The sequence below is a fragment of the Strix aluco genome, chromosome 3, assembly GCF_031877795.1.
Source record: "Strix aluco isolate bStrAlu1 chromosome 3, bStrAlu1.hap1, whole genome shotgun sequence".
NCBI classification, from domain to species: domain Eukaryota; kingdom Metazoa; phylum Chordata; class Aves; order Strigiformes; family Strigidae; genus Strix; species Strix aluco.
In genome coordinates, this window is record NC_133933.1 from 109,535,390 (window position 1) to 109,664,850 (window position 129,461).

The window sequence follows — 129,461 nt, forward strand, 5'->3', positions numbered from 1 at the left end:
AATGCAGAAAGTGCAATTCCATGGAAAAGCTGCAGTATGTTCTATCCAGAAAAGACCATTTCCTCATAGTTCATACACTATCATGGGGAACATGGGCATGAACACACAAGCTGAGAAGTAAATTAAATCAGTTTGGATGAACTTCAAAAGAAAGCAGTAACTGCAGATGTATTTTGTGAGGTACCAGATACTACTGATGTAAGTCAGGACACAGTCTGAAAATTCAGTCTGAACCATATTTCTATACACTTGTTTGGAAAAAAATCACTTATTTCTACATCTTCAATGGGTTTACAGTTGGGATAGGCTGCTCAGTTAACCTAGATCTCTCTGGGATATCATGTAGCATCAAATTCCACTTCTTTCACACTTTCTTTTATACATTCTTTCATCACAGTTTGATACCATAACCTGTGGCTGGAGAAAGAAAAGAAACAAATGAAAAGAAGTGATTCTTTTTTCTGAAGTCCAATTACCAGCCTTACAGATAAATTCACATGCTTTAAAACTCCTCTCCCAAAACATCTATAAGCACAGAGAAGGATAGGACACAAAATAATTTCCTCCACTTACATATTCTATTTTCTGTGTAGCTTTTATAATGTGCAAACCACTCAAGTGAAATAGTTTCTTGGATCAAACTGAGCTGAAAAAGCATTAGTGACTGCCTAAAGCAACATAAATAAAAGAACAAAGTGATGGGTTTTTATTCAGTGTTTGACTTTTGTTCTTGTTTTCTTTTCCATTGCTGAATCACACTTCTCAACAAAGAATACACTGAATGTTTAGAGGTCACTTACATAATTTCACCTGTGGACTGTAAGTTTTAGTTCTCCAAAATCTACTCCAAACACAGTCAAAAACACAAACAAAATGATCAACCACTTATAAGCACTAGAAAGTTTCTGCTGCAAAAGAAATACAAATTTCAGCATATATACATAAAGTCAGCACCCTTGTAACTAAGTCTTCAGGACATCTATATCCTCTAATAATCTACACAAGACTGCAATATTAAGGAAGAAGTAACATGAGGAGATACAGACGCAAGGGTAGTACTAGTGAGGAGGGAGCAGGCTTTTAAGAGGAGGGACTTCTCAGCTAAGTTCTTTATATTGCCTATAGACATACATCACCTGTAGTGCTCATGAAACAGAGGGATTTACAGATAATTTACAGGTCACTCATCTGAAAATATCTTTCCAAGCAACAAACAGACCGTCTTATCAAGTTTGATTTTCATTTTCATTAGTGTAACTTGGAGCATGCCCTAGATCTGTGTAAACAAACATTCTGTTAAGTATTATAATTCTTATTTAAATGAAGTGAAAAAGTAATAATTCTACAAATTGCAAAGCAAGGTTAGTGATCTCATTGTCCCATTTTGTTGCATGCATATTTGTTTATCAGCATGAAGCAGCTTCTTATCTCTTCTCCAGGCCCAAGGCAAACAAAGTTAACATTTAATTAGAAACCTCAGTTTCTAAACTTATTTGATGTTGTTGCCTTACAGTGATCTCCCTGTTCACTGACAAACACCCAAAACAGCACAACTTTCTAAACACTTGTATCTACTGATGTGGGAGAAGTTGGTATTAATATCACTAATTGCCTGTTCTTACGCAAACTCCTTTATTTCAATGTCATTTGAAGAACCATTGAGCAGACATGGGTTGATGGTTCAACCTGATAAATTAGCCACTAGTGTTTTAGTCCTGTGAATATATATGTAAATAGATGATGATAACTTTAACGGAAATTTTTCCTACATAAATATTGTCCTCTAATGGGGGAGGGGGAACAAGAGCTACTCAGAATTTATATACGGATCCTGTGGTTCATAACCCTTTTAAAGGAATGGACCTTATTGTGCTTTTATGTATTACTTTGGTTAACCTTCCATCGCTTCATAGAATTTGAGGCTTCAGGGATCTTCAGATCATCTAGGCTGATTTCCTGGATATTACAGACCACTTATTTTCACCCAGCAACCCTTTTATTCATACAAAAAAAACCCCAAAACCAGCTGCCTTGTGTTAAAGCATTTCACTCCACAGAAGCTGGGACTGTTACACAGCACAAGCAGAGAAGCAGGGAAGATCAGGGTACAGCAGCACGTCAGGGTCCCAAAATACCAGAGAACTAAATAGAGGATATACGCCTCAGTAATCCTGCAGGTGCTCTCTGCTTCAGGTTGCCAAGGAGAAAAAAGGAGGAACTCTGCCGCCCTGTGAATCTGAATGGCAAGAATATTTCTTTCCAACTGCAGCGTTGGCAGTTGCTCAGGATGTATTTGTCTGAACACAAATGACTGTTTTATTCCCCAGACGGGTGATGTGGTCCACCTCAAGGCACTGCCTTACACTGACTTGGCCACATCTGAGGTGAAAAAGAGGAAAACAAAATAAAATAACATATATAAACAAAATACCTTATTGATTGTGACTAGAGGAAAACTTTCCTTCAAACTGTGGCAGGTGCATCCGCCCAATGAAAGCAGAGCTTCTTGGATGCTGAAGTGTGGCAGCTCCTGGCTGCCTTTGTTCTCGGGGCTTCGCGGTAATTGGGGCCTTTGGCCAATGGGAGCCGCTATTGACTACAGGTCAGATTCGGCCTGGGTATAAATGGAGTCCCCTGGGGGAGCCATTTGGAGCTTGTCCCCTGGAGCAGCACACTGCAGTTGAGGACTCTCCCCTTGGGTCAGGACACTGCCCAAGGAAACTCCTCAAGGTGCCTTGGGTTGGAACGCTGCCCTGAGCAGGTCCTCGAGGTTGAGAGCCCTCACTTGTCAGGTGAGTGATAGAACATTTTGGGTTGCTGTTAAACCCTAGGGAGTGGGGTTTTGTAAAGCATTTTGTTAAACCTTATAGAGTTCTTTGTTATGTGTTTTGGGTTGCTGTTAAACCCTAAAAAGTTGTTCTGTTCTCCTCTTACAGATATTCAAACCTGTAATTTATGGAGAGCTAGTTAACTGTGTTAATAATTAATATTTTTTTATTATTTTGGTGGTTGGCTGTTTATTTGGGAGCCTCTGTAACACAGACCCTGAAGAAAATATTAGAAATTGTATTTTCTAATGCTGAGCTGCATTTCTTTGGGCAATATGAATCCTGTCAGAAGGTGAATTAAAGCTTTTTGTGTTGTTGGGTTTTTTTACTATCTAAACTTGTTTATCTTTCTGTCAACTACAGTGAGTCCACCACCTCCCAGTGTTTGATTACCTGCACTGCAGGTAAAAGTCATCTTACCTTAAGGCTGATTTTGCCTAATATTAACTTCCAGTCATTGAATCCTGTTTTGACTTTTTCTAGGAATGTTAGAAAGTTTCCACCCATCAGATTCACTTATGTGTGAAATTATCTTTCAGCTTGCTTTTCTTTAAGCTCAATAGGTTGAGCACCTTAAGTCTCGCAATGTTTTGCAATTCATATATCACTTTGAGTGTATTCCTTCAAGCTGTCTCCATCAGAAGCAGATGCAGTAGATTATCATTTCAACCTTAACAGTGGTGCAACCAGAGGCAAGCTCATGACCCTATTTCTACTCTTTACCTATACAAGGATCACATTAGTTCTTCTTGCCCCCAGTATTACTTTGTGGAGGACATGGGGATCTGGCTATTCCTGGTGCCCTGAAGCCCTGTTTTCCAAGATTTACATTCTCCTCCTGTAGACTGTCTGCATTTCTTACCTGAACCAACTTATTTTTCATCATTAAAGTGCATTTTGTTGGCCTCTGACCACTTACTTTGGCAATTTATAACCCTGTATGAGAAAATGCAGTCCTCATTGCTTATTCTTCCATCAGTAGTCATGTCATAGCTGGATTTGCCTGGTAAGTTGCTTTATCATCATAAAGAAAATCAATATATAAATAAATACTTAAACAGAGAGACTTCTGGTTTTTTGCAACAAATAAAGAGTAGATTTAAAGATTTGCAGTAGACAAGCCTTTAATGCATCTGAGTGAGTTCCTGTTATTTCTATAGGTCAAACTTTTTAATTAGTATGACATTGGATACCATATTATACCACACAATTGTCAATATAAAGCAGTTTTTACTATTGTCACCGAAAAGCAGGATAATAAAACTTATCGACACCAATTCAATGCCGATAAGCAGACACTTCTTTATTAACAGCCGGGTGCATGGGTGAGTGCTCTCACCAACGATGCACATCAAGCTCAAAAATCATACAGATTATATAGGATTCAGTAATACATATTCATTAAGTGTTCATACATAAACATAATAATTCCTGGAAATCATTACCATATCCCCGCCTACTTCCAATTCTGCATACTAGTGTTTAGAAATGTCTAGAAATGAGTCTGGGGTGTAATGTGAGTCGGTGGCCTGACCCGTAAATCAGTGGTTGCAATCTCCCCCTGCCGGAATTACCTTTTACCTATTTTCACTCGTTTCTTGGCAGAGGACTGCAAACTGTTACAGTTCATTTTCCCTAGTTCCCATTACTCTTGAGCTCTGACATTTCTAGACATTCTTTACAATACATTCTAGATAATAAACTACTGTTTGTTTAGACATCTCTATAGTAACTTCAAACAGAATTATCTTCAATCATAAATCTAATTATCTAACTAGTACCTAAACGTACCTAGTAAATGATTGCTGACCAATTCGTCAGTCCTGGTATAGGGCTGTAGAGAGGAGCTTGTAGTAGCATTGGTTGCTGTATAATGTACAAATACAAAGATAAACATTATAATTTCTTAAAACATTTGATTATAATTTTCTTGATTCATACATATATTCCTCAATTTATTACTAAAATCATTGATTCAATCAACTTAGTTTAAATCAGCAACATTTAACACTATGTGGTTGTATGTTTAGACACTAAAATTCTTCACTAAGTTCTAAATCCCAACCTTTTTTTCCTGAGGATCAATGTTCAGAAACAGGTCCACTTAAATTTCTTTAACTCTAAAAATCACAGTCACAGCCATCCATTTCTTTCAGACTTCCAATAATAATTAAAACAATATTTTAATTAATTAAAGAAATCTCCTTAAATAGTTCCTTTAATATTCTTACATACAATATATATCCCCATTGTTGTTGTTACAAACTTTTAATATCTATTCTACTGATTACAAATGCTTTTTTTTAGCTCATTTGAATACAAAATATTCCAAATATGTTAAAACTTCCTTACCTTTTCTGTATCACTAGTGATGGTTCTATTATCTGTCACCAGCTGAAGTTATGGTTTTAAAAAAGTTCTTCCTAAAAGGTATCTAAATCCAAATAACTGATATTCAAGGATCACCTTTTCCAAATTCAGGAATGGTCCATCCCAACAAACAGGAAATCAAGCAAAGGCAGCAGGAGGTCCACATGGAATATGGAGATGCTGTCTGATTGTGCAGGGGTGGAGTTAGGAAATCTGACGACAAACAAACTGGAGAAATATAAGTCCATGGGGCCCCACAGGTTGCAACCACAAAGTGATTGGGAGCAATTGGCAAGGGGAAAATCATGTTTACCTGACCTAATAACCTTCTAAAATGAGGTGATTAGCTTGAGGGAGGAGGAGAGACCAGTGGATGTTGTTTACCTTGACATTAGCAAGGCTTTTGACACTGTCTTCCATAATATCATCATAGACAAGGTTACAAAGTATGGGTTAGATAAGCAGGTGGTGAGGTGTATTGAAAACTGGTTGAACAGCTGGGCCCAGAGGGGTGTGATCAGTGGCACAAAGTCATGCTGGAGGCCAATAACCACTGGTGTACCTGAGGGATCACAATTGGGGCCAATACTGCCTCACATTTAACCAAATCTGGGACAGAGTGCACCTTCAGCAAGTTCGCAGATGATACAAAACTGGAAGGAGTAGCTCATACACCACACAGTTGTGCTATTCAGAGGTGTCTCTCTCCACGAGGTGGGTTACGAGAGGGGTGAATCTTTTGAATTCCCTGAGAACCTGCATAACAGTAGAAGAGCTGGTCTCTGCTCAGCAGAGCCGCAGGGCCAGCCGAGTCACCACAATGACTCAGAGAAACAATTGTGCTGGTGACTTTATTAACTGACTACTTTAGCGAATGAATGGAGACAATTTGGCAACAATCAGCTGATAACTCTCTGGAGAACAAACAAAGGCACTTTGTCAGTGAGACTATTTTCCTAATAGCCCCTCAACAGTGATCAACCACAATTCAATTCGTACAAAACTTATACACATGAATATATGTATGAAAAAGAGAGGAAAGAGAAAAGAGAGGAGGAGGGGATAGAAAAAGGGAAATCACCACCCTTGGATCCTGCATTGTCACAGAGTAGCCAGTTTGGTCCGTAGGTGGTGGGTTGACAAAGACACACGTGGGGTGTTGTCTTTATATAATCTTTCTTACACATGCTCAATAGGCTGTTCCAGAAGGTTCTAATTTTCTCTGGCTTGTACCTGTGCAGTTAGCCAAGTTCTGTCTCTGGGATACCACAGGAGGGAAGGGGAGAGAAACGGCCCACCACCCCACCTCTGCAGAGCTTGCTCTGCTTCTCCCCCACAGGGTATCCCACTCAAGTTGTTTGAGACATCCTCTTCATGAAGTTTTTTGTTTATGAACAGTTTGTGACAAGAGGGACCTGAACAGGTTGAAGAATTGAGCAGAGAGAAATCTCATTAAGTTCAACAAGGGGAAGTGAAAAGTCCTGCATCTGGGGAGGAACAACCGCACACACCAGTACATACCAGGGGCCAGCTGACAGCTCTGCAGAGATGGACTTTGAGGTCCTGGGCAGCAAGTCAACCATAAGCGAGAAATGCACCCTTGCAGCAAAGAAGGCCAAGAACATCCTAGGCTACATTAGACAGTGCTGCTAGCATATGATCGAGGTGATCCTTCCTCTCTACTCATCACCGGTGAACCCACATCTGGATTGTCCAGTGATGGACTCTCCAGTACAAGAAAGGTATGGACATGCTGGACCAAATCCAGCACAGTCGTGAAGATGATTAAATGATTGAAACATCTGACATGTAAGGAGCATCTGACATATAAGGAGAGGCTGAGATAGCTGGGACTGTCAAGAGAAGGCTCAGGAGGATCTTATAATTTTTTTTAAATACCTGATGGGAGGGAATGATAACTCTTCTCAGTAGCATCCACTGGCAGAAGGAGAGGCAATGGGCACAAACTGAAACACCTGAGATTACATCTGAGCACAACAAAACACCTTTGTACTGTGAAGATGGTCAAACACAAGAACAGATTGCCCAAGGAGGTTGTTGAGTCTCGGTTCTTAGTTGTGTTCAAAACCCAACTGGACATGGTCCTGGATAACCTGCTCTGGCCCTGCTTGAGCAGGGGTCTTAGAGTAGATGATCTCCAGAGATCCCTTCCAACATCAACCATTCTGTGTTTCTGTGATTCCATAAACAAGTTGTACTGTTTTAGTAGTCTTTAGTCTATCAGATTCTAGTATTTCACTGAATCTTTCAGTTTCTCTTTTTAGCCAATAAGAATAACAATACATAACTTACCTGAATTACTATCTGCTCTATATTTTGCTGACACATTCATGCAGACTGACTGAATACTGACAGGAGCAGGGACCTCCCAGAAGCAGGGTGCAACATCCAAAACTCAGAGGTGATGGAAAGAATATTTTCTTAAAAATCCAGAGGATACTGTTTGGGATTTTTTCAAGAAAGCCACTGGTAAAACCTAGACTGGAAAGAAGACTGGAGGAAGGGATCTGACAAGAAATGACAAAACGAATAGGAGGCAAGTTTTCAAGGTTTCTATTTAATCAGGGATGACTATCATATCTGAATTTCTGCATGTTTAAAATTTGTCTTGTTCCAGTTTAATACACTTTTAAAGCACTGATTTCAGTCTTGAAATATACTAATACCTTTTGATGCACTCGGAAGTTTGGCTCTGATCTTAGTGCATTCCGATGTACTAATACAACCTGCAGTTGTATTACAACGATTTCAAGATGACTGGTAAACACCAAAGTATTCAACTTTTATGCATTTCTATTTTTAAAACTGGAGAAGTTCAGCCATATTGTACCCAGCATCTCAATGTCCTCAACAGAAATGTAAACAGGATACTCTTACAATATGTTTTAAGATAACTATATACTGGGTTGCATGTCCATGCGCTGGCAGCGGGGCTGCAGGGCGGCCTCTATGAGGAGCGGCCGGACCTGCCCCATGCCGGACACAGCCGGTTCCAGCTGGCTCCAACCCACCCACGGCAGGGCACGGCTGAGCCCCCCAGCCAAGGGGGTGGTGCCTCAGGGAAAACACGTGTAAGAAAGGGGAGAAAACGGTGCACAGGCAGTGAGGAGTGAGGAAAAAAAGTGAGAGAAACAACCCTGCAAGCTGGGTCCAAGAGGAGAAGGAGGGGAGGAGGTGTTCCAGGACCCAGAGCAGGTATTCCTAAAGGGACTATTCCCATGGAGGACCTGCGCAGGAGCAGAGAAAAAGTGTGAGAAGGATGGAGTGGCAGAAAAAAACCAAAATGTCCAGATCACAACCCGCTCTGAGCCACCCCATTATGTCACAGAGGGTACAGAGTGTGCCTGCTGTGATAACAAGGGGGAGGAGAGGTATCTGTTGAGCCTGGGGAAGGTGAAGGGGGGATGTTTTCCCCTACTCTTTTAATGTTCATTTCTTGGTTTTGTTTTTATTTCCCAATATCCAAATTAGCAATTAAATATTTATATTAATTGGCAAGAAATTAAGTTAATTTCCCCAAGCTGAGTCTGTTTTTCCCACAACTGTAATTGGTAAATGATCTCCCTGTTGTTATCTCAATCCACAAGTTTTCTCACTCTTGTTTTTCCCATTTCCCCCATGTCCCATTTAGGGGAGAGAGGAAGCAAGTGGCTGCATGGGGCCTTGGCTGCCAGCCGAGGCCAACCCACCACAGACTGGAGGCTTCTGACACACAACTAGATTCTTAAAACCTCTCATCTCCCAGAGCTGCAATAAGGGCACACTTGATCAGTGTTTTGACTTTGTGTATTCACTGGAAACAGAGTTTATTTGGGATGGTATCAGTAGCACTGTTAGGAGACACTCATATTTTAGGTTGAGTTATTTTTTGGTTGGTATAGAAAATTCCAGCTGATATTGCCTTTTGACACAGAAGTGCATGTTGGCACAAATAACCTATAGGAAAGGCCTGGGATGGTAGATGTCTAGCTTCCCCTGAAAAGTAGACACTGTAATGGAGGATTCAGCCAACTTCCCCAAGTTATACCTTAATTTATATATATATTTTATCTATAAACATTGGCTCCTTTTCTTCCCACAATACCATTATAAGAATCGGTCTTCTACTTTCAGCTAAGCAGATAATCATCAGCTATAAAGGGCGGGAAACCAGGAACAAGAAATCTGCTGCTTGTCACATAGTACTGTAGTGCTTAGAGTTTAAGGAGTGGGGCTGGATGACTTGGAGGCAAAGCTTTGCCTTCGACCATGACCTTTCCATCATCTCCTTGAACTGCAGGCATGGGTTAAGCTCAGAAGTTCTCACTGGAGATTGCCTGTGGGTCTGGGCTTAAAGTTGACCTTTAGTTTTAGTGAAAAAATTAGTGTGCGTTGAAGCCTCAGTAATGCTCAAGAACTTCTTGAAGAGATTATTTATTAAAGTACTGTCTACATGAATGGAAAAGTTAGCTGTCTTTGTTTTGCAGTGCATTTACAGGGAAGTCACTGTTATTTTTCTTCACTTGTGTTTCATTGGCTTCCTGAAGTATAATAATTTAGTCCTCAATTTTATACAGTGTTCCTAAGGGACAGAAATATTCCTGCAAAACCAAAGAGATCTCAAAGGTCCCAAGACTTAGTGTCTTTAAAAATATTAAGACTCCTTGCACAGAAACACCTCTTTCAAGGCTTATTTACAGCTGTTGATTCAGAAACGCATTAAATAAAACAGCTAGACAACTCGAGAAAGTGGCAATAACAGATAATGAACACTCCATTAGGTATGAGAACATCTGGTCATCTTAAGATGTGGAGTAAAAACTACAGCACTTAAAGGCCAAGTTCCCATTCTGAATATTTTATCATAAACATCCAAACTCACTCAACTCCTTCTGTAATTAATGTCAAAGAAAGTATTTCACAGGGCTTTGTCACAAAGCATAAACACAAAAGCAGGATAGTGCACTACGAGTGCAATGAAATAATGACTATAAACTAAAAGTGCTACAAGCTTAAATGAGAATAAATATTTGATAAACAGACCTGTCCAACATTCTTAGGAAATCTAAAAAGACAGATATGTGCTTCATCCAAAAGGATCCTATAAAAACAGTACATTCTACCACAAAAATAACACTGTCTTTATGATGTTGCTAAAAGCAGACAAAATGAACTGTGAAATATCGTCATATATTTAAAAGCACTGTAAAAAGACTATGTAGTTCTGTATTGCTTCTATGAGGTATAGTGACCTGGTTTACCTGTTTAATTTGATGGGGGGGGGGGCGGGGGGCAGCAATTAATGTAAGGGAATAATTTGCTTCAACAGACACTCCCTGAAGTGGCAAATAGCATGCACATGTTCTGTGCATCACATCATCATATCTCTTTAGGCTGAGCAGGCTGTGAGGACTTATACATTTTTGAACATGCCTACCTGTGTAAAACTAGCATATACAAGATAAGTAAAGCAAATTCTACTGGTCTTGTCTAAACTTGATCAAAAGTTTAAAAGCAGATGAGCTGTGGTAAAATTAAGCTCAGATATCATCCACAACACATATTGCATCTGTGTACTAACATACTCTATTTCTCATTTGAGTAAATTAGCCTTCATTTAGCTCTGTGTTATGCTGCCAAACTGCTTCCAAGCAGTTTGTTTTATCTCTACTTAATCCCACAATTTAGGCATCCCATAAAAACTAAACATGAGTGCAGACTTTAAAACCACAGAATTCAGAAAGGAACTATAAGAACACGCTCTTGTGGCAGAGAGAATTTGATTCTACTATTCAATCAGCTATGAATGAACAAACACAATTGGACAAACAGAAAAAAGAAGGAGGAATAGCACTCTGTGAGTTTCTGACTGAAAGAAAAGGCACATTTAGGAAAAGACACTCTGGAAGGCTCAGTCCATATGCCATAGATTATTTCTAGGTGTTGGATATAATAAACAATATGTATAGGTGGTTTATTTCTTGTGTCTGGACATACACATCATTTGTGCCATTAAAATTAAATAGTAGTTGTCCTATAAACCTTTTGGCAGTCCTTCTGTTTTGTGGTTGTACTACAGATTGACCATGAAAAGATTTGTTTGATCAGAGATGCCCACACAGCAGCCAAGGTGAGCATTGGCACTAGGCGGTAGGTAGCTGGATTATGAAATCAAAGTGCTGTGAAGATCAAATCAGAGCCTATAGAGCATGACAATGAGACCAACGAAAGAGAAAGTTATGGAACCCACTCAGACCACAGGAACCACAACAGTCCTCCATAGACAGACTCGATCACAGCAGATTTGTACATGTCAGAAATCCGGGGCTTGGAACTTTTAAACAATCTTCCTGATTCTGTGAAGGATAAACTGCAGGGGCAAGAATATGCAGTATACATTAGTGTATACAGATACACAGATACATAGAAACAAAAATATTTCTCAAATTAATACCCCAGGAAAATCAGTGCTCTGTGGATATGCCTGGCAATCACATGGTTTTAGTACAATGGCATGAAATACTGAGGAACACAGAGAGAGTTTAGATATGATGAGAGATTACAGCCCTAAGAGAGAAGAAAGCATAGGACTGAGAGTTTAGCTTGCCATGACTGATTAAAATCACTATAGAAAATGATACAAAGTCATCCTTATTCCTGTACTATCTTCCTTCAAAAACTCTTTAAAGTTTTCCTTTGCCACAATGGCTAAAGAACCTAGACCATGTGGCACCTATTTGTGTGCAGTGCTAACCAGGATTTTCTCATTGTCTTCTACACACCCATCTTTTCCTGTCTCTCTGCTGACTCTGAATTGTTGATTCTGCGGCGTAAGGTCAACTATTTGCACATAACGTCTGTTTCATGCATTTAATTACTCTATATTAAAATTTAAATGTATTACAGTACAAAACTATTCTTGCTTGTTATATGGCATATTGCAAAGATTTTCTTCTGTAAAGAGATTCACAGAATGTAGACATTGATATGTTTTATTGTCAATTTATTACTTTATTTCCTATACCTCTACAAATCTACAAATTTACATTTGATATTGTTATAAACTGTGGTTTGCCAACACCTACTTTTACTGTAGTAGATTTATGTGATAAATTTTACTGTGGCTTTGTAACAGAATCCAATCCCTATAACAACTGAGATGGGACCAGGCTGCTTGTAGGTTTGTTTTACTTCTTCTAATTAGCTCCAGGGGATAATCTCTTCTGAGCAATTGGCAGAGATGCAGAATACCTATCAAAACAGTTTAAAAAAATAAACTCCAGAAATTATTCCCATAACCATATCAATACAGCCAACAAAAGTGCATAATCCAGTACAGAACAGAGGAATTAGCTTTTTTTAAAAGAAAGTGTACTGTTTCATTAAACAATTTTTTCCAAGGCAACAATGTTGTATTGATACCCGAATTGAGCCTTGGAAGAATGTTCACATGTTTTCTTTAACTTCATTTTAGACATCTTTAATGAAGAGAAGAATTCAAATAATTATAATTATCCTTTAGGAATAAAAAAGTCTGTATGTACCCCATAGTAAATTCCATTAAACTTTTAATACCTTTTGAATGTGTTATTAGCTACACGATTCAAAGACTGAAAAGAAAAAAAGTTAAAAAGTCAGTTTTATTTTTACTATATTTATGTACAATCACTAGCTGCAAGCCAAGGCTTTTTTATAATATAGGATATTGTTTTAATTTGTCCTTCAGCCAGGAAAATGTAATTGATTGTATATACATATTTCTATAGCTGTGATAGGAATGCATGTCATGACTGTTGTCACTTCGGTCTTTTGAACAGTTCTACAACCCTAGCAACAAGAAGATACTGAGGTGGTAGTGTTTTGTTCAGTTGCATAGTGTCACACTTTTGTTAATTCCTGATCATTGAATCTGTTATTTACACACACAGAATGTTTGAGCTTGGAAGGGGTCTTAGGAGGTCACCTAGTGTGCAAGCAGGGTCACTAGAGCTGGCTGTTCAGGACCATGCCCAGGTGGCTTTTGCATATCTCCAAGGTGGGAGACTCCACAACCTCTCTGGGCAACCTGTGCTGGTGCTCAGTCCAAACCTACATACAGGTTTCTTCAATGATTTTTGATACATATGCACATCTTATGTATACCTAACAAATTGATACTCGAAAGACCTGTAGAAGATGGGAGATATTAAAGAGATCCCAAATTTTCAAATGTAGGGGGGGACCTCACATGGTGTTGCTCTCATCTAGACTCAAACACTGACATCTACACTACTGTGCGGGACACAAATCACCTGTTACGGAGGCTTCCAAATGAGCAACCCACCACCAATTTTTTAGGAAATAAATAAATTTATTTTTTAATAAAACAACGAACCAGCTCTCCGTAAGTTACAGATTCAAATGTCCGCAAGAGGAGAACAGAATAATTTTCTGGGGTTTAACAACAACCCAAAACACTTTACAAAGCCCCACTCCCCAGGGGTTTAACGGCAACCCCAAATGCGAACTTCACTTCCTGGGGTTTAACAGGAACCCGAAATGTAAAACAAAGCCTCACACCCCAGGGGTTTAACGGCAACCCCGAACGCAAACAAAACTTCACTCCCTATGGTTTAACGACAACCCAAAATGCTTTATCACTCACCTGATAAGTGAGGGCTCTCAACCTTGAGGACCTGCTCAGGGCAGCATCCAGACCCAAGGCACCTCGAGGAGTTTCCTTGGGCAGCGTCCCGAACCCAAGGGGAGAGTCCTCGACCACAACGTGCAGCTCCAGGGGGACAAGCTCAAAATGGCTCCCCTAGGGGACTCCATTTATACCCAGGCCGAATCTGACCTGTAGTCAATAGCGGCTCCCATTGGTCAAAGGTCTCAACTAGCGCGAGACCTTGAAAACAAAGACAGCCAGAGGCTGCCACACTTCAGCATCCAAGAAGCTCTGCTTTCACTGGGCAGATGCACCTGCCACATCACCTTCTTCTAGTTTTTCTCCAGAGGAGATTTGATGATCAACTGAATCTGAAGCCTGCAGCTCAGACATCAACACTTGAGATAGTTACCTGAAGTACCCATTGTAGTCAAAATAAAGAAATTAGCATTTTTTAATGTGCAAGTCATTTGATAGCTTTAAAAACAATGTAAAGAGTTTATGATTAGCACATCACAATAATATTTGTATTATGACTACTATTAGTCAAAAGGATCACTAATAATTAAATGGAATACATATAAAAGATCTATAACAGTTTTCTTAAACTAGATTGATTTGCTCAATTAAAATATCTGTGTTGGAGGTCTTGGTACCACTGACTATAAAAAGAAAAAAAAGAAAAAAACCAATGTTTGCCCTCCCATAGTTAGTGCGAAACAAGTGTAAACACCTTTCTTCTGTAACTTCTTTCCTCATCTTTCACCATTTCTGATTGTCATCTTATCTACTTTTGTTTTTCTTGAGCTTCCTTGAGGCTTCTTTCAGTATCTTTCTGCTGGATATTATTGAATGACCCCTCTTTTTTTTCCCTCCCTCCAACTTGTTATGCAATGCTGTCTCTGCTTCACAGTCTCTAGATTCAACATAACAAACATTGCACAGTTTTACATATGGTACATGATAATCCCTGAATTTATTTAGTGGGCGCTAGGAAAATAAGTCATTTGCAATAGAAACCAACGTATGAAAATGAAGCCTTGGTCAGATATTAACAATATACTCTTAAAACCTAGGGCAGACCAACCAGAATAAATGACCATAATCCCACTGTCTTCAATTTACTGATGTACCCTTGAGTAACTGTTTATTGCTTTCTCCTTTGGAAGTAAATATGCTTGTGATGATTTGCTTGAGCCAATAGGCTTTTGTGAACAGCTTTTCAGTGGTGGAGAGAATGAGTTGGATAGAGAACCACTGACCCTTTACCCTTATAGGGAGCAAAGCCCTTCTGCTTTGCAAATAGCATCTTGAATAATGTCAGCCATGCTATGTTCGTGTGAGCAGGATGCCACACATCACTCTAAGGGAATGAAAAGGAACATCAGCAGGCAGCCTAAATGGCAGTGTATTTACTTCAGCACTATTTGTATATTCACACCAGCTGAGGATCTGGCTCCTGAAGCTCCATTTCTGTCCAAGAAAGCAAAGTGCCTCATCACAGAGCAACAAACTGCTCACAGTTGGTGCCGTTCAAGATGCAGTTTGCAAAAGCAGACGTACTTTGGAAATACTGGAAAAAAAGAAAGGACAATGGTTTTATATACAGTTCACTGAAATACCCTCTTCCCAGATTAAGGTGAATCACTAAAGCACTTTAAGATTTACTGCCAGTTCATAAACTACCGAGGAAGCAAAAACCTGAATAGTTACTGATGATTATGTTTGAAAATTAATAACTCTTCTGTTAACATTTATATCATCTCATAAAAATCATAGACAGTGGTTTGTGGAGATGAGATTTTCTTGTTTTCATAATTCAAGAAACTCCCTTTCTCAAGCAGGCAAACCACCCACTCAAGTAAATGTATAAATCCAACAGAGGCAGATCCCGTTAAGATGGATGTAGTTCAACAGTGCAGAAAATATGCTTTGTTACAGAAAAATAATTCTCTAGCAACATATATGAACAAGTAATGTTACTGGATTTCCATGTATTTCTTTATCAGGAATGGATTTAATTTACAAGCTAAGGCCAGAAAATGCTTTCAAAAGTAACACTGTTTAATTATATACTGTTCAAACAGTGCTGTTTATTATTTTTCAGGACGAGTGACTTTCTTTTGCCTCATTTTCTGTGCACTCTTAAGCATCATGGGCCTAATTCATGCTGCCGAGGAGACTTTGAGACAGGTTAGATTGTGGAAAGATGGCACTGAACAGGGGGTGACTGCTCAGCAATATTGCCTAACAGCAGTTTTCCTGGCTCAAAGAGCAACTATGTTTAAGTAACAGCCTACCTCAATGCTACCTCTGCATGCCATGTACATGTGGAAGAGGAAAATATGCAGAACAGAAAAGAAGTCTGGTTGTGGTAAATCCACATTTCAGCAATCCTCTCCCTTCATAGCAGGCCCACACAGTAGCAGTCAGTGGAGAGCTGCAGTATGTGCTGCTGTGACCAGTGCCAGGAAACATTTCTGAACAGCAGAGATACAGAAAGCCACTGAGACAGGTGGCCCTGTGTTTGTAGCAGTCTGCAGTGAACCAGTGTTCACTGACACTGAGAAACTGGTGTTTGCCTGTAGCTCCTCACCTTCTAGGACATCTGTGTATAAGAATTTGCACTTGATTTCTACCAAATTCCTTGGAAAACAGTCCCATCTCCCCTGTTTTGTTTAAGAAAAAAAAAAAAGACATAAAGGACACTGAAGGAACAGAGAAAGACAAAGGCACAGAGCTCGTAAAAAGCAACTGGAAGTGAGAGAGGACAGCATGCTAAGATCAGCATTCATTTACTTATGGAACTTGGTTTTACATCCTTCTTGTCAGAGATCTGCCCTCTATTCCTGGCAAAAACTTCTCCTGCAGACAGAATAAATTCTAACCCATAATGAAGATGACAGAGCTTGAAATATGCATCTGTTCGATAAATCATATTTAATTTTTTCTGAGGTAAATTAACACTCAGCTTAGCAAACTCTTTTTCTAAATCACCATCTCTCAAATGAGGGTCTGGGGGGATGGAAAGGGGAGTAAACTTTTCCCCAAAATGGAGAGACTAGTAATTAGTCTGTGTTACAAACAGCACAAACTATAACTTTTCTGCACAACTATTTCTCTGGCATCCCTCCTATGATTGGCAAACCCAGCTATAGGCATGAGCAGTCCAAGAGATTGCTCAAAAGCCCATGTTCCTGGGCTCCTGAGCTTGACCCATTACCCTTCTCCTCCATCATACCACATAACATCTTCATCAAGAGATTTTTTCAACCCATTTCACCCTGAGTCTGCTTTCATACAACTCCAGGCAAACTTGTGTGATGCTAGCCTGCTACAATTAATTTCTGCAGAGCACATAGAAGCTGTTCCTATTTGACAAAGAAGGTTGGAGCTCCAAAACTTTCCCTGGTTGAGCCTATCTCAGCATCTGCTTGTGCAAGGGGATTCAAATAGCAGACTTAAAAGAAGGGGAACAAGCAGGAGCTGGGGGACTGGGCAGCTTTATGGGACTGTCTGTAGGAAATTGAGACTGTGTAGTTGTTTTTTTGGAAGGTCATCTTTGGCCCAGACTCTGAATCTTACCTTGAGCCTAAATTTTATGTCGCCATTATTGTTATGTTCTCTGCTCTGCACTGGAATCACCAGTCTGAATACACTTTCAAAAGCCATCTGTAGACTGTTTAGGTGGTCAACATTCTTTCTGCATGGCCAAGATCTGTTCTTTATTGGCTATAAACAGTGGAAATAAAAGTGATTAAGTAGCACGCACTTAATCTCTGCAGTCAAAATTATACACCGTTGCCTGTGCATAACCCATACATTCACACTTTAAGATACCAGCACAAACATGAAAGATGAAAACTTTCCATGTTTCTTGTTGCCATGTGTTCAAAGGGTAAAAATCTAGACAGGATCAATCATCTCATATATAACCCAAGTATTAATTGGAGTGAGACTAATTAGTTGCCTACCTTTGATGAGAAATGAGATATCATCCTCCTCTCTTTTTTAAAGTGAAAGATTTATTGCTCAATTTTAATGACATTTTAAATGTTTTCTTCTCTTTTAATCTGCGGTACTAATTTAATACAGATACCTCTGCAACAGAAAAGCTCTCTGCAAACTGATTCTGATACATAAGGTGAAGCAAGATAATTTTTCAATAAATTGTAGGAGTCAACAGCAAGCTGAATATGATGCTCTGCTGCTGAGCTCAATTAATAAATTCAGACTATGGATTTAAAATGTCAACAGCTGATGTAAACCCTAATAAATGATATTATAATTTGTATCTCTGACTATAAAATCTCCATCCCAATCTCTCTTAAAAAAAAAAAAAAAATATACGTTGCAATTTGGTGTGCTGACCCAATAAAGCCACTTTGATTACCACAGAGTAATGAATATATGTATCATGAATAGTTTCAGTGTCTTAAAACAGCTGTAGTATATGTAAACTACATATTTATGACAAAGAGCTTTTCTAGAAAAGATTTCTTTCTGCTGAATATAAGGAAAAAAATCTGCTCTTTCCAGTGTCTGAGATTTGATGAATGATACTGTTCTCACTGTCCATAGTATTGTCAGGATTAGTATAGCCACCATATGTTGAAAGTATAAAACACTCTATGGAAGTATTCTTCCTTGCTATAAGTTGATTTAAATGAGAAAGCTGAACCTCCTGAAAACTTTTCCATCAAGGAAATAAGTATACAACAGTTCTCCTCAGATCTTACTGGATTTGGGAGGTTCTAATATAGCTAGAAGTCTGTTGGTACACCTATTTTATCAGTGTCATGTCCTGCTCAGATGAGGGAGACAAGTGACTCAGATTTGTAAATCCCCAACTGAGTGGACAATGGTGAGACAAGTCTCAAAGTCCAGACATTGATTAACCTCCCACAATGTACTAATTGGATACATGATAATTGGCTAATATATAACAAGTTATGGCAAGCAATATAGTATTCTTTGCGTTACTTAATGGTAGTGAGGGAAAAGGGGAAAAAGAAAAGGAGAGAGATAGAGAGAGAGAATAGAGACATAGATATCACTGGTCCAGTTTCCTGTGTTGGTCCCTTCCAAGTTTGTCAGGAATGCACCCATTTTCTTCACTTCTTCATGTCTTCTTTTTGCTTTCCGTATTTCACTCCTTGCCACCCCCTCAATTTATACACACTTTCCTTGGGTCCGTCCCCTAGGTTGACTCACATACCTGCACATCTCTAAGGTTAGCATATTCAGGGGTGTTATTTTTAATATACTTTTCATAGATAATGAAGCAAAGATCATTCATTGGACAGATGGCCCTTGAAGCTTTACAATATGCGCCAGAGCAGAACCAGGGCTCCCTCCTCCAGCTGCATCCTGTGTTGTCCAGGCAGCCTTATCAGCTCCAAACTCCACATTATCTACCCCATGAGCATAGTTTCACTACTTGTGAGTGTTTGAGACATTCCTTGACTCAGAGGGCCTCCGCTCCCCCCCATCCCTTATCTGTCTCAGGCTGTTTTTTCTCACAGGCCTGTTTTTCTCAGGCCCTGTTTCAGGGAGTTACAAGTCATCTCTCACAATCAGTTAATGACATGACAAACTTAACAGAAGAAGCTTAACAAAATCTTCATGGACTACCTCAAGTCTCCTGAGGCTTTTGCAGAACAATTCTAATCTTTCATAGCATGATTTAGTAAACTACACCAGTTCCATGTATTTCTAGTGTGCTATGACTTAACTTAGAAATCAAAATGGAGTATCATTATTTTGGGTAACAATGTGATAGGTAGAATTTTATCAGCAAAGATCTACCAGGATCCAAATACATCCTCCAGACCTTAGCCTGAATGCTGATTTTTTACTGAGGAATTCACTTTCCCTTAATAATACATTCAAAGGTCATCAGCCCTGTAGGGAAAATGTTTCTTTACATACCTTTACATTTACAAGCTACAAAAATAATAACTTTTCTCAATCTCTGTCTTTTTTAGTATTATAAGTTGAGATTTTATATAAAAATGAGATTTTCTTTACATATATTTTTATTTAATTGGAAACTTTTATAATGTTACACATGGGATGAAAATACTGCACATTAAAGGAGACTTTTGAAATATAAAATTATTTATGATGTACAGTTGGACCCTTGTGCATACAATATGTTATTAAGGATTAACAATAATGATTCTTTGCATGGCAGTTTTGCCCATAATATCCATACTGTAATTTCTGACTCTACCTAGTATATGTTACTACTAAGGGAAATAGAATGATGAACTTGCCCAAGGAGTGTGATTTCAATGGAAGCGTATGTGTGTGTATTAGCTCTGGATCTGGTTCTAGACTCTTTTCACAATTTCTATGTATCAGCTTATTCATAATCAATGATTTAGTTGCTGCTGAGCCACCCTAAAATATTTGTGAAGGGTTTGCAATACATTAAGCTCGTAAAGGTTTGAGTTAATATCCTAAGTTATTTCACAAGTGAAATTAATTTTTAAGTCTCTAAGTTAATTTTTAAGTCAGTCCTTCTTGCCTCTTCTCCTTCATTGTCCTTCTTTCTGACAGCTATTCAGTAAAAGGCCCATCCAAGTTCAAACATATGTTTCTAAAATACAAAAAAATTCAAATGTTGAAAGAGGAAATGGAGGGAGGATTAGCCTTGTGTGTAGATGGAAAACCAGTTGGAAAAAACAAATTCATCATTTGCTGAGAAAAAAGCTCTGCATGGTTAGCTATTTACTTAGAAAGAAAAAAAAGCCATTTTGATATATCCCTACAATGCGAATCTAACACAAATTCGTCACAAACCAAAGATATTTAAAATGCAAGTTACACCAAGATCCAAAAAACCCCAGATCATGAGAAGATTAATGATGAGATAATTACACTTAACAAGTTTTGTTTATGGCTTTGATATAGAAGAGATCCATGAACATCAAGCACTTGCCATCTTGCTCAAATAAAAGATGTAAGTAAAACTCTCAAGTAATACATTACATGCTTTTCTTAAAATCTAAAGCAGTGCTTGTTACATCTGTATATTTTTCCATGGGAGAATATACTCCCATGGAAATTTCCACCCTCGCCCTCTCTTTTGCAAACTATTAATTCCAATGCCAGTGCACAGAAATTTATGCTTACCCCTTCATAACCTAGTGCGTATTGTTGAAACTGCCAACAAATCCTTCTTTTTCCAAGAAAAAATGCATGTACAGTTCTGCACAGTGGTCCAGTAAAGCGACTTGTTTAGGAGCTGTTGAAATATTACCCCCTTAACTGACTACTGAATGACAGAGATCCAGATTGTGGTCCTCACATCCATGCTGAATCCTGCCCTGCTCTGTTGGGAGTCCAGCAAAGGCACAACTTGCTGAAAGGTGGCTCAGAGCTAGATTTATGGCTTAATTTACATGCAATCATTTTAAGAAAGGACAGATAAATTCTCATAAGTATCAGACGGTCTCAGAGCTCATCAGGTGCTTTTTAAATGTTAGCTGGGAGACTGACTAAAGCAAACCAGAGTGCTGTGGTCAAGCAGACAGATTCAGAGAAAATGTTACACCTGAGTGGGCCTGCTAATACAGGAGAAGCTTAAAGCATTAGAGATGAAAAGAAACTCAGTTTGAAAAAGCTGTGATTGGTAACAGAAATCAAGCAACTTCAATTAGACTTGCCCTCAAGGAGATGTCTGAAGCTGCAATATGGGTACAAATTGCATTGCATTGAGAAAATACAGAAACTGTCTCTTTCAGAACCACAAAATCTACTTTGAACAGAAAATAGGCCTACTAACATATCAAGTGGAACAAATTAAAACTGTCAACATCACAGCAACTGTTTTAAATTGGAAACTTAGCATGACCCCAAAGCGGAATAGAAATTAGATGTTCTGATAATGTTCAGAAAAGTGAAGGCAGAGATCGGCAGCCTGCCCTAGCAAATGGCAAAGTTGTAACATGCAGAGCCCTTCTACAAAGTGCCGGCTCACCCACACAAAAAACAGCTTTAGAAACTTTTATAGATTGTACAATAATCTCTGACAGAATAGTCATCCAAGGAAAAGAAGTCATTAGCAGTGAGTAATCATCAGATGAGTGATTTATTACTAGTTTTCTAAATAATTGGTCATGGTGATCATGAAAACTTCAGCTAGTGTTATGTAATCAATATATAATCTCCATTGTATTGCGATACAAAATCAATAAGAGCTTGAAGGGTAGCATACACCCCTGTGGTCTTCCTAGTGTTGCTGTTTGGTTAAAAACAAAAGTGTATGTATACATATATGTAAATTCAAGAAAACGAATCACCTGTTCCTGTCATACTTTTTAAATTCAGTTGACAACTTGACAGATTTGAGAAACAGATCAGAAAATTCTAACTCCCAAAATATTCCCCATATGCACAACAAACAGTCTTAATCAACAAAATATAAGATCCCATAAGAATTTACTAATCAAAATGTTAAACAGTGTGGTACCTAACCTTTAGGCACCCCCATGCAGGATAGCTAGACCCACAAAAACCAATATACCAAGCACAGAGTAGCCTAAAGGGAAGTCCTGAAGAGACGGTTTGCATTGAGTTAGTGCCCCAGTGCTACCAGGCGGCACAATCTTCCATTTGGGATTTGCAGCCTGGAAACTTCTTAGACCCTTTTCCCTCTACCCTCAAAACAAAATAAAAAGCCGAACAAACAAGCTAACAAACAAAACAAAACCAAAAAGAGAGCAGGAATTAACTGCTTTCTTTCAAGGTATTACTTTTCGTAGGAGGAAGTGCCTAAAAAGACTCATCTTTCTGCAAATGCTAGCTCAGGACACAGGAGGAAGAGGCAGATTCAGAGAGAGGCAAGCTTGTCCCAGGAGCTCCCTGGCCCCATCACAGCTGAGGTGCTACCAGATAACTTTAATGTTCTATACTAGGTATTTAGCAAATGTAAATGGTGAGGATTAGACAGAAGCTGAGTGAAGGTTTGAGGATCATGGTTTTGGTGTTAGGTGTTTCCATTCATTCTAAATCCCCCATCAGACACCATGGCCTTTTTCTAATCTTTGAATGAACAGCTTTGGAATGGCCTACAAAAGCTGCCTCATTCTTTCAAAGTCAAGAAAAACAAAACATAGGACTGCAGCTCATTTAATGCTGGCCAGATAAATGTAATAATGTGGTATTATGCTGAACTGATATGCTTGACTGGTTGCTTGCTGACTGGCCCACAATGTGCTGGAACTGCAGTCTGTGACCTTTCAGGGGTGAAAGTCGCTCCATGGCGCTGACATTTACCCAGGCTTTGGGAGTTTCTGTCTTCTAATACAGTGACTGCTTTATGAAAGTTCCTGGCATATTCCACAGGAAAAAAAAATGAGAGGAGGGCGGTGTAAAAAGGACTTCAGCAGCCTACGTTACCAGGATAAGGAAAGGAGAATGTAAGAAATCTAGACATGTAGGCTATTATCCCCAGGGAGTGGCAGCTCACCAAAAAACAAAAGCCCATTAATTTTACAGCTGTGGCTTAAACTTCATGGATTTTATTGCATAGATGAACAGTGTCTGTTCCTTGCTAGGCCTGTCCTAGTTTCACATGGTTCAATTGCTACCTTCTAACTTCTGTTTGTTGGTGTCCCTGGCTGTAGAAATTTCTCCCTGTTCTTCCACCAGATTAATTTCTGTTAGTTTGTCTGTAACAATTATCTGCAGATGATAAAATCTGAAGGTATTGAAATATATTCAGAAAACTGCAAAATATAGAAGGGCTCTGTCCAAAAGCCCCTGCAATATAATAGATAATACTTATCACTAAAAAGCAGGCAGCAGAGCAGGCAGGCAGCTTTAACATGCACTAATATCATCACACTATGAAAACTGTAGAGAGGATGCTGTTGCACTGACAGATAATTTTGTCAATAACATTGCTTTTCAGTTACCATTTTTTGTTACCCAGGTGAATAGTCTTTTGATACTGTTAAAGGCATTTTCTTGGATCTAGGCTTTACAATTAAAGCAAAATTAGTGTCCATACTATTACGATAAAATAGAATGTAAAACACAAACAAATGCAAATCAAGGGAAAATACATTGCCTTAGCTTGTCCCTTGAGTTCAAGATGGCTTACAACATTTTGCTGAATTAAAAAGGCCAGCAGCAATGGAAAGATTATTCAGGGTGGGGTAATTTTCTAGCGGGGCAGAAAATATGTAGCGGTTCTCAAGTTACTTTCAACCCTACAGCCAGAGTAAGAAAGAAAAGGGAAAAAAAACCTGGCAGGGACTCAGCACGACACTGGCATTACATGACTGCCACAACAGCCATACAGGACCACTCACAACAGCAGTTAGAATATTGTAACTTATGCCAGCAGTCTGGTCTGATACACAGCTGGCCCAGGGTCATGGTTATGGCATCCAAAGTAATTTACAGCATCTGTGCACCTCCCCCAAGTTACACTGTGTGCCTCGCGGCTGCAGTGGAGAATTTGGATCGTTAACTTTAGAGTCATTTAACTTATGTTTGCATTATGACTGCTGCCTGATGGCATCCTACTCCTCTATCTGTTCCTGGGTTGCCATGACAAACTGAAAATCTTGATGCAATGAAAAGTTAGTAAATCAGATGAGTTCTATGAGAATTTAGGGGATAGTAGCTCTGCCTCCGATATCTTACCAGATAATTATTTTCATTGCCACTTGACAGTGGCAACAGTTATGACTTCTGCATACTGCCTCATTAACATTTTAAGGATTCAACACTCTGCAAAAATGCTGCTGTTCTTTGATTCGCTGCAGCATTGCACAGGGGTTACACATGGCCAAATATTCATTAACCATATTTAGGCACCTATGTACGTGACCTGCTTTTCATCACTATCGGGAACTTTTAACACATCTCTTTGCGTTACATCGTGAGAGTGTTCCTACTCATTTTCTGACAAGAAATCAGCTCCTCTTTCTCCTCTTTGTCTTCACCTTTAAGCTGAAAGACCATTTGTTTCATTAAGTTGTAAATGATCATTTTAGATGTTGGTAAGTTGTTTTTTTTACCTGTGAATATGAATTAAACTGGCTGATTTATGCATCCTTTTATTGAGCACATCCAGGACTAGGTATCTTAGAATTTAATTTTCCCCTCTAAACAGTAAATACTGAAGATCTGCCTTAATGTGAGTTCAATTCAGACTAATCTTCATATTTCTAAACAGAGTTCTGGAATACTTCTTTTTTTTATTCAAAAAATATGAAAAATAAGGGCTTGTATTTCTCTTGTCAGGAGCAGAGATATTGTGTGACAGTTATGTTGATAGGCATATAAAAATTTGCTTTAGAGTAGCATAAGCATAAGCTTCAACAATGAAAAGGACAGCACATTTTGTTGGATAAATAAGTTTATTTATAAGTTTATGACTAAAAATAAGAGTTCTGTCATTAGAATGGTACATTGCATTATTGTATGTTACAGTGAGTAGACTATTATGTGAATATGATCAAGAAGGCCTCTTGCACAGATAAGCACTTTGTTATGCCTGGAAATCAGACTCCTGTATGAAGGAAAGTTTTGGGGTTGGTTTTAAGCAGGTTCTTTTCTAATAAATCTTGATCATCACACCATTTTAATTAAAGGTGAAGGTAAAATTCATGTCACTGTGTTCATACATAATTAACTATCAGCCAAATGCCTTCAGGTTTATGATAAAATTATAACTCAGGGATGCTCACCTCAGATCCAGTGGGGATTCATGTGGCCCATCAGAAAAAATAATCCATCACGCAACTGCTTTCAGCATCCCTCTCTCTTCAGGTAGTTCAGTAGCAACCAAGGAGTAGGGGTTAAGTCTAATAAACTGATTTGCTTCTGTCGTGTCATGAGGGAAGTATCACAAGGAGAAATGGTGATGAGGAGCAGGTTGTGGCTGTAACAAGGACAGTTCATGTGGCCTGTGGAGAGCTTTCCCCACCCCAGAAAAGAGGCTTGATAGCAGATAGTCCTCCAACTTACTCCAGTGGCAGCAGCCCACTCCTGGATGTATTTCTTTGGGTGCACCTAGGGAGGCCACACTTGTGAATGATGTGGTTAGAGTGGACAGAATAAGCCCAGTTCTCCTGAGAAGTGTTAAATACACTTGACTTTTTTTGTTTTCCCTTCAAAGTGAAAATTCTTCTATATTTGCTGCCTTCTCATTTTTCTAACATTTTCTCGTTCATGTTCTCAAGCTTTTCTGCACCATCACCAGATTAGAAAAGCATTCTGATGTTTTAAATTGAAACTGATATACTCACATCCATCTAGGACTTTGAGTCTAAATTATAAGGTGGTACAGTAGAAATTGCAGCCATTGGCAACATTACAGCTCATTGATGTATCTGGGGCTTTTTGTACAACTTCTAGCACCATTCAGCCATGATTTTTAGCAGAAATTTAAATGTTATTGTAATAAAAATAATGAACACTTATATTTTTGCTATGATTGTTGGACAGTTTTTTTATCTGTCCTGTATCACAAACACCACTTGAAAGATAAACCATCCTACTACCAAACTGCAAAATGATTAAATGAGACACAGTATTGTGTCTCATCACCCTTTTTCATTATCAAGGGAGTGCAACATCAAATTAGTTTAACTTCTTGACTCACAAGATAACACAAGAGCTCACAAATTAAGATTCTCCTGCAAGAATGTTTTAGTGCCAGAATTAAATGTGAATAACCAGTTGATTGATAAGCAGAATTAGCACAGGTGAATAAAGTCCTTAGGGGCCAAAACTTCCCAGTGCCCAAGAACATGTCTCTTAGTATAACCCCATTTATTTCAATAATACGACAGTCCTGTGACTCAAATTTTCAGCCTGGTGATATACAAGGAGTTGCATCCAATTCAAGATCACTACCGATCCTTGTCTCTAAATGCAAAGACAACTCTATCTTGTCTTATACCTTCTACACGGGGAAAAGCTTCATCTCTCCTCCCCACTAAGGGAGGAGATGTCTCACAGAAACACCTAGTAGAACTTCCCCTTTCAGTTACTTCTCATTATTACTGAGTTGTACACCCTTCATGATGACAGAGTCACTTGCTCTTTTGTTCAAGACTTTATCCCTAAATCCATGAACGAAAGAAAGAATTAAGGTTTCACTTAATAACACAAGATTATATGGGACTACTGCAGTTGCTTTATAAATTTTTAAGGCAGGAAGAAAATAATTGACCAGCCTGAACAAAAACCCAAAAAATTAAGTTGCCCAGCAATTATTAAATAACTTGTGATTTAACTAATGTGTATCTATTCAGAAAGACCCCCTGTTTCAATTGCTATTGAAAGCTATACCCTGTATGTTAATTGATTCTCACTGTTGAAAATCAGCTACTAGCTTCCAATTTGAATTCTGCTAGCCTCAGGGAGAGTTATTTCCTCCTAATACCTGGTTTTGAACGTTTATCAGTTAGTCATGATTCAAGCAACAGAGCAAAGACTGAACTTTAGTACTGCCAATATTTTCACACATTGCTTTTTTGCACGCTTTCATGAATGCTGTGTCATACAAGACACAGTTTTTAGAGGTATGTGTGCTGTAGCCCATATGAAGAACTTATCCCTCTAGGGAAGGATACCCCAGAGAAAAACTGAGATTTTATGTTGGACCAGTCACTGTGTAAAAGTGCTCAACTTCTTTCATTTTTTTCTTTATTTTTTTCTTTAAATTTTAACAGGTGGAACAAACTACAAAACATCTTTTTTTATCAGGTTGTGTTGTCAGAGCTTCCTACATTCCCGCTTGCTAATTTTACTCCAGCTCACAACTTCAGTTTTTTCAAGAAAGTGTCACTTGCACATAATATTTCTTTCATGATACTTCTTATGCCTGAAGTGCACTACCTTTTCTTTGCTATCTGGTCCTCATCATTCTGTTTTTCTGGGAATAGTTTAAACAGTGGTCTATTAAAGCTTTCCACTATAATATGTACTTCCAGTAAGTGATAGCAAAGATGTTGTCATTCTGGGTTGAATAGGAATATTGCAGCAGTTATTATCAAGCTTCTCAAATGTGATTCATACTGTATAGGAGTTTATGTACTCAGTAAAGTCCTTGTAAAAAAAGGATGTGTTACTCATGTCCCATCTGAGATTAACCACCAAAATAAAATTAAAAAAGGAAAATAAGAGCTACATGAAAGAGCTTTCATTTGTCTTCCAAATTAGGTGTAGATTCATCATTAAAGCATTTATTATAATTCAGGAAAATAAAGAAATCTAACAGGACAGGGGTTAAAAATCAGAAAATGGCAGTTAAAATATACAAATTTGTTTTCTGCAAATGTGGTGCTGCAATTCTTCACACAATAGCTCATGATCACAATGCCAAGGTAATGAAAACAGAAGAAAACCTTGAAAATAAAGTACTTCTACAGGTGAGAAATATATACGCTAGATTCTTGGGGGTTGTTTTGTACCATGCCAGAAGAGCAAGAGAGTCATAAACATTAAGGTTATGGCCACAATGTGTCACTGGAGCTGGGTACAGAGAATAGGGACACATCAGTGAAACTGGCAGACCACAATATCTCATTATTTTTTCTATTAAAATTTTTGGCTTTGTAAAACCAAAGCAGAAAGCTGTATGCAGCTTGACAGATTAAATCACTGCAGAGCAAATACTGATAGCTGCACAGTTCCTTCTCTGCCCTATTTGAGATCCAACCTACTGCTGGTGAACTAGAAAAGAAAATTTAATCAGGTTGTGTAGCCCAAACATAAACTTTCTTTTGTCAGTAGTTCTGTTATTAGTATTTGAACAGCTGGTAAGGAGAAGAAGCTCCTCAAACTAAAGAATTCCCTACCAGCATCCCCTCAGATAGAAGATAGTGCCCCCCTTGTCATTATGAATAAGATATTCTGATCAGTCTATGTATTAAGTTTAAGAGGTCCAGTGCTGTACAAAGATCCTGAGAAGGAGACAGGTTTAACTATCAGAAAGTTTCAGAGATTTTGCAAGTTTGTCTTGAGGATCTGGTCACAGACTTTCATTTCTTTATTTAGAATCCTGTAGCTGAGTCCCTTAGGGAACTTGGTAGTCTTCACATGTAGAAGATCAGAGCTTTGCAGGGATATATCTGTCATAACTAAAAGAACAACTGTTACATTTATCTGACTAGATTGAACCTTCTTGTGCAGCTCAATCACATATCTCTGCTTCTGATGCCAGCATCTTCTGCCACATAACAGTTCCAGCAAACAGAAATTCTGACACTCCCGCTGCAAATACCCTTATAAAGCCATGAATATACCCACTATGAATCTCCTTCTCAGTTTGTAAGCTTGGTTGAATATTTAATTTCTCTCTTTTTCCCTGCATACTCTGGTTGGTGTTATTGCTGAGTCTTCCTTTAGTATCTCGGAGTAGGTACCTTTCCATATCATTCTGGCTTGTCATCTGACATGGTCTTTCCCAGTTACAGCAGCATCTTTCCCACAGTTTCTCACCAATGTCTCTCTTCCTGTTACTCTATCTTACTGCTTAGATCTTCTCTTGAATTTCAGCCCTATTACCCCACTCATCTGCCATGATCTGCTCATTAGAAGCTGCCACCAGTAATAATTTTGGCTAATGAACAGCAGATTTCATAAAATGTACTAATCTAAGATACACAGAGATGTCCATGATCTCAGGCTCTGGAGAGAAATACATGTCATCCCACCCATGCTTTTGTCCCTACTGCTTTTTTGCCTTCTTACCCAGCTGCATTCTGTTTCACTATTGCTTCTTCCACACATGTACCAGGTACTCATCTCAGCCTGATTGCCCATCCCCTTCATTGCAGTCTCCTTCCCCTCTAGCTCCCTTTATAGTTTGAAAAATTTCTTCTCTCCCTGCTATTATCTCTTTTCTCAGTCAGGCCAGTATCCCCACAATCAAATGCTCTCTGAAGCTGTCCTGTTCACTCACTCTACCAGCTGCTCCCAGCATCTCCACAGACCCCCTTCCCCTCTCCTCCCTGGGCTCCCTGTGGTCCAAGGTTTCCCACAACCATCTCCCCTCGCCTCCTCTGCACCAGCATCAGCCAGCTCCCTCTTCTTACCCTGCCTGAATCCCACAGGGAAACAGGAGAAAGGAAAGAGATGGTCTTTGCTGCAGCAGCTAGTTAAGAGAGCAGGCACTGCCTCTGGCATCCCAGAGGAGTCATCTCAGGGAAAGAGCAAACTGTTGTTGGATGGAGCTTGACCTGTGCACACAGAACCATCAGAGACTCTTACCTCTAGGAAATCTCTACTCATGTGCAAACTACAATACCAATTTGGCCAAATTTAGACAGGTCTTCAAGAGGACAGCAAGAGGCAATTTTCTTCTGCAGATCCCCTTTCCTGATTTTCTTCATTCAATCTGTCACGAATGGGTGATTTAGATTGCTTAAAGAACCACTGTCAAAGGTATTAGCAAAAGTGGGTTTAATATGATGTTGTAAAAGTCCAACTTAATAAAGTTTGATGGCAAGGTTCACTCTATTACTGTATGGCACAATCATTTGAATGATTCAAAACTATCAAGGCACAAATCAAAGTTACCAAGTCACAAATCAGAGTTACCATATGACAAGGGTATGTGCAGTATCGGTCACTTACCAAAGGTCTGCCATTGATAAAAGGTCTCTCTGCCTCAAGAACCAACCTTGAGAGACATTCCAGCTCAAGGAGACATCACCACCATGCAGCCATGCTGCCTAGCAGGGAGAGCTCACAGAAGGCTCAATTAGACTGTCATATTTATGCAAAAAATTGGTTGGCTTTTACTCAAATTACATGTGATGGGAAAAGTATGCATAAGACTCCTTGTACCTACAACGTTGTTCTTTGAAAAATGAGTCTTGGAAAAGCCTCCCTCTATTCATGTGTTATTGCATGATCAGTGTTCCAAGCTCATATGCATCAGTGGTCCCTGTGTCACTCTGCTCCTTTGTGGGTTTTCAGAGCACAGATTGAAAACAGAGGAGTTCTTGGCCTGTTAACAGCTTCAGCCTTTACCTCCTTTGGAGCCTGTACCAAACTACCACTAGTTTGGTTAAGGGGTCGAGTGCATCCATTGCTCTCCACCCCATAACTACAGTCAATCCACTTTATCAACTCACAAAATGGCAGTATATGTACCTCTTGCATCTATGTCATAAATACGTGGTATATTGCAGATCAGCAGTAAGAGTATAATTATTTGATAATTTGTTTAGTTTAAGTGACACATTTAATGCTAGTTATATAAAATTTCACATACAGAATCAGTTGATTGTATACATTTTACTTGTTGGATTAACATAATTTGTTTCATCTTTTGCCAAACTTTGATATACAGAATGATTACAAGTAGTAAACATAATAAGGTTAAAAATAACAAAACTACAATTGGATGCAGCATCAAAAATCCCAGTTACTGTTGGTGACCGTCCAAAAAGTTTCCCACCAGTGATGTTCTCCATTTTCACTCTTTCTAGGACATGTTGTATCTTCTCTGCATTTTGATGGACAGTAATCAGGGTTCTTTGTCCATTGTTCTGAATTCATTCTAGCAATTGACTCAGGCCATCAAGTTGAAAGTTTTCTTATCAATGTGAGATTCATTCCAATAGGGGTGGGCAATAAATCTTGATACAATGTCTAGTCAGATTGTGGCAATTGGTGGGTTGTGACAAGAGTTGAATAGTTAAAGTTGCAGCCCATAATTTTAGTGAAATCACAAATACAGATATTTGAGTAATTATATGTCTCTACAGTGGTGTTGTCTGTAAGTATAGAATCACAAAGTGTTCTCATACAAACATATCCATTTCCAAGATACACAAGTACAGTTTCAGAGGTTTCATCAGGATGTATTTCAAAGTGACAAATGCCCTAATGGTATTACTTTCACAAATAAATCCTTGTTGTTCCCTTATAACAAATGCTTCAACATAAACAGTTTGTCATTTGTTCCCATTTTGTTGGGCCCATACCCTATGTTCTAACAGATACGGTGTATACCGAAGCATATTGCGTATTGTCAAAACAAAAACTGTGACTTTACTGTCAGTGGGGTCATAAGTGAAATTAACTAGATGCCACCAAGACTGGAAATCCTTTTTGAATTTAGTCGCATTATCCCAAATTGCCTTTCAAATCTCAGTGGGCAAGGTGCCCTCATCACCTTCCCTTATAATTGCTGTTACAGTACATTGCACTCACAACTGAGAAACATGTATGGTGCAGAATGTGCTATAGCTACTGTATTGATTAGCACAGACAAAAGAAGTGAGGGACTTCAGCCTGTGGGTCCAGCTTGTTGAAGTGTGAACTGAATTTGGTTCATGCTGGCAATGATTAGTCCTGTGAGAAGAAGAAGCAATACTTCAAGGAATAACCCAATCTCCAGGGGAGGTGTGCTGGTATTGTTCCTGGAAAGGAAAAACAATACAAGTCTCTGAGGGGTTTTTGCTAATGGATTACATCTTATTGGCTCAACTTGACTAAAGACACAAGTCCCTTTTCACTCTCAGAATATCTCTGCCTGTCTCTTTAACATCAAAATACAAGATCATCTGAAAGAATAAAGATGAATGTAAGCAAGATGCCAATCCTGAAACGTCTGTGGAGCATCTGTAATTACAGCCTGAGGCCTCAGGAGGAGACTTGGGAACACAGTTACTGCAAAGTCGTTGGCCCATGGCATTTTCAATTAAAGCCTGTCAGGCCCAAAGAGACTGTGCCCAGGTGGAAGGGGAATTACTAGCTGTTTTCTTCAGAATGGAATAGTCATATATCAGTTCATGTTTTGGCACGGGATGGAAATGAGGCCTGACCAGAACCCATCAGAAAGTATCATGTGGAGTTCTCAAAGTGATGGAAATTATGTTTCTGAGTCTTCAGTACTATCAGGTAAGGATAAGGTTATGAGAAGGGAAATCATGGTTAATTAAATGGACTACAATACAGGTGACTTGATGATGCAGGAGACAGAGAGGTCTGCAAGAGATACTCTCTGATTTGCGGCAGGACACTTCAGACAGTCATAACAGAATGGGACACAGGCTTACTTCAGATGAGTAAGCCTCAAGAGAATAAGATCCATAGGAATTTAGCTGCCTGAAACCACTAAAAGGAGAGCTGTGTATGTAAAACATGCTTGTGTTTAAAGGGAACACAAAAACAGGTTTAAGACCTGATGACAAAGTAAAACAGGTCTGCATGTCATACTTGGAGAAAAAAAACACATCTGAGGCAACCTGGAAGCCCATTGACCAGGCATAAATGCCAAACAGACTGGAGCAGTGGGGGGTATGCACCAAGGTAAGGAGAAAGACCTCACAAGAGCCCAACCTGTCCCTGAAAGGTTAGAACATAATCTTTAACAGCAAAAGCTGCCACAGGTGTTTACTGTATGTGACCTGGAGGTCTATCCAAAAGCCAAGAAGAAAATCAGGAAGTTTAGAATCTAAGCCTGCAAAGTGCTGTATACATTGCAGAGGAGTTCAAGTACTAATGTGCCAGTTAATCATAATCCATTGTTTCCCCCATGTTACCCAAAAATTAGTAGGAAGAGGATCAGTGGTGAATGCTGATAAAAAGGCATCATAAACGGGAAAGTGTCAACATCCAGAAATGCTACCAACAGTACAGAGACACACAGGCTGCTGAAACAAACATTTAATTTTCATTATAATAGGCTTGCTTGCTGAAAGTGGTTATGAGAACAGCAGGCTATGCAGGCTCAATTATTTACTTACTAACAGGACACTAAGTCTTGATGCTATCACATGCACATTTCATATGGCTACTGGTGCTTGGACACTTTAGTAACAACCTCTGCTAGTAAATTAACCAGTGTTAAGGCATCAGCACTGAACTTAATTAGCTAGTGCTTTTATCTGTTCAGACTGACCTTAACAAAGTTTTGGTGCAGGTCAGCTCGCACACTCCTATACACCTCCTGACCGGTAGTTAGGGTATGTAAGTACATTCTCCAGTGGGCAGTCCAGATGATATTACACTTTATGGTGGATGCTAAAAGAGATTAATGTGATGTGTACAGGGTGTTGGCCTAAAGACTAGATAATCAAGTCTGGCACTGTTTTATTTACTGATACAGATTCTGCCATTAAAGCAATATCGAAAGACAGCAGATTGAATGACAGAGATCATATCAAGAAACCACAAAGTCTAAAGAGTAACAGACCTGAACAGAAAGGTAACTGGGGACTAGTTAGAGACAACCAGAAGACAAAAACAGACAGGTTCAAGCCCAGGAGGAGGAGGATTCAAAGCTTTGGCCAGTCACTGAGCTGCCTTAGGCACACTGGAAGAATTTTGGCATATAAGAACCACAGAATCATGCTCCTCCAGCCAGAGGGTGTGCCTGGCCAGCATGACAGAGAAGCTGCACAAGGCGTATCTTATGGTCTTAGCAAAAGGGCACTAATTGACCATGAAAAGCTTATGGCATCTATTGATTGAGATGTCGCCACAGAACAATGGCACTGAGATGAGGAAAGACAGAAACAAGTTCCCATACTAACAGCAGCATCACAGCCAACCAAAAACTGGGATGAAGACTTACTTACATATTTAAAAGAATGGAAGGCCTAACACAATGTCTTGGTAAAGGCCAAATCACAAGAGTCAACTATGAGTTGGGACCAAGTGACTGCTAGATATCAACAAATGCTTGCACAGGGATTTCAAAATAACATGGATATCCAAGAAGGCTGCAAAGACTTCAAAATATAAGAGTTCAGTAAACAAAACCAGTCTGTAAAAACATAGCAAAAATTCCAGCTATTATGAAGCATCTCTGTAAATAGATTTTTCAACTGAAGAGCTAATTAAATTAGAGAAACATGGTGCAGAATTTATCACACCAAACTTCAGACAATAGCCATGTAGATGTCTCCCATCCAACTTGGTTAAGATCCTTTTACAGTCAGTGGAAAGAATAGACATGATTCATCTACTTATTTGAGACACCTGCTTTAGAGTGACGTGACTTGTGCCTTACTAGTACTTGTTTCTCTCCATTTTCTAAGAAGGGAGTTTCAGTGATTAGCTCAGATGAAGACATCTGCATGTGGCCTCATAACTCCCAGCCAGGGAGTCGTCTTGTGTTTTACCTCCCATTAAGCACCATGCAGGAGGTTGATTGCCATTTTCATATGTGGAAGGCATTTTTTTTCCAGACAGCAAAAGTGGCACACAACTATGTGGGGTTCTTTTTCACATGCTATCTTGCAATCAGAAGGGCTAGCTTTGGGGTTGATTTACAATTGTTGGATTGGCTTTTAGTGCACTTCTTCATTCAAAATGGTCCAGTGGTCAGCAGACTAAAATTTTAATCATATTTTTTACCATGATTTAAAATGGTAAAGAGCTACACTGGCTCTGTCTTTAACAGAAGTTGCAGCTCTTTCCATCTGCCTCTCTTCTACATGCTGTGTGCATCAATGTCATTGGATGGATAATGGCTTCCCACAGAGGCCCTTGGCAGGGTGGATGACAAATTCCCTCTTGGGGGACACTGGTGCCCAGTGAAACCTGCATGGGACAACCCCGTCAGATAGTTTAGGATACCATGGGAAAGGCTTTAGCTGCTAGAATAATAACTAGAAATAGTTATTATTTCTAACTGCAGTAGGGTGTCTAAGTCTCTTTTTCCTATCAGACTCTCAGCTGTACAATATTAATGTAACAGAAGAGCAACAATAACAGAAAATGAAGTTACATTAACTTAAAAAATGAGACAAGTTTATTACAAGTTAACAGTCCTTTAATGCACCCACACAGAGTTCAAATGTTCATAAAGGAAATGATGTGAGGTCAAGTGTGCTATTTTTAAAATATAACAATCTGATAAACCTTGAGCTAATACCCAAGGACAAAGCTGGTACTGAGTTACTGCACATTCCAATGAGGAATTAAATATTAATATAGAAGGCTACTGGTAGTTTCTTGCAGGTCTCGACATCACTGAATCTTGCAGTGGCAGTGCTGAGTGCCAGACCCTGTGCTCTTTTCTTCCAGACCTCCCCTTAATTTGAGATGGAAACATCCCTCTGTAAAGACTGAGCAAAAATTGCAGGGCATGGGCCTTGCAGTATTAGAAACAGTATTTTGAAAACCTGTGGAAGCTTCTAAGTCTGAGAGGTTTGCCTTTAGAGCTCGAATTCAAATCTCCCTTTGTAAATATAGTTGATATGCTGGGGTTTTCATATCCTAAGGAGAAACTTGATGTAACATGAGTCTTGCAATATTTTACAAGGCATGCTTAACCTCTTAATGTGTGTCATGCAATGATTAAGAGGCAGCGTTATTGCTTGCAAAATCACCTGCTATTTCCGGGAAACAGTCATTTGCTGGACCTGTCCTTGTCACTGGCATAAGTATAATGCTTTTAATAATCTCCCATTCCCTAAGTGATGTATTTGTATCAAAATGATAGATATGCTATAGCTGGCAGAATTTTTTAAGATCTGCTCATTTCTAGCTTGTTCTTCTGGTGCCATCTAGAGGTTTTGTTCTTAGTTCTACAAAACAGAAAATTAAGTGCTTTATTATATTTCAAAAGATTCCTTTAAAAACTGTGTGTTAACATCACTTAGTGTTAACATCACTATTATCACTGAACCTCTGTCTCCATACAAGAGCAGATTAGTGAAGTGTACACAAGTTTTTGAGCTGTGGGATGCAAGTGAACCTTATGGGCTCGAGAAAGACTTAAACTAGAGACAAATACTGTCATTAAAAAAAATCTTTTCCTCTTAAGAAGCACCTGTAAATTGGCCTTAGGAGGAATTTTCATAGAACCTGTTTTCGAGAAAATAAAGAGTAACATATCAAAGATGATTCAAAGGAAGCAGGTGCTTGGAGAAAAGGCAGCCTTGCCAGCCTTGTAGCAGGATGCCAACATGACAGACACAGCCACAACTCTGGCCCATCAGCACAAGTGGCTGACATCTTATCTGCCTCCCATGACAAGTCAACGATGCTCCATTTCATGCTAGCACTGCCTAGAAAGGCACAACATGAAACTCAGACAGCACAAAACTCACCAGTGTGACAGAAAATCATTCTAATAGAAGCATTTCTTCTTAAAGGTAACAGAAATAGCTAATTCACTGTAATGGGCGCCTGGATTTGTAAAAATAACAGACTAAATTCACATCCACTATAAATGAGTCAATCTCCCTTGACGTTAGTGTGGGTAGGCTCATTTGGCATCAGACCTTCTCTAGCAAATCTTGCTTTCTGTTTTTCCCCCTTCAAAGTGTTTATTAATTAAACAAATGTTGACACCAAGTCTGTGAAAGGTGTAAGCAAATGCTAATACGCCTCATCATGTATTCCATCTGACTTGATTACCAGAGCATCCTATTTGTCCCTCTAATATCTATCCAATTGCCCCTCTGGGCAGCTAGATGCACGTTCACTCTGAAAAGGTAGTCCCTTTTAAACAGAGTTGGCCTGATTAATTTCCTAGCACTCATAACAAGATTTTAAAATGTGTACAAAAGAAGAAAAGGTACACTGAACACTGAAAAACGTGAAACAGTTTATAGGAAGTCCTTAGCCTTTTGAATACAATGTTCCTGTGAATGATAATTTCTGTACTTCAGCAGAGGATTAACTGTCATAATAAATTATTTCTGTTTGCCTGGAACGAAATAAGTGGAGCTTGCTTAACTAAGGCCAGCTAAACCGAGATGAGACTAACCTTGTCTCCTGTGCCCAAGGATACCTCTGAAAAGCTGCCATATCATGCAATAATTTGATAGTGTCAGCTAAAATTAACCTGTGTACTGTAGAAAGAGATAAGAATAATATTAAATTCTTGCTGATGCTCACTTTGTATGCTACGGAGACTGGCTCTGATGTTTTGTGAACTTGTCATAGTAAGATTTTGAAAACCTTAAAGGCCTTTAATAAGAATTTAGGATAGAAAGAAAGAAAATCTGAGTTATTTTATTGAGAGATTTGCTGAAGTTCTTGTGATGACAGATTTATATAAAATATCATTTTCTTGAGTCTTTAACACTCTTGAACACTTTCATTCAATGACCAGACACAGAATGTGGTTCTATAGCCACAAGAATTTTTCACCCAAAAGAAGCATTTCTGATCACTCTCCAATGTAATTCCTGGCTGTTTATACTGTATTTAAATATAAACTCACTGTTCATTGACTCTAAGTACTAAGTAAATGTTTCAAAAAGCTTTTTATTTCAAATCAAAGCATCTTTTAATAAAGTGTGATTAAAGACTATTTCCTTTCCAAAGCTAGCCTGTTGTGTTTTATCATGACTACTGACAGATATCACTGAGTTGCAAAGGAGGCTTGTAGTCTTTCTTACTTGGGGAATTTGAAACTACAGTGGATCCATTCTCATCCTCATCATTATCCATTCAAACCATCAGGTTCTTAAACAGTCTACGTGTTATGTCCTGACTTAGTTGCTAAGACCTGGTGGGCTTGTTCCTGTATGGTTGCAATCAGTTCAGCTATGTTAGGTACTGCAGCTGTTAGAGGACCTGTATTGGCATTTAATCACCGATAGTCAATTGTCAGTTGCCACTTTCCGTTAGGTTTACGGACTGACCACACCAGGGAATTATAGGGTGAGTGAGTTGGAATAATTATCCCTTGTTCCTGCAGCTCTGCTATTACCGAAGCGATCCCCTCCCTGGCACCTATCAGTAAGGCATAAGGTTTTACATTAACAATTTTAGAAGGAGGACGCACAGGTCTTATGCACCAGAGCAGAGCCGTCCTGTCTCCACAGGGCTCCCCCCTCCAGCTGCATCCTGTGTTATTTGGGCTGCCTTATCAGCTTCGACCTCCACCCCATCCACCCCATGACTACAGTTTCGTCTTGAGAGTGTTTGAGGCATTCCTTAGCTCGGAGGGCCTCAACTTTTATCTCTTTCTCAGGCTGTTTTTCTCAGTCCGTGTTTCTCACAGGCCTGTTTTTTTGTCTCTCACACTACATTACCACACCCTCAATCCCTCCTTTAATGCTGAAAACTAAGATAAAATACAAGAAGAAGAGATAACCTCTCAAATCTAGCATTTAATATGCTCATGTCAGAGGTAGGATGCCTAGGCCTAGTCTCTTTTTCAGTCTGTTTACCTAGTCAGACAAACTAAAAAAGAATAAATAGAAGCAGCACTTCCAAATACAGGAAAGACAGGGGATTAGTTCACTACTCTTGGTGGTCAGATACAGGTTCAAATCCCCATGGATGGGGAGGACAGGGAAGAGGAACACTGCTCTCCTGTCTCCCAGATGAGTGCTCCAACCTACTGTATCTGACAGCTTGTAAATTGGCTTTTCATTTCCTCTGCTTTTCATCTGTCCAAAAAAAAACCCGTTTTTTGAATCAAGTGAAGTATTTGTTTGCCATACAAAAGAATGGAAGGTTTATGTCACTGAGATGAGAAAAAAAAATATGGAAAAAAGACCTGAGATTAAATTTACTCTGAAACTGTTCAGTTTCCTGTTTTCTCAGTTTGTGTGCTTGGAAAAAAAAATAGTAAAGTAATAAAAAACCCAGAACAATTATTTCCATATTTTCCACACCTAAGATCAGAGGCTGTCAGACACTCAGCACTGGCTTTCAGCCATGACCGCAAACACAAGTTACAGTCCCAATACTTGTGCCAGACACTTTCATCCAGTTTCTCTGGTGAAGATTTTGAAGAGCGTTATTTCTCCAGGCCACCCCTCATCCAAGCTCCCCTGTCTCCCACAATGCTCCCTTTTATTTGCATTTATCCAAGAGACTGGGAGAAGACACAAGAGAGGAGGGCTGCATCCAGGGTGTTTTTATCACCAATGTTACTTACCATTAAAACAACTCCTTGCTGGAAGCTGTTTAGCGAATTACAAAGGTTCATCTCGGTAGATGGACTTTCATTGAACAGGGAATCTGATCTGAAAAATCCAGAGCTGTAAACACAGAGCTGTGTTGTATGACAGATATGTGAGTAATCTCACTGAAGCTCATTCTATTTGAATGTTTCATGATAAGCATACATTGAAACATTTGCCTAGCAGAACATCACCCATGGAAGAGTTCTGTTGTTCATTTTGGATAGAGGAGAATCAAAGACATAAGTAGCTTAAGTGGCTGAATTGTATACACGTATTTTGGTACCAGTTTAAGCTTGCATCTTGACCTGTATCGTAAAGAGTAAAATTAATGTCACAAGTGCCACCAGTGGCTGTGATTAACCATAATTTGCATTCTTTATTGAAAGTCGATAGTCTGCATGCTACCAGCTGTGAAATTGTGCAATAAGCAATAATTAAACAATGAAAGAGAGTAAACAGAACTAGTTAGGTGTGATTTAGAGCAGTGAGTAGCAAAGGTGACTTTTAAAGTTTTATTAGCACAGAGCAAGAAAAACAAAATACAACCTATGCTTCAATGAGTAAACAGTGAACATTCGTACAAGTCTACCAAAGATAAAGTCACACTATGAAACAACAGTATCACTGCTAAATAGAGGCTACCTGCTCGACTTACAGGATCAGAGGCTTCAAAGCCAAAGGGACTGTGTGTGGAACAAAGCAGGAACCATCTCTGAATATGTATCTAACTGCAATTCACTACCTTTACTAATGGGACATTTGTTCTCAGAGGGTTGTTGGGTTGTCTGGGTTTTTTGCAGAGAATTGGGGAGGGTGGAAATGGAGGTTTTATGTAGGTTTGTGCAACTTGCCATTGCATATGGAAACCTCTGAAAGGCATTTGGCTTTTTGCTATTTGCCAGTCCCACCCTAGTACATGTATTCAAGATGAGATTGTTGGAAATGTGTACAGCACCATAGCACAGCTACCTCCCTGAAGCAAATCCCTAAAAGCTCACTTTCCCTTTGGATATTACCAATTAGTTATGTATGGGAACACCTCAACTACAGCTCACGTATTCTATTTTGTTTGTCAAACATAGTGTCAAGCTTTACTTATTGGATTTTGCCTTGCCCTCAGGTTTGAGGACTTCTTCTGATGGTGGTATTGGCCTGGGTTTAGCAAGCTGGCCAGGCTTAATTTCAGGCATTTTTTCACCATGTCTGTACACACTTACAGTGACATCCACTGTTTCCCCGCCATACTTGTTCTTGACATGAATGCTATATTTGCCTGAGTCTTCTGAGGTCACTCCCTTGATTGTTAAACTGGCATATTTCCCTTGTTCCAGTGAAAACACATAGTGCTCATTAAATTCAAACACTTTGTCGTTCTTGAACCAAACCACTTCGGGGTCAGGATTTCCAAATACAGTACAAGTCAGATTCAGCGTCTGAAGGAGAAAAAGAGAAGTAATTTTGAGGATAAGTCAGGTTGGTTTAACCAGAATATTCTCAGTATTGCTTTCAGGCACTTCTTATTCCTAGTTAATTAAAGTAAGGCAGGTTCTTGAGGACTGAAAAGTAGAGTTCCTAATATTTTTTTTTCTTTGATTCAGTCTTTCTACCATCTTACCAATGACTGTTATGCAGTAATAGCCACAGGGTAACAATGTCTGAAGATGGTAAGTTGGACTGTCACTGCAATCCTGCCTGCAGGAGACTCCTGACAACCCATTAGTCTGACATGAGGTTCAGGCAATGATAGGTTTAAAAACATCCTTGAAGTTTCCCCGTACACAGCGGGGAGGAGAACTGAGCAAATCTTTTCTGACCGAGGCCTTCTGAGGTTATTGCTTGAGATGATAAAAAAAAAAAATAAAATATATCACTTAAAAATTGAGTACATAACATGAATCATTAGACATTGATTCTAGATGCTGCTGACTAGTAAAATGGAAATATTTCATGAAGAATAAATAATACATAGATGTTATAAAAGTGTTACATGTGTGTATAGTGTATTCAGAGAACAGCTGAAATGACCTACTAGGCCATCCTGGCAGTTCAGGTATTTTCCAAGGACTGAAATGAGATTGAAGCAGCCGATAAAATTTTTGTGGTTGTTCTTCCAAACTTTTATATAGTTACTGCTGAACCCCATTTTGAGCACCATATGTATATGTATGTGAACTTTATGTATTTATGTACAGTGATGACAGAATAAATGAAAGAATCATTTGAGAAGTTGCATTGATTAGTGCCTACTTTGTCCACCTTTGCTTGAAAATCATTCTGCCTAAAATTCTTCCCTAGATAAATAAAGTCATCTTAAGAATTTCACGTATGCACCATTGTGTTAGGGAAAAAAAAGAAAGAAAGAAATCAACAATGAACAACCCAAACCTGATAGTTTCTACCAGAATGCCTCCTTATATTCCCTCCCCTCCATATTCCCCTTCAGGTTTCACCAAATCCTGACCCAGAGGAAGCAGAGAGAGTCTGTCTGTGTGCATACATGCATGTGTTTGTGCAATATTTTTCTTGAATGATGATGACTCTAATAGGTGCAATATATGTCAGAGAAAAAAATAAAACAGAAAGAAATTTTAAGTGATCAAAAGTTCCATATGTTCACAAATAGAAGCAGTCTTGCATACAACATGCTTCCAAATTCAGAGGGGAATGTTGAAGGAAGATTTACATGCTCTGGTTGCAACCTATTAACAACCTGAGTATGTGAGTACTCTTAAAGAACTGGTATCATGTAGGATGTAAAGTTAACTAATAGCCTATAGGAATTAGCCTTACTGTAAAATATTTAAAGGCTTAATGATGCAAACAGAAAAATAAAATTTGGGAAATCAAACTAATATCTAATAGCATGAGTTTAAATCTTATTGTCCATACTGTATCTCAGGCAACATTTCATGACTATTGCCCTCAAAAGTAACCTCATTTAAGAGCAATTAATAATTAATCTATAATAATTAATCGTCTTAATAGTTAATAACTTACCAGAGAACAGATATATTCCACAGTCATTTTAGATCATTTTGGCCTGTTCTAACTTATTAAATTATAGATGTGACCTAAAATGATTTATACTCTCTTAAGAAGCATTAGTAAAGCTCTGTCTTTTGTCTATATATTTGTGTAGTTATACCATTCCACTGAATGAGGAAAACTCTACGCTATTTTTTTTTTTGTACAGCTAACTTCTCACACTTGTACTTAACCAACTCTTTCATTGTACATGTTCATATTTAATTTAGAGGTGATTTTAAATCTCGTGATCCATTTTGTTTTGCATGATTTCAGGAATCAGAGATTTTCTCTTCACACATTCAGTTATTTAATCCTCACATGATTAAGTCTCCTTTGAAGCCTTTTACTTCTGGAAATGCACTATGTAGTATTTCCTTAATTTGAGGTTGTAGTTTTTAGGGCATGATTATATGAAGAAACTGCAGCTAGTCTGTGCATGCAGTCAGGGGTGACTTCACCAAGCTGTTTCCTTACAGTTAGACTATTTTAAGGTGTTGGTCATAGAGTGACTTACACCTAACCTCCTAAAAGACTAGCTTTCTTGTTGTAAAGTGCCTCTGTCTATCACAATAAGAAGGCACCTCATGTGAACACCCATTAGAGACAAAGGAAGGAATGAGCCAAGAGGAAAATCATCTGTCTGGTCCAGAGTTAAGCAGCTTTCAGCAGCCACTGCAAGGACCACATTTTCCCCGTCTTTCTAAAGACACTGCTCCTGATATCCACAAAATAGCCAAGTACACAGAAAGTTGGAATAGTTGTATGCAACCTCTTACTCTGGTGATAAGACAGTTTTCACACAGAGCAACACAGATGATGTCTCTGAAGATGCACTTCATACAAGAGACATAAACAACCTGATCAACATGCTTTTGATAGCCAGCAGATGGTAAGAGTCACATTGGCTCATGAGCTGATCTGCTATAGTCACTCAGAATGAAAGTCCATCTAGCTCTTTTAGAGGTCAAAAGCAACTGCTTAAGAAAGTATACAAAAATGCAGAGGATGAATAGTGTGATCCTATTCCCAGTATGCCTTCCTGCTTTCCACAATTTGATGGCTTTTAAACTGGTTATAAGCATAAATTTTATCGAGAACATTGTATTTAATGGCCCCCGCTGGACTTCCTTTCATGATATTGCCTATTTTCTTTTTTGGACCCAAATCTATTTTCACCTAAAGTACTAAGGCACAAATTAATTATGAACCACTTGAAAAAAAAAATCCTTTTGGTTCTTTAAAGCCATGTAATGACCATGTAATTAGACATTCCCTAGTTCTTGTGCTGTGAGAAGTACTCGAGAATAATTTCCAAGTTCCTCCACTGCACCATGCACAATACTGATTTCTTTTTTTTTTTTTTACCCTGTTCTCCTTCAATAATTTTTCATCCCAGATTGAAGACCTAGTTCCTCCCCATAGGGAAGGACAGGGCACCCAAGAGAAGAAGATTTGCTTCAGGAAAAAGGGACAAGAATTTGCTGTCTGAGTGGGAAGGCTGAAAAAAGTTTGTTTTTCCTGGACTGAAGGCTTGGGTATCTGGAGTCTGGAACTCTCCCCCAGGATGGAGAGACCGAGTTCCAGTACTTCCTTGCACCTGTAAGGCCTAACAGCAGCTCAGACTAATAGTCTTCTCCTTCTGTCTTAGTACCCACAGAGTTTGGGCTGAGGTTGCATGAGATCCCCCTCCACCATGACAAAAATCCCAGTGAGGGACATCAATCAGTCAGAATAATGAAATTTCATCTCCACCACTCAAGCTGACCTAGGAAGGGACTTTGCAAAGATTTACCAATTCTGACTTTGTATCTGGGCGTTTAGTTATTACTGATGTCAAAAAAATAAGTGTATTCACTGGCCTTCCATCTCCCATAATTATATATTGTAATGGGGCTATCTGCCAATATATAAGAAGAGGGGAGAGTTTAGCTCCTTGGCTCAGGTAGGTCCTTTACCCTTCTTTACTCTTACCAGCCATAACAGTCTATGTCTGGCATGCTGGAGAATGGGACCTATTTTCTGTTTCTATTATACTGGCTCTCAGACAGCGGCTGCTTCCTCCTGCCTCTTTAGTTTCTTCTACAGAGCAGGAGTGGACTCTCCCCTTGAACTGCTCTACTCAGTACACAGAGCTGAAAGCCAGCCCAGATTTGATTATGCAGTTAACTCCAAGATTAACTCCAAGACTCTATAATCAGCACAAGACCAGCTCCTCTTGAGGCTGACCTTGCTTGCCTAAATGATCTGAATCAGTCTGTATAGTCAGTTTATGGTACCTGTGCTCACTTAGAATTCACATGTGTCTCAAATAAATGAGACAATAATAAATAAAATGAAATAAAATAAGTGGTTTAAAATATTCTCCTTCTGCTTACAGCTTCTACAAAATCATCTGCATTCCCTCCCTTTTGCTGTTAAAGCAAAACTCTCACCAGTCAGCATGACTTGTTGGCAAAAACTGTTCTTACCTTCCCATCCATTATAGTAACGACATCAGGCAAACCACCAATGACTTTACCACGATCTAGGAGTTAAAGAAAAATATGTGGACCATGTGAAGCTTAGACCTCAAAATTACTCATTTCTCAATGATTTTATAACTTGGTGATATATTAGTCACAGCTTTTGTTTGCACTTATCTTTAAAAAAACTGTAGTACCTCATTAATTAAATGTAAAATAATACAGTTTTTATGATATTCTGTGCTATATCTTTTAAATATATATTTTATGTTCCCTTCAGATTTTTTAGCAGGGATTGTGCTATAATGGTCTAAATTGATACACTTAACAATCTTGAAGCTACTCCTGAGCTTGACAATTTGTGCTTTGGGCACAGAGCAAAGCAAGGAGGATGCTTTTAGCATGTTGGTGGTATCTAAGATCTAAGGAAAATTTGTTCTGCCATGCTCTTTGTGGGCAGAAACATCTTGTCATTACTAGGAGAATTAATATCAAAGTACCAGAATTCCTACAGCTCCTAACAGTAACAAGCTTTCCCACTATCTGTGTCTCAGCAAGCACTGCCCAACAGGCATTAGCAGGTAATTTTTAACTTAATAGGTAGATCCCAATATTCAGTGTCAACAGCAGCTTTCAGAGTCAACACCTCCTTATATGACACCCAGAAGCTGACACCTCACAAAACCTCTGCAGACACAAGAAGATACAGTGGAGGCTTGCAAAAGGTGTAAAACTTTTAGTGGGTTTTCATTGGAATTAAAAACAAATCCACAAATTACTATTATTATTGCAGTATTATATACTGACATGGGATTTCTGCAGCCACAGAACTCTGAAAACTATGGCAGCATATGGTAATGACTGCCTTAAAGAGAACACTAGACTACATTGCAGAACACCTTTGATAAAATGTAAAATAAACTTACTCTTCTCAGCAAAAGCAGCTGCCCTAAAATGGTTGAGGAAGAGAGAAAGAGAAATATATGTTATTAATAAAGTTATTAATGAAATACTTTTTCTGTAAGTAAAGACACTGTTGTTACAGCATTAAAATGCAAAAGACGTAGCACTTACTTGAGTCGCTGGAATTCTGCATATGCATCATCGAAAGCTGTAACAAAAGAATTGAGAGAGTTATTGTCCATGAACATAACTTGCACTTGGGGCTTGGTATAAACATATAAACACATATCCATGTTAAAGCTCTTTTAAAACCCATACAGGGTTACACAGTAACAAAATAGGGAAAACAAACCCCTGAAACCCAATGCCACTGGCGGTGAAAACAGATATAAGACTAAAAAGATCATAACAGTTATGCAATTAAACTACAAATGGTTCTGACCAAAGGTTTTCTTTTTTTATTGTCATTCCTCTGGTTCTTGCCAGTAAATTCTGTTTAATCTATGAAAAGACACGATATAAGTATGGTCTTATAAATATACCTTGCCCAGACAGATCAAGTGTGCGTTTGTAGGATTCCTTGTCACCAAAGATTTCAAAGGTGTAGTTCCCCTTATCCTTTTCAGTGGGTTCACTTATTTGCAGCCAGGCAACATCCTCTCCACCTCCAATCTTCATCTTTTCACCAGAAGAAATCTTAGAATCCCTGGAAAAAATGAATAGAAATGAATGGAACATTCTTTTCAATGTATATTTTCCATAGGATATCATCTATAAAAAGTTACAAAGGATAATGTACTATTCCTAAATTACAGATAAATTGCAACTAATGAGAGCAATTTACCAGAAGATTCTTAACTTTCTAGTGGGGGTATAAAACACATTGGAACCATTAGCTTGAGCTTTCATTACAAAGATTAGTTTGTTCACCCTCTTCTCATTCTCCTTCTCTCCACATACATGATTACCTGTGTTTATATGCACATACATGTCTATAAGCGAAAATGGTTCATGACTTTAGAGCTTTGTACACTTCATACACACTAATGTAGAATGAATCAGAATATTAAACTAGAGGCAAATAATCTTTTCTGATGAGGAAAAAAATCTTTACCTTTCATTAGCTTCAAAAATCAATTAAGAAAACAATAAAAGATTTGGATAGAATTCATTATACTTGCATCAAGTCTAAAACACCTTTGGGTTTTTTTAAGAACAAGACAAGAAGCAAATTTCCTAAGTGCAGATAATTAATAAACAGATCTTTAAAAAACAGTGGCATTATATTGACTTCCTAAGCTAGAATATAAGAAATACCCTACTGATTCAGATCAGAGATTCTTCTGGTCCATAATCTGTCATGAAGAGTGAAAATAGAAGAAGCTTTTTAATGAGAGCATGCAAACCCAACCACTTTCAATGATCTGAAGAGAAGTTTCCTGTTTCACTCAGTAACTAAAGAAATAGTTCTTTTCATCCTTCCTCCTCAAGCATCTTTAGCTGGAATTTTTAATAGTTGAAGTCAGCATTAGCTTCTCTTTGATCAGTTATTTTATTTGCCCAGACAGGGCTGCTTTGCCTTCATAGCTAGAGAGTTAGATAGGGAAAATAAATTTTTACTATTTCCCATTCTGTAGGTTGCCTACATCAAATTCAGCATACCAAATTAGATACCTGGATAGAAACTACTATATATTAGAAAATACTACATATAATATTCCCCACTGTGCCATGAGTGGATGATGCATGCTGGCTTTAGGACTTGTATTATGTTCCCTGCTATGCAGTATAGTGGATAATTCAAAGCTAGCTAGAAATTTACATGGTATGTTTCATGATGTGCAGGCAACGGTAGAAAAATATGGGTTGTCTAGTCTTTCATCTTTTCCAAGACAAATTTTCCTAGAACACCATTTAAAAGAGCAGGAGGTTTGGAGAGGCAAGGGGAGGTTGGTTTGTTTGGTTTAGTCTTTGTTTTAGCTTTAACAACTCTGGTTTATAATCCTTGTATTCATGGAAGAATTGAAATTTTATTTGCTCAAAATCTGTGTTCAATGATCTTCAAGATAGTCAATGTGTAAGACATTATAAAATCTGAAATATTAGAGTGGGGAGAGGGGTCTATATGTAAATATAAATATGCACACTGATATTTCCTTATTAGCCACGTAGCATTCTCTAGTTTTATATTTCTATGAACTGGATGGTGGAATGGACTAAGTCACTTTCAAAACTCAAGCAGATATAGGTAAAAGGCAGAGGCAAAAAAAAATTTTTTTTTCCATTTCTATCATATTAGCAACACATTTACTGAAAGAAGGAGCAGAACTTACTGAATACAAAGCCTGAGTTACAAATACAGCGGCACACCCCTGCAGAAGTGCTCTTGAACTCCATGAACCTGATGATCACTGACACTTTTCTTGTGTTTCTGTCTTCATAGAAATCAAGGGCTGGACAGCATTACAAAACTAGGACAACATGCTGATAAGCCAGCCTTTTCCTGTCCAAGTCAGACCAGTTCACTGTGTGTTATCTTTGTAAACCATCAAAGAATGTGAAAGTTGAAACCACTTGAAGAGTTTTAAAATTCTTCCAAACCTTACCTGTGGTTTCAAACACATGAGGGCCTGACATAGCAAAACATTTGAGCATACATTTAACTGTAAATACACAGATCAATAGAGTGCCTCCAAAGTCAAAGATTAATGTAACATGAGGGCGGAAATCTATTGGGAACTTTAAAGATAATTTCTGGTCATATTCTCAGCTCTGAGGGTTATTCTCAAAGTATGGTGTGCTCCATTTAATATCTTTTCAAAGAAAAGAAACAGAATTAAAATATTTTGGGTTACTTAAGACTGTATCAGTTTGGGAAAAAAAATAAATTCCTTTCATAATACAGGCTTTTATTAAACTTTGAGAGCAGATCCTTGGTATTCACCTAGTACTGGAGGAGAATTTCACCCATTTAAAGAAAAAGGCAGCCCTGAATAGAAAACTATGCTCAAGCATTTATGTCTTTGAACCAAACAGATAATATAGTGGAAGACAAACCATCTTGTGTTGAATAAGAGGCTGGAATACTGTAGATACTTTTTTTCCTAGCTATTACATCCCTCTTGATATGTGTTGGACAAGCCTGTTAATATTTATTTTTCTTTATGTACTATCTATGTGAAAAGAGAATATGAAGTGCTGGAAAGAGAAATTCATTAATGTGGTCCAGTTACTAAATGAATGCCACAGAATAGTAAATATTAAATCACAAAGATGGCATTTTTTCTCTAACAAAATTGAAAAAATATTCTCATCTACCTGTGAGACCAGTTGACTTTCATTTCTTCATTGTAGTACTTCAAGAAACACTGGAGCCTTATTCCTTCCTCAGTACAAAGGATCTTCAGTGGAGAGGCTGACTTACCTATGTAAAATAGAATATATGTAGATCAAACAGCAGAGTGGAATGAATAGGAAACAGTTAAATGGACTACTTGTACAGTCAGGACAAAAAAATTCAGAATCTGATCCATGATTCTCAACTACCACAATGAAACAATGGTTCACATCTCTCAACGGAGATCTGATTTATATCAGGTGAAAGTTCATTATAAGTTTGTGGATTTATTGTCATATACAAGCATTACGACTAGCAAGATCCATTGTGAAATAATAACCTCACCATGTAATTTCTATGAAAGAATAGTGTCATGATTCTAATTGCACAGAAATTTTATTCTTGTGCAACCCCTCTTCTTTCAGAGGAATGACTCCCAGCTTCTCACTGTGAGCAGGATCAGAATCTCTTTCTTTCTGTATCAAGGTTGACTTACTAATGGGAAGTAGGAAGAAAATTATTGCTATGACACTGTCACAGTATCTAAAACAAACAAACCAGGTGAAATAATACTTTGTTCCTTTTTAATAGTGTCAATTAGCAAGGTCAACTGCCTATTCAGAAACTTAATAACATGTCCATAATAATATAAGCATTATGACTCCCAGAGATATCCCACTTAAAATAAAAATTGTCTGCCTCGGGCTCAGATGACTTTAACATTAAAAACCTACATGAAAATCCAAGACAGCATTTACTTACCACTGACTCCACTCAATGCCAGAATTATATCATCATAGACTGAAGAAAAAGAAAAAAAAAAAGGAAAATGTACCATCAAAATTCAATCAGAATATAGTTCTTTTATGTTCAGTTTAATTAAAGCAATATGGGAATCTTCACATCCTTAGGCAAAGAAAACCATTAAAATTGCAACAGGTGTATGAGACAAATTTGAGACTGTGTACAGCATATGAATTCTGTGCTGTGTCACTCAGTACCTCTGCTGCATGTGGAGTCAGTCATCTGCTGTCAAATCTTCGTCTTTGTATCCCTCAGGCCAGAAACAATAAAAGGTCATTAAAACTGGGTAGTTCACAGTCAAAGAAGAGTGCACAGCGGAAAGAGAAATTATCACATTCTAGGTGAAAATAGTTTTCACCTGCTACCTATAGGATGTCATTTGACAAATGAAAACCCTTCTATCAAGTGAAAGAAACCAGGTATCATATCAAGCCTTTGAAATATCACAGAGCTGATGGGTTTGCAGATGGGGAGAACCCTGGAAACAAGGGCAGAAGAGTGGGGAACTCTCTCATAGCAGAAGAATCCTATTCAATGTCACTGTAGAAGATGGAAAGAGAGAAAGAAAGAAGCACCATAATCTGAAGAATGTATATTCAAGGCTGAGGAAATTTTATTAATAGGGAAAACAGCAAAATGCGTGAAGTTCAGAAAATACAACTTCTATATTTGGTCTGTATTGATCTGTATCTGCACATTTTTTGTCTCTGCTAAAATAAATTGTGATTCAATTCTGTAACCCTCTACAAAATCCAGTATGCTTCTACTGGCATGTTGACATGAGGACACGGATTGCATACTATATATAAATTACATTACATATGTCTGGGAAACTGGGGTTATATTACCTATACTGTCTAAATGTGATGTTTTTTCTGAAAGAATAATGGACAGAATTTATACAGAAGAAGAATGCCTGAGAGACTATCAAGTGATGATACAACCTTCCAAGGTAAACCACAGCTTAAGAACTCAGTCTGATATTCATCTTTTCCTCTTATTTCAGGTACTTTCCCAACCTGCTGAAAAAAATGTTAAGATCTTTGGTAAACTGAGTTAATTTTTGAACATGTCTTTCTCATTCTATTAGGACACAGCAAAAATATTCACTATTTGGGTCAAATACATGCAGATGGGATGAATCCAGTTTCACTTTGGCCTAGCTGGTGGGACCTAAGCAAAGAAACCCAAGGAAGCTCTCTCTATCAAAGCTGAGTAAAAATCACTTATGCTGGCAACAGATCAGTCTTTCCTATAGAATCAGAAGTAAACTAACATTTTTTTTTATTGAACAAATATAAATATACATAGAGCAGTTCACTGTGATATCCGATAACATATGAAATTTTAAATGCCTATCACTGATGCATTTTAGAGTAGATCCTCTTACCCTTATTGGCATTTATATTCATTTGAATGCCAGTGCACACTGAGCTTGAACTAACCTGCCCATACAGTATGCAGTCTTCCAGGCCCCATTCATGTTAAACTTTTCTGTTTACCCTTTATGTTTCAAGGCTAACTCCACCATTTACGAGATCCGCTGTTTGGTTTAACACTGCAGTTCTTGTAGTTTTCCTGGTTGACATTTTCAAAGCCTCCTGGACCCACTGAATTAGATACTGTGAGTTCTTTAAATAGGCATTTCACTCTACATTTCCAGCACAGCACAGTCTTGTCATACCTGGATTATAGTCTCTGGAAGCTAGCAGGGCCCCTGACCATAAGATGGAGAACTACTCTACTTTTTGTTTATTCCAGTGGTCAGGATACTGCTTACTTGAAAATCCATAGACTAAGGGAATGATATCTGTGTATATATCAAAGGACAGCAAGGGAGGACGTGGTTAATGAAGATGTATTGGATAGCGTGGGACCTGAGCATGACATAAATGGTAACAAGTAAGGCTCAGAGGTTGTACTGGTTTTGGCTAGGATGAATAATTTTCTTCATAACAGCTTGTATGGTGCTGTGTTTCGGATTTGTGACTTAAACGGTATTGATAACACAGGGATGTTTCAGCTATTGCTGAGCAGTTGTTGCACAGCATGAATGTCTTTTATTTCTGTTCCTCACACCACCCCACCAGCAAGTAGGATGGGGGTGCATAAGGAGTTTGGAGGGGACACAACTGGGACGGCTGACCCCACCTGACCAAAGGGATGTCCCAGACCATATGATGTAATCAAAGCAATAAAAGCTAGGGGGAGAAGAAGGAAGGCAGGGACATTCAAGAGTTATGGCATTGGTCTTTCCAAGTCACCGTTATGCATGATGGAGCCCTGTTTTTCTGGAGATGGCTGAACACTTGCCTGCCAATCAGAAACAGTGAATTAACTCCTTATTTTGCTTTTCCTCCATGCACAGCTTTTGCTTTACCTATTAACCTATCTTTATCTCAACCCATGAGTTTTATCACTTTTCCCCTTCAAGTTCTCTTCCCCATCCCTCTGAGGGGGAGTAAGTGGCTGTGTGGGGCTGAGCTGCCTACTGGAGTTAACCCACAAAGCAGTTTTACAATTTTACAATCAAAATAACTCTCAGTCCCCACTGACAGCCCCACGTCAACATATTCAGCACTTTGGTGATTTAGGGGTCTATCAAAGACATTAAAGCTTAACAAATTTGAGAGAGTGAGGTCTCTACAAAAGATCTCACATAAAAGGGAGTATCTGTCTGATTAGGAACTTACTTCATTTCTTGCCTGTCAGAGTGCTAGAGATTAATCAATACAATGCTGTCATGGTTTGAACTCGGCCAGTAGCCAATCACCACACAACCTGTTGCTTACTTCCCCCCCCCCCGCCTGGCGCCGGTGAAATAGGGGAGGGACAAAAAAAAGAAAATTCGTAGGTTGAATAAAAAAAAAACCAGTTTAGTAATAGTAACAAAACAACAGTAACAATAGTAAGTTCAAACAGGTTATACACAATGTGGTTGCTCACCACCTGGCAACCGGCACACAGCCTGCCCCCAGCAGCGATCCCGACCACACCAAAGATCCCACCACACCAACCAGAAAGGAGAGCAGGTGCCTCCTTTATGTACTGAACATGACATCACATGTTATGGAATGCTCCAATGACTGATCTGGGTCTGGCCCTCCAGCTGTGCTCTCTCTCAGCCCAAGAAAAGTTAACCCTATCCTGACCAAAACCAGGACAAATGCCCAGTGTCGTCCCTCCCAAACTGGCGATCTGCACTTCAGGCCTCTATAACATAAGAAGAGAACTGAAATGCAAGGGACTCCAAAAATATTTACTAACTTGCCATTTGCAAGGATAGATCATTAACACCTCTTGAGAACATGTGGTGATCATTATTTCAAAATAGTAAACCAAATATTACCTTTTCCTGATAATTCAAGAGTAGATACATCATGACCTCTGTCATCTGATAGTGTTGCCTTATAAACTCCTTCATCTTTGCGAGACAGCTACAAGGAAGACACAAGATGTTTACTGACAGACTTAATAATAGTACATTTCCTCAATCCCTGCACTATTTTCTAAATCAAAAAACATACATTGTACTGCATTCTGCTTAAATAATCTTATCAGAACTGAGATGGAAACTATGAATGGCTTGTACATGCCTTTTTATGGAGCTGTAGTTAGTTCTTAAGCCTAAAACATCTTCTGATTTCAGTTCAACTGCCTTGAGAAATTGTATTTTTTCTCTTGTTCCAAAAAGACAAACAGGATTGATCATGTTCAGTAGAAATTACAAGTAACATAGCAAGATGTAACAGAGGGCAACTTCAACCCACACAGACTTTAGAAATGCAATTTTTCTTCAACCAAAACAGGTTTTTTGGCTCAGTCTATGTAAAACATAACAATAGATCTTTAACTGTCCAAATATCAACTCAGTAGCTTTCATTCAAGCAGCAGCTGTAGTCAGATTATATCTATGCTAAGTAAATAATTAAGTCATTACCCTTGGAGAGTTTACATTCTAAAATCTAACACAGTGATACTGCATTAAAGGCAATAGGGGGTTTTGGTTTGGGTGTTTTTATTTTAATATATATTTTAAACCTGAAGGAAAATATATAAATAATATAAATAGATAATTATTATAGATTGGAGGCTATTTAATTGAGTCTTAGACTTATACAAGTCCACAAGAAAGTATATCATAGTAGAAGCATCATATAATTGAATGACAAGTAACAAGAACACTTAAAAAAAGGCAGAAACCACCCTCCCTAAAAAAGTCTGCTCAGGAAAAATGAAGCCACTGGAAAGTCAGTATCCTCTTGCAAGGGAAATGAAGGAAGGAAATCAGAAGAATATGAAACTAATAAATAAAATAAATCAATTAAATGGAATGCACATTATGGAAGCAGAAAAACTCGAGCTGGGGAGGTTTGGGCACTTGATGAAGGCAGCAGCTATGCAAGCTAAGGCTTCAGACACAAGTTGGGTTATCCTGTTTGCATAAAGATAAATCTTAAGAAGCCATATAACTCAAAACTATTCATTTTAGGCAATAAAACTGAAACACTGTCAGAAATAAGGTGCTTCAACAAACTGAAAAAATAAGGAGAAATAAGAAAGAACAAGATAGAGTTCACCTAAAGATGCTGAATTCAGCAACTTAAGTACGAACTCTCTGAGCTGATAACAAAAACAGATACTCTTTTACTAGCATTAGTTATTCATCAGCTATTTGAAGAGAGGCAATTATGCTTTTTCTTAAAATGGTTCACAGAAATCATGATAGCTGGTTTAGTGCTCTGCCTGGCAAATCTATAGTGTGTCAAGCAGAAGCTGTCATTTCTAATCAGTAGGTGATACCATACCCTGGGAATACTGAGGTGACATTCTCCTTTCTGCAGATCAGGCACCTCATCAATGTCAATCCCAGAACCATCCTTATACCACTTGAAAATGGTCTCCTTCTTTGAGTTCGCAACCTGTACAACAGAAAAGGCACATAAGCCTGGCTATGGCCTGAAGAAAGGTATCACACTGTAGGTAGTCACACAGGTACTTTCAACATAAGAAGCCAATTTCTTTATAACATGTGTCAAATAAAGCTAAGTAAAAACCAATTTCAACCAAGCCCTACTAAGAAAGCCTTAGTCCTACTGTATTTATTTGCAGCACAGATCAGAAGTATACAGCTTACAGCTTTAGAGCCCTGTCAATTCCTTAAGGGCAATTCTGTCAATCTCTTCCTTTAAAGGGTTTTGCACCCTTGCTATGTGGTTGTAGTTTGTCTAGCGATATCTATGAGAAGTATCTTTGAAATTAGAGCCGCCAAACTCTTCTCTTTTTGTTTTTGCTATGTGCCTCCAGAGAGCTATAACACAGAACCTGGACCCTATCTTAGAGAGTCTTCATACAACTTGCAGATTTTTCCGTTAGCTAAGCAATGTCTTTCAGAGCTAAATTGCAGAGAGCAACTGAAATTACTGCTCTGAAAGCATCTGAGGCTTCAAAATTGTGAGCTGCACCAGAAAACCTTTTTTTCTACTACATTGTATCGTATGAGAAGTACAAAGACTTGAGTAATACTACAAATTGCAGTCTCTCCCAACACAAAGGGGCTTAACAACACAGTGAAAACGCAGAGAAGTGGCTTGAAAGCTAGAATTTTGCTGCAGTAGCAGCAACTCATCTAAGCAATGCCTAAATAGACCACAGCTATACCTCAAGTACTGCTATAATTTTGAAATATAAATTGTGCATTTGTGATGCTTAAAATATCATTGGATGAATAACCTCAAACTGTGAATTCAAAGAAGCTGAAAGCCTAGGTCTTTTTAGAAGCCTTGGCAATATATTTTGGTTTTGTCCCTTTCAGAAACACTATGGTTTATTTGACGTCACTATCCTCACACCCTTCTAAAAATCACAAAAATGCAATGGCATTTCAGTGTGTAGCCCGAATTCCCAGTCAGTGTGTCTTTGGTAGAAGAACAGAGCTGGCAGGACATTTCTCAGTCCCCAGGCAGTTGCTTTAAAAAGCCTCCTTAAAAAACAACTGAACAAATGGATAGAGGGCAGCCCAGAAGTTAATACAGACCTGCAATAGTTTTCAAGTGGCTTGCCTGGAGGAAAAACCATGCACCAATCTCTAACCCTTTCACATTAGAGAAGTCATTCCATAGATGAACAGCTCTATGAAAGCTCACTATAGAGGTGACTAGACAAATAGGAGGGCCTCCTACACTGATTCCTGGACATCTTTATAAAGCCTGCTCAAATTAATCACATATGTTGCTGCTTAACAACCAGTGTGGTTGCTATGGATCTCTGACAGAGTATTTGAGATCACAACCCAGCCCAAAGCAATGCTTTGCTTGAGAAAAGTGAGCAGCATTTCACATTTACCGGTAACTACAAAGTGGCGATTCCTGTAGTCATATGACATGAGTGGCAATTTTATTTGAACAAAGCCTGAAGGAACAAGCCTTTAATGCTTTTCAACAATTTTTCATCAAAGACTGTTAGCACTCAATCTGACAATAAATAGACTGAGTTTCAGACACATGCAATTTGCAGTGCCAAAGTTATTTCATGTTGACATTTACTATGAAAAGTTACCTTTTTCGCTGTTTAGTGACACACAAAAAATCTTGCTAACAGACACAGTACAAATAGGAGTCAAAGTTATGCAGTTAAGCAGGTAGCTTCTGAATGTTCTGAAATTTAGAAGTACTTGAAGAAAAATGATAGTAGATGCTGGCATTTGAAGAAAAATAAACACACAATAAAAAGCAAACCATCAAATCATTCAGATGGACAAACGTCCCACTGGCATGCAGGCGCTACAATATCAAGAACAAGGTCATCAATTCCAGCTATTTCAGAATTAAATACTAAGTCAAACAAAAGTCAGTCAGTTCCAATCAGAAAATAAGTGGTACATGAGGTAACACATATTACTTTTGATATACTCTTTTATAGCACAATCAGTATTTGTTCATTATTACTGTTATGGACCTTGATCATGCAGTCAGTCCCCTGCCCTACACAAGCTTCCAGTTGGTCTGGTTTCCTAACTCCCCTACTTCATGTCATGGTCTTTGAGAAAGTCAAGGCAAAAAGTGCTCTCTTGCAGGTACTTCCTTCACATTATCCAAGGTTCTTTCAAGAGGTAAAAACACCCATGACGATTATTTTTGCACAGGAGCACTAAACAGAGACTAGAAGAGACCTGGGCCAAGTGCTATGAGATGTCCTGGGGAGGCAGAGATTGTTCCCTGGGTGTTTTTATTACCACAGAAATGATGCAGGCCTGTCACATTTCTAACTTGAATGTCAGGTATCTGAAGTTCATAGGACAAATCTAGGCTTTATTGTTCAAACTCTTCCTATGTACAAATATCAGTTAAACAGGCATAAACAACAGTACCACGTGAACCTAATGGCCAGTCACATACTAACAGTAACAAACATTATAAGGTCAATGGCATAGTTAAAATGATAAGAGTGCAAACAGTCTATATCCTAGATTTCATTTACATAAAATGTTCTGACCTTACAAACAAAAAGTACACTGGTGAAAAGCTTATAATCAGATGCTCAGCCTTTCACAGTTTCAGTGGTATAAACACTCACTGAAAAAAAAGGATAATTTCAGATTAATTTGTAGAGAATTAACACTAGTATAACTGGTTCAGCAACATTTAATTCCCCATGAGAATGAAAGGATAGCAGGGTTCATGCCTGAGGCAAATACATGTCAAGATTATAAAGTACTCCAGTGATGCATCTCAGTACCAGCAAAGGCATCGTGTTAACTAATGAGTGTTGAGCCCTAAAATGGGGGCACACAGAATGGCATCTTCACCACTCAGGTCGGTTCTGTTGGGAATAAATTGAGGTTAAAGGTCTCCTAATTAGTGAGCAGAAAAAAAAGAAGGAAAAAAATCCCACAAATGTGCATGTAAATTGCTCATAATGAACGATTCAAGCTAGTCTAATTAAAAGCCAAAAACTTATTCAAAAGAAGTGGAGAAAATTAATACAAAAGAGTCCATATTACAGGAAAAGGCAATGAAGAAGAGTTTGATGGCTGCTGAATTCAATTAACTTAGTTATTCAGACCACTAATTAGTTACTCTAGAAGAGAAACAAAAATTAAAATATATGTTTAGAATGTCACATAAAGATGTTAATAGCAGAAATTACTCTGAATTCCATACACATTAGCATTAGTTAAGATTCAAAAGTCATTAGCCAAGTATAATAAAAATCATGTTTTATAACCTTAATTCTAGAAGCTTTTATTGCATGTTTGGTTACAGTTGATTAAATAACAGACGTTTTGGTAGAGGAACCTCCAAATCGGAAAACAGAGAGGAAAGCATTTGAACTCTGTGGTTTTGTGGCTATTTTTTGAGGAAGGAAGAAGAACCACTAAGGAATGAATATTTTGTTTAAATTATTTTTATGGCTCACAATTATTCTAAAGAATTAGATTACCTAACACATTTAGAATTGTCCTGTGATTTTTTTTTTTTGTTTTAATGAAAACTACTGATGAAGAGTAGTAAGTCAGAAATTTTTATTTTAAATATTTCTAAATAATAAAAAAAGATTTTCATATGAAACTTTTAATTTTAAAAATATCAAAATCTTTCCTCACATTTTCCTACCTCAATTTTTAATCAACACATTCTAACAAAATATTTCAAGTACTATTTCCTCACCTTACAAGTAAGTAAAACTTCACATTCTTCTGTAACTTTCCAATACAAAAACTCTGAGAAGTGAGGGCCTAAGGAAGAAAACTGTCTTAATACATATGTTGTAGACTGAAGAGTATCAGAGAAATCCAGTGAAAGAAAGAAAAAGTATAACAGTTATAACATCTTTACACTAGAACAATGAGAGGGAACTCTTCAACTACCCATGCACTAGAAGGAAAATCCTGCAGTAAGTTTTTATCATATTGACCCAGGTGTCTAGAGTACATCTTAGAAACCTGAGGCCATCTCTGTGTAATGCTATTCCAAAATGCAAAATGGTGAGACAAATTAGTTTACTAAATGTATTTATGCCCAATTGCCAACTAAGCATAGGAAAGAAACAGAGTAGCTACAAACAAGTGTACAAACAGTGTATTTAATGCAATAGGAACTGGAGAATAAACAAATGTATACAAACACCCAATTAAATATTCAAAGCAAAAATCCCATGACAGACATTATTTGTCCAAATTATATAAAGTTTAAAAATGTATTAAACATTACAAGCAGAACAGGAAATATTCCTTTTCCTCACTGAGGTTCCAGTCCTGCAAAAATATATATATCCTTAAGTAAATTTACTGACATACATAGCCTTTTTAAAGTTATTGTGTTTCTCAAGTCAGTGCATTTATATGATTTCCTGTCTGCAGGATAACGGCCCATAATTGCAATACTCAGATCTGGGAGGTAGCAAAGTCCAACTTTCACTAAAATAATTGAGAACTGAAAGATCTTGTGAGTTTATGCTGTAAGTAGTATAATTTCTTTCCTAAATCCATTTTTAAAAAATGTACCCCCCGTCCAAAAAAAAAAAAAAAAAGTAATTATATTGTTTATGTAGAGAATCTTACCTAAGCTATTTAGAAAAAATGCTTTTAATTATTATTGTTACTTTCATCCTAAAAACCATGTGCTCGACAAGTGAAATTTACAAATCAGAGCTCAAACTAAATTTTTTAAAGATTTCACAGCAATAGAATTCTGAATTAGGTATCCAATAGTAATTTTTACTTTCAAATGCAAACAATATCAATAACAAGTATATAACAAACTCTGTAAATGTATAGCAACTTTACAACAGATATACATTTAGTTCCTGGAATTTTGCCTGGACAGAAACCATAGGATCAGATATTTACCTTCCTTGTCTGCCACTATGCTGTCTACTCTTCTGTCAATTATATTGAGATGATTTGTATGCTTAAAGGTAAACATGCTGAAATGTTTTGTTGGATCAGAGCCTACAGTAGACACACTTCTCATGAATACTGAGCAAAGATAACCTCTTGTAAGGACTCCCACTTTACTTCTCTAGTGAAAGTTCTGTCACTACTTGCATGTATCATATGACAATGTGGGAAAATAAGATCCAACAAGGGTTCAGTGTCTCCTCAAAGTGCAATATACTCATCTTCTAATGAAATCAATGGAAGTTGGAAGCTCTTAGTATTCACCAGGGATGCATCATGAGATGCAAACTGGGCCTAACATCCCCAGTCTACTCTGTCTTACTTACCTTGCTTCCTGAGAAATTCCTTTCGTTGGAGCTCAGACTCAGCCAGTACTGTCTTGAATGCTAAATTTTAGAAGAGATGAATAAAAAGTGAGTTAGTCGCAAGTTACTTAAAGAGTAATTGAAGTTCATTTCTTCATCAAAGTTTCAATGTTTCAGTGAACATACCATCTCCAATGAGAACTAATGAAGACTGGTTCTTGGCCTTTCCATCTTGAATCTGTACTGTGTAGGTACCTTCATTGTCAATTGTGAATCGGTCCATCACCATTTCTATAATGCCATTTGAACGGTCACAATTTATTTTATGCCTCTGAAATAAACAAGTAATAACTTTAGTCTAATATTGTGTAAATTACTTATGATTCCCTATCAAATTAATCATGTCTTATACCCCTGCCTCCACACTCTACCTTTTCATGTTCTTTAGATTGTAAACTATGGAAACAGAGCTGTGCTTGTGTTCACTGTTGTACAACAAGATCCCAATTGTGACGGAAATCTCTGTGTGCAGCTGCATTTGGAATCCTTGAGTCATCATAATACAGCTGGTTTGGATTTAAAAATAATAGTGTATGGCACTATTCATGTTTGAAGAAGAGCCTGCACAGACAGCCTTTAGCTGCATTACAGCTTCCAGTTCAACAAGGGGTTTTGTTAGGCTGAAGCACTACTCCTAGCAGAGTCCAGAAATAGCTGGCAGTATTGTGTTTGTAGACACAAATGTGGATCTCTAAATAAATCCATCACAACAAATCCAAAAAATCATCACTACTAAATATCTCTGAGATATATGTGGCAGCTCAATACTGGATCTTAACTTCTCACTCAGAAAGTTTATTTAGGAAGGGTTTAATGATTTGCTAATGTAATGCTAGATAATTTTTTCAAAGAACACTAAGGTGAAAGACCATAAGAACAGTAACTTGTGCAAAACCAGCAAAGCTTTTGGGAACTAAAAAGAAAATAAATTCCAGCAAAATTGGAATTCTGTCAAAACATCTAGTTACTTACTAAAGTGCTTGCAAAATACCTGAAACATCAAATATTGACTTGAATTCAAAGTTGAATATACTTTTCACTGTTTGTGTCCTTTTTGTGCTTGTTTCTATTAAATATTCCAGAAAGATAAATTATTGGCAGGCATTGTCAAGGAAACAGAAAATTGCAAGCAAATATTGGACAATACTTGCAAAATAGGTGTTTTGAATATGCAGGTACTGTTTTAGATACAACTACCTTAATATCCTCTTTCATTCAGTGAGTAACAACCATGAGGACTGTGTGTTCCACTAACAGTGATGTTTGAATTTCAACTAACAAATTCCTAAAGCAAAGTAAAAATAATCCACATAAGTTACTTGTTGAAGACTTCTAAGTAACAAATGTGGCCAAGGATATTACACACTAATTGTTCTGTTCACGATGAGACAGAAAAGTAAATGTTATGATCTGGAAGGAGTTCTGTGCAGTAAATTATTATAGACCCTGTTACTGTTAAAAGAAGACACAATGCCTTATAAAGAGAATATTTTGATTAACCTTTTTATTGGATTCCAAAACTAGAAAAAGGCACCTAAAGCCACAGGTCAATAAAGTTTAAGAAAGGGGATGAAAGAAGGAAGGGAAAAAAAGCCATTAAAAATACCACTTATTAAACTCTCTGGGACCACTGCCTTAAGTGGAAGAACCTTTAAGTACTGATTCAAAATTAGTAGCAATGACCCCACAGATATATCTGCTTTAACTTTGAGGGACACCTCCTGGCCAGCCTCACGAACAAGTTCTCTGTTGTATGGACAACAAGCCTGGAAGAATAGTGTAGACATAGTCAAGATGTTTAGCATTCATTACTGGTACTTTCAAATGTACAGATAATCATAGAATACCAGGTTGGAAAGGACCTCAAGGATCACCTGGTCCAACCCTTCTTGGCAAAAGCACAGTCTAGGCAAGATGGCCCAGGACCCTGTTCAGCTGAATCTTAAAAGTCCAATATTGGGGAATCCACCATTTCCCTGGGGAGATTATTCTAGAGGCTGATTGTTTTCATTGTGAAAAAATTTCCTCTTGTGTCCAGTCAGAATCTTCCCAGGAGTAACTTGTACCCATAATAATACTAGTTTAAATCTTAATGAGGTAACTGAAGGATGAAGAAAGAGAAAAGATAATGGAGTTAACAAAACAGTGGGCAATAGATTGATTAGGATAAGAATTTATTAAATAAATTGCTTAGAGGGAAAAGACTGAAGTATAGCATTTATATAAAATAATGGGAAAATGCTCATATAATTTGGATATGAAATTTCACATATATAGTTCAAAGAAAGATATATAATGTCAAAGAATAAGACAAGATTTAATCAATCAGGAAATTAAGTAGAAAAATTACTTTTGTAAGAGTTCATCTATAAGAGTTGAGGAGATAGGCCAGGTAGGTTAAAAAGAGAAGTTATAAACTTCTCCAAACTATCAAAAACGTACAAATTCAGATTCTCACAGTCTCTAGCCCACAGAGGTCAAGGACAACACTTGCATTCATTTCATGAGTTCTCAGGGAGAATGCTAAATTGAGATTTTTTTCAGAAGCAGAAAAAAGAAGAGCAAGATATATGTTTTAATCTGATCCTTTATCACACTTCTAAATTTTTTCTATTTCTTGCTTTTGGGTAAAGGAAAAAATTATTAAAATATTAAAATGACAGCTGATTAAATAGGACCCAGTTCATTCCATTCTCAGATTCTTTTGAAATCTTACTGAAACCATTCCCTGTTAGGACCTAGAAGGAAAAATTTATCACTTCAGCCAATGTCAAGAATCAGACTACAATTCACCAGCACAACGGTCTATTGAACATGTTCAGTGACTGTATCCCAGTCTCCAGGCAGGTTTTAGAGTGTAATTAGGCTTCTAACTATTGCCATTATGCAGCAAGATGAAGTTCAATGATTTTATGGGCCCCATAAATACTAGGCTTTTATGTGACTTTCCACAAAAATATCATCAGTCTCCAAACGTAAATGTCACCTGTGGATTACTAATTAAAGAGGTGAAATAATGCAGCACCACTTCAAGACTCTCTCTGATGTCAACACTTCCAAAACATATGCGAACTAAAAATAGCTTGTTCTGTTCCACTAACATTGCCAAGACAGAATATTGTCATTTCAATACATCCTAGTCACTAATATTCAGTTTTTCAGTGCTATAGTTTATTACTTCTTAAAGTAAGAAAAACAGAGAAGTATTTTACTAAGAAACACTTCTTCTTCCACTTGTCAATATCTAATTAAAGTAAATGCTCTTTGCTTTTCTATGGTATAAAAATGCTGATAAGCTTCTCTGGCCAAAACTAGTCTTTGCATCCTCAGGAATAAAATGAACCTTTCAAACAGTTGCACTGGAGGTGGTTTCCTCACAGGAAATTATATTTCCAGTGCTGTATTTTATGCCTAGTAGATGAACCACACTTCAGCCCTGCAAAGGCATGACCTTGCTTTCTTCTCAGCCCAATCTGACCACATTTTTGTGTCCCTTTCTATGAAAGGTCTTCCTAGAGCTATAAAAATGCAGGAATCTGGTGGCCTGCCCTTTCATCTCCATGTAGCCATTCAATGTCTGTTTAGTGTCTAGGCCAAAATTAAAAAAAAAAAAAAAAAAGAAAAAAGTGGCACCATCTAAAAGTTTCGTATCTATGACCACTGTTGCATTGTCAAGTGCCTCCCACATTATATGTAAAACTAGTAGCAGTAGCCTCAGATGGTCTCTGGGAACAACATGTCTCCCTGGTTTGGAGTCCAAAACTGTACTTGAAGCAGCCTTTTTTGTCATGAGCTATTTTCCTGAAATATTTGTGTAGTACTTTTAATCAGATGTGTTTAATAATGGTCTGTGTCTGTGTCTAATTTCTCCTACCCTTTGGTCATCTAGCTACCCAAAATGAATACGGACTTCTGAGGGTTAAACTTTGCTCTCTTTTTGTGGTATGAATAGGCTCACTCTGCAACGGGAATTCTATGCTTCAAAAAAGATTCAAGTTAAAGACTGGCATTCATTCCTTTCAGGTATTATTAGACCTTAATAACATGGATTTAGGCAACTATAAAAACAAAATACTTATTAATGCATAAAGGTTTATTAAATGAAATCACATCTATATAGTACTCAATGCATACTTACGTCACTGTTTTCAACTTCTTTGTCATTAATAACAAATCTGAAGGTTGAATCTGGTGATAAGCTTTCAGCCTGAATCCAGAAACGAACTTCTCCCTTCTCAAGAACTTCATAAGCTAATTCTGATTTCAGAGGTATTGCTGCAGAAAGAAAAGCAATCAAAAGTCAATAATGCATGAATCCTTGTGAGAAAAAGAACTATTATAGTAAAATATTAGTGTCTCCCTATTATTTACAGAATGCTGGATATAGAATAAATTTTACACAGGGAAAAGACATCTAATGCAGTCTTTGGTTGATTTTTAAATTAATTTCTCAAAGGGATAAAAGAATCTGCAGTTTATAGTTTGCACATTTTTTAAGGAATTGGTTAGTAGCAACCTATAGTCTATTGTCAAAGTTAAAATTAAACACTTTTAGGCAATGATGATTTTATTCAATACAAACTAATATTCTTCTAAATGAATGAAAAAGCAAGTAAGCAAGTCGTTCCATGAAAAATGAAGCTGCTGTTGTCTCAGAAAGAACCTTTTTGGAACTCCAGTCATTAGTATGTAATTATATTTCTTCTAGAAGTCTCAAATAGATTCAGATCTTCAACTTACTTGGATTCTTTATTTCATTACTTAATGCCATCAAACGTTCAAACTCTGAAATTAAGAAAAATACTCATATTTTAATTTATTCTGAAAAATACAGCCAGAAAATAAGTGTCAAAGAAGGTACATATCAGCATCAGGAGATAAACTCCTTAAGTCTTATATGTGAAATACTCAACTCTCTTCAGAAAATGATGACTAAAAAATAAGATTTAAGAAACTTGAAATTCTGATACATGGATTTAGCAAGTATTCCTATTTCAGGCATTTTCATGCACACTATCTTATGTAAAAGAATCTAAGCAAGGAACAAATCCTGTTTTAAACTCTCTGTGGGTTTTAAACTAAAGATGGGAGACAATAGCTTCTATGAAGTGTACTAGGTTCCCTTATCTGCTGACTTCCTTTCTGACACTGTACCCGAAAAGCTTTTTTTACTGTGTCAGGAAACAAGATTGAGTGCAAGTTAGTCTGAAAAAGGTACAGAAAGTTCTATTTACTAAATCCTCATGAAGGCTGTGTGAGAGTCTAGAAATCATTTTGTTAGATTTTCATACTAACCCTATGTGGTGGTTTAGTCCCTGCCGGGGTCTGAGACCACGCGGCCGCTGCCCCCCCCACAAAGGGAGTGAAATACAAAGCCCCGGGGCTGAGATAAGGAGAGGTTTAATACAGCAGTGCAACAGCAACACAACAAACAACAACAATAACAATAACAGTGATAACAATGAACAGAGCAAGATATCTACTGATACAGCAGCGAGCACAGAGCGATGGCATAATACACGTGTTAACCGACTGTCTCGCACTGCCGCGCTTTGGCGCCAGGAAGTGACGTCAGCATGGTACATGAATAACCCAGCTAGAGCTTCCCCCCACTGCTGGGGAAACTTAACACTATCCTAGCTAAACCAGGACACCCTATTTATCATATTCATTACTAATAAATATTTGTAAGATGACCAATACTAGCAATTCCAAATTTACAGGTAATGTAAAGATCAGAGGAAATTAGCAAGGATTTATGACATGGTCGAGGTTTTAGCAAAATTACAGGAGAATTTATAGCATTTCAGGAAGTAAATGGGCAGTGAAATAATGGGTTTCAGTGCTAAAATACAAAATCTGACACTTGTGCAAGAACCCAGTACAAATAAAAGTGTAATTTTGAATGACAGATATGACCAGGGAAGACATGGGCTGTGTGGGAGGGGAAACACCTTCAGTGCTATTCTACAGAAAAATCTTCGAAAGTAGGACTGGTGGTGACAAGCCCTACAGACAGGTTTCAGAGTGATGTTTCAAAACTAAGCCAAAGGGGAGTTTTCATGATCAAATGCATATCTGTCTTTTCCTACACTATTCATTGGAAAATTAAAAAATTTACAAGTTTAACTTGCCTAGAAGAAGTAGATAATGGTAATGACTAAGAGTCCACATAAATGGTCCATGTCCTGGAGAACCATACTTCAAGGCTGCACATGGATTTCCTCTCAACACCTACTTTGAATGGGAGGTTTCATGAGGTTCGCACTGTGATAAAAGCCCGGCCTACTATCAGACTCACACTCAGTCTTGTCTCCTCTCCTTAAATTACTTAGAAAGAAGGTAAGTAGAGGGATTTTCGTGCTTAAGGAACTGGGCATAGCAATCACAACCTGTGAACTGGGAAAGCACCAAAGCAATTTTTGTCCTATTTAAAAATGGGGGAGTCCCCCATTTTGCCCTTCACCTCAGCACCTCTCAATGGTAAATCAAAGTCAGACTGAAGAAAATTCATTGAAACTCCAATGAAAAAAAAATAGTTACAATGAAATAAAGCAAAACTAATGTAAATTTAAGGCAAAGGATAATTTAACCCATTGTATTCAGATCTTGTTAGAGCAACATCCTTTTTGACACATTCTTCTCACTAATTCTCTGCATCTCAATTATATGAAACTAGAGTCTCAAGGTCTGTCTCTATATTAGGCTTCTTGGTAAGTAGAGATCTTATTGTAGCTTTACAGCTAACAGAGAGCCAATTATGAGGTGTGAAAGGGTATAAAGTCAAAGCACAGCTAAAGTCACATGCAAGACAAAGATTCACAAAACAGTGAAAAAAGCAACATTTTCAGACATTTAACTGAAAGTGCAACAAATATTTGCAGACAGCATAAAGAAAACCAGTCTAATTGAGCATATTCTTTATCTCTTTTTTAAAGAAAATATTGCTTTAAGTTATCCCAACTTTCATTATTGTGATAATAACAAAAATATGTAATCACACAAAGCCTGTTGTGTGGTCTTTTTTGTTTTTCCTTAATGCATAAGAAATTATGTGAGAGTTGTGGGGTTATTCTTTTTTCTTGGACAATTTTTAGTGCAGTTGAGATGATAAAATGAAGAAAGACTTGAGGTGGTAAGGACCTTACCTTCATCATCCATAACGAAGCTGGATGAAACCCCATCTGTGTCACTAACTGAGACAGAGTAAGTTCCCAAATCTGATTTATCAGGATTTTTGAAGTACAGCTTAGAACTAAAATCATCAATAAAGATATAATTAGTAGGGTTTCTCATGTTAATGATATTTTTAACAGGACAAATTTCTAACAATTTGAGAGACTGGCATGACTTACTGATTTCCTTCCGTTTCAATCTTAAACTTATCAGAATCATCAATCTCCTCATATGATTTACCCCACGCGAAGTGAGATGCATCTGTAGCTTCTTTGCACTCAAAAGCCAGGTAAATATTACCCTCGTCATCCACACCTGAAAAGATTTCTTTTGTTCCTGCAAAATAGGAATCAACTCAAATGTCAAGGCTGCATTTTTGTTTCGAGCTGCAATTCAGAAATTACTAAAGCCCATGCAAATTCTGTCCATCTTCACTAACAGATAATGATCTTACTCGCAGATCTTGAAACCTATTTTGTCATATGCTGACTCCACATCACATACTAACAAGATTCTTACTCTACACACAAAAAACCACTAAAAATAAGAAATGCTTCTTGAGAAACAAATCTATAAAACGAACCTGAATATAAGATATGAAGTTTAAGTAAATTAATTTTATTATCACTCTTGAAGCTTTAATAAATGTGTTGTCATACTTCTTTTCACTCACAGCAAGTAGCACCTTTGTTTATGAGAATACAAACTAAAATAACTGATTATCAAATATTTCCTGCAGTAAGTAAAGCAAAAAGTCTTGACAGTACCTCTGTATCCACATGAATTTTTCTTTAAGTTTTAAGGCCAAGAGCTTCTTAGCTCTTGAATTACTTATCTGTGCTATAATATCAAATCAGATTGATTAAATTCACTTCTAAGTATTTCAGTATTTTAGAAGCAGAGGAGATAAAACAGTTCATTACCTGGCCTTGCCTCGACAAGCACTGGTTCAGATATCTCAGATGACTTGCCTACCCCAGCATCATTCACTGCACGAACTTTGAAAACATAGGTATGACCCTCATGTAAATCAGTGACCTTGAACAAGATAAAGAGCAAAGCCAATTTAAAAAACAATCTAAACTCTTTTGTTTACTTATATAAAGATATTAGCAGAAGGCCAGTTTCAAATACACATCTTTGAGTACTCAGATGTTTTTAGAACTCAGTTTCGAATTAACACTAACTAATGAAAATATTACCTTAAAATAGCGTTTTGAAGTAGGTTTTTCATTAGCAGTGATCCAGTCTTCTGTATCTACTTCCTTATAGTCCACTAAATACCCAGTAATAGGGCTTTTGCCTTCATACACAGGAGCTTTCCACAGAAGAACCAGTGATGTATTTCTAACTTCACAAATCGTGAGATCGTAGGCAGGACCTAAAATATTTCAAATACTGCAATTTCACTTCAGTATATAAAGTTTTGCAAACTGGCCCTACAGAGGCTGAAATGCACCATTTAAATTTTGTCTTGACTGTGTTTGCTTTCAAAAATCTCATCCTTTACAATAAATGTGGTATATGTGGTATTTAGGTAATTTTCCCCTCATGGCTGTATGCAGCAATACCTGCTTTATGCAGTGAGTAGCATTAGTATTCTGAAGCATATATTCCTAGCTAGATCTCAGTAACTCCATTTTAAGGGAAAGTTATTTATGTGAAAAATCCATGCAATTTAAAATTTTCCAACAAGTAACAGAGGTTTCCTGTCTATTATTTAATTCACTAGCCCCACATCAAAGTCACTTCACTGGAGCCTGACTCAGGTTCATAATTTAGTATCGGGACTTCTGGGTTTTGCTGGTATATGGAAACCATGATCCTTCAGACTAATCCAAACCTCACTGGCACCGGTGGACTTTGGATCAGGCTTCTCGTTCCCTGACAGAACATTTTTTCATTGTAAGGTGGATAACAATAACCAAGACGAAATTCTTAAGAGGATATCTGTTAGGAGAAAAATTTACACCAAAAACATCCTGATGCTCTATGAATAAGTGAGAGTTCATACCTTTTCAGCTATCAGGTGCTGCTACTATACTTTCCTTCTCCTTCACTTAACTGTTCTAGTGTCCTTCAGTTTAACTTGTAGCATTTATTTTTTACTATACTTCTGATATTTATTTATACCAGTAGACTATAAAGGCATAATCATATCAATTTCCTACCATGGTGAAAATACCCATGACAGAATACTGATATTCAGCCATATTATGTAGCTGGAAGCTTGCTTCTTGTGGTTTAAATTTGAGTAAGGAAACCTGAAAGTACCTGAGATTTAGGGATTTTCTCAGTGTTGTGAGTTTGGCATAATTCAAGATATTACTTTTCCTACAACACATGTTCGCCATTTAAAATAAGGAAGAGTAGAAAAACCTTACAAATAAACCTGATGGTTCCATTCCAGCCTACATGATGTGATGAATGAAGATGAAACTTGTAAAGGATCATATTCAGCAAATATACAGCAAAAGTAGACAAGTGTTTCTCCATAGTGGATAAGAACATTTCAGAAAATAGACCTATAAGTACTTGTTACAGACCTTATGAGGATAAATACTAGATTTCTCATAGAAAGACTGCAGCTTTCAAGTATTCTAAAGCTTTCTCTCAGGGCTCTTTAAAAATCCCAACCTAAATGTCTATATATCCACAGATAATTAAAATTCCACTGGCAGATGCACCTGTTAGAAATCTACACAGTAGATGAAAATGTGTAAAGAAGTATGTTCTATTCTGAGGATTCTGAGACCACAGACATTTCATTTTTTTTAAAGCCATGTAAAATAATTCATTAGCTATCATTGCTAACTCACAGAGGCTCACAGAGATACATAAGAGTAGAGTTCTGCAGAAAGATTAAATAATTATGGGCCCTGGGCCTATATCCATCACTCATGCTGAAAATCCTGCAAGGGGTTTTGGCCTTTCTAAGAAAACCTCCGTTCCATATCAAAAGCTGTAAGGATATTTCATTGACGCTGGGAGTATATTGCAGTCATATTACATTAGTCTTCAGTATCTTTAGTAAGTCAGGGAAGAGGGTCAGCCTCTTTCTCCCAGTCTTAAACCTTAATTATTTCTTTTCATTATTGCTAAGCCATTGTTTAAAAACTTATTGTAAAAAAGGCTTGTGAAATATTTTAACAAGTTTGGCAATTGGGGAGCAGGGGTGGGGGTGTTGTTTGGTTTTGGTTGGTTTTTTAAGCAGGAAGAATGCAATACTCTGTTCAACTAGTTTCATTATGAGAACAAAGTAATCAGACAAGGAGTAGAAAGGTCAGATTGTTCATTATGAAAATGGAAATTTCACTCTCTTCATTTTCTGAAAGTGCCTTTTATTTTATTTCTTTATATATCATTTAAAATGAAGGATAATCCTCACTTGTTTACCCACTAGGCAGTATCACTGACATTCTGAAAACACTGTAGAGAGTATAAATCATAGATCCTTTCTTTAAGGAAAATAATTGTTCCACTGATGATGCATTTATACTAAATAAGATGATAAGAAAATGTAATTAACACAAAGGGAGTTAAGGTCAGGAGATTAAACATTTTGTTATTGACAGCTTTGCTACATCATTAAATCTAGAATATAAGATATATGAACTCAGAAGAATTTATCTAGAAAATGTGGAGAATAACTCTCTGACAAGCAGTTTTGCAGAAAAGAATCTGGACATTAAAAAGAATTAAACTTGGAACTTAGCATAGCAGTGCAGACATATAGAAGGGGATTTTATAAGCAGGCAAGTAATTGTAGGAGGCATGGAGTTACCACTTCTCTGCTCAGCATTGAAAAATCTTCATTTGAAATAATGTCTCCAATTTGTGTGCTGCCAATTCCCTAGATGCCTAACATTTAAGCACAAAGAAGGACATGACGCAACTAGAAAAGGTTCAAATAGCAAAAAATTGTTTCTTTAGAGATAGGGAATACATGATCTATGGGGAAGGTTGCATGAACTGGATTTTGTCAACTGAAGGGGAAAGCTAGGGGCCTGATAGTCTTTAAACACATAGAAAATCTGTTGCAAAGAGGAAAGGAATAATCTCTTCTTCATGTCCTTGGTGGACAGGACAAGAAGCAAACAGACTTAAACTGCAGGAAGAAAAATTCAGGAATATTAGAAAAACTTCTAAACATAATAAAATTAGGAATAGATCCTGTCCAAAGAACCTGAACTTTTTCATGGGTAGGAATCTTCAAGGATGGGTTAGACAAGGCTCTGTCAACAAGATAGGTATAGCTGATCCTGCATGTGGGCAAGCCATTGAATTAGATGACATTTGAGATTCTTTCCTAGTAAATTATTCCATGATCTTACTGAATTATTTGTTGTTCCAGGCAAGAATTACTTTTTACATATGCCATGGAAAAGAAAACTGAAAATTTCCTGCTGCCTTGGGCTAATTATGCATTTTTGAAATCACTAAAAATCCCAATAGTTTTAAAAAAACAGATTTAGGGGTTGGATTTATATTTTTCTTACTGCAAAAATAACTGCATGAACATTTAGTCATGAAACAGATGTGTGTAGGTGTTAGACAGCTTCTGATGACATAAACAAGTACTAGAATGGATCCTTAATTGCATACCAAAGCTCAATGTCATAAATAGAATTTGATTTAACAACACAGCAGTACTTTACAGCATTTTGGGAAAAGAAGGTAGAAATATATTAAAGTGGTACGTGCCTGAGTTTTCATTATGACTATATTATTGCACTATGACACGCTTTGTTTAGGCAAATCAGTACCAGACATCAGAAATAACTTCAGCAAAAGTGTTGTTCAGTATGAGTGAGGGTGTTATAAAATAAGCAGAATGGGCCTTCAAAAACCCGTTCATAATTTATTTACAGAACTTGAGCATTACTGAGGGGAACCAATTCCCTAGATGTCTAACATTTAAGCAAAAATTTGTATGTTCACATGAGGTAGACTGAAGTTTAACTTTCTTTTGCTGGGGATCCTGAATTCACAATACTTCTTATTTAACATTTTCTGCAGAGTTAACATTGCAATTAACAGTCTTCAGCTACATCTACACTGCTAAACTACAGACAACCTAAACACAGGTTTGAGTACTAGCACACAGTCATTTCTACTGTATGTTTGTTAGCACATTTGTTCTAACACCTGGCTAATAATAATATCTCAGGTAACACTTAGGTACAATCTAAGGGAAACACATGAATAGGGGCACACTAGCTGAGACTGGGAGACCTTAGGTGTGAAGTGTGAGCCACACTGTGCTACTTACCTCTATGTCAAGAAACAGGCCCTTATTGTGTCTTATTTAAGACCAAAAAAACATAGTTTTGGAGTCTGAAACTCCAGCAATATTTGTAATAGACAGCAATTATTGTGCAGAAATGCCTATATATTGTACAGGTGGTGAGTGTGAAGCGGACCTTGCAGGACTGGGGGTGAAGAGCTGATAGAGGTAAAAACATAGACTAAATGCTGAAGACTTTATGCTCTGACTGGATGTGGGCAGTGAAAGAGAAGACACCCAGCAAGCTAAGGAACTTTTCAGGACATTCAATGTCATCAGTGGGAATGTGGACTCAGCTTTTATTAATAGGACATCTTGGAAGCAATAGCAATCTCAACAGGTAATATGACAGAAATTAACCAAAAGACATCCAGCAGAGTTTGGTTGGAACATTACACTGACTGTGTGTTAAGGAGTTTATATTTAATTGAAATTCATAAGGAACTACTAGACTTACCAGGTTCTGGCATAGTCCAGGCTTTACACTTAAAATGCTCACTGGGATCTGAATGTTGACCTATTCCAACCAGATTTGCAGCAGCAACTTTGAATTCATAGAAGGCATCTTCTGTCAAATCCTCTACCTTTTTTGAGAAAACAGTTCAATATATCAAAGAGTATGATGTATATCCTTTTAAATTAAATACTTTAAAATAAGTATTTGTTAATTAATTAACAGGCCTTACTGCTGTGCTGGAATATTGGAAGTATCAAATTTGAAGATTTTACTCTTAAACTAAACACACTACATTGTACTTCTGTGTTTCAGCCACATCATCCTAGAAATAACAACAATCAATATATTGACATGAGAGCCTGCAAATGTCAGAACAAAGGTCCAGGGAGTCCATTCAATGAATGACCACTAACAGATAACTTATGGGTGAGTATTCTAACATGAAATACCTTCTTACATTGATTATGAATGGCTATTCATAAGCCATTCACTTAAGCAAGACTGAATGGTGTTTCAGTCTAAAGAGGTCATAGTAGACTGACCAAGGAAGAAAGGAAAACAACAGGAAACTAAAGGAAAAGCCAATCCAATTAGTTCTGCAGTGTGCTGTTATAACTCTGGGAAAGATTCTTTCGGTAATTTTTTCTGGCTGGTATGAATCTTAATATTACTGACCATTACAAAGCGAGGAAGCACTGGAAATGGGGTGACCAGAGTCCACCAGATCATCCCTGGCGAATCAACCCTGACTTATCTAATGAGTCCATCACCACATCACCATCTCAGATTTTGAAGTCAAGGTAGACAAACTAAAAGGCATGAGCTTCTTGACACCCTGAGTGCCTCATGGTAGCAACCCTCTTCCATCCTTCCTCTTCCAGACCACCTAAATACAATAAATAAGTCATCTACACCTCAGTCCCTGCATAATTTTCTCAAAGTTATATTTAATCATATGTCTCAAGAGAGAGAGGCAGCTGAGGACAGTACTTCCAGTGGAGACACTGAACAGTTTTAAATTTTCATGAATAAATAAACTATAACTATATTCACTGAGAAAATATGAGATAAAAAAGGATTTTGGTTTGATTTTTTTAATGGTAACAAACATGTGATGGGATGGTAACAAACATATGATAGGGTAGCATCAAAACAAGACCAAAGCAAAGAACGTAAGCTAGGAAAAGTCAGGTACTAATACAATTTAGACAGAATTTCCTGTAGAGAGCTATATAGTGTGATCTACAAGAGAGAATAACAGCTCAGCCTGTAAAAATGGTTTTGAAATCCCAGGTTATTAAGGGAAATAATATTTGTGGGGTTCCCATAGAATTATTTAATCAGAGAGGATTAAAGCTTCAGTGATTTCCTGGTGCTGTATTGTATATCTCAGGGCCTTCTCTGCTTGCAGTATGTCATAAAATATTCTGTGCTACTAAAAGCTGTCTTACTTTTATTTCCCATTGGTATTTCAGATTCCAGTCATTTAAACTAACATATGAAGATGCACCTTCAGGCACAAATACAGTTACTGGCAGGACTGAGACTTAAATATCCAGTTAATTAAACTCTGAGTGGTTTCGCTTAATTTACATTACTCATTTGTTTACAAACGCATTAAAAAATGAAAATATTTTGAAAGCATTGCTTAGTATTGCCCTTTCATGCCTATCCTACCTGCCCTTTTTTACTTCTCAACATCCATGCTCCATCTGCTATGTCAGAGATGCCAGTTATGAAGTCACTCGCAAGCATACATACACCTGAGTATTGCCAGCCACCTTCTGTGCATGAAACTTCTTCCTGAGCTCATCTGCAGCATTATTTTCTACTTCAGTGTCAAATATATGCTAAAGACTTACTTCTGCCCTGAGGTTCATAGGAAGGTTGCTGATTTACAGAAATAATTATAAGAAGTATTTGGGAATAAAATCTGATCGTTTAGCTTAATTTAACAAACATCAGATTGATTAATTACTTGCTGTATCATATCTTCCTAACCTTTCCTCATGGAAGTTCACATCAAAATTTTACTCTTTTAAGGCACACTGAATACATTGTAAGTGCAACCAGAAGTAATTTATTTCAAAACTAAAATCATCACTTTGGTGCTCTGGAAAGGAGGCCATGAGGCATAATGCTGAGTTTATTAATACACTTCCCTTTCTGGCCTAAGGCAGATTCTGAGACTAAGAACAGCAACAGTTACATTTGTTCTCAAGTCCATCTCCATTTCATTTACAAGTCTCCAGTTCTACAGACAGCCTGGTCACCTGTGCTGCTAAATGTCTCCATCCTTTCTCTGCATGTTATTACAGTGGTGGTACATATAGTGCTCATTAATGAATATAGTTTATGAAGCAATTTATAGCTCATCTTGTTCTTTGTGAAAAATGTGCTTCGTACCTTTTTCCTCAAAAATTTCCTCATCTAAATGGCCTTATTGGTCTTAGAATTTCATATCAGGGGATGGCACTGATTCTCTACCCCACTTTTTAGGCATGTTGCACTTCAAAATACACAATAGAAGGGCCTGATTTTGTGGTAGTAAGTACTTAAAGAACTTCTCTGCAAGAAAATAAAACTCTGCCAGAAGCAAAGAAATAACACAAATCAACTCCAGAAAGATAAGGGTTAAATAGTACCAACCGTATAAATCGTCCGGGTAATAAGGGAAGAATTGACTTCATGCCAGTTTTGATGGTTAGCTTCCCGTTTATCCATATAATAACCAAGAATTGGTGAACCTCCACTGTACTTTGGTGCTTTCCAGCCAAGGGTCATTGAATGACCATCACAGTTCAGAAGTGTGATACCATGAGGATATGATGGACAAGCTATAAGGAAATAAGCATCCTGTGAGTTAGTACAGAGTCTGAAACACTACAGGGTAGAAGTTGTTTAATACTTTTCATATTGCTTTTGTTTTCTGCAGGGTACTGCTATCAGTTGCATATCAGTAACAAAGTAGTTGTAAAGCTGTTAATCAACATTACTTTTATCTCCAAACATAAATGTGGAAGCTTTTTGAAACATCTGCCTAATGTGCTCAGGAGACAGCAAGGAATAGATGATCTTTGATATAGACATGGTAATGCCAGCAAAAGTGTCTGCAGATCAGATATTATGCTAGAAGATTAAAATGGGTCAGAAGATCTTTTCCTGCTAAGAAACAAATAAGCTGCTCAAGTACTTTTGGAATACAGTAAGAACCACCCAATAAGAAAAAAAAAAAAAAGTTATGAACTTGAATGAAATGAAGTCATATGACTGTCTGATCTATGGCCTTCATGGTTTTGCCCTCCTATCCCCATATTATATCCCTACTTCAGACTGAGGGTGCTTTCTGCCCTGCAAGGAATAGAAAATCACAGAATCACAGAATCACAGAATCGTCTAGGTTGGAAAAGACCTTGAAGATCATCCAGTCCAACCATTAGCCTAACATTGACAGTTCTCAACTACACCATATCCCTAAGTGTTATGTCAACCCGACTCTTAAATACCTCCAGGGATGGGGACTCCACCACCTCCCTGGGCAGCCCATTCCAATGCCTGACTAACCGTTCTGTAAAGAAATGCTTCCTAATATCTAGTCTAAACCTTCCCTGGCGCAACTTGAGGCCATTCCCTCTTGTCCTATCACTTGTTGCTTGGTTAAAGAGACTCATCCCCAGCTCTCTGCAACCTCCTTTCAGGTAGTTGTAGAGGGCGATGAGGTCTCCCCTCAGCCTCCTCTTCTCCAGACTAAACAACCCCAGTTCCCTCAGCCGCTCCTCGTACGACATGTGCTCCAGACCCTTCACCAGCTTCGTTGCCCTTCTTTGGACACGCTTGAGTAATTCAATGTCCTTTTTGTAGTGAGGGGCTTAGACTTTCACCAGCTTAACCTATGTTGAGGCAGAAAAGACATTTCCTGTATGAGTTCACTCCCATCTGTAGCAGAAACATCTGTAGCAGATGCCAGGTGTATTCCTAGAGATGAAGAAAACTGTTTTCCTGATCTTTTTGCACCCCTACTACTAGCAAACACCCTTTCTAGCAAGCGTTGTTTTGTATTTGCCATCCATGCATGAAAGTTTGCCCAAAGATACCCTTTTCTTGACCTTGTTGTGCTGCACTCAGTACAGGCTAAGCTCCTGCCCCTAAAGCTCACCTGATATTTTCAGCTGAATTACCAGTTAACTTGAGAAAATGTGATTTACCTCATTCAGAAGATAATATGTTAGCATAGTCCCTTAATACAGTCCTTGATCTTGTAGCTGTACTAGTGATCAGCATGAAAACAGATAGCTGCAGAACTGGCCTTTTGTTCTTTTTTTCAAATGTGGTGTTATACTCAGAAGCCATAAAACATAGCCTTTGCAATTATTACCAATTGTAATTATTTTTCTTGGAAATAAGAATGATCATAACAAACTCTTATAAATGCCCTTAAAACAATACTACAGAAAGGTTCTGTCCATGTTAATGTAAGTCACCTATAAATAGTCCTTCTAAATTCCTGTTAAGGCTGCCAAAATGGATAATAGCTGTCTACATCCCATAAGTTTGTGTAAGATCCATGTGGTCTGTGTTTGGTGACATACCCCATGCAACCCTCATCTTCAGAACACACAGTGACAAAATAAAATGTGCAAGTGCATTTATAACATAGAGGTGATATATGTACAAATGTCTGTGCACCACCTACCCATATGAGACACACTTCGTCCTAAAAAAGTCAAACAGAGTAAGCTTGTCAGTAACATCTCATCCAAATTTATCTTCTAATATCCATTCTGAATTACAAATTTTTTAGAGGATTTTTTCTGACAAGTATGCCTATTGGTCTTCTCCAAGAGGTGGAGGTCATTCAGGTGGGGAAAAGGTGTTCTATTTTAAATTTTTCAGTATGAGACTGAAAATCTGCAGACTTGAAAATTAGACACAGTAGATCTGTGTACTTTTTGTTCTCAATAATTATCCAGCCTTTCACTCAGCATGTATCATTCCCGCTGAAGGTTGCACAATGGATTGTTCTTACACTGAAATTTTGTTTGCAGGGTATAAGAGAAGGTAGATTGTGCTCCAGCCTGGAGCAGCCAAAGGAAATTTTCTGTTTGGTTCAGTCACTCAGTAATAAAATTTCCTGAAACTCTTCTAGATGGAGCAGGTTCCATGATAAATTGATTTGCAACACTCCAAACCACCCCAAAGATACTTGTTTAACTTAATCAAGATTTACAATTTCTTTGTTACAGCTGAGGAGCAGAAGGCAACCTGGTCATTATAGTGAATTTGATCCAATATTTCTAACAGGCATTATGAATAACTTTTTTTTAAAAACAATATCTTTTCTCTAGAACAGCCACATGTCAGAGCACAAATGTTACTAAGGGGGTGTGCTCAGTGGTTTCAAAGTGTACTGTTACAGGAAACAAGACCAAAAGAGTTGATTGTTGAAAATATGTAATTCATTCAAGAAACAAGAAGCTGAGTTGTGCAGAATCATACTTACTAAGAGCTGCCTGTACTGTTATAGCCTCTGATTCCTGTGAATTTTCACTGAATCCTACAGCATTCACAGCTTTCACACGGAAGATGTACTGCTCCCCAGTTTCCAAACCATGAACAACAAACCTAGGTTAAAAAAAAATAACATCACGTATTAGTATATATTTTACAGGAACCATTCTGTGCTGTAACGTGAAATCTTGGCAACAATCAGGAAGCTCAACTTCATGTGTGCTTCACAAAGGAAAATATTTCCAAGAGGGAAACTGCAATAGAATGACATGATGTAGTACTATATAATTGAATGGGACACTGAAACAAAAGTCACAGTACTCATTAAATTGCTAGTGATGATCTACCAGGTAGAGTTAAATAAACTATAATATATTCCCTTTGAACTTTGGCTTCCTAAATTCTAATCTATTCTGGGAAGGGACTATACTTTTCACTGTATTTTTAGTCACTATAAAAAATAGCTTTCAGTTTTGATCTGAGGTTCTAGGTAATTATTGTAGCAGATAGAATAGTCAGAACTATCCTATTGTAAGATATGTTCACATGTGAACGAATGAAATGTTTTTCCTTATTTTTCTGTTGTCGCAATCCCTTTGACCAAGAATTAGTCTCTACTTTTACTTTGATCAAATTCCTTGACTACTTGATCAAAGGATTCAGCAGAATACAAAGTCACTCAAAATTAATTAATAACTGACAAAATACACTAAGCAACGTGATGTGCTTGTTATATACCCATAAGAAAATATAAATTACATATCTAAACTTTGCATTTGGTGAGTGATTCCCATAAAAGTAAGCATGATTGTCACAAAGGAAATTGCTTGAAGAATCACATAATGAAGTGTGGTATTTTCAGGAGGGAGTAAGAAATCATCAGAAATACAGACAGTACTAGCATCATGAAAAGGGAACTAGAAACAGGGGCTGCTGTCCTTTACCCACAGATGTAGCAGGTCAGGGAGCCCTGATGTTTCTGGTATGGGACACTTGGATTCCCTGCACAGTAGTGTCAGCAGCCAGAGCACTTTCCCCACTATATTTATAGCAGATATGGCCTGCCTTTTTTGCCTTGATGTCCATGGACTATGGGAAAGCTTCTAAGTTTCCTCTCCTTCTCATACTCTTCATCATTTACATCAGGTCTGTTTACTCCATAACATAATTCAGACTTTAAGAAAGGCATTTATTTTATACTTACACATGTCCAATACATACAGAATCATGTCTCTAAAACCTGCTTTTATAACTCAAAGTCATGTAATAGACAAAAAAATAAAGGGGTGGTAGAGGAGGAGAAAGTCTGCCCTGCAATCTGAAAAGCTTAGCTCTGAGAGTGCAGACTGGTTTTTTTCACATTCATTCATCATTCACCTTCCATGATAACACCATTGCTTAACACGTAAATTGGCTTAAAACTGTCCTACAGTTTTCAAACCTCCCCAAAATACAGAAGTATTGTTAATACCTGTTATATTTAATAGGTTTATGGTTACTAGGTTCCCAGTGATTTGATCCCACCACAGAATAGTCAATGTAGTAGCCATATAAATCCTCTTCATGTTTTGGTTTATCCCATTGAACCACGACTGATGTTTTTGTATTCCTTGTGGCCACTACCCGACCAGGTGCAGATGGTACAACTAATAAAAAGAGAGAAAATGTGTTATTATGAAATTCATAAAAACAAAAGTAAGCTGAGGTAGCTGCAACATTGTATACTGTTATCATATTTATTCACTACAACTATGAATTCTCCTACCACATTAATATTGCTATATTATATATATTTTAGTATATTTGTTTCACTATAAGTCCAGATACTTCTACATATGTGTGTATAAATATATCCATTTTTCTATTTGTTTACTTAAAGTAAATTTACCCTAAGCTGTGAGGCTCCCTACCTGCCTGATTTTATATAGGTTTTCTGAGAGTGAGTTATAGGAAAACATATTTTTAAATATCATTGTGGATAAAGGCATACAGATATGAAAATGTTCTCTCTCAAATGTTCTCTCTCAAATAAGAGCTTTATGTACAGCTTATGTCCCTGTAGCACTACTGCATCATTAGAAAAGCACATAAAAACACAGAGGTATGATACCACGAGTATTAAGAAATGCTGCCTTCCATTCAACTAATGACAACCCCAATTCAGAAAAGACCAGATTTTCAGGACAACTTTTAAGCATATGTTTGATTATTAAGTGTTTATCTAAACTTAGCTAGATGGATTTCACAGCATAGGAACATTGGTTGGAAGGGATCTCTGGGGATCATCTAGTCCAACCTGTCACTGAGAGTGAGATTATCACCAACGCTAAACTAGTCAATCATGGATTTGTCCAAGTCTTGAAAACTTCCGACAGTGGAGATTTCACAGATTCCCTGCACAACCTCTTCCAGCATTGCACCTTTTTCACTAAGTGTGTATATCCAACCCCAATTTACTAAGCTACAATTTGTCGCTGTTGCCTTTTTTTTTTTTTTTTTGTCATCTGGCATTGTTGAGAACAGTTCAGCACCATCACCTTTGTGTCACCAAACTAAACAATCTACCTCCACCTCTTTTCACAGGTCACAATCTCTAGGCCCCTGGCCATCTTGGTTGCCATTCAGTGGGCCTCTCCAGTTCCTCTACATCCATCCCTCTAGACAAGTGAGCTAGAACTGGAACCAATACTCCAGGATCAACCTCAGCAGCACCAAGCAGAAGTGGATAAAGGAAGCTTCAATCTGTTGACCACAGTTCTCCAAATGAAACATAGTACGCCGTTCACTTTACATGCAATGAAAGTTCACTGTTGGTTTCTATTGATCTAAACACCCTGAATGTGCATGAATAGAACCAGAAATATCAAGTTCTAAATAAAAAAAAAAAAAAATCTTAGTAAAGCCCACACAGTCTGTACACTATAAAATACCTATCTGAGCTTTCATAATGTAAGGAACTAAGGCAGTGTCTCATCAGCCTTTCATTATAGGTTGAGAGGCATCCAGCACTTGCCTATTGAAGGCATTTTAGTTTTCTCAGATTGATATATTGTGGAGAACTACAAACAGCATGAAACAAAAGAAAGGCAGCATTTTTTTCATTTTGTCTTTCAATCTCAAAATAAAAAATAATACACACTATTGTACTTTATACAGTAAGTCTGTAAGATCAGATGGGTTCAGAGTGAGATAATGGTACCTACATTTAGGACTTTACGTGTAAGTGTCTACAAGCACATGTTCTTAAGCTGCCATTATGGTCAAAGAGCTAGGGCATAATTCAGTTACCCAAACAAATTTATTTAAGGCCATTTTAGAGCATCTGAGACTTCTTCATGAAGCTGCCAGATATGACTCAGGAGATACTGAATACCTACACCCCTCTGAAATGGCAAACTGAAAGCATTTGAAAAGGTACTAGATGTCTGTTTGGCCAATTAAACTGAGCCTCTGCTCAGTGGTTGGTAATTACTCTTCTCTCCCCAATGTAGACACTCCACAGCTGGGTGCCATGGTGCAACTGATGGCAACATAAGACAACTTATCCTTCAGGCTCCAATTGCCACAGTAAGAGTAAAGACATTTACAGCACCTGTAGATGTCTACACGGAAACACCTAAATTTAGATGTTAATCTGAAACTGAATACTATTTTACCAGTCAATCCAACTGCATAATATTGTGTCATTTTGGATAGTCTAGGATACCCCATCCATCCTCTAGTTTCTGCACAAGAGAGAAAGCTAGCTATAATTCCTGTGTAATGATTGCCATTCCCATGAAGTTGTCTCAGCTACCCTTAGGAATGTCAAATGGCATTAGGTGCAGGCAACTAAAGGGAGCCATGTGTGTCTGATGTATTTTAGCTCAGATGGTAAACTCCAATACTCCTGCAGTTTCTCTTTGAAATAACATCTTCTGATTTCTGCTTTCAGCTATAGCTATGATTTATTCAGAACATCTTGCGTTAACCCCTAAGGGATAACCTATTTTCTGTGCTAAGTGAAATAAATACAGTAGTTTTCTTCCCTACCTTGGGGAATGTTGAATGGTTTAAATAATTTATATGCATTAATGAGACATCAAATAAAGAATACATAAAAGCAAAAGATGTTTTTATTTCATCATGTATAGTTACAGATCAAGCTAAAGGTGAAGGATTATATTTTTTAAAATTATGGTAAACATTAAGAAAGCTACATCTATCACTATATCATAGTTCATATTTAGTGAACTATGGTATATCAGATAGTGTAAATATTTCTTATATTTCTAGCAAGTGTACTAGTAACATATGTGCTCTTAAGGTGACAGTTATCAATGCATCAGGCTGTTATATGTGACCTCTGCAACACTGCAAGAGCAAACCAAATATTTAAGCAACAAGACTAACAACCACTCCCTAAATTTTCACTTGTGTTTTTGAATGGGGCCTCAAGATAAACACTTAATTTTCATCTGGAAAGTTACCACTGAATATGTACATGTAAATTTATCCCTGAAATCTCATCTGCATGCCACAGGAATTCTGCACTAGTAGTAATCTGCAACTTAGAATACTAAGAAAGAAATGAAAGGCTACCTTATCTAGCTGAAACTGTAGGGAATTAGGCAGTATATAATTACCTGACCCAGACAATATAATTATCTAAGTTAGCGATTAACCTGTATTATCCTATTTTTTGACAAGTCACATTAACAGAGGACTCTGAAGAATGAATAACTAAAATTAATTTAACCTTTTAACAATTATTGATCTTAGCAAGGAGACTTGTGATCATTAGGAAAATTTTGGAATGTTTCTAAAATTTAACATCTTGGTCTTTTTGAAATCCTGAACACAAATTGATTCAATTACTATTATTGTAATTATACTAAACTAATTATAATGAGAGTTGTCTATTTCCATTTTGTAAAATATCGATAGTATTTAATATTAATGCCTCAGAATTAATGCCTTACCAACGGTATCTTGTGGTTGAATAGGTTTTGTGATTTCAGATGGATCACTGACGCCATGCTTGTTTGCTGACAAGACTCGGAAAACATATGATTTTCCTTCTGCAAGGTCAAACACTGCATAGCGAGGAGATTTTACTGCAACCTGTGCATTGACTCTTTGCCAGCCTTCACTGCCAACCATGGACTACAAAAAAAAAAAAAAAAAAAAAAAGCTGTGAATCACTTCTGTGAACTGTCAAAAAATGAACATATTGCTGTATTGCATCCTGTCATGAATTTATTTAAGAGCTATAAGAGAAGGATCACTCTCAAATGCCTTGCTTTAACATATGTAAATTCTCATAGCTCATGCATTCCATTACTCTACAAAAAGGTCTGAATACCTCACTGTCTTCCTGCCTGTCTAGACTTCAATATATGCACACTGTACATACAGTTAGCCTTCAGTTAGGGCCATGACTGTCAACTGTGATTGGTCCCAAAAGAATTGCTCTCATGTCCTGCAAAACCCACTTGAACACCCAAAGGTTCAATATAAAGCAAGGAAGTCCTAATTTAAATTCTGCAGAAAGGTAGAGAGGGGAATGTTACTTTACTCACTGCTTTATCTTTATGTATTCTGTTGAGTAAGGTCATGTCCCTGAAAGCATTCATCAAATGAAATAATTACTTTCTAATATTCTCAGTGCAGCAGCTGAGCTAATCATCACCACAACTGCACATGGAAGAGAGCCAGCATACCAGCACTCTGAGAGAAGTCTGCTGTCCATTAGGTTCCCCAGATAAACTGTTGACCCAAAACAAAAATTAGTCATGGAATCTTTCAGCAATTTTAGTAAAACCCAAGTGCCCAGTAAATAGCTTAAATAAAATTTCCTTCAAGCACAGAAAGGTGCATACAAATTAAATGTTTATAAAATTTTGGAAGAGCGAGTTTGGGAACAAAACCCAATAGACTGTGAACTTCTTAGAGGAAGAACATGATTTCATGGGTGATTGGAAACTACCCTGTATATAATGAGACTTACTATAAATAAATAATAAAAATGTGAACAGCTGGATTCCAAATATCAAAATCGTTTTCATAGATTCTGAACCCACCTACTGTTCTCAACAGAAAAAAAACAAATCTAACATTCTTTTTCTTCATAGTAAAAAGATGGACAATATGAAATAAACATTATTTTGCCTTTGTCCTTGGTTTGGCTGGAATAAAGTTAATTTTCTTCCTAATAGCTGGCATAGTGCTGTGTTTTGGATTTAGTATGAAAATGATAACATGCTGATGTTTTAGTTGTTGCTAACCAGTGTTTACACTAAGTCTACAACTTAGCTTTTCATGCTGCCCTGCCAGCAGAGGCTGGACGTGCACAAGTTGAGAGGGGACACAGCAAGGACAGCCATCCCAAACAAGCCATACCATATGATGTCATGGTCAGTATATAAACTGGGAGGAGTTAGCCATGGGGCATCACAGATCAGGGATTGTCTGGGCATTGGTCAGCATGTGGTGAGCGATTGTATTGTGCATCACTTGCTTTGCATATTCTTTTATTATATTTTCCCTTCCTTTTCTGTCCTATTAAACTGTCTTTATCTTAACCCCCGAGTTTTACTTCTTTTTTTTTTTTTTTTCCAATCCTCTCCCCCATCCAACAGAGAGGGGGAGAGTGAGCGAGTGAGTGGCCATGTGGTGCTTAATTGCTGGCTAGGGTTAAACCACAACAGCCATATATCTTACTTTCTGGCATTAAAAACATTAACTGTTGCATTTCATTTTTGTAGATGAAAAAGTCAACATCATATTTTTTGGATATATCTGTTAAATGATTTTAACAGAACACTGGTTTAGAGCATAGAGAACTCTTTTCCATTTTGTGTTTCTTGAAGCCTTTAAAAATACATTTTTATTCTTTAGGACTGAGTCTTCTTTATTTGAAATAAATTAATTAGAAATTGTACTTTTCTAAATTAACAGATGACTGTGGAAATCCAAAAACAAACATTCACCTATGAACTGACTGAGCTATTCATATATATGTTATTTATATGCAAAAAGATTTTAGATTCAGGTATTAAATAGTATAATGAACCTTTTTTTCTAATAATAGCCTTTTAGTCCTCATTCTCACTTTCCTTCAGTAAGTTTGGCATTTAATTAAGACTTGTTTGTTCACTGTCATTGCACTATACTGTTTCTGGAGCTATATAAAACTCTTTCTGTAAAACAAGCAGATACATATTTTTTCTAATTCATACTTAGAATGAAATTCAACTAAGTGTAGGTGTCCACTCAATGGAAATTTATGTCTGAGCTTTTTATCTGGGCTATTTCTGCATATTCTGGAAACAAAGAGGTATTTTCATGTTAAGAGCTGGTTTAAAATCCTGAAGTCAGTATGTTTGGAATTTATAGATAAGAGCAGATGTATGCAACTGGGAATAAGTACAAGGAAGAAATGTTATTTTATTGCAGAGGAAGAAAACTAGATACTTATTTCTGTGGAAATTTTCATTACTTCTTTTGAATGTGAAAGGCAGAGTGGGAGAAATCATGGACAATTTAACTAGTGACTGGACTTCACTTCACACCTATTGGTTCTATATCCAGCAGGTAATGGATGATGAAGAATGTAGAGATGGGCTATAAAAGTCTTCTGAAGTAGAGATTTCGATGCGACTGAAAAGGAAAAGACAAGATGGGGGCTGCAAAAAGAGGAGTAGTGTGAACAGAATGATTGTCTGGGAAATGAACTTTAGAGTAATGTGCTGAACAGATGTGAGAAGGAAAAAAAATTGCATAGTAAGAACCTGAGAAAAGGCTGTCACAGTCTTCAAGATGCAAATTGAATGTGTGGCAGTTTTATGGACAGTTTTAGTGTTTGTGGATTGTTAAGAAGAGGCATATGCTAGAAGCATAATTTATAAAAACTAAGTATAGCTTGGCATGTAAGAGTTTTAGAGGTCAGGTATGAGGTCCAATTTACCTACTGGGGAAAATGTAGCAAGGGGGAACGATTATGACCTCTGGATGTAATCCAACATACTTAATTTCGAAACCTGGCTCAGGGACAGATGTATCTAAATCTTAGTATCTTAGATGGGAAAAGAACAAGCCTCTCCTATTCTGATCACTGAAGTCCCCTCTCAAGTCAAAGGGGAGAGGAAGGCAGCCATGAAGACTACGAGGGAGCAGTGAACCTGAGACAGGCATCTGCCTCTCTGCTGACCTTACAGGGAATAAATTGGAAATGTCAGGGTATAGCAGAAGGTGCCATAGCCTGCAAAAAGAAAGTGAGGATCAAATTATGAGTCACTGTTTATTCTTTGCTCTACCACAGGACTACCAGAAACTTCCCTTTAATACAGGCAGAGTTCCAGTCTTGCCTGTAGGACTGCAAAATCTTAAGATGTTTCTTTTTCAGTAAACCGCTACCTTACACACATAGTTTGTTCTCATTTTAGACAACAGCAAACAAATAACACAGGGGCATCTTTTTTCCCTGGACCTTGAATTTCAATGCTCATTAAATCGTGTAATAAGACATTTGATTGTCCATGCTACTCTAACACCCCATTACCAAACCCTGCGAGACCACAGAAAGTGTTAGTTTTTCTGTTCATTCTGTAGTTCTAAAAATGAGTTGAATGCAATTTCACACAGCAATGAAACACCTTACAGCTGAATGCTGCTGTACAGTACAGTACCTTCTCAATGAAATACGTCAGTGGCTCCCTGCCACGGGGAACAGGTGGATCCCAGCTGAGTACAACATATGTTTTGCTGATTTCTGAAGCATGTACATTGGTGGGAGGGCCTGGAATCTGAATATCGCCTGGAAGAGTAATAAACGTAGTGAGTGTTAAACAGCAGATTAACCCCTGGATCAGCACTCATGCTACAGCTCATCTTTCTGAACTCCCTTCCTCCGGTGCAATGTCCAGTTATTAGGGGCTACGATATCATCTGTGAAGATCACTTGCTCACTTCAATTAAATTTTGAGAAATAAAACATCAGTATTAAAAGCTAGTTATTTACTTTTTCAGTAAAAGTTAAATATGCCCCTGAAAACCTGTACATTTGTCACACTTTTCTTCTTTGATCACATTTGAATTACTTCCATCTGCTGGGCAGAATGCCTTGGAAAAAAACTACTCATTATATGCAAACAAGAGATATTTTTTTTATCAAATACAGAAGACTGGAGTTGTTATGAGAAATCAGACTAGAAGAAAATGTCTGGAAAGGAAGTGTAGTACAGAGAAAAGTAGCTTAAAACAAAGCAGGAAGCAGAAAAAGAAGCAGAACCTATTAGCAATGTAGCCTATAATGTGATGGTATTACCAGCTGTATAGTCTAAAGCACTTCTAAAAACTGTGGATCAGAGACATAAAATTATGTCACCAGTGCTCTGGTGACTCCACCAGTTGGTGTGACCTGATCAAACCCCTCTCCCCTGGGCCAGGCTGGAGGAATTCAGCATGGCCCTGAGTGGTCACACTCACCCACCACAGTGAGAGAAGAAGCTGTTTTCACTACCCAAGGAATTACAATGGTGTAAAACAGCACTAGAGATAGAAGAGTCTTGGACCTATGATGGACGACTTGAGGCATAGCTACACAGCCCTGAAGAAGCTTCCTCTTGGTAACAGGTCAGAAATAGCAACTCATCAGACACCTAAAAATATTTTATTTTTATGGATTGCAATAGAGAAAGCAAAAAGTTTTGTTCTTTTAAGGTACATGTTGCCACTTCTCAAGCTAACAAGGAGCGTATATCCTCTAAATGCTCAGGATTTGACATTAAAAAAGAGAAAAATGTTTCAATAATAATCTCTAAATCTTGGAAGTGACGTTTTAACAGTTTATAAACATCTGTAGAACAAACCAGGCTCAAAATGTACACTGAAGTTATTTGATCATACAAATTTCCCAATCAAAACCAGACATTTTTTAAAGCAAGCTGACATATCCAAAGAAAATTTATTTTCTTTCTATGCTTTCTATATTGGATTTCCTACAAATACATTTTCCTTTAAGAAAGGCACATGAATCAGCTGAGTTTAAGACAAAATTGCTGACATATAGTCAAGAAAATTACAATAATCCTTCACAGCTTAATGCATAAAGTAAAAAGATTTCCAATTGTTTTCACAACAACTAAATTTCAACATGTTTTCTTACATCCTTGAAAACCCAAAGCTGACATAATTTTTAATGATATAACATGATGGTACAGCCTGCTTTCCCAGAATGGAGTGGCCCTAAAAGTGAAATCCATTTGTGATCTATGAGATCACTTTTTCAGAAATGGTTTCCAATCTTGCAGATGAAAGTAATGATCTATATAAACAATGGTAGTTGGATATTCATACTCTATTAAATACACACATTCATGTAACAGAAATGCAAATACCATTATTCGTGCTCATGCCAGAGTGGCCATTTAATGCCTCTGATCATTCTCAGGCAATCCTGAGAGCAGGAATACATTCTGTGGAGCCAAACAAGTAAGACAAAAGTATTCTGATCCTTTATGATCCTATAATACCCACAAAAATTCATTTAGGGTACCATTTTAAAAATAGAGAAACTTCATATGTCCTGCCCACGCACTGGGGAAACCATTTAATGTCTGATTCGGCTTCGAACTGCACCTGTTCTCAGGTGGTTTCTCTTTTACTCTGTTATTATTGGAGTTACAGCTTTATAAGCTTTATAGAAGAGAGTAGACGGACATTTTTTTTACTACCAAGCCATTATAGTCAACATTTTTGACAGTTTAAGTGAAAAGAAGATTATTACCCCAGCTTAAAAAAAAAAAAAAAAAAATCACCATATAGAGAAATAACCAAAGACAGAAGAAATTCAGGCTTTATCTCAAAAGTTAGCAGTGATCTCTCCAGATCTCCTGAGAAAAAACAACATTCAATGTATAACCTTAACCTCAAGAGCAACCTCTCTATTCAGATAGATATATTAATTAAAGAATTGGGATGGATTGCATAATTTTTTATGAAAATGGAAATAACTTGATCAGATCATCAACTTCAGTCTAAAAACACTATATTTAGCTCCCAGAAGGATAAGAGGAAGGGAAATGTGGGCAATTAAATGCAGTGTTCAGTTGTTTAAACTGAAGCCAAAAAAAAGCCAAAGCAAAAAGATGAAGACATGCTGTCAGCACATAATGAAGCAATACTGTTGAGGGTGTGATGTTCTCTGTCCTTTTACACCTCACCTTTCACTTGTGTTCTCTCAGCCTTGCAAGACAGAATATCTGTCTCTGTTTGTTACTATAAAGAGTTTACTCACTAGGTGGATTTCTTTTCAAGCTATGTTTCTAATTATAATGCTAAATTCCTGGAATATAAACAAATGGACTGAAATCATAGAAATGCTACATACCTTCAAGATCATCCTTACTGATCACAATCTTTCTCCCTTCATCCACATGAATAGCTGTTAATCAAAATATTCAATTAGTTTTTTGATCCAGTTTAATATATTTACAAATTTTGCAAATTATTGTTCATCACCTGTTCAAAAGCCCGCATACCTCTACTTCTATAGCCCTGTTATTAAATCTTTCCCCAGAGGGAGTCAACTCAAAGTCATACACTGGTTCATTCACTTTCATAGGAAAACAGAGCATGATAAGACAATACTATTCAAAGATATGCTAAAAAGCAAGAATCATAGTCACAGTGGATGATTCAGTTCTGTGGCAGCTTAGTAAACAATTGAATGATGAACTGGACTTTTGTTACAGGAATTGATCATAAAGCTAATGGAAACACAGCATATTCAACTCAGATTTTACAAGTAACACTGGGACAGTGCTCTGCTGTCTTCATAATGAGTTTAATTCCCCTCTGGGTAAAAGGAGCACAAAAACCAGAAGGTGTGCAAGTGCACAATATACAGAATCTGTACAGGGGTTTAGGACAAGGCTAAATCAATAAATCTACTCCCCAGAGCAAGCCAGCTTACTCTATTCATGGAGAAGATCTTGTAAGGCTCCTTTACAGTCTGCAGTGGCCTTCAGCACAAGACCAGCTTTCAGAAAGAGCTTGTTCATTAGATAGATTGACTTTTTCCCTCTGTCAGAAAACTCACAATATCAGAGACCCCCGCAAGCTGTAGCATGGGGGCTTTGTGCCAGTACTGGCACTTCACTGAGAAAAAAGATGTGGATAAATACAACATGTGAGCCACTGAATTCATATGACAATTTTTATTTTTTATTTAACTAAAACAGACATATTCAATAGCTTTTTCGAAAGTTACTACCAGTAGACATAGAAGTTTATGTGATCTGAGGACCCATCTCCCAGTGCAGATGATACAATCTTTCAGGGCATATTAGCTCTTTTGAAAACATGCCCCTCGTGATAATGAACGACTATGTCTAAAGCTAAGCAAAACCAGCCATAACTGAGATGGAGTCCCCAGGTCCTGACAAATTGTCTGTAAGGACCTTGCCTTCCAATAACATCCCCCACCTTGAAATTAGTGAGATATTCAACCAAAGGAAGAAATAAACTCTGCTTCTTAGGTTAACTAAGCAAAGAGAATCTTAAAAAAAAAAAATAAAAAATTAAACATCTGTTTCAGCCTTGCATAACCTACTTTGTGTTCTCTCCAGGTCAATGGGGTCAAGAGCTGCAACTGGTTCAGAGACTCGAGAAGGTCTGCTAATGCCAGCACTGTTCACTGCTCTCACACGGAATATGTAAGACCGTCCCTCATGAAGACCAGTCACAGGATACTTGCAGATTTTTACAGGAGCATCATTGCATTGGATCCAATTTTCCAAACCTACTTCACATCTTGGAGTAGCAGAAGATAGTGTTTATCAGTACCATCCCACAATAAATATCCTACACACACCAAGTCAGAATCACAGAAGTCATCCTCACTAAGTTGAGGAACTAAACCATACACCTTATTAATGAAAGTCATACACTTTATACACTCTTTCCTCTGAACAGACAATTAATTCCTACCTTGCTCATATTTATTTATAATGGAATTGCAAAAGTCATTTTTCTTACATGGCTTTTAGTCTTTTCAACTCTCTCTGCTTCACTTCCATTTGGTTCTCTTCCTTGTCATTTAAAGAACAAATTATTCACTTTTGTTTTAACATGCATCTCCACAGAACATGATGAATTTGCAACATTCACCTAATCTTTGCCATCTCTTTCCTGTCATATTTTTAAGCAGACATCTTTGTGCTTTTCACTCCAACAATGGTTGGGCCACAGAGTGTAAGAGTTACCAAGAAGCAGAGTGATGTCCTCATACTGGCTTCTTTGTGCATACATATCTGTTTTGTGTCCTACTACTATAATCTTTTGTGGAGAAGACTGCCTTTTGCCCTGACAGTAGCAGGAAAAATAGGGTCATGATAAAGGGCTCCTTGGCACTGCAGTAATCCAAGCAAAATGTCAAAAGGCACATCTGACTAGATTATACACAAAATAGGTGAAATACTCCCATGATCTCTGCACTGCACAAATTGAATATAAATGATAGACTCGCCAGGGCTTAAGTTAATTTCTTCATATTGACTGTCATTCGTAAGCCAACATTTTCTAGCAATTCCCATACAGTTGTCACTGAACTAGACCAAATTACAGGGTAGCAAATAGCAATGAGCTGCAAATGTTGCAAAAGCAAGTGTAGAGCAGTATACATTATGAAATCATTTCAGTAATGTTTTTGCTGACTGACAGTTTCAGACACCAAGGATCAGATGTTCTGCTCTGGTTACAAGGGGCAAGCATGCACTTCAGTGGAAGAGACACGCAAAACAGCGCTTGAATCCCCTGTTTCCTGACTGCCTGCACTGAGCTGAAACCCCAGCAAAGTGAAAAGTAGACTGGAGGAGAGAGAACTGCCATTCTGATTTAAACTACCAGCTCCCAGGAGCCCATGCCTTGAACTCTTGGTGTACCACAGTTAAGGCAGAAATAAAAAGATAAAGTAATAACTCCTAGATTTCAGCTTTTGTAGTATACAGATTAAAGAGACTAAATCTAATTCAAGATACCCATGGATTCTGGCTTCTATAAATTAAATATTGTCAGGGCTTATTTTCCGATTTGGCTACATCCATACCATTGAACATTTTTAGTGTTTGATAAAATGTGGCTGCTTGAAAATGATTACTGGGAATGGCCCCCAGCCCTTGCTAAATCCCAGACTGTGCCCAGAATTACCTGGGAAGGTACTAGATCATCTGGGCCAGAAGTTTGCCAGGAAACAGTCTAGTAATTTAACACAGTATACAACTGAGTTCCAGTGCCGGGGTTCTGTAAAAATATATCTAAAGAACCTGCATACTGAAGGATATAATGGTAATTTTTTTTTTCTTCAGTATATACAGGTTTTTAGCAATGAACAAAATTAAATAAATCCTAATATTTACATACTTGTCAACAAAATATCCAATGACTGGGCTCTCAGTGGTTGTGTTTGGTGGTTTCCAGGTAACAATAACATAGTCTCTGTTAGCATCATGGCATTTAACATCCATTGGCGCCCCTGGTGCTCCCGCAATCAATGCATCAGCATCTGGACCATGAATAAAAATAAATCAGTTTTGACCCCGACTCCTCTGAAATCTATCACAAAGACAAAAGAGAATATTTCCAGTTCATTGTGCTATTTTTTTATATGAATGGGAGCCCAAAGATTTCATTACACACTAATTTACTGCACTAATGAATCAGGTCCATAATGTTTATAATTCCACATAGATAAAAATGTTCAGGGATATTTTTGAGGACACAAAAGCAATTTAGGCATCAAACACCTATTACTTTTCACAAGAATTAAAAGCCCAACTATCCCATGTGGTTTTGATGCTCTTTCCCACTGAAAGCTGTGGCTCTGTGGGTTACTCTGAGATCAGACCAAGGTACTCAGTAAAGAACTTGTAGCTGAGGAAAATAAATCTCTTAAGAATAAAAAATGTGCAAACCCCTGGTATATTTCTAAGCCTACTTTTTATTTAAAGTCTTACAATACCAACAGACATAAATAATCAACATTCCACCATTAAGATACCCTTCTGCAGCTTGATTTTGAGAGGTGTTGACTGATGTGGACCCACAACTCCTAATGAAGTCTCCTAACACATAAAGTTCTCTCCCTTCAAAAAAAGGTTTCTATAACACAAAACCACCCTGTATAGAGTCTAAATTATAGAGTCTAATTGCAATCAGCTGTGAGGTGGCTAGTGCTCAGTATTAGATCATAGCCTACATGAAAAAACTCAAAAGAAAGACCAATAGAGGACACCAGAGACTCCAGAGGACACAGCTCAAGTCCAGAGTTCTGTGCAAGCAAAGGGATCAGACATAGTATAAAATGGACAATAGAGGTACCTAAAATTGACCCACCACTACGGCAAAAACTTCTCGGAAATTTATTATGTATCAGTGGGTCTTTTTCAACTGGGTACTTTCTTTCTTAGAAGGTAATTGGGAAACAGAAACCTTTAGCACATTGTTTCCAGTGAGATCAGGGTAACAGAGTGGCTTGTTCAGGACCCACTGCAAATCTGATGAAGCTCTTGCACTAGTCCTGTGAGGAAGATGGATCTCAACCCCCTGAAAAAACATTCATGTCCCTCCACCTCACACAAACTCTCTGGATGACACTTCCCCAAGACACATATGTTCCAATACATTTCCAAGAAGAAAAAGGGTTAAAATTAATACAGCTCTAATGGCTTCAGTGGGGCTGCTCCAGTTTGTCACCATCAAGGATGCTGTGCAATGCATTTAAGAAAGAACTCATCAGCCAGAGATATTTTCATCTTTCAATGAAAAAATAAAAAAGCGAAAACCAAGTTCTGCCCACAGGTGCATATGGAAGCTCATTCTCACTTCACTGAGAGTCGTGCATGCAAATGTGAGAGAAAATTCTGACCTTTATTCTTTTTTACTATTGTTCTTTATTCTATTTACCTCCTTTTATCTATGTCCCTTGTGAAAACTATATTTCTTCAGTGAGCTAATTTCTTTGCTTCTTTTCTCTGATTATTGAGATGACTGTGATTGGTATAGTGGTGGGAATGTTTCTTTCACTTTCTCCTGTGCCTCCTCCTAAGGTCAGGCACAGGATATAAGAATGCCCAACACAGCTCATTCCCAGCTGGCAATCTCTAGAGCTAGAACTATCACTATGAGGATCGGTAGTATGCAAAGGTGCTTATTTCTTATCGGGAAAGGAGACAGCAAAGAAAGAAACAAGAAGTTTCTTCACAAGAATGATTTCCCTAGTTCTTCAGGGAAGAAAATGTCCTCAGGAGTATGCTCCTCTTGAACCATTCATGTAAGGTGACTGTTTTTTCTAGCACAGACTACTATATAAATCAAATTACTATGAAATACTGCAAAGCTGGATTTCTTTTGTGCTTCAGTCATTACATTACATGGGATTGTTTAATAAAGCTAATCTTTCAACTGCTGTTTTCAATTTCTCCTTAAGAAACAGATGAAAACTTTACCTCTGACAAACAGGTATGCACTGTATTCACTCACTCCACCTTTTGTAACCATGCGCAGGGTGTATAAACCTTCATCATCTTTGTTCAGATGAGTAAAGGAAAGAGCTGCCTGACCTTCTCCAAAATACAGCTTTGTCCACTTGGAGTCCTTTATTAGCACATCTGGAAGAGAAGACCCATCAGACACGTTACTATACCGGCCAGAACAACCTACCTCCTGGTGCAGCTCTGTGCTAATCAGGGGCACAAACTAACCTTTATGCCAGCTTTACTCAGAGTGATGATGCTTTGGTGTTATGAAAACTCTACAGAGAGTAAGCTGTGTCTCTCTAAATTTATTTGATCAGTGAATTTTAAAGAATATGAGGTCTCAGACTACCTGATGCAGTGCCAACAACAGAATTTCCATCACTGTAGTTTTTAATACACTGACAGAGAAAAATATTGTCCACATTTCGAAACAATGATGTGAAAACCTGCCATACCCTGTAATGAATGCAGGGTGGAAATTTGTTTCATTTTTAATAAGTTTTTCTACCTGTTCAGGTCAAACGTCAGATTATTAAATTTTTTCCTCCAAGTTTAAAGACCAGATTTCAGTTTAATCTGAAGACTGCTATAAATATACACCAAATTTAAAACTTCAAGGCATGCCCGTTGAGCAGTGAATAAAATTAAATTTGAATCTCTCACAGGTGAGAGGTTGTGACCCATGATTAATGCAAATTAATCTGATTGCCTAGTGAAACCAGAGCAAAAGAATGAGTGGATATTTTATGCTAGCCAAGGGACTTTCTCATATCACCCTTTTTAATAATTGATTGGATTATTTTTTATTCTTAACTCCCTAAGACATATTGCATACTAATTTATTGTAATCAGTGCAGCAGAACTGTATTTAAAGGAGCTGAATATCTATAAATCTTTATTCTTCTGTTGCTTAAATACACTTTGGAGCAGACACTCAAACAATTGCAAAGAAATCGATCTTCCTACCTATCAGCTGAATTGCATAAGAAGGTATAAAAAAATGACACATATTCAGATAATAAAGCATCTGGAAGACACACGGTACTAAAACTTACAGCAGTAAATTACATAATCACTTAAGCATACAGTTGTTTTCTAAGAAGCGTACAAAGTAAATTCAGTTACATTCCATCCCATGAGATCCTTAATCATGAGATCCTTACCTAGAAAATCTGCATGTCCCCTTTCTGTCATGCATGTTACAATGGTACTGAGACTTTGTGGAGAGAGACATAAAGTACTTGAAATGAAATCAGAAAATGTCTTCACCTAGAAACTTTAACCAATGCATGAGTTCTGTGGAAAATCCTGAAGAAAAAACAAAGTTCAGTGACCAGCATCTCTGAAAAACAGGTCACTTATTTAGGCTCCAATCTTGAGGGGAATGGTAGACACTAGTTTGAATATATAGAAACTATAAACAAGCCTGTATTGTCTACTAAGGCCAGAATCATCCATTTCCACCCTTTATATGTAACTGAGACCAGAAACTGTGGAGGTAGTCATGTTTGGTAAGAGCAGAAAAACTTCTTTCCTTCACACAAGGCCGAAGACCCACCAGATCCCCTAAGAAAGCAGGAGATCTCTTTTTTAATGCAGTCTGGATGGATGGCTTTCTAGACAAGCCAGGAAGAAGAGTAGATTTTGTAGGCCACAAATTACAATTACAGGGTCTCACTACTGTACTCAGATTCCCAGTCTATCCATGTGTTGTTCTCTGTCTGTCACTTCTCCTAGAATTTACCAAAGAACAAACCTGCAGTAGACTAACCTTTGGAGGCAGTGTGACTCAAACCTCACATGCTGTTTTCAGTACATGAGACAGTTTTCCTAAAACATTACTCTGCTCAAAATTCATATACAGATGGGAAATTATACTGAAGCTTCTTTTCATCATGTATTTTGGTCTTCTGAATTTTCAGCTAAATTCTGCATTCCATGATTTTTCCCTCTGAATTCAACTATTTTATTCTAGATTACAGTATAAATGGCTGCAGAATGCTGGTGCATATAGCTTTATAATGTTTATATTGCATCAAATATCAATAACAGAAAGCTCCTGTTACCACCTGAACTCATATCTATATTAGATCTACATTCCTGAAGTATTATTTTGATTTAGTTCTTTCAGTATCTTAAAATGTTCTAAGTGGGCCATGAATTATAGACATCATATTCATGGTTGTCAAGTCCCAAACCACTTTAGAGGATCTGATTCAGTTGACTTATATGCCCCTAGGAGTCTAGTAGACATCCTCAATAAGGTTCACTCGTGTGAAGCTTATTAATGCTGGATAAACACATATTTCTCTTGTGTATAATTATTAGAAGTAAATCATACGTATCCACCTCATGGCTTTAGTTGTTATTATTTGGTTAACACAAACTGAAAAATTTTAGGAAATATACAGTTTGTCTTGATGCAAGAGTAGAACTAAGTTTTACCTCTTAAAAGAACCAAAACGTCTAAAGCATATGATGCTGAACAAATTATTAACCTTCTCATTGTTTACATTTATGCATTGCCTCCAGCTCTCAAGAGACTCAACACAGGGAACTCATAGCAAAGGTTCACAGTGCATGAATTCTTGCTGTGTTCGGGAACAAGTTCTGCTAGTTGATGCACCTGTATACCTCTTGGAAATATTGTGATCCAAGTACCTGCAATGAAGGACAAATCTACACTTGTTTGTACCTTCTTGTTTCCTGTAACATAAATAGAATAATGGGATGAAAGCGTATCTGACTTACTAGCAAAAAACTATTGGCTTCAAAGAGACGAAGTTTTCATCTCGGGTTTTCACAGGGAAGGTAAACTTAAGTCAAATAAGGGGGAAAACAAAGAGTGCAATATTGTTACATATCAAGAGGGAATTATCTTGGCATTATGAAGGCTTAAACTGAAAGAGCCATAAACTTTTGTTCACCTATCCATAGTGCAAGAAGAATTCATATTTGATGAAATGTGGAACAATATGGGGCATCACTTGAAAATTAGCAGTTCGTCATAGCTGTAGTTCCAAACCCAAAATTTCAGAGGTTTGGCACCTCAAGAAACTGGGCCCAGTAGGAGACAAAGTAAAGGTACCATTGAAACTGATGACTCACCTCAAAGTGAGGTAAGCGATTATTTATAGCAATTACAAATCCCTGTACATTCCAGATGGAACAGAATCTGAGTTCAGGGATAAGCCTTAGACTTTATGTTATTCACCAAACAAAAAAAGCCATTTTTATTATTTCTTTTGTTTGTTTGTTTTAGTAACATCTAATAGTTCCATCACAATGAAGTATCTACAGTGATAGACAAATAGGAATGAAACAGTAACAGTCCATTCCCTGAAGGACCAGATGTGAATCTATATAAAACTATGATGCAAATGAAACAAAAGGCATAAGTAGCAGCAATAAAAGCATCCTTTTCCTGATTTTCCTAATCTTGAATTTTCTTGACTGCCTTATTAATCTTACTGTCACTTCTTAGCAGTTTATGCATCACATTTTGTCAGCTATGGAAATTTCTGCTAGCTTGCCTGGGACCAGTCTGAAAATCAATCTTGGGAGTCCACCATTCTCAAACATGGTCCCTTTGGGGAAAGGTCTCACCATTCACAAATAACCAAGGCTTTCATTAAATCCTTAGGCAGAACATTTACTTCAGAATCCTACACAGAGATTGTGGTTGGTGAAGAGTGGTGAGCTAAATATCTACAATAGCCTGCTATTCATTAAACTAAATAGTTAATTTTATGTTTCAAGACCTTTTTGTGGTATGGTGAACAAACACTACTCATGCAGGGTTTGTGTACCATCCACCAAAGTATATCATATGCTTCAGTGATTTTATTTTCAGTACTTCCTTTTAAGACCGCTTCACTTGGCATAGCATAGTTTTTCACTGACAAAAGAGGCAAGGAAAGCAACCTACCAGCATGGCACTTAAACAGCAGACAAAGGCATATGTTTCAGGCCTGGCTCCTGTAAGTATTTCTGAACTACACATTAAATTGATTTTAACATAAAATTCACAATAAATACTGGAGTAAGACGGAAGTGGAGGCCCACACCTCAGTGCTTTAAACTTTAATTTACTGCTCTGTGAGTACCCTTCAGCTCAGTGGTCACAGCATTCAATTATAAATCATTAAATATAAATCTAGGAAGTCAGTTTGGATCTCCACCTAGTCAGTAAATGTTCTAACTATTGTGTTATTAGATAATATGAGATTACCTCCTGTTGCTCTAAATGTGTGCTCAAGAAAAGGTTGACCAAGTCACTTAATTGAAAAAGAGTGCATGTCTATAAATTCTAACTAGAGATATTTGTTTGCTCTATTCCAAATCTAATTCTGAGAATCTCATGTTTTAAGCCAGATCTGCATTCTCAGTGTTTCCTCCAGCATTTTCCAGGTAGATTCTATTCAATGTACTAACTTACCATCTCTATACCACTCAGCACGAGGTCGTAGTCTTTTCAGGTCTGGGGTGATCAACATAGAGCACTTCAGGGTCAGTGTTTCACCTTCAGTTCCAAAGGTGACTCCAAACTTCTCCAGAAACTGTACATCAATGTGGGTGAAGCAAACATCATATGACAGAGGCACTATGCATGAGAAAATGAGAACGTTCTTGAGTATAATAAATTGTACTTGGCACAAACAGATCACTGTCCAATCTGAACAAGAGATGGAGTGCTCTGTTAATACTCTATGCCAATCTAGAAATGTAACTGGGAAAGCAAAGGCATCTGGACAGCTCCTATTGTAACTGAATGCTTTGAAAGCAAAGCCAGAAGCAGCAAGTTGTATCCAATTTTCTCCTCTGTAAAACAGTGCTCTGATAAGAGTACACAAACTATCTAAGCAAAAAGAAGAAAATGCTTACAGTGGAAAGGCATTATCCCAGCTGGGTGAGGCTCTTCATCCCCTCTGAACCCTATAAATAAACATACAATAAACATTCAATGACATGAACATATTTATTCCTTGTTTTAATCATGAAATAGGACTTACTTCGCACAATCACAGCACAATTAGTTGATGCCTGCCCATGGACATTTGTTGCAACTGCTGAATAGGTAGCAGAATCATCAAAATCAGCTCTGAAAAGGGGAGGGAGGAAAACAGATGACTCTTTACACAAATACAAATTCTCTTAATGATTGATATTACAAATTAAGATACATCATCCCTGAGGAACGTGTATAAAGCTCTTTGCTGGTGTCACACAGTGCAAGACATTCATGAAGGACAATCAGAAAGCTGTTACTGTTTTTTACTGCAGTTTTATTACAGCTTAGTGTGCAGGCTGCATTAACTTGAGCAAACTGAAATGACCTTTAGAGAATGATCAAAAGGAGATAGCTGGAGGATGCCAGTCTGGATATTCTCTTTCTGTATGTAACCTTCTTCCTTAATCTGTCTTGCCCTTCTGTCACGTATTTTAAGAGACATGGAAGAAAAGCACATGTGATACTTGCTGAAATTCCTTCTTCTATGGTTATTCCCAGCAAGCAAATACTGGCATTTTTTGCCTCTTTCATATATCTTAGGCAGTCCAGAGTAAATGATACAAAACCAGGGAAACTGACCAAAATTGTTTATGGGCATAAATGTCTTGGCTTGATATATTTTTACTGAGAAGAGATATTTATTATGCAAGGATAATATAACAAAAAATAAAGAAAAACATAGTTACTTCATGTAAAATAGGACCCAGGGATGGATTGTCTCACTTACTGCATCCTTCCTTGAAGAGGAAGTTACATTAGCAGATATATGGTCAGATGTTAAGAAATAGGTACAAACTTTGATGTCCCAGTTCTTATTTAAAATATGGTAGTCAGAAGAACTACTGACATAAAATTGAAGTGAAGGAAACTAAAGTATGTGCAAATATATATGTTTGGTGCAATTACTCAAATTTACAGTTGAAATAAACTTATCTGCTATATTTCTAATAAATATAAATGAAAGTGTCTACTGACTAGAAAAAGATTAAAATATTTTGGACTAGTTTTTGGTAAAATGCAGATTTGGGTAGAATGAGATTTCTTCAATTTTGCTGAAAGAATTTAGTCTAGATGAAGAAACAATTTTGAAAACAGTAGAGTATTTCATTTTTACATTTCAGAATTATTTGAATTTTAAAACATTATTTCAGAATTTACTTCTGCTTTGGTTTCAGAAACATGCTAAATATTCTAATATGAAATAAAACATTTGGTTTGGAATAAGCAAAACTTTTTATTTAGTCTAATTCAATATTTTTTCTCGAACTTTTCCAATAGTCAAGTATTCTACAATATGTTTGTCAAACAAAATTGTTGATTTGTTTTATTTCTTGGAATTTCTATTAGGTTGAGCCATCAGTTAATCAGAGCACTGTCTGAAAGACACACATTTAAATCCTGCTTCTGTGTAGCTTATTTAGTAGTGCATTTAATGGAGGACACTCAGAAATTTCCAGTGATGAGATAAAACGTTCTGCATGCATGAACTTAGTTTTCTCTCAGAAGAACAAATTTGTATCTTCTTGGTAACTACCAGATGAAAGGGATGAAATTCTGGTTGCACTTGTCTTCTAAGAGGGCATATATCCCAGGTGTGGGAAAAGAAAGAATATGTAAAAGTGTTTGATGTAAATTGCATAACAAGATGCCAGTTTGGGGGTATGCAGCACATGTGACAGGCACATCAGACACCTATTTTTCAGCTCTTGCATATATTCTGGACAGTGTCATACCACAAAATTGATACTATCTGTACTGTGATGTCTAAAACACAACTTGATGAAAGCTCTATTAAATTGAGATTTACCTCTCTAAATGTACAAGACTAACAGCTCCTCCTGGAGGCAACTCTTCAGCCACACATTTCACAAAATAAATCAGTAAAAAGACAAGGTTTGTCATACAATTAATTATCAAAGACAGAGCCCTAAGATTAGGCCATTTAACCAAAAAGCCTGCAGTTGGGTATGGAGCTCTTGAGCACCCTGTTACAATCTGGACAGGCAAAGTCTGAAAAACAATTTAAAAGAATTGGAATACTAGGCTCGATATTATTCAATATTGGGTTTTGGTTTTCAGAAGGATTTAAAAAATGCCAATACCTGTCCACAGATTTATATAAAGCTTAACTGATTCTGAACATGCTTGAAAGCTGTCAGACTTGACAACATTCCTTTGCACTAACTTCTTAGAAGAAGAACAATTTTTTACTATCCCAGTTTCATGCTGTTTAATTGGGTGATAAATGAGAAAAGCAAGGTAAAACTGCAGTACAAGCTTTTTTTCCTAACTCATGCTATAATGTCTCTATACTAAAATGTACAGAGTTCATACATTTATCACAGCCAAGTACAGTGCCCTGTTATAGTGAAAAAACAAATGAGGCAACTTTCTTACAAGAAGGGGCATTGCAGAATTAACTGTACTGGAACTGTGAGGTGTTCTCGTCACTCTGCACTACATCCTTGCTTTAAGGAAATATATAGAGAGTATATAGTATATTTAATACTCTATATTACATATTAGTAAATTAAACAGTGTTAGATCATTTGTCCCCAGAAACAGGATTGTGATCACCCTAGTGCTGATGTTTTAGAACAGCCCTTGGCACGGCTTGGTGTGCACCAGCTTACCAAAAGTATTCCCAGACACAGCTCAGGAGATAGTAAGGGACCATTTCCAGAAAACAGTCTGGATGTCCTGACAGCCCTGTCCTGAAGGACAGAATTAGTCCATACCATGCCAGGAGGCCACTGTGGCAAAGGATGTCTTTATTTCACCATGTCAGGCAGAACCCAGGAGTGTAATTCCTAGGCACTGGTGCCATAGTGTACCCTGCAGGCCTTGTCCCCAGCTACCTGCCTTATAAAGGCTTCCTGCCCTCCAGCCCGGTCTAGGCCACTCACCATCCTGCCCAAAGACCTGTGGAAGTGCACAGTGTCTTCCTACCACCTACATGTCCAAGCTTCTCCTGAGTGAGCTAGATCCTCCAGGAGGATGGTGCACACTTACATCTGTCAGGGCATGTGCTGGAGGAGCCATGCTGTGTTTGCTGATGAGGTGTTGATCCATCCCTGGGCTTGACATGATTTAGGTAGCACCCATATCATAACTGAGTGATGAACACTACTCCACCATTGCTGTATTAGGCCATTACCTCACATAAACAAAGTATTACTTCAGGCTGCTTTGCTTCTTTCAAACCCAACTTAACTGCTCTTTAAATTTCATTGTTGTTACAGAGGGTTGACAATAAGAATAATCATCTGCTCTCAGTGTTGGCTTCATTTTCCAGCAAAACAACAGATAAAATAATCAATAGGAACTAATTTCTCTAAAAATTACACAGGATTCAGGATCTAAAGAGTGATTTATCATTAACTACAAGGTGGTGTAAAAATGATCCAGAAACTATAGAAATGTGTATTCTGAAGAAAAGTGAAGGCCTAGTCTATGCTACACCACTCAAAGCATCAGAAGTTTAGAGACGTAAGAACTGCAAAGTTGTCTATCTAAAATGAAAAAGCAGAATAGCAGGTATCTGATTAACTTTTCAAATGGACATATATCTGCGCTCATCTCAAGCCCCTCTGCATATGTTTGCTCTCATAAGGAACAGCAAAATACATCTCTTGATGAGATTTTTCTGTTTGTGATGGCCTCCAAGGTAGAGAAAACAGAATATGATCCTAAAATTCTCTAGAACAGACAGGAGATTCATAAAATGGTTGTTTCTTTAGCCCAAGAAGTTCAGTGTCTGGAAGCAACTATTTGACAAAGTTAGTAATAGAATGATAATTAGTTTTCTCAGGGAGAACAAAAGAAAGAAGTTACTGACCAAATGACTGACCACACTCTTACAACATCCTTTGGTTTTATGAAGAGGAACAAGGTGCTTACACTTATTATGAACATACAGGTAACAATTCCGCAGGCCAAGCACTTCCTGCTATTTAAGAAGTCCTAACAACTCTACCCATATTCCGGAGGTCACTGTTTCGAAAGCATTTCACAATTCCCTGCTATGATCTCTAACCTGACTCTCCAAGAGATAAATCAAACCATCTTAGATAGGTTAATACTCAGTGGAATACCTTCAAATCTGATATTGTAAGAGTATGGGGTCATTGTTTAATACCCACTCTGAAGAAAGTTGGACAGGATGGCAAGTCACATAAGGTCCTGACTCTCATTTTGTGCTAGATAATGCTCGGACTGAGGATTATCCTGGAAACTATCTACTTCCTTGTACGCTAAAAACCCTACACTTCCTAAACTGCACTGTAAAGTACATTGAGGCAAGACCAGTTAGGAACGGTATTTGAAGTACCCAGGAAGCAAGGTGTGGTCTCTCCAACAGTTATTCTTGCATCATGATGGAGAATGTTTTTTCCAACCTTTACAAAGGTCAGATAAAATACGCATAGAGTACATTTAGATAGCATGAAGTGTGAGTGCGGAGATGTATCTGTCCCAAGGTACTAATACTTTTTGTGAAAATTAAATTGCCCTGAATCCACATGAGGTTCTGAAGTGCTAATGTTTGTGTGGGGAATATTCCCCAGGTGGATATATCTGTTTAAAATGTATATATTCATCCATCTGCCTAGTGCAAATTTAAACACGGAAGTTAAGAGTGAAATAACATTTTTGCCTGAATTGGAACACAGCTCAGTACATGTCAGGAACAGGAAGCAGAACATAGTGAATTATAGAGTTAAAATTGCCTCTTTTGAATCCAAATGACAAAATTTTCAGTGTTATGGCTATATGACTTCAAAGTGTGGAAATACTCTGCAGGATTTCCATCTCATGTGCTGATTCTCCGGTCACACTGGATCTGTCTGATTCTTTTTGTTTGGTTGGGTTTTGTTTTTACTGAAGAAGGAACCTCTGTTATGAGGTTGCCACTTCCTCAAGCTCCCAGCTATTGCAGCTTATAGGGGACAGTGACTGACAGGTCAGAAGATCACAGACCATTTCATTTGGGGGCTGTTTGCATTTCAGCAAGGAAAGAAGACCATAAGTACATCATGCCTGCTGCCTATACTCTCAGTGGTCCTGCCTACCTGCAAAACCCTGGGAGCTGCATTTTATCACCCAATCAACCCTATACAGCTCAAGGGCTTTGCCTTCTACACCAGAGGACTGCATTTGTCGCAATGCCTCTGCTCTGCTCTGCTTCCATCTACAGCAGGAGAAAGGGCAGGCCTCGTTCTGTAGCTCTCCAGATTAAATCACCTCAAGCCTTTTGTGCCTAATCAAACTAAAATAGCTCTGTACTGACTGCACAGCGTCATTTGTTAAATGAGAATAGTTAGCAGAGAAGGTTCATTCAATTTTTAAGCTTTTTTTTTTTTTTTTTAAAGCAATGCTGGTGGTGCTGAGTGTAGTGTCTGATCAGAGCTAGCTCTGCCTCCTGGCAGCAGGTATTACACTGCACTCTGCTGGCCCTGCTACACATTTTTGCTGATGCAACTGCAAATCTTTTCTGCTGCAATTACAAGAACTTCTTAAATGATAACTTAACAAAACAGGGAGAAGGCCCTAATAAAAGACAAAATACTGCCAAACTTTGAGCCTTCTATAGGTAAGACTGTGCAGCCACATCACACTGACAGAGCGCTGGAAAATTAAACTTCCTTCTCTGCTCCTTCTACCGTCCAGCATCCCATCATCTCACCTGCCTGCTCGCTGAGGGGTAGGGGTCAGGAACATCTCCAGTCAGGAGCATACTGCTGCCCCTCTATGCCCCGACCAACATATCAGGAAATGTAATATAGCCATTCACATCATAGTAAAAAAAAAAAAACACAACAAAAAAAACCCCACACCAAACAAACACCAAAAAAACCCCAACCTGTTGCTAAACAAGTAGCAGTGACTAAGAAATTCACAATGTTGAGTTTTAATTACTAAGATATATACTAAGGCAGAAAATATTTTGCAGCTATGCTATAAAGCAATGGGGCATCCTCATCTTGACTACTTCTAACTCCTTGTGTTATGTGCCCATCCATAGTTAAAGTAGGCAGGACAAAGCAATGCATTTTAAGCAAACCCTTACATTCTCAGACATGTATCAATCACTTCAACTACCGGTAGCTTTCCCTCAGAGGATTCCTCACAGTCTCCTCTGAAACACCTATCAGAAGTGAGATGGAAGATGGGATGACCCACCGCTCCAGTGCAGGCTGGCAATATCTCTTCTCCTATAATTATGAGATGTGAAAAAAAATATAATGAAACTCCAAACCTCTTTACTGCTCAAGGGAGACCTTGAGCTCAAGCTCCCAACTGAAGAGCCTAAAAGGAGCAAAAAAGAGGCACTATATGATAATGGCAGTGCTGAATGCATGCAGAAAATGTGGTAAATTGAGCACAGAGCATCATAAAAACAAGAGATGGAGAAATGAAAATGATCTGGCTACTGTATAGGTTATGGGCCCTGGGACACAGCAAACAGAGGGGATGAAATTGTGTCATTACTACTTTAAGATGACAAGGTGACATTCTGATTTTGGTGCCTCAAGAATTTTTCCACTGGGATCAAGAAATGCTCGTAGGAATAAATATCACACTTGCATCAGAAGGAAAAGTTCACTCCCTGAGCTTCACTGAAGCACTAGAAAGGTAGCCAAGAAATGCCAAGGCTGTTCTGAGTGGCTGCAGATCAGATGACATGCACCTCAGCACTTTGGTATGAACAGCTGAGAAGAGCACAGAAGTGGATAGGTAGAAAATCTCAGCAGTTCTACTTCCTGGAAAAAAATAATACTACAAATATATGTGCACAAAGATATTCATGGAAGATCCAGAGTTAATTGATATATGTTTGTATAAAAACATGAATTATATATATATATATTTTAACCACTACCTATACATCCATTGTTTTCAGTACAAGAAACACCTAATATTAGTAATACACTATCAAAACATTCTTCCATTTCCTGCATGTTGATTTTCTGTCTTTTGAGACAGAAAATATGGCTGATGGTCAAAATTTGAAATAAAACATATAAAGAAATAAATTTAAGGTTAGAAAATTTAATTTAATAAACTATAAATCTATGGTAAATAAATCATAAGTCTGGGTCTACAATCCCCCAGTGTTCTTTTAAGTGGAGAAGGGAAACCTGTGGGAGAGTAGCCAGGTATCTTTATGTGGCAAAAAGACCACATTGCCAGACAAAATGAAAGAGAAACAGTCTCTGAAGACAGCATCTTGGTTGAACATGAGGGACCCTGCATGCATACGTACAGGTCTGGGACTAGTAAAGAGTGGGTGATGATGGGTGGATGTGGGAACCTGAGTGGGTACCGATGAATGACTCTGTAGTATGTCTGAATAAATGTGGCTGGGTTTGAACAGTCCCAAAGCTGATTGTAGATGGTGTCTATGTGACTGATAACCAGCACAGGAAAGAGAAAAAAAGCACCAAGGGGATGTAAGCTATTAGTACCCTTCAGCCTGATGGTTACAGACACTCAGAAAGCAGCATCAACACTGATTCTTATTTCTTCAAAAGCTATTTATTCCTAAAATGTCACAAAAGGAACCTACATACTACATATCTGGCATCTGGACTCACCAAGCAGTTGCTCATGGACACTAACCAAGGGAAATAAACAGTTGCAGTCACCCACCGGCAGGAAGTCACCAAAGTTTCATCTCCTGACTGTCACTCACACACATCCAGACAAAGGAGATAATTTTCCATTTTCTTTGCTGCAAGGGAGAGGATTGCAAGAGGACAACCTCTTTTTATCTTTTAACCTCCTGCTCTTATGTCCAAAAGTAATGTTGATGAGAAGAATCATCTGTGTTGAGAATCTTACAGATAAAGAGAGCAGTCAGTAAGTTATCCATGGCCTGGGGGTAGAAGACTATGAGTATCTTAGCAGTACTCCTAAGTACTGCTACTCCTTGAGAAGCATCCCTTAAGAAGAAACAACATAATGATTCTTGCTGCCAGCTTCTGTACAGGGATCTCTTTCTCCCATCCTGAGCTCTGAAAAAGTGCACAGTTGGGCTGGACTTTGCTGCAGGATGACAAAGGCAAGTAGTCCTTCCCCAAAGCAGAAGGAATGATTCACTTATTTTCTGCACCAATGCCACAAGGCTGTGCTCAAGGCTGCTTCCACTGCTGACAGATGGGGACAGGATAGAAGATGAAATGTTTGGCTAGCCGAGTGTTAGCCACAAATATTCCAGCTGTTTCAGCACAGCTGATGCTCATGTTCTTGAGAAATTAAAAGGGGGTTTTTGTGTCTCTGCTCTAGATATTAATTTTCTTTTTTAAATACCACAGTCATGTTTTCATTTTAATTTGGGGTTTTATATTTTTTAAAAACACTTGTACCAGGTCACATGTAACATACAATATTTCAATTGTTTAGGACAGCACAGGATTAATTTTAGGAAGCTGTTCTACCCTGACATTTTCTATACCACAAGGTTGTAAAAAATAAAATTATTTATATTAGAATCTTTTTTTAAAAAAAATAAATTTATCCTTCCCCACTTTTTGAAGAACAAAAAATGGAAGTCAAAAAATAAACAGAACTTAACGTATAATAAAACAAATACTGATGACTGGGTATCCCTGCCCTTATCACCTAAATTTCTGCTTACCTTAAAGAGCTTCATCATGGCAAGATCGTAAAATACAGACAATTTTACACTTTGAAAGTTGAGAAGATATAATCCTAATAAAAAAAGAACTACCATTCTTTCAGCTACTTACCTCTTCTTTTCTATCTTCTTGTAGATTGCTAGAGTTAAATAATAGAAGTATCTGATTTTTCATTTCATTTTAATGATTTAATATTCAGCTGCTTAGTGAACCTTCTCTAGCATAAATGTGAGTACCAACAGAGAAGTGTGCTGAATTTAACAACTCTCTTGCAGCCTTTGTGTAAATTTTTAATTGTATTTGATATAAAATACTTTGTGTAGAGTAGAAAAATCTGTTGTATTCCCCAGAATAATCTACCTGTTTATATGCAACACATGTACTCCATATTTGCTTTCAATGCTGTACTTTGCTGGAACACTTGCAGGAGTAATCAATTCCTCATTTTTGTACCTGACAATCAAGAAAAAATTGAACTCATTAATATCAGCTACTATGCACTGCATTAATTTAGTAGATTTTTACATAGAGATATCATTTACTGTCATCTGAGCTCTTTATAAATTGTCTCTGCTTGCATAGAGTATTTTCCAATATGCACGGATAGATATACATTGGGCCATGGAGGCAAAGGGGGACCATCACTGCAGTAAGAAAGTGGAAGATGTGCACCCAAACCAGAAGAGCTGGCAGTGAAGTAGAGAGAAGATGGCATGTGACTTGAACTTTACAGTCTGCTAGCCCTGACACAAGATGGGAAGCAAACTTTGTCTTGGATCACAGCAAAGCACTTCAGCACAAACAAGGGAAGCAGTAACAGGATTGTGCCTCGGGTTAGATCTTCACAGTTCAGCCTGGGGCTCTCACAGACGCAAGACAGTGCTTGGCTGGAGAGAAGGGCAGCTTCAGGGACATTGCCTCAAGAGAGACTGACACAAAGTGAACATAGATACAGCCCATAGCAACAATGGTGCTGTGCAAGTTGACCCAGGCCTAGCAAGTAGCCTGTCAGCTCTGTGTATTTTGCCATTTGCTACTTCATCGTGAGGGAATTCGACAGCCAGAAAGACTGGAATGCCTTCCACAGTCTGCCTTCTGAAACACTTGAGCTTGCTTCTCACACTACACAGGGCCATTCAGCAAGCTGTCCTCCCACCCCTTCCACTACAGTATCAAGTGCTACCATCCAGCACATCTATGAGGATTATAAAGGGGGTTTAACATAGCCATTATGTATGTGACACTTATCAGTTATGCCATAACTTCCAAATGAAAAAAGCTTAACAACATTTTTAGAGGGCTAGGAAAGGCTAGTCTCTTACCATTGTACAACAGGGGTGGGAAATCCTTGTACAGTGAAGCAAAGGCTCACAGACATCTTTTCCCAGACAGTGTGAGACCTCAGGCGCACTAGAATTTCAGGAGCTCGACTTATACTTTCCTCAATAGCATGTCTTTCCAGAGCCATATTTTCTTCTACCTATTAAACACAGGAAAAGAAAAGAAGCATCTAGCACCAGACTCAAACGGGGTAAAAGATCTAATCTTGAATACACAAAATTAAAAGATGCTAAATCACTATTTATATTTGAAACACAGGCCTAAATTTTAGTATGTCTTATGATTCTGCTTGGATAGGAACAAAAAGGTTCATCACCGTACCATCCTTTGTATAGCAAGTTTATCCAGATGTTCTCTAGCACGGTGCCTGGCTGTGTGAATCTCTTTTTCCAAAGCAGACAACTCACTGGCGAACCGGATCCTTTTCTCTTCACTTGCATGAGTCTTTTGTTCATGAGTCCTGTAGGACAAGAAAAAATATCAGGCAAGAGTAACCAATATGAAGCTTTAAGATTGTCACTTGTACACATTATGTGACTGAGGATCTAAAACTTATCAGCAAAATGTAAAATATAGTTTAGGAATTATTCTTGGAGCCTATCTGCCTATCCTAATGAACATGTGAAATTAATATGAATTTTCCTTCATTTTCTTTCCCACTGTGTATGTGGTGCCATAGCTTCAGGTCTTGAAAGCTGGTATGGTCACGTTGATGTGGTACCCTACAGTCTTAGTCCTCTGGTAATCAAGATCAAGAACCTGCTTGGCTTCCTTCTGGCCCCTAATTTTCCTTCTCATGGACACAAAAAGGTAGAGGAGTGAAGGCATGTTCTGTGCCTGTTCACACTCTGATAAGAGTTGGGCCTTGTTTATGGTGTGCCCTTGGCTCTAGCACCTGGGAAGCTCTGCTAGCTCCAAGGGCAGTATCAGCTGGCCTCACCTGAAAGATACAGACCAAGGAGTTCACAAGGATTTGATGAACTGCTGCATGCAAAAAAGCTGTCCTTGGGCAAGGGTGAGCAGGAAGTATTATAGAAACTACCGGAAAAGACAGCATTTTGAGAAATTTGTGGGTGGTTCCCTGAAAATCTAACACCACAGATTTTTTCAGAATTAAAAAAAAAAAAAAACAAAACACCTCATAAATGTTTTTAGGAGGAGCTAGCTCTAGCTCCTGCATTCCTGCTGATTCAGTAAGCAGCCTATACTCTTTGCCTTGCCAACAGGACAAAAGAAGAAGGGAGCTGAATATCGGATATTTCTAACGTGGCTATCATTATAGAATATGGCAAATCTCTTAAAGCATAACCCAACATGCCATCAAGGAATTGAGAAGGCTTGCATGAAGTTCACTGAACAGTAGATAGAGAATTATTTGTCTGTCAAATTCACTAACAAACAAGAATACTGCCATCAGCACATTTACTATAGGACTCCATATCAATGCTGTAACTGAGACGTGACAGTAAGTCCTCTTGATATTAAGGAAAGAACTCAAAAAGTTTAAATTGATCCAAATCATAAATTTAGGAATAGTGGAGTAGATCTGTTCAAAAATGAGTTCTGGATGCCAGGGAGATTCTAATTTATTTTAGTTTTAAAGCTGTTTTCAAGGGTCAGAGTGGGGATTAGGGGAACAACTTTGGGTTGAAATATGAGATTGAAAGTGACACTCAGTCATTTAGTATTTCAGCCAAAATAGTTTAGTGAAGAAGAGTGACAGAAAAAACCTCCAGTCTTGTATACTCTGTAAAGACCCCTGGCAAAAGAGCAATACTAAATGGGACCAGAGCCACTACACAGGTCAGATGGGACCAACAGAGCTTTACCTTTTCCTGGATTCTTGCATTGCTTCATGAGCCAAGGTGCGTGCCCTCCTGGCACAGAGTCTACATGTCGTTTTTCCCAAGCCAGACGATTCATAATAGGCAGCCTGTCTGGAAGCAGCCCTTCAAATATAAAAGACATTGTTATAATCCAGCAATTCTGGTAAAACATGAACTCACAAAAGTCAGAGAAATTACTTTAGATGAGCTGAATACCATGACTGAGCACTGTTCAGTGAGAAACCTACTTTGCATTCCTCACAGACTGCACTAGGGTGCTGATTTTCACTTGTCCTTCAAGGGCTTAGTGCCCATCATCTGTCACAGGGGATCATTAGACATTTTATTTCATTCAGTTCTATTAAATTTATACTTATCTCAGTCTCCAATCATTCAAGTGCTATGATAGCACTTCAGTGAACCACAAGGGTACCAGCGTATCTAATACACAAATCACACAGAATGTCTATAACATTGTCTATTTCTAAATATTCCTGCCTTTCTATACTTCACAAAACCTCTGCATAAACTCTTCTCTTTCATAAGGGAAGCTGGACAAGCTACATGGCTAGCTAGGCTAGCAAGGCATCTTAATTACTGAGTAGGGAGGACAGTGATTCCTAAGCAACCAATATTCAAAGCTCCAGACTTTGAGATACAAAGAACATGTATCCTGTGGCTAAAACTCTGAGATTTCACATGACAAGAGTTAAACCTTTATTTAATTTAAAAAAAAAAAGAAATTGAATGACAAAAATTATAATTAGGAATAGCCAACTTCAGGAGAAGGAATATCTTCATGTCATATGGAAGAATGAGTAAAAAACTGTTTCTGTGATTTACAATAAATTTTGTGGCAATTTTCCTTAAGTCAGAGCCTGAAAGGAAGAATTTCCACCTTGGAGGTAGTAAACAGGACAGATCCTGAGCTAAAAAGTCTATGTAGGCGAGTTGCAACATAGCTAGAAAGTCTAGCTATGCTGGTGGGAGACTATAGACACGGAGCATCCCAATGGAAGGAACTGGAAAATTACCATTCTGAATAAATCGAAATTTTGGGGGGCAGAGGACAAAGCTAAATATCTTGATTCTAAGAACTGATTACCCAAAATAGAGAGGTCTCTATGCTCCATATGTGAAAGAGATGACACTTACTTTCTTGCTGCATATTCCTCAAGTATATATCTTGTCTGAATGTTGCGATAGGACTGATCAAAGTGCTTGTGCCTCCTCTGGTAAAATGGCACCACTACTGAAGACATACTTCAGTTTCTTACAACTAGTAATTCCTGCAGAGAGTGAAATCACATTTAGCCATATATTTCAGACACTTAGGTCTGATATTTTTGGATATGTGTGTGTGTACACGTACAAATGTATCAAATTCCATCATTTTATGACAAATAGAGCCATCAGTGATATACATGGGTACCTCAGGCTGTATGTTAGCAGCCACACAGTGTGAGCTGTAGAATCATAGATGATAGAGCTAGAAGAGAATTTGCTGCATCATTTTTCCCCTTCTTTGCAGATGTCATTTAATACCTCCATAGAAATTTCCAGGGATGAAAATTTGACAGATTTTGGAGCATTTTTAGATGTTTCAGCTCTGTGTTTCAAAGCTTTTACTTTGTCCCTTTTTGCAATTTATGCTCACTGTTTCTTGTCCAATTCACCATGACAACAAAAAATAGATGGCATTCACCCACTTTTGAAGCAGCCTGTTGAAGATTTTGTTTGCATCCTCTTTCAGCTGTCTTGTTTAAACTAAACAAAGCTGTCTCATCTAATCTTTTCTCATGGGTTATTTTTTCTAGACCTCCAATCATTCTGGTTGCTCTCCTGCAGACTTCCTCCAAAGTATGGCATAGTTTGATGGGTATTTGGATAGAAGGATCTCAGAAACATTCAGGGAGCTCCCAGAAACAGTGTGCGTGGGAAGAGCATATTTCCCACTGAGACAGAGTTAAGCAAATTCCCAACCATGGCTTTAAAAGAACCCAGAGGTGCCCACATCCCTTTGTGCTCATTAGAAACATGACGACAACTTCTTGCAAAAGTGGGGAATGTTACCAGCCATGTCCTGAGTATGTGCCAGCTTGTGTGACTACAGTCAGCTGAATAAGTTCCATTTACAGTCTCAGTTGGATGTGGGGCTCTTTAATCCTGGGTCACTTAGCCTAAACAGTGGTGAGGGATTTCAGGGGGCAACAGAACAGGCAACAGCTTCCCCATGAGATGGCTGCGCTTCAGTGACAACTGAAGAAATTTCTCAATATAAAGTCTATAAAGCAGCTTCGGCCAAATCCTGAAGTTTTTAGTCAGGCAAATTCCTGCAATACATTCTAATTTCCTCCTGAAAGGTAAGGGGAGCACCCCGTAGTTATGCTCCCATGTGGGGTGCAGCCTGTCAGCTCCGCTCCAGAATCTGGGACACAGGCAGAAGCCTGGCCTGGGACCCACCTCAGGGCTACCCATGGGAAGTGAAGCAACACTAGTTCTTCCAGGGGCCATATTAAGAGGGTGTCAGGGTCCTGGGGGCAACAGTGGACTTGACTGTCCCTGACCATCATCCTCCAGGGCTCCCCCCACCTTGCCCACAGCCCAGAATCCCATTTCAGCCCCCCAGGGCCGTCAGCCCCTGCCACAGTGACGCTGCAACAGGGTCAGTCTCCAGCTTCTTACAGCCTGGCCCTGCCCAGCCATGGGTCCTGCCAAGAAGAACCTGCCTGTGATGGAAATCCTCAGACCCACACCGAAAGTCTGCATTTGTAACAAAAAGTCCCATAGTTAGGCAGCTTCGTGATGTATATAAAATGAAAGCTCAAAGGGATTTGAATAAAAATCTTATAAACTCACTTAGATACAATTCGAGCTCCTCCTATGTAATTGCAAAGGCACCTGTACTGACCAGTTTTAGGTCATGTTCTGCTTCCTATCAAATACCTGGAGATACGTGCTTTGGGAACAAAAATGGGTAATACCCACATCAAAATTCAATTAATAACTGTTTCAGGAAAAAGTGGTTTCTGGTAAAATGAGATCTAGTTCAAAATTGAAGAAATCCAGTCACTACATCATTGTCAACTTTCAAATTCTTTGTAATTTTTATGGTTTCATTAATCTTTTTACTGTGTGAAAAGCACTTTAATAAAATATTGCTGAAAATAGGTTTCTAAATGTTTATTACTTATTCTGAAAGCAATCATGTTTTCTGTCACATAATGGAATTTTTATTAGTATCTCATGTTTTGAAAAATCATTTTGCAAAATCCCCATTTGAGAATGGGAAGCAGTGATAAAAATGTTGAAAAATTACAGATATTAGCAAGACTTTTGCATGAATTTTTAACGTGTGATTTGTTATCTTTTTTTCTAATTGTACTACTATCCAGATTGTATATGCAGAAGAAATCTTTTTCTACATTTCATTGCAGCAATTTATTCTTGAACAATGAGAGCTAGATTTCTTATACAACATATCATATTTTTAGAAAGAAGAATGTAAGGTGATTCAATGAAAGTCTGCAATTCTTAGTTTAGCAAGTCCCTTCATTTTATGTGTTTGTTTGATAATTTTGCCTGAACTGTATAAAATTAAGCCCAAATTAAGTAAAAAAGCCCCATGTTTCATAGGCTAAGAAATCAAACATTTAAACATGCTAAAATACCTGTAAATACCATATTTCCAGCATATAGAATTTACCAACAAAAGCAAATGCTAGTTATTGATTAAGTAGTGCAATAAATTCCAGCTGTGTCTGACTGTTAGTTTCAGGTATTCAAAAGTGGAGCCAGATGCCCCTAAGTCATGACATTCTCACATCAGCTAGTTTTACTTTTCCAAGAAAAAGGACTCTGCAGGAGAAGACATTAGGTATATTTAATTGCAGATATATCTTATTTTAAAAGGTCATGAGATCTAAAGAGATGAGTTTTTACAATTTATCACCTAATAGCTGCATCTTCTGCATAACCTATAGTTACCTTTTCAACCCTTTTTCAAGAGATATGAAAATTACAAGTCACATGTTCAGGAATGAGAGTTTTAGGCAAAATACCAGACACTGCAAGACAAAAATAAAACAGGTTTACAGCATTACTATAGGACATTAAAGAAATATATTACCACGTTTCTAGAGCAACAAGAAAGTTAACATGACCCAAGTTAGTACAGCATAGTCCACCGCCTTGCAGAGATGCTAGCTTGGTTAGGTGCCCTCATGCAATGATGTTGAGTTGATGTGGACCTATTAACTCATCATACAATACGTTGTCTTAGTTACATGAACACAGTTATGCAGATCCATGAGCAGCCTTGCCTTCTCCTAGTTTTGGTATCTGTACATGACATTATGCTATATCTGCAGACATCAAATACTGGCTTTCTTCCTGCTCTCTAACTGTGTGACTATTGTGTGTATGACATTTGACTTCTCCATTAGTTCGTACATTAACCGGACAGTTGATGGTATAATGTTCCCTCTTTTCTATTTTTAAGCAGCCTTTTCACCTAAATGAAGGTGCAAAGGGCAAACCCATAGATTAAGCTGACTCAGCTGTTAAGCGCTACTCATGTTTACATGTGGCCCAGTTAAATAATTTTGTGAATTTATCAACATGCAATTTATGTGTTGCTATGTATATAACTCCCACTGAGTTCTGACATATAAGGGTTGCAGAGTAATGCCCATGTGTCTAGATGGATCACAGTCTGGGTTATTTTCATTTTTGAGATAGGAAGAAACATCTTTGTCATTTGCAGTTCAGCCTTTTCCACTAAATGGAAAACTTACATTTTAATTAGCGTATCTTCTTCTATTAAGCAGCACCCTGAATTTCTCAAAATTTGGGTTCAGATATTTTCCACATTTACCCAAACACCCTTAGAATAGAAATAAGCATAGCTATCCACTCCCGGCATCCATACAAGCAATTAACTGAGCTTGTTAGCAGCCAGACTCATTTTGCCTTATGTTAACACAGAGGGGAGCTGCCTGGCAACAATTCCAAATGTAATAATTATCATCTGTTAATTAAAATGATGCTTGCAGAGTATGTATTTAATACTTAATAGTGCTGCAAAGACAAGTAGCTGAAGAGCAAAATCACGGCCGCAGTGTAAAACCAGCTTCAGCAGTTTACAGATCATGTAGGGTGTCCTGACTTCAAGATAAGAGAAGTTTCTATTGTCTTCCTAGGAACAATGTGCTGACTGTTTTCCCAGTTTTCCACTGATACACGTTTATGTGAGATGTTTGAAATATATACTAATGTTTAGTAAACCTACGACTAACAGATAACATGATATGCAGATGACAGCTTAGCCCTACTGAAGCTACCGATGTAAGTGAACCAAGATATTATTACTGGCAGTGGCTGGACACTTAATTATACTGGCAAGTCCATTGGTGGAAGTTGAAATGGGAGTGGGAAATTGAAAATTCCCACTCAATTGAAAATTCAGCACAAAACCAAAAGAATCAGAAAAAGCATACATAGGCCAAAAGAAAGACAAATTAATATTCTGGATAATTGTAACAAATTAAAAAGCAAGTCTCAAGTTTTATTCACCAAGTTCTACCAGTATATGACTGCAAGAGTTACAGAGAACTTGCTGAAATATACGGCCTGTGTGTCACCAACAGCCCTTGAACTTCATCCATGCAGATTCTATTAAAATCCCTGGATTTCAAGAAAAAGACCTAGAGTCACAGGACAAGATGGTCCTAAAACGGTCCTAAAAAAAGTCTCTCATCTGACCTTTATTTTTTTGGTGGAACACAGTGCCATTGTACTCCTACCTCTTTTTTTAATCATTCCTATTTATTTCTATGACTATAAATACTGGGGACATCAGAAGGACCTAAACTGCACTAATCTATGTGCTGTATAAACCAGTCAGAAGGCTATTAAACCCAAACAAAAGTATTAAGTCAGCTAAAATGTCCTTAAGGATTAATGATATAAACCAGAGGTGAATTAGCCTATTCGAATTATTCTACACAAATATATATTTCCACATGTTTAGTAGTATGTATATAACAATTTATAATTGATCATGAGTAAAAGGCAGAGTTCCCAGGCCAGGATATGCATAGTTTCATGCCATAGCAATACTGGTCTGAATAGAAAGCAGTAATCTAGGACCATGTGACAAGGGGCCACATTCTTGAGCAAAGAAGCCAAGGGTCTGATATAGACATTGTTAGTCTCATAAGTGAGTTAATTTAAGATTTAAAGGACAGGCAGTAAATTCTGGCATGATCATTCACATAGCCTCAGAGAGCAGGCACACAACCAAATGAATTGATGGATGGGATTGACAATTGCCATGGGAAGAAGAACATGGTTGTGCTCACCATAGATAGACAAGTTGCATTCCCAGACTCAGAAGGATCCTGTCATGAGCAATGCACCATACAGCATGTACTTTCTCTGCCTGACCTGTCAATGCAACCTGCAATTTCTTTGCCTATGTCTGTCCTTGTCCATCTGCAGAAGAGCCAAAAACGATTTGCAGGTTCTTGCCTGCCCTCACGTAGCCTATGCTCATTCTGGCTGAAAGGTCAGTACATCCTGTTCCTATATGCATATCCTCATTCTTGATCTTCCTCTGTATCTCATCTTTCTTAAATATCTTTAACCATTTGTATTGACTTGAGGGTTTGTTCTGTTTTTCCCATGACGTTGGCATTGTTTCCTCTACCTGTCTGTAGATCTGCTTGTTGTTATCCACATTGTTCAAAGTGGTTTTAGGAAGCTCCAATTTGCCAACTTATACTTCCATGGTACATTAAAGCCCATGATATTTAGCTGATAAAAGATATTTAATTCCATACCACCTATATACCACAATAAAAGATACAAGAAAAAAAAAAAAAAAAAAAGACAAAAAAACCCCAAACCACCTTCTAGTCATCACTTATTTCTAATGACCAGTTTAAAGAATTACCATATTGTCTCAGAAAACATGTGGTCTTTTCCAGATGGTTATATCAGTCCTCTAGAAATTGCAGTAGATAATAACATAAGAACATTTTCCCCCGGGAAACTTACTTTGGTGGAAATCTTGTAAAACCAGCATGAATCATTATATAGCTCATACACACTGCAGTCTAAAACAGAATGGGATGTAGAGGGTCTTGTAACATCTCCACTTTGGTAATAAACTTTTAAAATGCTAATATGTGTCTCTAGTCTTTTATCTCTGTGTGCATGTGTGTATTTAGATCTTACACAGAACATTATGTTCTGTGTATGAAAAAGGATGAACTTAAAAAACCACACAATTTACTGTCATTTTAAGATGCTTCTGTCTTTCCCATTGCAGAGTTTTTTCCTTCTGCATAATAAGAATTCAGTTTTAACTTTTTTGACAACAGAATACAAATGCTTCCGAAATTAAAAAAACATATGGGATTGTCATTTGCTTAAACTCTATGGAATTCCAGACACTACTCAGCAAGCTTTGAGATTCCTTGTCTTTTATTTTCTGACATCTTTAGCTACAACATAGCTGGTCTTATGTTTTACTGATCATACTTCCTTTGTATGGGGATAATATTATCCTAGGTTCACAAATAAGTTTTAAATAGAAATCTTATGGACAACAAGTTCAATCTGGTTCAAATCATCCCCAGAAGTGCATACACTTTCTCATTAAACATAAAAAACCTCTCATCTATTTCTAGTCATCTGAATATCCAGCACAGCAACACTTTCAAACAGCTGACAATACTGGCCATCACAGATGTGCTTATTCTTCATTAATAATTTCATAAGTTTTGAATGAGTAGACTTGTAATATTTCACTACATCAAATGACTCTGCTTGTAAAGACATACCGGTAGATTAAGCAATTTAATGCAATTGTTTGGCTATAACACCTGTACGATTAGTTAGAATGCACACCTTGACATTGTAGTAGTCCCTGAGTGGTTTGCTTCACCCTCTAGCCATAACAGCTAGTGTGGAGGCAATTTGGAATATACCATGGGTGGCCATGGCCATGGTCATAGACACAATCCTTAATGGAGTTAACCACCAGCTTTGCTTTGTCACAAGTAGGTAGAAGGCAGAGCCATGGGAACTCTTCCCTCCAGCAAGGTCATTGTTGTAGAAGGGAGCACCAGTTCCCACATTGTTTGAGTCTAAGAAAATGTAATTTTGGCTTTTCTATGACTGTCATGATGGAAAGGATTGGAAGCCTGCAATCTGATTTATTTTGCCATATCCGTTACAAGCTAAGCAGCATAGAGCCCAGAGAGGGTACTTACGTAGGTACTTTCCTATGAATTCATGATCTTACATGACTGGGAATTAAATGAGGCTGAATTTGTCCACATTTACTTTAAACATTGCCAAACTAACATTCCAAATGCACAAAGAGTTGCAACATGTTCTGACAAAGTTTTAAGATTTCCATTCACTTGGCAAGTGTATTACATCCCTTCAGCTGGACAGCAAGGAATGTGAGACAGTGAGATGGTGAAAGTCACTTCCCATCATCCCAACCTTCATTATCCTTCATTACGATACTCTCATTGGCTCTCAGGTATTATCAACACACAGGCATAGTTTCAAGAGCATGAACATGGTTTCCCAAGACTCTATCAGTGGTATTTAGCTGGAATTTTCATGTGGCACAGAACACATCACGTAGCCTAGAGCAATACAGGCACCAGAAATATGCCTTGTGAAGACATGTAATTGAAAGTATGGTAGACAAAAAATAAAAGTAGAAATTTTTGTCCTGGCTACATCCTATTCTTCAGGCAGTTTTGCCATCTACTATAGGATTTTATGCTTAATTATTTACCCACATACTTCAGATAAATCATGTTTTGTCTCTTTATACAGTATAAGCACACAAGACAATGGCATTGCCAATATATGTGCAATTGGAGAAGCACATATACCAATAGAGCTATGGATTGGTATAATGTACTTCTTTATATGCAGAAAGAAACAGAGGAAATATAATACGCAATAAAATCAAGCTGACTATGCACAGAATAAAACAATTCTATTTTACTTTTTTGTTTGTCTTTTCATAAATCAATCTGTGTCTTGCTTATTGCTTGTTTTCCCAAAGGAAGGTAATTTATTTTTTACAGAAAAGCAACTAACACCCTCGTACAATCACTCCCATTTGATCTGAACAAGAAAAACTTAGATGAAAAATGGACTTACCAAGGGATATAGAAAAATTGCAAAGCACAGAGGAAGACCAGCCTTTCCCAGTTTAGTAAACTCTGGCTGAGGAAAACAAAAATAATTCCCCTCTCTAAAGGCTACTGCCCCTCCACTCCCATTTAAGGGCAGATGCAGTGCTATATTTAGAACTAACCAAATGAGGTCAGCCTAATAGGCAGTAAGGGTGTGATATAAAGGCAGAAGAAAATCCCTACTCCATACACAGTTTTACACTGTATTTTAAGAAAAGATAGACCTCTTTCCTAAAAAAAAAGCAGTTGTTTATGTTGAAAGTGGGGGTTCTTTTCCCAGCAACACCAAGCACATGGGAAACTGTTTAATGTCAGAAAACAGCTTGAACTTTTTATTTTAAAATGATTGAAGTTTCTAAATAATCAATAACTTAGAAGACCAGTGAGGAGACATAAACTCCAGAATCTTTTTAGGAGAGACATGAGATCCCCTTCGTGCCCCAGGCTGTAAATTGAGCCTCCCCATTGCCTCCTTAAGATCTCCCTGGATTTGAGAACATGGCTGCAATATGTGAAGGCATAGCAACCGCATAAAAAGCTTATTAACATGGATTTAAAGAAAGTCCAGTTCCTGCTCACTATTTCTATCTCCACAATGTCACCAGTCAATCTGAGAGAGATTTCTCTGTGACTTGTAGGTAAAGGAGGATGAATTAATACATAGAGGTATACACATGCAGAGAAAAAACCACAGCCAAATGACTCAGTTCTGTCAGACCCTGATGATCTCTAATTACTACCACCTAAAACAGAGGTTTGGTGCTTGTAGGGCCCCTAGGTTTCTATCCAGAAGCTCCAAGGCACCATGGTGGTGGCTCTGACATGTCCAGATGTGATAGGGTAGCAGCACTTGCTCTGCAGAGCTGGTGAGCATGGGCTCAGTCACTCTGTCCCATTCTGGAGTATGCAACACCATAGGCATTTGTCCTGTGACATGAGCCCATATGGGGAAAGGGAAGGAAGGGTAGGATCTCTGACAAGGCTTTGTGATAAGCATGAAGAAATAATCACAGTCCTCTCATTCTGTCTGGAAATAGGACAACATGTCTCAGAAAACCTGGCTATATGGCAGATCTAATCACACCTCATGACTCGGCCCATAATGACTCAAATATCCAGTGAGTCAGCAACATACAATAAGTAGGGAATTCATTGATATTCAAAGTATTTGAAAATAGCAAGATCTATTTTCAGTTTATTTATATAGGAATGGGGTCAAAACCAAAGTCACTAAATGACAATTAAGATCTTCCAGCACTTGATATAAGAAACTTTGATACACGAACAATGCTCTTTTAAGTCATGTTTTCTTCTTATGCATACATGTATGGGAAGCACACAAGGTGTGGAAAAGCCTTTAACCAACTGATTCCTATCACATTCACAGTATTCATCCAAGTTTCCTAATAGCTCCAGTAAGGACCTTTCCTACTTTCTTATCATCTAGCACTACCATTTGCTTGACACAGACTTCTCCCTTCCTCCCATCGATCTTAAATTGTAACAGTCTGACAGAATTAGATCTACAGAGACAGACACAGTGGAATGAGTGCACATGCACTGAGCATAGATGTTGCTTCAGAAGCAGCTGTCAAAGTAATTAGCATGTAATAATCCAGAGCAAACCCACTTTACTTACACAGCTCCTTCTCTTATTCTCGTATTGCATTTTCCTGTGGGAGGTTAAGGGGTCAGTTTTCAGGAAAACTTTAAAGTTCTCATTACACTCTCTGCTTTTAATTTCTTGTTCTATATTTATTAGCTTTAAAGAAATGAAGGAATGTACAGCCTGCTCTGTCTGCCTTTACACTTCAGCTCTCTTCTATTTTAAGTTCTTTCTTCAGGGTGTGGTTGGATGTCAAAAATGTGAAAGTGCATCCTGAGGGCTGTGGGCAACATGTCATATGCAAGAACAAACCGTGCAGTGGGGCCAGTCCCAGGTTGTCTCCAGGTTAGTCAATAAATCAATTCTCCTTCTCTTCATAGTTATTCACAAACAGGGTAGAAGGGAAAACTGCAATATTGTGTTATTCAGTGGTGTTTAAATCTAGGCAGCAGAACACCAAAAATTATCCAGCATTTTAATCATAAAATGATTTACATTACGTCCTCAAACAAACTTCCTCCCTGGCACTGAAGGCATCTTCTCCTGATCCTTCCACTTCTCAGATAGAAGTTCTTCCCTAAGAGGTGCTTTTTTAAAGCAGAGATTTAGCAGGATATCAAAAGGATTGTTCAAGCATTTAAAACTGAGCATGTGCTAAAATCCTTTTGTGAATGTGGTATTTTAGAATTACCTCTTTATCTTACACCAATCCCTTGATGTGGGTTGTTTAACTGATACAGGCTTAAGTAATTGCTCAACTACTCCAGTAAAGGGGAAGAAGACCTGAAATGGAGTTCGGAAAAAAAGATGCATTAGCTTTTAAGCTACTGGAGGAAACATCAAAACAGTAATGAAATGAAAGGTAATGGTTTTAGAAGAGGTATGTTTTTAGCCTGTAAGAGTGCCTGCATCTTTTTATGGCAGTTTCTGAAGTCCGGCTTTGATACTATGTTAGCTCTTGATTTCTTCAAATGCTTGTAGTATATTTATAGTTTCGTATAAATTAAAAGATTGGTAACTAGCAATGAAGTTCCTGATCTCTGCAGCAGTCCTAATTATTCACAGAGCCCTATAGTAAGTTTTCTAAAGCCATGCTAGAAGAATGGATACTCTGCACTGGTGATCATAGAGCAGTCTTGGATTTCCTTCACAGCTGCCCCAGTTCTAGCATCTCCCTTGGTGTTACAAATGAAAGACAAAACAAGGCATACAAATTCAACCATATGAAAAATGAATTGTGCTCTTTCTTCTGTTATTGTCTTTGGTCAGAAGTTCAAAATTGTCAAGTATGGGGTCTATATATGTACGAAATAGAATGTGTCTTATTCAAAAGAGAATACTACTTCCTGAAACACTTAATTCAAAAAAATTTTGGAGGCAGTGGACCTACTTATGAAGATTAGCTAACAAGAGAGAAGTAACAGACACATTTGACTGCTGACAGCACTGTAAATGTGTTCATGCGGCCCAACTTTCAAGTATTTTAAGGCTGGCTACATGTGGCTGCAAACTGCCAAAAACTGAAACTACCCCTCTCAGAAATGAGGATAGGTTGTGTGGAGATAAGACCATAAAAGAGTCAAGACATTTGGAGGAGGAGAAGGAGGAGATGCTTGCAACCAAGGGAAGGCTGTACAGCTCCAAGGAGAGAGGATGACAGCAGCTGCAAAAAAACCCACTTGCTAAGAGCTGTTTTAAACAGTGATTTTTCAACTGCTATTTAACAGACCTACACTGAACTGCATACAGAACATCAGACACTTCTAGTATGAGCCTTTGAACAAATACTAAAATACCTGAATATATAAAATGTTGCGATTTTTTTCCCTGCAGTATAAGATAAACTGAATCTCTTAGTAAGTATCCTTATTTATATCTAAGAAGACAAACACACCACTGAGTTACAGTGAGTTGATCATTTATAGGATATTTACATGATAATGTGTTATTCTGTTGTACAGGGGCCCACTTGAGAGCACATGAGAGTCAGTGATAAGGTTTTACTGACTCAGGAAAACTCTGATTCATATCCTTCTTGATTTAATGTCTCTTTAAAAAGTTGACAGAAGGTTAGCTCAGCCACAAACAGAAAATATGGAGTTTTCTGGTGCAGCAGAAGGTTTCAACTACTTATTTTGTGAGTTGCTGCAAGTGGCAATGCTTTCCACTGCTTTGGACAGCATAAAATACTCTAGAGCTGGTAACGGGCTGACAGTGATACTTTAATTAAAATTGGGGTTTCAGCCAGTGGGAATGCTTAGCTAAATAGGTTTTGCTAAATTTTAGGGTGAGACAAGAAAATTACAGTCTCTTGACAGTGACGTGAAGTTGCAGCTCCAGTGATGTGAAGTTGCAGCTCATATTTCAAATATTGGGGGTTTTTTTTATTTAATCAAAACTTTTGGAAGTGTTTCTGATAAACCTTAATGAAAACAACAGCACTTACTACACTTTACTAATTGTCGTTACTTAGACAAACCATAACATAGGAGACCCCACTAGCAGTGTATCAGCTCAGTGACACCTCTTCATTCACCATTAAAATGAGATCTATTTTTCAACCAACTGCAAAGATAAGGACCATAATGATTTTTGTCTTACCCTGGTATCATGGTTTATCCCCAGGTGGCAACTAAACATCACACAGACACTCACTCACTCCCATGCCTGTGGGATGTGGGAGAAAATCGGAAGGGAAAAAGTGAGAAAACTCTTGGGTTGAGATAAAGACAGTTTAATAGGTAATGCAAAAGCTGCACACAAGCAAAGCAAATCAAGGAATTCATTCGCCACTTCCCATCAGCAGGCAGGTGTTCAGCCATCTCCAGGAAAGCAGGGATCCATCATGCATAATGGTTACTTGGGAAGACAAGAAGACTCTGAATGTTCCCCCTTCCACTTTCTTCCCCCTGCTTTATATGCTGAGCATGACATCATATGGTCTGGGACATCCCTTTGGTCAGCTGTCCTGGCTGTGTCCCCTCCCAACTCGTTGTGCACCCCCAGCCCACTCGCTGGTGGGGTGGAGTGAGAAGCAGAAAAGACCTTGACTCTGCGTAAGCACTGCTCAGCAATAACTAAAACATCTCTATATAATCAATACTGTTTTCAGCACAAATACAATACCTAGCCCCATATTAGCTACTGTGAAGAAAATTAACTCTCTCCCAGCCAAAACCAGCACATGTGGTATATTTATTCTTAGTATCACACAACATGCTCTGCAAACATCTGCTGTAGTAACAGTTATCTCTATTAACTAATCTCAATGTCAGCCACAACAGATTAAACCTAGACACAACTTGTGGTTGTAAGAGAGCAGAGACAGGAACTAGTTACACTGCAGTCATGTGGCCCAGAGGATTCACCTGGGAAATGCAGGTGAAACAGCTACAGTCCCAAATCCACCACTAGGTAGCACCATGCAAAGTCTATTTTAATGCCTTCAGGCTTTAGTAGCTGCCAGCTGTGGGGTTACTGATCATAACAGCACCTACATACAGGGCTCACACCAGACATAAGCACGAATAACCTAGCCACAAAATCACAGAATGGTTGAGATTGGAAGGGACCTCTGAAGGTCATCTTGTCCAGTCCACCTGCTCAAGCAAGGCCACCTAGAGCCAGTTGCTTGGGCCCGTGTCCAGATGGATGAAGACTACACAACCTCTCTGGGCAACCTGTTGCAGTGCCTGACCACCCTTACAGTAAAAAAAAAAAAAAGGTTTTCCTGATGTTCAGAACCTCCTGTGTCTCATTTTGTGCCCATTATCTCTGGTCCTGTCCCCTCTTCCTCTTGGGCCGACAGAGACTGAAGGTCACAGGTGCAGACACACACACAACACTCTTCACGGTCACAAGCACACACTGCTGTCTGGTTACCTACTCTTTCTCTGGTCTAGGTCGGTGCTCGCTGCAAACAGATGCATGCACTCATACACTCACCCCACAGGCACCCCACACCCGTGAGTCTGCCCCAATACCTACATGTAGTGTGTAGGGACACCTGCACCCCTAGTCTGACTCCAATAGCTGGCACCCAGTCCACTCATGTCAGACCACCAGTAACTGGCACTCAGTCCGTGCAGCACTCACACAGATGGGATGATTACACAGGGAGATAGTTAAGAAAGGTTTTAAAGAAGACAGGACAGACTGTGGTGACCAGGAGCAGGGTTCAGTCAGACAAGAGTGCTGACCTGCCCTGTTTTACACACAACCAGCCCCTTTTATACCCCTTTCTGTCTGTTCCTCTCTTTGTTTCTCCCTGATTCCTTCCCCTAAACATTTATTCATCACTTTGCACAATCTACCAATTCCCACTCCTCTGGTCCAACATTCAGGATCTTCACTCACTCCATCCCAACCCCTCCAGTTATAACCTTATCAGTTGCAATGTGCAGGGTAGTTTTTCTGGAATAGTCCATCAATCAGTGTGACTGGCAAGGTTTGTTTCTTCTTATAGTCTCCATCATTGTTTGTGAGGTCTGTGTCTCTGTATGTTTGTTGCATTCACCTTTTCTTATCAACCTGATTTTAAGTGCTACTCAATCAGATCATCTTGTTGGAGTAAGCATTCTCACTCTCCACTATCCTTATCAGTTAGAGCTAATAACTAGGTTTGTTTCTGGTTATTGACTTCATTACCAATAGTCAGTCAGGGTTTTAGTGTCTGTGTGTTTAGCTCTCCCCTTTTCCTTATCATCCCATTTGACACCATCCTTGGTCAGATAACCTTACAGAACAAAATATTCTCACACTCCACATATCCTCACACAGATAACATGCTCCTGTTTCACAGAAGAAAATGAGAAGGAAAGGAATATGTGACAGACATGGCAGATCACCTGCATGATGAATCCAATGTGAGAGCTGACATGAAAACGTCAAATGGTATCAAGTTCAGGCATATCCCACTATTCAAGGTTATTGAACTTTGTGTGGCATATCCATCAGTTCATGTCACTGAAAGCATGTAGCTATGCTGCGTATGGTCCATGCCACACATGATGTACTGTCTGACTTATATATGATCATAAATATGCTCTAGGGTAATGAGCTTTTAGTATATTCCTGGAAGCAGGTAACTCTCATTAGAAAAATTACATTGTTTGGTTTCAGGGCTAAATGGCTCACATCCACAACAGCTTGGAGGAATGATACAGTGGAAGTCTAACCAGGTTTCACTGTAAACAGGCAAGAACTATTGGAAATGCAGCCCAGGCACAATTTTCTTTAGGAATGATAGCAGCTGGACCCTTTAATTCCTGTTCCTCACTGCTGCTGGATTTCTTTCATTCTTTGGTTGTTACAACCAAAAGGATTGAGTTCACCACAAGTAGATATAATGAGAAGTGTGCTAAGACTGCTGGTCCCAGGCAGGTCCCAAATTTACACTGTTTTAATAGATAGAATTTATCATTTTTAGTAACAACAAAGGAAGAAACCACTGTTTTGCAGAAGTGCCAATGAGTCACACTGATTTTTCTCCAACTTCTCTGTAGTTTCTTCTCCCAGTCTTCAAGAGCAATGCCATAGTTCATAAAACAAAGCAACATTTCATTACAGAAAACAGACTGAAAATTCCTACTTGACTATTTCATTCCAGCCTTCAACTACTCTTTCTCTCCATGGTCCAGCTTCTGATCAACCTACATTCGGACATCACCAGTTCTCACCATTACTGCTACTGCTCCTCAGTTACTATACAGCTGCAAGTGTTCCTGATGGGAAGGTTTCACTGAATTCTTTGTCCATGCCATTTAACTGATTATTTACTATTTTCATTCTTTCACATTCAGTTGTCACTAAATCAGTCACCCACTAGCATCCTTGGTCTGCAAGTTAAAGACTTATTTGATTTCAAAGGGTTTTTTTACCTAAATAAAGACTAGGATTCCCCATACAAACACCCTTCACATTCAAACACAACTTAGACAAGTTATCAATACTTTGTTCTTTTTATTTTTCTTCACAAGTCATCTAGCCTGTGTCTTGTCTCACACGCTGGGCTGGCTCAGTATTCCTCTGCAACTATATATCTTCTGAAATATTTACATTGCTGACTGAAAAACTTTTACAGATATAAGTATACACGTTTTGATTCCTACCTTACTGATATCTGAATTACACTATTTTTCCATTATTAATTTTAATCTGAGGAAGTTACAGATACACAGACAGCCTGAGATGGCAGTAAAATTTTTTCTCCATGGGCAGTATAGAGCCTGTTTCTTTTATTCTGAATTTCTACTGCAATAAGGCAGCATTAGGTACCGCTCTGTATTCCACTGTAACATATCCTAAATAACAGGTAGGCAGATTCAGAGAGCTACCAGACCAAAAAAG

At 37.9% G+C, this 129,461-nt stretch overlaps 1 protein-coding gene across 2 annotated transcripts; it reads right to left on the reverse strand.

Annotated features, from left to right (window-relative positions):
• Positions 1–40,067: 40,067 nt before the first annotated feature.
• On the reverse strand, positions 40,068–121,577 carry MYOM2 (myomesin 2). 2 transcript variants are annotated; one of them, XM_074819928.1, is made up of 38 exons: positions 121,473–121,577; positions 113,433–113,566; positions 112,281–112,400; positions 110,773–110,911; positions 110,433–110,590; positions 109,471–109,563; positions 100,473–100,561; positions 100,345–100,395; positions 99,899–100,063; positions 95,431–95,592; positions 93,347–93,488; positions 91,539–91,738; positions 90,315–90,368; positions 87,613–87,740; positions 83,905–84,088; positions 80,415–80,589; positions 78,936–79,057; positions 78,129–78,149; positions 76,085–76,272; positions 73,436–73,562; positions 68,894–69,072; positions 68,615–68,729; positions 67,871–68,027; positions 67,664–67,770; positions 65,256–65,300; positions 64,654–64,790; positions 60,642–60,786; positions 60,477–60,536; positions 58,919–58,986; positions 55,058–55,171; positions 53,599–53,686; positions 50,208–50,246; positions 49,427–49,532; positions 46,651–46,814; positions 46,280–46,316; positions 46,132–46,154; positions 45,212–45,267; positions 40,068–41,149 (listed from the first exon to the last, which is right to left on the reverse strand). In XM_074819928.1, exons 2-38 carry the CDS (start codon positions 113,537–113,539, stop codon positions 40,808–40,810), a joined length of 4,407 nt encoding a protein of 1,468 aa, XP_074676029.1. In that variant the 5' UTR covers positions 113,540–113,566; positions 121,473–121,577; the 3' UTR covers positions 40,068–40,807. The 2 variants fall into 2 exon arrangements, with proteins under 2 accessions (XP_074676029.1, XP_074676030.1); XM_074819929.1 differs by lacking the exon at positions 78,129–78,149.
• Positions 121,578–129,461: the final 7,884 nt, after the last annotated feature.

Bases quoted from the DNA above. Each gene is read 5' to 3' on its own strand.
- MYOM2 (XM_074819928.1), bottom strand. From the start codon at position 113,539: ATGTCTTCAGTAGTGGTGCCATTTTACCAGAGGAGGCACAAGCACTTT. The intron at 100,064-100,344 runs GTAAGCATTTTC...TCTCATGCATAG, and splicing joins TGGGATAATGCCTTTCCACT to TGCCTCTGTCATATGATGTT. The intron at 46,815-49,426 runs GTAGATGAGAAT...CATTTTTTCCAG, and splicing joins AAAGTCAACTGGTCTCACAG to GGATTCTAAGATTTCTTCTG.